Source organism: Cupressus sempervirens, chromosome 6 (assembly GCF_028749045.1).
Source record: "Cupressus sempervirens isolate cs-2001-9-10 chromosome 6, ASM2874904v1, whole genome shotgun sequence".
Classification (NCBI taxonomy): Eukaryota; Viridiplantae; Streptophyta; class Pinopsida; order Cupressales; family Cupressaceae; genus Cupressus; species Cupressus sempervirens.
The window spans coordinates 582,835,061-582,979,239 of record NC_143123.1 but is presented as its reverse complement, the minus strand read 5'-3'; the positions used below and the strand labels follow the sequence as shown (position 1 = coordinate 582,979,239).

General features: G+C 36.3%; 1 protein-coding gene across 6 annotated transcripts; it reads left to right on the top strand.

The window, feature by feature from the left end:
* Positions 1-22,632: 22,632 nt before the first annotated feature.
* LOC149553586 (Putative methyltransferase family protein) lies at positions 22,633-116,724 on the top strand. Of its 6 annotated transcripts, XM_089788990.1 has the most exons (8): positions 22,659-22,984; positions 23,859-23,947; positions 29,803-29,907; positions 62,833-62,919; positions 113,058-113,108; positions 113,260-113,353; positions 113,464-113,548; positions 116,263-116,724. In XM_089788990.1, exons 3-8 carry the CDS (start codon positions 29,806-29,808, stop codon positions 116,405-116,407), a joined length of 564 nt encoding a protein of 187 aa, XP_089645116.1. In that variant the 5' UTR covers positions 22,659-22,984; positions 23,859-23,947; positions 29,803-29,805; the 3' UTR covers positions 116,408-116,724. The 6 variants fall into 6 exon arrangements, with proteins under 6 accessions (XP_089645119.1, XP_089645116.1, XP_089645115.1 ...); XM_089788993.1 differs by lacking the exons at positions 23,859-23,947; positions 116,263-116,724 and adding an exon at positions 114,609-115,247 and having other exon boundaries at positions 22,633-22,984; XM_089788989.1 differs by lacking the exons at positions 23,859-23,947; positions 116,263-116,724 and adding an exon at positions 114,609-115,247 and having other exon boundaries at positions 22,669-22,984; positions 113,464-113,544.
* Positions 116,725-144,179: the final 27,455 nt, after the last annotated feature.

Sequence of the window (144,179 nt, the reverse complement as noted above, 5' to 3'; positions counted from 1 at the left end):
ATGGCTATGAGTAAGCCAACCTCAAAGGATTCTAAAGGATGTGAATGTGGAAATGGGATGCAATGAAATAAACTAGCAATTTTATGCTAACATGAAAATGTGCAAGAACTAAGAATTGAAACAATGCCTACTAACAACTACCAAATATTAGCAGTAAGCATGAAAATCTCTAAGAAAGCACTAACACTATACTCGCACGATAACAATGCAATGGAGGAGATTCAAAAATGCTTGAGACAAGGGCTCAATTTATAGGTTTGAGGGAGGCCTTGAGGAGGTGGCATCTATGCGGTATCCACATAGGTGCCACAAGGGAGACACATTGGCTAAGGGGACAAGTCATGCAAAGGTCAATATAAGTCTTTTATGATTAAGATGACTCAAGGTGTGCTCACACGTGTGAGAAATTTTGGGGAACAGAATGGGAGACAATGGTGTAAGAGGTTTTTTGGAGGAATTAATGAAAGGGGGGCTCCTTGGGCTTTGATTTGTTCACACATGCATGAGCAACCACTTAGGGGCTAAAAAGTGTTTAAGAACTATTTAGGATAATAAAGTGGGATTAACTAGTGGGTAGGCTTATGAGAGTGATGGGGGGTAGGCTAGGTTTTAGGTGGGATAAGGATTAAATTAAATATGATTTAATTTAATCATAGGATTATAGAATTTAATAAAGTGGAGGGAAATTAAATAAATTGGAATTTATTTAAAAGGGGATTTGTGAGGGAAATATGTATTAAATTAATTCAATACATTAGAGATGATGTATTTGAATTAAATTCAACATACATAAGGAAGATGAACATATTTCATTAAATACATATAATTAACTAAGTAGAAGAATATGAAAAAATATAATTAATTAACTAATAATTAATTATAGTGTCGAGGGAGATATTAAATTAATTAATATAGTGTTCAAGACAATTTTAAGTGTCTACATTTTTCCCCTCTTTGATGTGGTATCAAGATGACATTGCATCAAAGAAAAGAAAAAATAGGTTGCCTCAGTGAGGAGAGGAGTGGAAAGAGTCTTGTTGTAGTGATGACAAGGGAGGAGGTTGCCCCCTCAGGGAAATGGGGTGAAAAAGGAATATATTTTGCCTAATTTTCTCAAAAATAGACACAAGAAGGAAAAGGGAAGGAAAAAGGCTTAAAAGAAAGCCTTGTATGACTTGTTGGTAAGATCATAATGAAGCAGAGTGAATTGGATAATTATTAATCTAAATGCATCTTAACTATATGAATACATGGGATTTAGTTGTGTTCATGGGAGAGCACACCCTATTTTGATATTGCAAGAGGAGTTATGCATCAAATGCTATAGTAGCATAGATGGCAAGGTTCCTTTGCATGAACTGGATTCTTAAAGTACAATGTAGATTTTATAGCTATGATGGAACAAATGATAGATACACATTAAAGAGGTCCAGGCACACCCAAAGTCTTTTCAGGGATCTTGTTGGAAAGTGTGCTAACCCATTGCCCCTAGTGAGAAATGCATAACCATAACTCAAAACTAATATAGATGTTCCAAAGAATCATGAAAATAGATCATATCACAAAATGAACCATGTAATCAAGTTAAGTCATTCAAATGATACCAAGATATTGAAGATCGAGGCACACTTGGGGAGGCTATTGCTGACACACAAAGATAAAATCAACAAAAGACCTTATGACCTAGTAGTTATTCAGTCCATAGTTTTTGCCATGAACTTTATTCTAATGGTGAATTTGTTAATCTTATGTAGGAAGGATGCATCATGTAAGGCAAAAATTGATTGTTTGATTGAAGTGTATTGAAATGTTTGTGATTGTTCACTGGCAATTATGTGAAAGGAACAAGGTTCTCAAATAATTTAGTCTCAATGTGAATTTGTGTAAGCTTGTTTGCAATCATTAATTTTATAAGCTCAGTTTGATTGGTTGAAGCTCAGTCACATAAGAAGAGACGATGAACAGAAGAATTTGGACAAGATGTGATTAGATGATGGAAGAACTTGATTGGATTAGAAGAATGTTTTTTATAAGGTTGGGTTAGAAAAAAAAAAGATATTTAGATAGGATGGAAATTGATATGTAAGAAATGATTGGAAGAAGGGAATTTGATTAGATTAGAGAATAATTGAGTTGATTGCATGAATTGGAAGAAGTAAAAATTGATGGAAGGTGGAATAGATTAGAACCAATGACAAGGGAGAACCAAGGAATGGTAAATGGATGAAATCAAAGGTGAAAGAATATGGGGGACCAAAGGATATGGTATTGGACAATGGGGAGCCAAGGACCATGTTTCAAAGGAGTTAGGATGGCTCATACCAAGTATAGGAAAATGAAACAAAATATGGTGGGAAAGGATGCATGGAAATAGATGGATGGTGTGAAGGCTATTGTATGGAGGAAGGGAAGGCATGTGTATTTCTAAAATATGTATGAACATCTTGTTGTTGTGCCTCTAGTATTGATCATGAGTATAGGCCTGAAAGTGGAATGAATAAGGGATATGGGAGGGAGGGTATGAAATAGGGATAATAATATGAAGAGTATGGATGAAATGCAGGACATGAAATGGATAGGATAACCAAGACCAAGGACATATGAAAGAAGGATGGAAATATGTAGGATAATGGATGGATAATGAGAAAGGGATATGGAAAGTGAGCATGAATGGATGCAAGGAATAGGATAGTCAAGATCAAAGATGGAAAAGGATGATTGATGATATATGGAAATATGGAAGATATGTAACGCACTGGAGTATGGATAGAGCTTGCCCCCAGTGTAGAGTGCAAGTGGAAGAGGACAAGTGAATAGATGGATAAGTGGAATTGGAAGACACTAAATACAAAGGGAGCACTCAAGCATCTAGATATATGGATGGTATCCCTTGATATTTATTTCTCTTTCTTTATTATTTTCAAGGAATTTTTACTATTTTCTCATAGATGTTGGTAGGATAATGAACATAAGGATGAAATGGGTTGGGAGATGGAGGACAACTACTTATGAAAAAGTTTGAATTAAGGGGGTGGAATGGTTGTGAGGAAGACATAGTTGATGGATGCTAGGTTGGAAGAGTTGTGAATGAGTGGATGAAAGAGGTGGAAAGATCATCATTGACACACCTCTTGAAGGGTGATGGAAAGGAGGAAATTTTAGAGGATATGTAGGAGAAAGTTTGAATTTTGGGATATAGGGACCCAAAATGGATGAAGGAGATGATGGATTTGGGGTGGTGGATTTGGGTACATAAAGACCCAAAATAGAGTTGGTAAATGGAAGTTTTGAGGGTTTATGGATGAAGGAAACCTTTGGATTAGAGAAATTGGATGCCATTTTAAATTTTTCTTTCAGATTCATTACTTCATTAAGTAGCTTTGGAATCGACATAATTTTTGCATTTTTCATTTTCAGCCTTTGTGGCCTTCTTATTTTTGCTTTCTTTTGGAACTTATTTTTCTTTTATTGAACATGTCTTTTAGAGGGGACATGTTGATCCTTGAATTTTTGCAGATTTTGGCTTGATTCACTTTATCTTTGGCATCCAATTTGCTTCCATTGGCCATGATATGGGTGTATGAAGATAAATGATATGGAGAGCTTATGGATGAAATTATGGATGGTGAACATTGGAAGGAATTCAAGGATGTGTGCCTTTGTTGATCTTTATTAGGAGCATGAGGGGATGAAGTGGAAGAAATAGATATGGTGGATGGATGTATGTAAGGACCCAAAATGGATGGAGATGAGGAAGGAATCAGATTATGGACATAAGGTCCCAAAATGGACTTGGAATGTGGATGATGGGAACATTTAGGTTTGGATGGAGGAATTTTGGATTTAGAAGGAGTGGAAGGCATACCAACATCTTGAGATATTAGTTCTTCAATGGGATACTTATTATTTTCAATGTAAGATACGAGCCCATATATAGGGGGTTCATTAGTGGATATGATAGGTGTGACAGGATCATGTGGAGGATTAGGATCATGAGGGATAATAGAATCTTGAGATGGATTGAGATCATAAAATGCAAATGAAGGGGTACTTTGATATTGACTTATAAGAGGATTATATGGTGAAATGATTGGATCATGAGATGGAATAGAATCATATAATGGATGGAGGGAATAGAACCATGAGATGGAGTGATTTGATCTTGAAATGAAGGAATATTAGTAGATGAAGTGGAAGGAAAATCTTCATGAAGTGGAGGATCAATGGATGCTAACTTATGAGATGGAGGGGAATTAGTAATGGGTGAAACAGAGGTAATTTCTTGATCTTTATTATGAAGGAAATCATGAGATGGATCAAGAGGGGGAAATGGATTTTTAGGGATAAGGGAATCATGGGATGGAAAATTTATTAGATCTAAAGGAGAGGAGGAATCCATAATGGCATGATTTGGATAAAGGTCTTGACATGGCATTAGGTGTATGACTTTGGGTGATTGGATCACTTTATTTTTAGTTTTGTATTTAGACAAGCTTTCTAATAATGATTGTGGGACAAAGACATACTTATTACAAGGTGGGGATGATGTTGATTTTGGAGCACTAGGATTTTGTGGAGGTTGAGAGCTAGGTAGGGGATTGGAATGATGGTTTTGGACATTAAGCTCAAAGTATGGGGAATTACATGGAGGATTTGGGTTGGATGGGACATGAGGATTATGGACTTGGAAATGTGAGGGAGGAGGACATATGTTTTGAGAGGTAGATTTTTGCTTTTGACCCCCATTTTCTATACTAAGGACATAATTATGGAGTTCTTCAATTTCTTTAGCAATGACATTTATGTTTGAGGAATTATGTGGGCTATGACTGGAATCATATGTGGATGAATGATAATGAGGTGGATCTCCTTTGTCAAAGATAGAAGAATAATGGATGTGAGATGGATTAGGATTGGACATGTAATTTGGAGGATTAATTTGGTATGTGGGTTGAATGGGAGGTATAACTCCATATTGCCTTTGAAGATATTCAACCATTTGGTTAAGACAATTCTTATCCATGAACTTAGATGAGGAGTGATGAAAGATTTGATGGTGTATGAAATATGACCTTAGGACTAGGAGCAATTTTGGACTTTGTGTTAATTTGATTTAGATTGGATGTGATTTGAATGAAGGTTTGAGATAACCTTAATGTAGATAAATACCTTATGATATTTCAAACAATTGGATGTTGGATTTGGATGATGATATCTTCTCCCAATTGGAGATGGACAAATGATCCCAAGTTAGAATAGGATTAAAAATAGATGACTCAATACTTGGCAATGAAAAAATGATCCCAAGTGAGAGAATAAAACTATAATAAGTTTTCTTAAGGATGAAGGTCTAATACCACAGTTTGGAATGATCTTTCTACCTAAAGATTGGATTTAATATTGATGAAGGAGAAAAATGATTGTGATTGTGATTTGAGTCAATCTTGAATATGATCAGATATGGGTCATTCAAGACAACTAGGATTATAATGGTGCTCCTATGTCCAAAGTGGAAGATTTTATGACAAATTGAATTAAAAGAAGATTTGAATAGATGAAATTAGAAAGATTGATTTTGGATGAAGATGTAAATGGATTGAATTAGGAATTGATTAGAAAGGAATGAATTTGACAAGGGATTGGATTAAGAATCATGAGGATGAATCATTGAATGAGGGAATTGGATCTTGATGTGGATTATGAATTATGACTAGGCTGAAGATTAGCAATTTGATTGAATGATTAAGAAGATGAAGTAATGATTAGGATGGGTGAGATTTTGAAGAGTGTGATGAAATGGATGAATAGAAGAAGTGATGTGGATTTTTTTATTTTGAGATGTTTTTGGATTTTGAACTTTTATGATGTTTTTGGATTTTTTTTGAAACATAACATGCAAAGCATACAATGCAATATATACAAGAAAAAATTAGATGGTGTGTCCCCTTCAACTAGGGAGGGTTTCAAAGACTCAAGAATGTCAAACACACCAACAATCCTATAAGGTTTTGACTAGGATATACAAGCTCAACTAGGGGTGTCCTCAATATATGCAAGGTACATGAGGCCCAAATTTGTATATGAAAGAAAATAATGTCACACAACCGAGAGGAGATAATTACCCAAATCTCCACCCTCACTTCCCAAAGGTATAGAGTTCTTTGAGGCTTATCCAAGAGTGACAAGATTTTACTTCCAAGAAAGGTGTCTTCCAGTTCACCTCTTGATATTTATACTCCACCAAAATGCTAGACTTGAGGTCATACCAAGGGGTGATGAAATCCCCAAGTAGGCCTCCTAATAAAAGTGTAAAACAAGGCCACTTATTTCGTATACACTCAGGATCATCCAAAGGCGCAAGAGGAGTGAATACACAAGTGGTCTTGGGTTTAAAAGACACTTGTTCTTTTCCAATCGAAGCTTTAGATTTTGTAATCTATTTTTGAAGACACTAATGTTTATAGAATACAATGTTCTTTCCAACTTGAAAATGTTGTCAACATAAAAAATTGAGAGTTTGTGAAAATAAATAAATCAACATCAACATAAGAAATTTGATAGGGCTAGAGAAAAATTCTTTATTGCATTCAAGATTGAGCGAGTGTTCATTTTAAGTACTAAATCCAAATGTTCATTGCAATGTTCTTTGAACCTTTAAGCATTCAAAATTGTGTTTTAACAACATTCATCCAAATGAAAGGTTTTGTTCAATTGATTACGCATTCAAAATTGGATTGTTTGTTTTAAGTTTAGCCATTTAGGAGTGTGTTTGATTTATCCAATTAAGTTCACCATGCATTCAAAGACAAGTGTTTAAGAATTGAAGTTCATTTCCCAAGAGAAAAAGAAAAATAAAAAGAAAAATAAAACTTTAAGGAAAACTTGCAAGACACATGATTAGTTATTTATAGAATGTTCCAATCTGTAATGCTACAAACAATCAACTTGATTAGCATCACCAAAATCCCTAAATGAATGCTTGACTATGGAAAAAATATATTTTAACTTTTTTCATAATTTTTTATATATGTAAATCAACTTAAAATAGCCCATATTCTACGAAACCACAAAAAGTTAATTTTCATTTTTAAAAATTTTTTTAATAAAAAATGTAGACAATAGTAAAATACAAATGATAGAAGAGGAAACAATGAATACCTAATACTTACTCTTACAGATCATAAACAATGTAAAACTCCCAGATGTTAGAGGACTTGGAGACGACAATCAAATTGCAACTATGGACCTGCAGCTGCTCACAAACATAGATGACAAGAGAGTTTTGCAGAGGACAAAACTCGTAGACACTAGCAGAAATGTAGATGATAGTCACTCGAAATAGTCAAACGACAACCACTTAGACCATAGACGCTAGAATTTTTTTGGAGATGATAGTTAAGTATGTAGAGACGTCCAAACAACAAAGATGACAGAAAAAATTGTTTGTCATTTTCAATGGGTTATTGAGTCTATCGCTGGTGGAGGTGATGAAGCATCTTTGTAGACAACACTACGTCCTAACAGAGACGACAATGCACTATTATTATATAAAATTCTAAGTTTTTCTATCAAATTTAAGTGTGAAAAAGGGATGTGGGTCAAACTAGACATGCCAAAATGTATGTGTGAAAACCTAACCTATCTGAAGCATGCGTGAACAAGCAAACATTATGTGCATGTATATCAAATGTTGAAGTATATTGAAATATAACTAATTATACTTGAGTTTTAAAACTAATGCAACATAAAGATAAGAGTTCCCATGCAAGCTCATAGTAGCTCAACAAGGGTACCCACAAGAGGCCTTGTTGGTGTGCTCAACAATAAGAGATGTGGATGTACTCTCCTCAAACAAAACTAAAAATGAATCCCTTCAAAATCATTTGAATCAATGAAAATATGAATCTATACTAAATGTATATAGAATACCTTCAAGAAATGGTTATGAGTAAACCAACCTCAAAGGATTCTAAAGGATGTGAATGTGGAAATGGGATGCAATAAAATAAGCTAACAATGTTATGCTACCATGAAAATGTGCAAGAACTAAGAATTGAAACAATGCATACTAATAACTACCAAAGGTTAGTTCCAAGCATCAAAATCTCTAAGAAAGCTCTAATGCTATACTAGCATGATAGCAATGCAATGGAGGAGATTCAAAAATGCTTAAGACAAGGGCTCTATTTATAGGCTTGAGGGAGGCTTTAAGGAGGTGGCATCTATATGGCATCCACATAGGTGTCACAAGGGAGACACATCGGCTAAGGGGACAAGCCATGCAAAGGTCAACATAAGTCTTTTATGGTTAAGATGGCTCAAAGTGTGCTCACACATGTCTGAGCAACCTTGGGGAACGGAATGGGGGACAGGGGTGTAGGAAGCTTTTTGGAGGAATTAATGAAAGGGGGGCTCCTAGGGCCTTGATTTGTTCACATGTGTGAGAAACCACTTAGGGGCTCGAAGATGTTTAAGAGGGCATTTAGAATAATAAAGTGGGATTAACTAGTGGGGTAGGCTTAGAACGATGAGAGTGATGGGGGGTAGACTAGGTTTTAAGTTGGATTAGGATTAAATTAAATATAATTTAATTTAATCATAGGATTATAGAATTTAATAAAGTGGAGGGAAATTAAATAAATTGAAATTTATTTAAAGGGGGATTTGTGAGGGAAATATTTATTAAATTAATTCAATACATTAGAGATGATAAATTTGAATTAAATTCAACATACATAAGGAGGATGCACATATTTAATTAAATAAGTAGAAGAATATGACAAAATATAATTATTTAATTAATAATTAATTATAGTGTCAAGGGAGATATTAAATTAATTAATATAGTGTTTAGGAAAATTTTAAGTGTCTACACCTCCTATTGCTCATTATCATCTTATCTACCAACTATTATTTAAGACTTCCTATCACAACTGAACCTCCTGCAGCAAACAAAGTCCATCCTAGTCCTCATTGTTAATACATATATTAGAGCATTTAAAGATTAATTTTCAATATTGATACTTAATTGATTAAATGCAATTATTAATGGTGAATATGATATTCAATTGAGTTGGGGTGATTAGTAATTTTGATTGTCACTGTTAGTAATTGATTAATATGATGGTATTATATTCAAGTAATTAATTGGATCTAAGTGTAAAGATAGATTTCATTTTGCAAGTGTGAATTATTTTATGAAAGAAATTTTTTTTATTTAGAATGTGCATTTTTATTCATTAGTTAAAAGAATTTAATTTGATTCCTTAACATGTGAATTAGACTACATTCATAACCACTGAGCTTATTATCTTCATCCCTTGAGAAGATAGCCACTATATCTCTCATCGTCTTATGAGTCCTAGATTGACACTCTTAGGGTATTTCAGTCCAAATTATATCTCAAAAATAGCTTAACAAAATAGACCTCAACTTTACCCTAGAGTAGGTTTCAAGCAAAACCAAGGATATGCAATACACAATCAATCCCCTTCACTCTTCCATTTGGGAATTTGATCTTAACTCTACCATGGCCAACAATATTCAAGTGAGTTATCACACAGATACACCTTCCCACCATCAAACTCTTCATAGTTTTAGAATCAATCTTTGTGAGATGTCATGTGGAAAGAAGTACCTAAATCTATCAACCACACATATTTTGATGGACGTGTCTCCAAATTTGTGACAAAATCATCTACATCATTTTGAGAGAATTTTTTAGAGTAAGAATTAGAGAAATACTTTTTTACCTTTCATTCTCTTCTCCTTCTTGCACTCTTTTTGGAGATGACCAGGTTTTCTATAATTGTAACATTTCACTTGGACTTTTTACCAAAAGATTTAGATCTCCCATGAGACTTGGATTTAACCCTTCTTCTCATTCTTCTTGTATTTCTCCATTGTTATACTATGATTAACTAGGGCCTCCTAGCTATCTCAAAAGATTTTCTTTGCATCTCTTTACAAAGAAATGAACCAATTACATCCTTCGATTTGAAACTAGTTTTTGTGCTTCCAATAGCCATAACAAGGTGATCCCAAGAGTGCAACAAATAACATAACAAAAGCATGTATTTATCTTCATAAACCTTATCACCAATAAAATTCAACTAGGCAACTAACATATTAAATAAATTCAAGTGATAAACAATCGAACCTCCTTGCTCCATCCTTAGATAATACAATTTATTTTTTAGGAATAACTTATTCACTAAGGATTTACCCTGCTAAATATCACCAAGCTTCTTCTAAATATATGTTAGTCTTCTCTTCGTAGACATTTAGGAGCACTAAATCAGCCAAATAGAGTCTTATGAAACCCTTGTCTTTTTTATCCATCTTATCCAATCATCCTTCAATGTAATTTGAAGTTTCATTGAAGAAATTTAAAGCTATAGATCTCTCTCTCTGCAAGCATGTTTTATGTTTTGAGTTTCCACAACTCAAAATTGCTGCCATTAAATTTATCCATCTCTACTCTTCTAGATGTGCTTGACATATCTAACCTGCAATTTAAGATTATGAAAAACTCCTCTGCAAAAATCACACTAAACCTACAGTAGCACAAAATCCTATCTATCCAACAACAATAACAAAATTGTCTAGGATTTGATACCAATCAAAAGAAAACCAAAGTGTGAAAATGCTTCCAAATGCTAAATCTAATAGGAGAGATGATGTTGAAAAACCCTTACAAAATCCTTAAACTATCACAAACTAGATAAACATATACGAAATCAGATTTAAGAAAATAAACTTACAACACAAGATACAGGTGGGTAGTAAAAACCCACACTCAAAAATTCTTGACTCAATTGTATTATCAGTAACAAAAAAAGTTTTAATACAATCATTAAGACAATGCTCGTCAAGAGAAATTACAATAGCATAGAATTATAGAAAACTTCTAGCACATGAGTACTCCTTAGTAAATATCCAAATTACCACACAAAATGCACTAAGGGGCTACATATTTATATAGCTCAAAACAAGTGGAAAGAGCTCATGGTTTCCAAAACCATCTCTATTACCAAAGAGGTATTTGGTGTCAACTTGCTAAACCAATGACATGTTTCTCTAAGAAACTTCCATAATAACTCAACCATAATGGTCATGATTCCATATGCAATACCTACCTCACACTACTTGTCAATATTGAACTCCACCATAAATATAAACTGTCAAATATTGACTCTCCAAGACTCTTCCACAAAACTAGTAATTGTCATAATCATTATATAGGTTCAACATAGAAATTTATAACACTAGCTCCTTAACTAGGACTTCTAAATGAGTTGAAATAAACAAATAAATAAAAAGCATGTTTGGACTCAAATGTTGAGACACCTTTATCCTAACATCTTCAAGGTGGCTTTAGGGTCTAAATTACTTACTTGATTTGCAAATGTTTTCAAGATCTTCATTTTTAATATATTTTAGGGTTTTATTGTGTTCTAGTATTTTTTTCTCATAGCTTTGAAATTTGTGTGCCTTTTATAAAAAAATTATTTCCTTTGTGAACATCGTACCCAATAGCCAAAATAATGTGAAGTCAATTTCCACTTGATCTTTTTTAATGCTTTATCATTAAATTTCATGAACATTAGATTAGGTTTATTTAGCATTAGCATTTTTTCCTTTTTTCTTTCTCCTTTTTTCTTTATTTTGAGATTTTCCTTAGTTTTATGTTTCAACATTTTTATATAAGATTTTATTGAAAATATGAACAAGCAGAGAAATTGAATAAAATAGTAAATCAAGAAGGTGAGCATAATGAACACAAGTATTTATCATGGTTCACCACAATCATGGTTGTGCCCAAATACCAATAGGGAATCACTTATATTAAAAAAAAAAAAAAAACTATAATATATAATACATGACTACACAAGTCATTGATACAAATCTCATTAAATACAAAGAGAAAAGAGAAAATTAAAAATCATGTAACTGTTGGGCTTCATATTCCAACAATATCCCCTCTGAGATCCAATTGGCACATACATGTAGTGTGGTATCCCCTACTTACTATTTCAAATCTTAGAGAAGAATAATGACTTGAGATAATCTCAAGGCTTCTAGATTCTATTCCAATACACTCCAGATGAGTCTTCTCTACATCAGATCAGAGTTATAAATATTTTATCCTTTGCACTACGATTTTCTATCTATGTGACCTCTATCATTACAAAAATCCTCTAGTCCTTGCAATTTCCCACCTTCTATTACAATTGATTGGTGTCTAATCAAAGGTATGTCATATGGTTGAGAGGATAACCATGACTCATCACTTGCTTACATGTAGGGATCTAAGGGAATTTTCCTAAAATTTCACTTGTATGAAAATTTATTATATCTCCAACTTTGTCTCTATCCCGTGGCAATTCATTTTTCACATTTTGTGTCTCAAGTAGATATATGTCTATTTGACCATATTGTTATATAGTTTTTTGGATATATTTATGCATGGATATTGCATTCTCCAAATGTTGAAATTGAGATGGTTTTTGTATATACTTCTTACTACTTACTTGCCCAAAATTGTAACTGCTGCTCAAGCCACCCATTAAATCACCGTGGTACTACATTTTGTTTCTATAATGTGCAATTGAGAATTTAATATTAGGCATAGTATTAATCTCGATCATGTGGAGAAAATTGACCCGATAGGAAACCCCATCAACAATGACCTCTACAACTATCTTACCAACTTTGAATGACTATTTTTGGGGCATATCAATTTCAAATTGGAAACCCAACTAGTCTCCCTTGCCATTTTTCAGCTAGTTTGCCTCCTCATAACATTTGAGGTTGTGAGATGTATGTATTTTTTGGATAATGGTCTTAACATGCTTGATTCCTCTTTGCACATTCTAATATGTGGCAAGCTTAGTGGTATCCAAGAAACCATTATGGTAACTAGAGTCTACAAGTTTGTATGACTCATCAACCTATTGTTGGATTTGAATGGTATTTGGAGATGGTAGATTTGGAGAACAATTATTCTCATCCACCATATCATGATTTGGTGAATTTCTTCCCTAGGACAATAGGTTAATCAACCCTCCTTGAGTAGTTTGAACCAATGTATAGTTAACCACATTAAATTGTCAAATTTCCTCTCTAACATGTGAAGAATCAACCTTTGAATATAAGGTGAAGCTTAGTCCCATGGATGGCTCTCTTCAAATTAGGTTCTTAATCTTCTTGAGCTCATGATGAAGGTTTTTCTCATGTGGCTCTCACCAATAAATATCCCTTGGAATATCCCCCTCCACAACATTTTTTGTACGTTCCATGTTTTTAAAACTCCTACCATTGTATTTTTCTACACTAGACACACCTTTTAGAATTCTAGTCAAAAGTTCTAGTCCAAATTTTCCATTACATGTGGAATAATGGTGCCAAGGATTTTTGCAACAGAGAATGATTCTCTATTTCCATAGGAAAGTTTGTGTTCCCCTTCTCAAATGATCCATATCTTTTTCTTGTGCGCTAATGAGAACTATTTTGTCTCCTAAACATGATAGAGTGTGATAGGATCTTCACATCGATGGATGCCGAGCTTGCTTATACTATATGACTTTTCCCACCAAAGTGTGTGATTGTGTAGTAGGGAGTGCATTGGGTAAACCACTATCACCAACTATGTTTGGTGTGAACCATGGCTCATTGTGAGAAATTAAATCTCCAATGCATTATATATTATTTGTTTTCCTCTTTAGTGAATTATCTTCTCTATTATCTTCCCTTTCACCTTCTTCTATAATTAACTTCTTCTTTTTTTCCATCATTTTCATCTATGTTGAACTTCTCATTTCCCCCCTTTATCTTATTTTACATGAAACTTTGTGTGCTATAAAAAGTAATCTAGCTATAGGATCCTATGGATTTTGGAACCAAAATTATTTTGATCATTGAGGTTAAAACAAAAAGAAAGAGAATCTATTTTTATAATGGCCTACACTAGATCTTTTATAGACTTTTCTATCTTGTATGTCTTTTCTCTCTTCCTATGTTGCCTTTCCTATAGTGTGTATCACCTATGCATTCAAGAATTTCAATAAGCCAAAATTTGAGAGCTTCAAAGTCTTCTTCTAGTTCAATTTTTGGCTTATTTTGCTAGTCATTGCACCAATGTACATGATAGGTACTTTTTCTATTTGCAAGTACAAATATATGAAATTTGAGTTCCCAAGAAATTCATCGATGACATAATTGAATTTTTCCTCTTTCATCTTTGCTCTAACCTCACCTCAACTTTGCTAGCAAAGAGTCATGTCCATTTCGAGAAACTATTTGATACTAGAAACAAATGGAAAGGGATCAAGAAAATTGGAATCTAGGTCAGAGAGGAATGACAGATTAGATGCCATGTTGAATGCTCTAAGGAGGTGGTCAGATCCCAAGTGGCATTTTGAGGACAATAGCACATATTTATGATGTAATGTATGTATTGTCATGGCAAGAGATTTTTGGTTGTTGCTTCCTATAACAATATCACATGTCTAGATTGATCAATTTTCTTTGTCATCTTTCACTTCTAAGTGGTCATAAGATCTAGCGAATTTCTATTTCTTTCTAAATGATTAAAATCATATTTCTTGATGTTTTGAGTTCACACATTCTAGTGAAATCAAAATAATATATCATAATGTGTATTTGGATCTATTAGCATGCAACAACAAATTTTCATTGATATCCATTATTTTATTCTTTAAAACATGATTTTTTAAAGAGCAGTTTAATATATTCAAACTTAAGTATAATTTTTTCTTAACTAACCCATCCATTTACTCCAACTCCGTATATCAGTAACTCCATTTTAAAAATATATATTAAATTATTAGTGCAATCTAAAGAATTAATTAACCTATTTTAGGTTTAATCTTCTTTAATTTTTGTTTTATTTAATATTATTAATAGATATTTATTTTGAGTTTCATTTTTAAATATATTGTGTATTTCAAATGTTTCATTTATTCCTTATATTTAGTATTTCTATTTTATTTTACTTCTTAATTTTTACATTTAGATTTTAATAAATAAAGTAATAGTAAAAAATGGTTATAATATTTTTATGTTTAAAAATTATTTCTATATTTCACTTATTTCTCACAATTTAACAATCTTATTACAATAAGTTATATCATATCTATATCTTTTATTTAAAAGTTTTATAATTTTATTATTTCAAATTTCCCACAGTATAATATTAATCATTTTATATTAGTAGATAATGATTATTGCCATGATTAGAGTTAAAATTAGGTTTAGAGTTTGGATTATAGTCTTGTTTAGGATTAAGGTTTAATATTTGGGTTATGGTAGGGTTAGAACTAGGGTTCTCATTAGGGTTGTTAGTAATATTTTCAGTTACAATTATAATTAAGATAAGGGGTTACATCATGGTTAGTATTATAGTTAGAGTTACAATTTTGATTAGGTTTAGTGTTAAGGTAAGATTGAGGTTACATATTGTTGTTGTTAAAATTAGTCATTTTAATTATGGTAGGGTTGGGATAATAGTGTAGATTTATGTCATGATTATGACTAAGGTTGTGTTCACAATTTGAATTGTGATATTGTAATATAAACAGGCACCTACCTTATTTCCCTAATTGACCTTGAAATTTGTTTTGACTTAGCTATTGCACCTTATTAAGATGTGATTGCTATCGATGAATCATCTAGGGGAAACGAGCCAATTATCACCCATGTATGCAATGTTGCCACATTAACTGTTACCTTTGCCCCTAATTACCACCTAACAAAACCCTGGTATATGCATACAAACATGCCAAAAAAAATCACCATGAACACTAATAGTCATTCATTTTTTCTTTCATTTTTTAGTTTTCTTGATTGCTAATTGGTCCATTTGTCCAAATAGTACTATAGCGACTATTGGGGGGTCTTAGTAGTAGGTATTGGGCGAATGTTCTAAATGACACTTTTAGACCACCTCACACTCTATGAGTTCTACATAGAGCTTTGTAAATGTGGGAAAGCCAAAAGGTTAGTGTTCACCATTCTACACCCCCCCCCCTCGCTCCCGCCCCCCCTGTTTTCCAAATATTGTCAATCTCATGAAAACTAGGGTGATAGCCATGTCTACTTCCATTATATCATTCATTTATTTCCATGCATACTTGAAAAGGATACGTAAAGCCCTATCATATCTTCTATATCCCTAAGTCTTCAGACCTTTTATATTTCATGTTATATCCTTATGAAGACTTCAAGTTGTGACCATGCGACTGCCTTCATTGCTTTGTCATTGCAATCTATGTCTTAACTGTCTATAGGGTGGCGATGGTGTAAAAGTTAGGATTACAATTAGTCACTTGATTACAGACATCTTCGAGTTTAGGCAGTCTCAATCTATGACCATAAGAAATCAAACTCTAACAGTCTATCTAATGCTCTACTCGCACTGTTGTAGAGGGTTAAGGATAAACAAGGGTTAGGATGGCGAAGTCGGGAATCGCTCTTATGCACATGTTTACAGGGTTAAAAGCCAAAATCAAAGTTAAGGTTGCGAGCATGCAACAAACGGACACATGTCATGGTGGGCAAGGTTGCGAGTCCTTTGGTCGCAACATCACAAGGGTTAGTTTTGAAGGAGTTATTCATTGAATGAAAGCATATAAGATTGGATTGATTCAACTCCATCGATGAGTTTCAAAAGTTTAAGTTGTGACCATGTGACAATCAACAACATTGTCAAATCTAATACGTTTGCATGGTTGTGCACAAGTAAGAGCTAACCATGGCCAAAGCTACAAAGTGGCGATCCCTTCTTTTCGCATAGTCACACAGAGTTAAGGGCAAACCCAGGTAAGGCTACAACACGACAATTACTTTAATCACTTGTTCCTAGGGTTAGACATCAAGGTTAATATTTGAGTTGCAAGAACGTGATGGCAGTTAGTCTAATGGTTCACTTTGTCATAGTAGTTAGACAAAAAGAGAAAATGATAGTGGCGACTGGGTGATCATGGTCAAAACCTTGTCTTTGCAAGGTCACGAGTATCTTTGATGCAGTCAAGCTTTAGGCCATGATGGTGTGAATGATAGTGCTAGTAGTTAGGGTTCTCAATAGTCACAAGGTCACGAGCTTTTTATGCCAACCAGGAAATGATATCGCAAAGCAACGATCAACCGAAAATGAGGCAGTCATTGGGTCACTACAATTAAGGGGATAGAGTGAAGGTAAGTTGCGACACCAGAAACAAGGCAGTCCATAGGTCAAACATATGATAGAGAGTTGAGCGAGGTGGTAGAATGTTGAAATGGCATTGGGCCACATGGCAGGGTTAGATAATTGACTTCTTTTGACTGGTGATATAGCTGATTTGGCAACAAAAACATGATCTAATACAACTCTATAATGGAAAATCGATCTTTTGGATCATCTGCCACCACTTCTGAGTGTTCTCTGTGCCTGTTTAATGCAAATTTCTTCCAATTGCCACTATGCTTGTCCTTCTTCCCAATCAAATAATTATGGCTATCATTTTTGTCTCTTCCGAACCAAATTTGCATGTAAAAGATTAGATTTTCTGTATGAGAATGTGCATCTGATCATGATTTTCTTTGATTAGCAGTTATTGCTCCTTTGCAATCTCAACTCTACCTAGTTAGAGTTTGAACTCAATGTAATATAAGAGTTATGCCTAAACTCTATAAAAGACAATTGTAAATATTAGTAAAGGGTTCTTTTCTACCTATATGTTGCAACAACATTATGCTCTACAACTTTGCCTTTCATTAATGAAATCTATGTTCCTTACCTTCTCTTGCCATTTTGTTTTCTAGTGCATGTATATGCCTTATATTAAATGTTTTCTTTCTATTTCCTAAGTTTACATGTTGTGTTCAATCTGTTGGCAATCGTTGCATAAGTGAATATTTTCTTTCCTTTCAACATTTCATCAGTTTTAGACCTACATGTTGCTTCAGGGAATAGACTAAAGTTAAGTCTAGTGTATTTCATGTTTTTATTGATGTTTTTGTGCAATTGTAGATAGGGTTGTGACCATTCAATCTAGGTGCATCACCCCCTTTAGAGTAGACTAGGTATTTTTCTTTCTTGCATCTCCTTCTCCCTTTTCCTTCAAAGTGTAGTTAGGTGCATCCCAATTGTAAAGAAGTTGGCCTTCTTCGAAGATTCAACCTCAAAGAACAAGTCCACTTGGAGGTCATTTCCATGTTACATGAGGTCGCTTGAGGGTCATACCTCAAGAAAGGGTGCAAGCTTTTGCGTCAACAATTTTTGCCACGCTTAGTGGGACAAACATTTTCAACAACACAAGTCCGTTGGAAGCCAATTTAATCTTATGCATTGAGAATTTGGGTGTTATTCTTAGTGCCATTAGCCTTTGGAGGCATTCCATCAAACACCATGGCAACTCTAAGTGCAAATCTATTGGTTTCATGAAGAAACAATGTTGGTATGTGTAAATATCATCTCTGATATTTTATGTTTTCAAGGCTTTCTATGAAATTACTCATTTAAAGGCTTTACAATGGACCCATTTCATAGAAACCGTCATTATTCCCCCCCATATCATGAAAATTCTATTCCTCAACCCTCACATTACCAATTTCAATCTCAGCCCCAGGTTGTCTATAGTCCACTTGCTCAAAATTATTACTCTCCTCCTACCCCTACTCCACTAATCCCAACATCCCCACATGAGAAGCTTAAAGATATGATGTTGGAGTTCCAAAGGTAGATTGATTGCAAGTTCCAGGAGAGTTATAGAAAGATAGACCAAATGTTTCATGAGAAGAGTGAGCAATTGTAGACTTTCAAAAGCCAGGTGAATGAAAATGCTAAGTAGTTGCTGGCCTAGGATAGGTAGCTTGATGAGATTAAAATACAACAAAAACTTGAGAGCCAGCAGGAGGAGATGGCATACTAGGCCTATCTCCAACAACAAGAGGAAGAGGAGAGAGAGAGACAAAGATATTTTGAGGAGAATCTTGCAAGGCAAGTTGCTAGAGCAAGAGAGGAGGAAATAAGGCTCTAGTTAGCTCATTTTTAGACAATGGAGGCAGAGGAAGCTCCTTCTCTAAAATATGTCATCCCAAGCTTCAAGAAGCTCCCTCCATTGCAAGAGCCTGCTGTCATAACTTCTCCACTCCCCGTGCGAGAAAGATGGTCCCATTATGAGCCTTTCGTACCCATCACTATTTCACTCTTTGAGGGTGGACTGGTTGTATTGATTCCTAATGGCCCAAGTATGGAGTTTTGGGAGAATGAAACAAAACCAATAGGGTTTCCATGGGAGGAGTTGCAGCTTGTTGGGGAGAACAAGGAGGTAGTTGTTGACCCGAAGGAAGAAGATCCAATCCTCTTATTTGAAGAGCTCCCCTCCTTTGTTGAGGAAGAAAAAGAAGAAAATGTTGTTCCTTCTCTTGGGGAACAAGTCATGGCTTTTGAGCCTTTAGAAGAAAATGAGGATCTGCTGCAAACCGAGGAAGAAGATCATTCATTGCAGTAGACAGTCCTCCATGATGTGGAGGATGAAAAAGAGAGCCTCAAGGATAGCTATATCCTTGAGGAGGAACATGTTGATATGCATGAGGTTGTCCCTTAGCCTATGCATATTACTGCAGCAGAGCAATATGATTATGATGAGAAGATTTTTTGGGACGAGTTAGAGATGTTTCGTTCATCCTTGGACATGAAACAATCTACTCCTTCATCAGATGATCATGAGTTGCAGTAGCAACAAGTGGAGGGCCACATCATACCAATAGCTCCCGAGGAGATGACTCATGAATACAATGAAGACAAAGTGGGGATTTTTTCTTCATAGGAAGAGGAGCCATTTCCTAACCACTTGGATACCACCATTGTAGAGCATAGCACAGTCAAGGCAGATTGCCCTGACCTTGTGCCATCAAGAGGATGTCATATTAGGCATCTAGCTTTGCAACTAATCAACAAGTTGCCCCCAGTCATGCTTACCCTTGAACACGAGGGTGAAGGTCACAAGAAAGAGCAAGCAAGTCTTGCTCAACAAGGTAATGCCCCAGTGCTAGAAAGCTTCACTGTGTTCAACATTGGGAAAAGGATGCTCTACGTAGCAGTATGCTTGTCATGTTTATTGCTATTTTTAGTTGCCCATGTGCATGGAAGAAGAAATCAACTAGTGAGAAAGGGCAGCTACTTCAAGAAACCAGTCAATGAGTTTGTTTGATATTTTGTCTGTAAATTTCTATACATGGTAGATTAGCTATTTTCTATTTCCAAGAAGTACATGAGCACAAGCTATTTCTCTGTGAGATAGCAAAGTTTTGAATTTTTTTTTTAGTTGTAGAGGTTGCAGTCTTTTTGGTTTTGCGAAGAGGGTTCCATTTTTTTGTAAATCTATAGCCCAATGGATTGCTTAAGGCTATTGATCTTATGCTTGGTAGACAAACATCCCCTTTGAGATGCTAGAAATGTTGACCATTTTGCCCCTGCATCCTCGTTTCCCAAATATTGCCAATCACATGAAAACTAAGGTGATAGCCATGTCTACGTCCATTATATTATTCATTTATTGGCATTCATACTTGAAAAGGATACGTAAAGCCCTAGTCATATCTTCTATATCCCTAAGTCTTTAGGCCTTTTATATTTCATGTTATATCCTTATGAAGATTTCAAGTTGCAACCATGCGACTACCTTCATCGCTTCATTACTATAGTCTATGTCTCAACTGTCTATAGGGTGGCAATGGTGCGAAACGGTTAGGATTAAAGTTAGTCACATGATTGTAGGCAGCTTCGAGTTCATACAGTCTTAAGCTGCAATCGTGCAAAATCAAACTCTAACAGTCTATCTCATGCTCTGCTCACACTGTCGTAGAGGGTTAAGGATAAATGAGGGTTAGGATGGTGAAGCCGTGACTTGCTCTTGTGCGTATGTTCATAGGATTAAAAGCCAAAATCAGAGTTAAGGTCGTGAGCATGTGACAGATGAACACATGTCATGGTGGTCCAGGTTGCGAGTCCTTTGGTCGTAGAATCACGAGGGTTAGTTTCAAAGGAGTTATTCATTGAATGAAAGCTGATAAGATTGGATCAATTCAACTCCATCGATGAGTTTCAAAAAAATAAGTTGCAACCATGTGACAATCAACAACCCAGTCAAATCTAATGCTTTCACATGGTCGCGCACAATTAAGAGCTAACCATGGTTAGAGCTGCGAAGTGTCGATACCTTCTGTTCACATAGTCACACAGAGTTAAGCGAAAACCCTGGTTAAGACTGTGACGCAACGATTGCTTTGATCGCTTGTTCGCATGGTTATACATCAGGGTTAATGTTCGAGTTGTGACAACGCGATGGCAGTTAGTCTTATGGTTCACTTGGTCACAGTAGCTAGATGAAAAGAGCAAACGATAATGGCGACTGGGTGATCACGGTCAAAACCTTGTCTTTGTAAGGTCGTGAGTATCTTTGATGCGGTCAGGCTTTAGGCCGTGATGGCATAAATGGCAGTGTTGGTAGTTAGGGTTCTCAACAATCGCAGGGTCGCGATAATTTTATGCCAGTCAGGAAATGAGACCACAAAACAACAATTAGCAGAAAATGGGCCAGTCATTGGGTGGCTGCAATTAAGGGGATAGAGTGAAGGTAGGCTACAACGCCGCGGACATGGCAGTCCATAGGTCAAACATAAGATAGAGAGCTGGGTGAGGTGACAGAATGCTGAAATGGCATTGGGCCATGTGGCAAGTCAAATAATTAACTTCTTTTGACTGATGATATAGCTGATTTGGCAATGGAATCATGATTTGATACAACTCTTTAATGACAAATTGATCTTTTGGATCGTCTGCAACCACTTTTGAGTATTCTCCATGCCTGTTTAATGCAGATTTCTTCCAATCACGACTATGCTTGTCCTTCTGCCCAACCAAATGATTATGACCATTGTTTCTGTCTCTTTCGAACCAAATTTGCATGTAAAAGATTAGATTTTCTGTATAAGAATGTGCATCCGATCACGATTTTCTCTGATCAATAGTTATTGCTCCTCTACAATCTCAACTCTACCTGGTTAGAGTTTGAACTCAATGCAACATAAGAGTTATGCCTAAACTTTATAAAAGACAATTGTAAATATTTGTAAAGGGTTCTTCTATGCCTGTATGTTGCAACACCATTATGCTCTGCAACTTTACCTTTCATTAATGAAATCTTTGTTCCTTACCCTCTTTTGCCATTTTGCTATCTAGTGCATGTATATGCCTTATAGTAAATGTTTTCTTTCTATTTTCCTAAGTTTACATGTTGTGTTCAATCTGTTGGCAATCGTTGCATAAGTGAATATTATCTTTCCTTTCAATGTTTATTAGTTTCATACTTGCATGTCGCTTTTGGGAATAGACTGAAGTTAAGTCTAGTGTATTTCAGATTTTCATTGATGTTTTATGTAGTTGTAGATAGAGTTGTGACCACTCAATCCAGGTGCATCACCCCTTTTAGATTAGACTAGGTCGTTTGCTTTGTGCATCTCCTTCTCCCTTTTTCTTCAATGTGTAGTTAGGTGCATCCTGATTATAAAGAAGCCAACCTTCTTCAGAGATTCAACCTTAGAGTGCAAGTCCCACACTTGGAAGTCGTTTCCATGTTACACGAGGTCGCTTGAGAGTCATACCTCAAGCAAGGGTGCGAACTTTTGTGTTAACAATTAGCTTTAAGCTCTTCACTGTAGTGCACAAAGTTAGCCTAAATGACTACTACCTCCTTCCCGTATGTATATTTTTAAACTTGGAAAATATTGGATTCAACATCCCATCTGAATCTTAAAGAGCTGGGCAAATGTTCGTTCAGATGAACAGTGCAAAATTCAAATTATTAATATCTGTTGAGAGTGGCGGGGAGCTCAAAACGCAGAAGAGATGATAACAACGTCAGAGCACGCATTTGGAGAAGAGCCCGATGCTTCCCAACTTCGCGTTAAAATAAGCGAGGTCGGTTCATCTATTTTCACTTTCTTCAAATGGCTTGTTTCCGTTTTCGTGCCTAACAAATAAATTTGTCACTCCTCGTATATAGAAAATTGGCATGCCTTCAATAGTTCCGATTACCTGTTGTAGCTGTTAAAGCTCTGTGGATGGTATACTTAATAAGTACACGTGCCTGATTTTTTTTCGTTTTTGTGAATACTAATTTTGTTCTTACGTTGTCTGCATGCAAAGTTTTCCTTGGGTTTTAAGCATTTTGGATCCTTGGCCTGCGCCCCAACCGTTTTAATTACGTCATTAGTTATTTTCTACAATTAGATTTCTTAGTAACACCGGCAATTGATCCAAATGCTCAAGTTTACAGAGTTCTATCTTCCATGGTTTAAGATGCTCACTTTGTACAATCTTTGAGGTGAATTTAGGGTCCAAATTACCTCCTTGCCTTGAAAATGTATCTGGATCCTTGTTTTTAATATATTTTAGGGTTTTATTGTGCTTTAGTTTAGATTTGTTCTCATAGCTTTGAAACTTGTATGCCTTTTTCTAAATTTAACATTTCCTTCATGAACATCATACCCAGCAGCGAAAACATTGCGAAGTCAATGTTCAGTTGATCTTTGTTAATGTCTAATCATCGGGTTCATGAATACTAGATTAGGTTTACTTAACATTAGTTTATTTATTTTTCTTTCTGTTGAGATTTTTATTAATTTTCTGTTCTAGTAGTTTCATATAACAGTTTATAACTGCTTAAACTTATTGCTTACTCTTCCATATATCCACCTCTCTATTATATTTGTATATACGGTTTACAGGGAAAACATCCTATAGCTTCCAGTTTCCCGTTGTTTTAATTTCATTTTCAATCATGGGTTAACAGATCTTAAGCACTGTGGGAGGATTCAGATGCTAGGAAAGGGCTTATGGTGAAAATGATGATTCCCTTTTAGAGCCACCTTATCTTTACAAGTTAGTATCTAAAGTTGGTCTGGTTATACCCACAAAGATTTTTTTTAATTGCTATGATTTATGTTTTCTCAGGTGTAAGTCAAGTTTCAAATCCTGTTTTTTTGTGTTACAGTTCATCTTCTTTATCATTTTGAATTCTCACACGATCATAAACAAAGTTTATGAAGCTATCTATCTTTCAAAGTGATGGGAGAGAGATCGCCAAATCAACTTGCAATGTTCAAAGATCAGCATGCACTTGATAAAGGAAGTGGTGCTCAACATTCTAATCGCACTTTGAAGTATGCACAAGATAATGAATTCAATAAAAAGGTGTGCGATTGATAAGGGCAAATTTGAGGTCCAAGCGGAAACAATTTGGGAAGTTGCTGTTTAGATAAAAAACCAGCTCAGTGTCAGATCCCCCCTGTTGTACAGGCCTAGAAAAAGTTTATGGAATTTGTAATGTCTAATCTGCAGATTAGGCTTGTCATATTTTGCACCAACCTCAAGTTGTGAACTAACTATGAAATCTGATAAGTTAGGCTCTTCACAGCCAATGGTTTTTGCAATGCTACGATAATAAATGCAAATTGGGAGCTACTGATACTCAGGTAAAAGAAGAGATCTACAATATGCATTCAAACAGTATTACATTCAAAGACTTGTAGTAAGCTTTGAAGCACTAGACATGTTTCATATATGTTTGCTTAATGTCAATGTTCGGAAATTCTGCCTACAAAAAACAACCAAAAAGTATGCTCATGCGAATAGAGGTGGCACCTGCCATATATGACTCACTGAGACATGTATGCTATGCTGCTTACCCAAATATGTTTCGCCTTCAGCATTGAGATAGCCTCTTGGTTGTCAATGCATGTAGAATAGCCACATGTTGAATGATCAACTGTATACTTCAGCACAGTTGATCACTTGGCCAAAGAAGCCTGGTCCTCACATTGATATTGACTTTCATCCAATGTAACACTAGTACTGGGGTACGTCAAGACGGTGGGGACGAGTTTCCATGAGGTGGGGAAAATAGGCTTCATTTTTGGGACAGCCAGGGGACGGCTGCAAGGGGAGGACGGGGCAAGGAGGTGTGCTGTATAGTATATATATAGAACTTGAAATGCTTGTTATGAAATGAAGTTTCAATAGAACATACCAAATTAAAATACTTGAACATAGCAAAATTGCAACATGAACTAGAACCATTGAACATTCAACATAGTAACATATTACATACCCAATAGTAACAATAAAAAATCAAAATTCAAATTGAAATCCAAGTACCCATTCCAGCGGCAATATGGTTGCGGAATGGTGGAGGTGGGGGTGCTTGGGTACGCAAGTACTTGGTATGGGGATATCTCGGGGACAAGCACTTCAAGGTTTGGGAGGGAGGTGCGAGTCCTTGTGTTACATTGCTTTCATCAGATAATACTTCAATTGTTGAACGCTGCCTAGACATGCTCATAACTAGTTCTTCACCACCATTCGACATGCTAAAGGGAATTGCTCCTTAGAATACCCAGCAACTTGTACTCCATTCTTCTATGCAACTCAGTCCAATATTGTTCCACGGTGGACTCTGAGTTGACCATATACCAAGCTATAGCAATATCTCTGTCTTAGCTCCTTGCCAAACTTTGATGTAAGTTTGATCCTTGAAACTGCTAGTCGGGTTTCCGTCCAACATCACAGCGCTTGAAGGTGTGTCATCCTTCTTCCCAGCCACAAAGTGATCATGATGGAGTGTCTCTCAGAATTCTGCTAACAAAAAACATTCATCCCCACAATGTTCACCTCTCTCCCATTTTAATCCAAGCTTCCTAGGATGGCCAACGGTGGTTACATTATACTCAACATGCACGCAGCCGTTACCTTATTACTCAGCACACCAGTACATGCTGCCATTGTTGATTTACCATTCTGCATTGTTATTATTGACTCATGGGCTGACATAGTAGATTCCCAAACTTAGAATGAGATGGCATAAAGAGGAAGACCCAAACATGGGTTGAGGGTAGCTCTGATATTAACCAAGTTCTAAGTTTAAATATTGGCCACCCACATCATCCCTTGCTCACCAATCTTAGCCTATTAGGATGTATGGGATAGGCTAAGTGAGTGTCGTGGTGAGTTACTCCATGGAAGGGGACATGACAGTCCTCCTTTCCTGGGATTGCTTGCCCTCAAGCAATCACAATTTTGGATGCTGTAAGATGTGCTTACCTTCCCATTTTGCATCATATATGGGTAGATTCTTCCAACTCACTAAGCACTATCTGATAGATCTGTTCCTCAGTCGTCTCTCCCTCATTTCCAACACCTTGGCAGGAGCCAATTCTAATTTCCCTTCTTCAACTAGTGAGGTAATCTAGGTGATCTTATGATATGTTAACCAAGGGCTTCCTTAAGACATGAGATGTGAAAATGTTATGAATCTTGTTGTCATCCGGTAGCTCCAGCTCATAGGCTACCTCCCCAACCTTCCTCAACACCCTATAGGGATCGTAAATCTAGGCTTGAGCTTTTTTGTTCTGCTCTTCTTCAACAAACTTTGCCAGTAGGGCTAGAGACGTAGGAACACCATGTTCCCAACCACAAAAGATCTCTCACAAATGTGGGGATCAACGTAGATCTTCTGTTGATTCTGGGCTTGTTGCATATTCTTGCTACGGGCTACAATGATATCCTACTGTTCCTTTAACCAATTCTTTGCCAAATAAGTTCTATAGTTTGCCAAGGCTAGGTCTGTGAAGGACAAAGGGTTCTAACCGCATATCAATCTAAAAGGAGACATGTTGATTGACATATGATAGGTTGAGTTGTAGCAATACTCGCCCATATATAGCCACTTGACCTAGACGTGCTACTATTCGGAAATGTAACTGCGGAGATATCCTTCTATGATACTATTCACTTATTTACATCTCCATCAATTAATCTGTTTGAGGATGGTAATTAGTGCTAGGGGTTAGCTATGTCCCTAGTAGTCTGAATAGCTCCTGCCAAAATATGCTAAGAAACTTGCTGTCCTTGTCACTAACAATGGTCTTAGGTAGATCACATGGAATCTGAAAACCTCTCTAAAGAATGTCAGTTGTTAGTTGTCACTAAATGCTCTTCTTCACTAACAGATGCACCAACAGATATCAATTATGCAATCACCATATTGAATGCGTTTAAATGATCCGCCATAGCCGTTCCTTCATCCATCTTCAAGGAGTACAACTTCTTTCTCAGGAAGAGCTTGTTTACCAAGGATTTTCCTTGATAAATATCTCCCAACTTCTTCCACAAAGAATCTGCAGTTTTCTCCTCATGAACATTCAAAGGAACAGAATCTGCAAGACATAGCCTTATCAGTCCTTTGGCCTTTCGATCTGTTAAAACCCAATCTTCTTGCTTCATGCTTGAAGGCTTGTTTCCAGACACAACAGTCCATAGATCTCGGTCTACCAACATATCCTCCACGTTAAGTTTCCATAACTCAAAGTTTGTGCCATCGAAATTTTCAATCTCTATTCTCCCTAATGTAATCGCCATCTCAATTTCCAGATGAACACTTTATAAACTCCCACCGGAACCAAATTGACACCAAATGACCAACCCTACCCAATACAACCAACTCTACCAACAAGATAATGGTAATGGATAATGGCTCTGATAGCACTTGATAGGGAAGATACTAGCGGAAACACCTTCCAAATGTCAATTTACTAGAGAAATTATAGCAAGATCAAATTTATTGAGATGCATAGGAAAAATAAGAACAGAGAAAATAAAGGCACACACAAGATAAAACATATGAGACAGAGATTTACGTGGGAAACCCTTTTGGGAAAAACCCACCAGCCAAGAACCAGAGTGTCACCCTGTGTATTACAGTAACCAATACATTACATACAAATAATAGACTCAGGCTCAAATTGCCTTTACAATCAACCCCACTTCTACCACTATGACACTGTTCTTCAAGCTCATAGCCTCAGCCCTCGCAACCTCTATAGCAATACAATCATCATTGTCAACTGCAGACTTAGCACACTCTAGCAACGAATCTCGCATACATTTATACACTATGCAATTCGTTATAGAATACCACAGACGGTTACAGGCAAAACGGTCTTCCAACCGTTTTTCACACACGGATGCCTTCGGTGAACACAGATGCTTCAGTCACTCCTTTGGTGATGCAGATGCTCTACACGACAGACTCTACTTACCGTACTCATCTCGCACACTGTATTGTCCATCAGACAACATCATTCACCATGTCTAGCACCACCGTATTGTTCGGCACCACCATACTATCTTGCACCACGGCACCACTGTACTGTCACACCACCGTACTGTCCGGCACTCATGGCACAGATATCTCTCACCATACGACTCAACACAGTACAGCTCATCCACTGTACAATATATATATGTCACCATATGGTGACTTACCTCCACCATACAGTGAGGCTGCACCGTACGATGCACTTCATCACCACAACAGGGATCTGATGCCACTCCCATGATAATACTTGATTTGACCTTTTATATGTCCTTGTCACAAACCTTGTGAAAGATCTTTACTTATCTGCAACAGAGTATTAGTTTCAATCCTAAGGGATCCTGCATAAAAGGTGTTGTAATCTGAAATAAAATAGTTAGATATGAAGTTAAAGGCTGTGCTTGAGGAGACCAAAGCAGGGTTTGCAGAGTCCTTGCTAGGCATGTTAAAGAGGAATGAGGAAAGAAACAAATCTCAGATGATGTAGTCATCATTGGTAACATTTATTTTGCTCCAAGAGATCCATTCAGAGGTAACACTTGTATCATGAAACTACTGCATGAATTGTTCCCTCACAATAATAGGAAATAAGAATTACTCTAAGTTGGGTAAAGTTTAAACATAGATCTAAGTCGTAAATGTATTCTTTAGAACCAAGTCGCCACTCATTCATTTTGTTTCAGGATTTAGCTCTTATATAAACAAGTCAGTTCTCTCTTGGTGGAGTCTCTCCATTTTGGCACAATTAATTTTGAAATGTTTTGCAGCTGCATACAGGCTGAAACAAGCATGTAGCAAATGAGGGTTGAGCAGCAAAGTTTTTCATAAATTGATAGCTTCCTCCTTTTTAAATATAGCAGGTTTCCACTATCCATGATCATGCAAATAAGGTTCTGGGACCAATTGTGTATCACTTTTTTCAAAATTGACGTTTCAGATCAAACTCCATGATCCAACATCACGATGAGAAGAGTTCAAATTTATGATTTATGATTATCTTATCAGATACACATCACTGGAAATAGGGGATATTGGCATCTTTTGCAAATTGATTCTGGTGACTCCACATCATGATATGTCTACCTTATCAGGCCTAATGCATTACACGGTGATATCTAAGTTGCTTCTCTCTATCTTCCTAATAAGTTTAATTAACACGATTTGTCCTCTCCTTTCAAACTTGATTGTTTCATGTGTTATTTGGAACATTGCTTATGCTATTTTTATGATTTGTCTTGTAGAGATTTTGGGAGGGGTCTTCTTGTATCACACACTTTTAAGTGTTTGTGTATGCTTCTATTTCAATTATTTGTTCTTGCTTTTATGATTGCAACATAGGAAACGGGTTTCTAAAGACTCTAATCTCTATAAGTTGGTTTCTGGTTAATTTTAGTAAATAAAATTATGTATACTATAATTGGAATGCTTCGTCTCTTTGGAGTTGTTGCAGATTTGTAAATGCTTAAAAATTTGTAAAGTTTATTACTATGTAACTTTCTCACAGAGTTTTAATAATTTGTCTAGATCTTTCTCTATTATTTGTTTGTTGAAAATTATCATTGATTATGTTCTTTCTTGACTTTAGGTGATGCAAGAAGATTATGGGCTATTCGTGTGGCCTTGTAGTATTGTTTTGGCTGAGTATGTATGGCAACAGAGAGCTCGTTTTGCTGGCATAAATGTAGTTGAGGTGAGAAAATCCTGTGCAGGATTGAATCATATTATAAAATCCCAAAGGAAATTTGCTTAAAATTTGCACTTTTACCTGCTGAGCAATCTTGTTAAATAGTTTATACGATGGTTTGAATACAAGTTTCAGATTAAGTACTAATATTGCATCCAGAAATTCAAAATGCTTCAGAAACACTATTAATCTGAAACTAATTTCTGCTCCAACTTAGGATATGACATTACTTGGGCACAATTTCATTAACCAGAAATGTTTATACAGAGATGTTCAATCATTTCTGTCAGCACTATTAATTCAGAGAGCTAAACAGAGATAGACCAGCAATCTGACCTTTAAGAGCAGAAAACAATCAATTCTAAATACTTGAAGTATATTAATATTCATTGAAGGACCCTTGATCATGTAGCATTCAAAAACAACAGATATATACCATGTATATGAAACAGAAAATTTCATCAACAGCAAATGTCCAAACAATCAGCTTGATAAACAACCCTCAATATTTGAACAACAGCAACACAACAGATTTCTGCAATATACATAGATTCTTTCTTTTGTTCAGACCTGAAATGAGTACCTTACTGATGCCTCTCAGCCTCTGTATTTAGTTCAAATTCCTTGGTATGTCCGAGCAGCCAAGAATATCTTCTCCCATACCAAATTATCCTCAGTAAAAGTAGAAAGTTTGCAATTGTTGCATATTTGGACCCTTATGCAATATCAAAGGGGCCACACCAGCCATAAAAAGCTTCATGCTTCACAATATAATTGAAGCAGCCGCAAACAAAAGTATCCATGCCCAATTAACTTCTCTATGCATCAAAGGGAAAGAACAGTATCCTTGATTTTTCTTGCACTGGTAAATAAAAAGCCATACTCAGGAAAGGCTATGGTATCTGCTACAGAAATGTAAATGCCAACAAACACTGGTATGGAGCTATACTCCAGCTATTCATCTATATCAATGCCACCAGGCTTCCTGACATTCAATGCACTTTCCAGCACTCGTGTTCCATTCTGGATTATCAGATATTTGTGGGTCAGTATGGCTCTAAGACGGTCTCATGCTGTCATAGTGATAGAAGTATAGAATAGAAAAACTATAAATCCATGATGCCTATGTATCTGGTCAAGGAGACAATCATACTTGGAAAGGCATGATTAAAATACTTGAACAGTCAACAAGAATATTTTTCTTTTGCCATGGCCAGCCAAATAATATTAAACATCAGCTCTTCCTTATTTCCATGATTGCTAATTATTGCAGCAGTAATAAACTTATTTCAAGAAAGAATCCTGCGCAAATATGAAGGTGCATCATTAGCATAAATAAAGCCATTTTGCCTGACCATCTCAGCTTAAATGATTTGCCCAAACAATAGATTTTAATAAAATTTGGCCATAATAGAAATTGCCCAAATCCCACTTAGTTTTGGTCCACATATAATGTTCCCCTATGTTAATCCTTAGAATTAGGGAATATCAACTCACAAAATCAATTGCAAGAGACTTCTTTCCGAACGAGACTGTAAAAATCATTTATAAAACATAGATAGATGATATATGATACCACCTGGTATAATTAAAAATTATTTTCCTTGGGATATACAATTGATACCACTTATATTACTATATGGTATATCAATATTATCAATGAATAAATTTTATTATCTTAGCATATGCTATTCAAGAATGATGGGATACAATGAATATTTTGGATATTTAGATCCATAAGGTAGAGAAATCTTTGCTATTTCTGATATGGATTGGGTGGATTATGCAATGGGGATCTCTTGCTGAACTCTGATATGCTCTCTTGCTATGTCTGATAGAACAATATCAATTGTGCAAGAAGTCTCCTTCCAACTGTTGGGAACTGTTTCTGATATACTGATATAATATAGACTACAAGTCTTCTCAATGTTTCTTATGACCGTCACTGATATGGCAATAAAAAATATGTCAAAGTTTTCTTTTTATCACTCCTAATGATGCTGTATCTTGCTGTTTCTGATCTTTACTTTAAAGTATGCAAATTGTTGTGACCTTTTCACACATCACTCCATTGCAAATGGGGACACCCTCTTTTTGTTAGTTTGTCATTGTTGATGTTTGGTAGCTTCAGTCGGATAAAACTATGGCTATATATATAATTTTTTTTTTTGGTTGGTAATAAGTTTGATTTTATTAATATTATAAGAGTAATTACATCAAGATTTTAGGGTCCTTAATTCTATCTATAGGACCATCCTTTACAATATGCTAGATCTTCTATACATTTTAAAATCAAAAAGCTTCTGCTAGGCCAATTTGCATCAAGGCACTTCTTACTTCCTAAAACTTGCATCTCCTAGATCATCGTTCACATTATCCTCGATGATCCCAAAAACATAATCATTGGGTCGATCTGCCCCAAGCAACCTTGTTCTGTCGAAACCTGATCGTCTTGAAACAACCTCTTTAGAGCCAAAACAGCTTATATTGCATGGACTTCCTTTCTCCAGGCCTCCTGCTCGCCAAAAACAACATATCTTCAACGCTTCGAATCCTCACCAATCTGCCGTCTTCGTCCAATGTCTTCCAACAAAGCCACGGGCGTCCTTGCCCTTTCAAAAATTGACACCAACCTCCTACACTTCACGCACAACGGACATTCCTTGCTGACCACTTTCCTTTCGGGAAGTTTTGTGGTACAGTGGCCCTCTTCTTCTGCTCATTGTGAGCCAAGATTGCACATTTGAGCGCCTACCATGCATGACGACGCTCATTTGTGTAAGTTTCTTTATTTATCTGCCCGCGCGGCCAATTAATAAAGGGAAATATCCCCTTTTCAACACCTTCTTCCTTATTTGCATATCCCTCACTGAAATCAAACGCCCATCTTGGATGCGTCCATTCTAGTAGTGCTTCCATATTTGGAATTAGAGCTTCTTCAAAGAGCTCCCTCATTACCCATGCAACCACTTGCTCATGCTCTCCTACATGTAAACCTCATGCCATAATCATTGCAGCTATATCCACCTGCAACTTCCATCGGTGTTCAGCTTCATGGAAAAACGGCCCTAGTGTCTCTTGCATGGCTTGAATAACTTCCTCTGAAGGACATTTCACCATTTTTTTCAACCAGTGATCCGCAACACTCCCGAAAAGCGCTTTTTGTTGCTTTGAAGTTTTGAAAGTGAAAGTCGGCTCCATTAGACCTGCAACAGATTTCCAAGTTTATGCAAATTTATGAATAAAAGCACATGCCTCCTTCCTTGTTTAATAGAGTCTTGCACACTCTTGTTGACGGCGACTTTGTCACTTCATCATTGTTATTACGGTCTCTTTAATGTTAGTCCTGTCACCGTACGAAAAATAAACTCACACACTTCTTAAAGATTTGAAGTTTCTTATAAATCTTTCCAAATCTATCACTTTGACTATCCCGTCCTTGCATAGGCTCGCTTGGTGATTATTTACTATCCTTCATCATTCGGGTTAAAATTTATATTTTTCCCTCTATTTGAATGTTTAACTCGAATTTCTTCATCTCTTAAAGATAAAGCCCATTTTGACAAAATATCTGCAACCATGTTTCCTTCTCGTTTGATATGCGTTATTTTGAAATCTTCAAAGTAAATTAATTCTTCCATAATTTGATTGATTATCTCTTCAAGATGCCAAGCATTGGTTTGCAATTTTGCTATTGCCTGCACAATTAAAAGAGAATATCCTTCCAAGTGCAATTTCTTAATCCCCTCCTTTCTTGCTAACTTTATTGCTAGCAATGCTGCTTGACATTTTGCTATGTTGTTATTGCCTGTAGGTAGTGTTTTAGCACCTTTCAAGAGGATATGACTTTTACTATCTCTCAGAATAACCCCAACCCCTGAGATTCTTGGGTTGCCACTTGCAGCTCCATCAAAATTTGCCTTCACCCGACCATCCTGTGGAACTTTCCATTCAATTTTCCCTGGTTTATCTTTTTTCTTTGTGGTTACTAAAGCCCTTGAGGGAGATTTGAATCTTATCTTTGACCATGAAGTTTGTAAAACACTATCATCTTTGGTGCAAGGGATTTGCATAGCTTTTCTTTTTGTGGCTGAGACCCTAACTATCTCTTCAATAGCATTTATAATTCTATTTAAGCATCTTCTTAGATTTTCTTTCTCCCCTTTAAAAATTCTTCTATTACGTTCCTTTCATAGTTCCCACAATATAAGAGATGGAGTTACTTGTCTAATGTTTGAGAGTGTTGTTTTCCTTTGCTTGCTTGGCCATCCATCCATAACCCCTTTGACACTTTGAGCTCTAGGACCTTGCCACCTTAATTTAAATTGCATCATATACCAGCATTTCTTCGCATACTGACATTGAACTAAAAGATGATCTGTAGTCTCCTCATTCTTCTCACATAAAGCACATCTTGATGGGCCAATGATGCCTATTCTCCCAAGTCTTTCCGCTGTTAAGATTCTCCCATTGTAGGCTAGCCATGCAAAGGCCCCTGCCTTAGGTAGAATGTCCTTGTTCCAATAGAGATCCTTTGAAGTGAAGATCTCCTCGTTTGTTTCAGCTAAAATATTATATCCTAATTTAACCGAGTAATTACCTAATAAAGAACCACACCAAATTATTTTATCCTTATTAAGACTCACCATGATAGTTCTCTCTTTAAAAATGTTCTGCATTCGCTGTTTTTGTGACTCAGTTAATTCCTCTTTTGAAACATCTCTCCAACACCATTCTTTCCCTAAAAGCTCATCCTTTTCTGTCATATAGTCAGCTATTGAATTTCCCCACTTATCTTTGAAATATGTTTTTAGATTCATATTAACAACCTCCTCACCCAAAACTTTATGCCCATTCCAAGAGTCTTCCTAGAATTTCGCTCGCTTGCCATCCCCAATACGCCAGGAAATGTGTTTGACTATAAGTTGTCTGCAAGAGAGCATAAAATTCCAAATAGTTGAACCTTTTGGTGGGTCTCGAATTGTTAAGATCCTATGAGCCTCATCAGAATCTAGATATTTGCCTTTCAAAATTCTTACCCAATATAGCTGTGAATTCTCAAACATTGCCCAAATTAATTTTGCTCCCAGTGCTTTATTCGTTAATTGCCAATTCCTTTTTCCAACACCCCCTTTTTCCTTGGGTCTACATATCTTTTCCCATGCAAATAGGGGAATTTTGTCACCTTCATTTGACCCATTCCAAAAAAATTTCCTCATCTTCTATTCCAAAATACATATCACTTTCTTGGGTAGATCCAGACACATCATTGCAAAAACAGGCATGGTTGAGATTGCCGTTTGAAGCATTAGGATTCGGCCTGCTGAGGATAACCATTTCCCTCTCCAACCTTCCATCTTTTTCTGACATTTCTCTATCAATTTATCCCATAAATCTGCTTTGTTTCTACTTGCAAAAAAAGGAATCCGTAGATATTTGTTTGGCAACATCCCTGCTCTTATGTTCATAATCCTGCAAATCCTTAATCTAATATTATGTGTGGTGTTGAAGAAAAAGATCTTTGATTTGTTCCAGTTAATAAACTGTCTTGATATTCTGCCATAAAGTTCTAAAGTGTCCTTCATAGTCCTGGCTTCCTCTAGATTTGCTGTTCCTGCTAAAAAGGTGTCATCTACAAATTGTAAGTGAGTTAGGGCTTCCACTGTCTCTGTAATTTTGATTCCTCTCGAAATACCCTGCTCCCTTGTCTATGTATGAGCCTCCCTAATACTTCCGCCATTATGATGAAAAGAAAGGGGGATAAGGGGTCCCCTTGTCTAATGCCTTTCTCTTGTTCAAAAAAATCTTGAGGGCTTCCATTAATGAGCACAAAAAAGCATGGTGTAAATAAGCAGCTTTCTACCCATTGTAACCATTCCGGACCAAACCAAACCTCCTTAATACATTCAGCAAAAAACCTCTATCAACCTCGTCATAGGCCCGCTTTATATCTAATTTAAGCATCATATTTTGTGTTCTTGAGGTTCGAACTGTGTGAATTGCCTCATGTGCTACCACCACCCCTTCAAAAATGGATCTCCTAGGTAAGAAACCACTCTGTTCCGCTGAAATTATAGAGCTAAGAACTTGTTTAAGCTTGTTTGCCATGACCTTCGAAATAATCTTGTAGATTGTATTACATAAGGAAATTGGTCTAAAGTCTTCAAAGGTTAAAAGTGTTTCTTTCTTTGGCACTGAAGCTATAAAGGTATTGTTGAAATCTTTCAGGATAAAGCCTCCTTGCCTAGATTCCTCAACAACTTCCCATAAATCCTTTTGAAAAATAAAACTCAATTTTTGGAAGAACATAGCAGGAAAACTATCTGGGCCTGGGGCTTTGTCCCCTCCTAAACCTTTAGAGCTTCCACCACTTCACTCTCTTTGATTGGTTCCATTAAAGTTTTGTTTTGGGAGGCTGTAATCTTTTTTGGTATAACATTCAGCACTTCATCCACCTCATTCTGATTCTTCACTGTTTGCTGACATTTATGAGAGAAAAAAATTATTGCTTCTTTATCTTGAATGAGAGCCCCATCAGCATTTTGAAGCTCATATATTTTATTATTAGCCCTTCGAATTTTTACTGAATTGTTGAATTGTGAAAGAATTTAGTGTTCTTGCCCCCCTCCTTTAACCACACTTCTCTAGATTTCTGTCTCCAGAAAACTTCTTCTTTACTTAGACATGCTTCTAATTCCTTCCTAAGCAATTTCTCCTCCTTAAAGTCTTCAAACATTCTGTTTTCTATGACTTTAAGACTCAATTTTAAGTTTCTTCTCTACATCCCTTTTTTTATCAAAAATATTGCCAAAATGTTCTCTATTCCAAATCTTCAGCTGCTCCTTGAGATATTGTAATTTTTTAAAAGAAAATGAAGGCTTTATTACCTTTTCTTATTGGGGCATTTTTCCACCATTCAGCAATGAGATTTGCAAATCCATCCGTTTTCATCCACATAGCCTCGAATTTGAATGGACACCTGTCTGGAGTATTTTCGTCTTGAATCCTCAAACATATTGGAAAGTGATTTGAACCTTGATAAGGAAGGATTTTCGTTGAACAAGACCAATTTGCTTCTGCCCAATTACCCGCTACAAGAAATCTGTCCAACTTTTTTGCTATATGCACAAAACCCTCTCTTCTATTTGTCCATGTGAAATCTCCTTTTCTAAACTGAATTTCTAGACCACTGTCATTAACAAAATTACTAAAATCTTTCTGGCTCTCTGAAATCCATCCTTTCCCACCCTTTTTGTCGCCCGGGTTCAGAATTGCAGTAAAATCCCCTCCAAGGATTGCCACATCATTATCTAGATCTTGCACTTTTTTGGATAGGGTTTGCCATAAGATCCTTTTTTGAGCATTATTATTTGGGCCATAAACATTGAAAACTGAAAAAGAGTAGTGTAATTGTTTTACATTAACTCTAACCCATTGCCAATTACTATCCAATAAGAAATCAGTGATTTCTAAAGTATTTGATCTCCATAAAATAGCCACACCTCCTGAGGCTCCTTGAGCTCCCGACAACAAGCACTCCCATCTTCTGAATTTGTTTTTGAAAAAAGAAAAGTCCTCCTCCTTTATCTTTGTTTCCTGTAGTAGCACCAAGTCCGGTTTCGATTGATCAAGGCATCTTTTGATCAATCGAATCTTGTCAGGGGCATTGCAGCCCCTCCCAATCTCAATAGTTTTGATTGGCTTGCATCATTGCCTGCCACCTCCAACTTTAATTTGATAGATTTGGGGCCCCTTTTCTTTTTGCTCCCTACATTTGGTCTCTTCTTTTTTGAACTTGTTTGTTCTATTGATCTTTCCTCCTGAATGCCTGGGCATTCAAAAAGGCCAAGATCATGTAAATTGTCTTCCTCTTCTGGAGTCTCTTGAGATGAATCTTCACCTTCCTCCATGCTGCCACTTTCCATAGTTTCCTCAAAGGATTCATTCAAATTCCTGTTAGGAGATACTTCTTTATCCTTGAAAATTTGGTTTTCCTCTTCTAATATAGTCTTCCCACTTTGATCTTTGCATCTTCAAGGGTGTTTCAATAATATGTCCTTCACAGCGTTCTGATATTAAAATTTCAGGCTGGGCAGTCTCTTTGTTCTTTTCAGGCAACAATAGCATTGAGGGGGTGGCAGTTACCAGTTCATGTGACTCTTTGCCTTGCCCCCTATTCCTTGTGTTTAAATCCTCTTCCCTGTTTGCATCCCATTGCTCTAGAGGGGTTTCTGTCACCACTTGAGTTGAAACCTCTTTATCCTCATGCTCTTTGACATCTATTTCCACATTAACTTTCTCTGTCTCTGCTGACTTTTTTGTTGTAGGTTGCTGCTGATTTTCGCAGAGATTGTTTAAATGAGACTTTAAATGAGTGTTGTTTTCTTTCTCCCACTGACCTTCCTTCCATTCCAAAATCTTTAGGAGTCTATCCACCTCTAGCCCTTTCCCTTTTGTAAATTCGCTGTTCGGTAAGGCTTTTTCGGGGATTGAATTATCTTCCCCTTCCCATACCTCTATAGGCTGTTTCCACACTCCATTTTCTGTGCTAAGAGTGATAAAGTCTGGGCACGGGTTCCCCTCCTTCATATTGACTAGAACCCTTGGGTGAGATGAAGAGTGCTTAATGTTTAGCACCTCTTCTGCTCTAACATAAGATCCAATCGTGTTCCCAATCTCTGCCAAAACCTCCTCCCCCCAATATTCCGCTGGTAAGTTGTAGAGATTAATCCATAAAGGGAAAGTTTGCAACTTTTCTTTACCTGGATCAAAATTTGGTTCCTAGTCCTTCATAAAAATGCCTTTTCCTTCTAAAAGATATGGGCCATTATTTAAAATTTCCCATTTGTCAGATTTACTTGGTGCCAACCCCATGTAAAAGCTATTTGTTAGGGTTTTTAGTCTGCAGTTTTTACCCCATATGGCTTTACATCCTAACCTTATAGTTCTTACAGAGGGCCATGGGCCTAACCATTTGAAAAAGAAAGCTTTCTCTTTTAAAACCCCTGTTGTTTTTTGCCATTTTCCATTATCAATATGAACAGTGGACATTACCTCGTAAGTGATATGCTTGTTTGGGCTTTGGGATGTGTCTTTAACTGTCTCTTTCTCCATCTCCCCTGTTTGTTGCTGCATTTTAGGCCGATAAAACTTGTGGGTGATCTTTGTAAAATCAAATCTGTCAAACTTTCTGTAGATCGGTTGTATTCCTTGGGTCTGATTTCCCCATTTCCTCTCATTCCACCTGACTGGTCTTTTTTGTGGAGGATGGAATTGATCCTTTCGATGGAAATAGGGCATTGGTCTTTGGTTATTACTATATCGATTAAAAGGCCATTTGGAACTGGCTTGCTGCCCATAAAACATCCCTCATGTTGACGGAAACCAGAACGAAAATCTTCATGCCTTCTATGGTTTCCTCCGCCGTTAACAAGTAGCCGTTGCCTCTAGCTTCCAGAGCCTTCCTCTAACCCGCTCTCTCACCATTATATATATAATGATATATATGAGATATAAGCTTATTTTCTGAGAGAGATAAATAAATAAATAAATAAATAAATAAATAAATAAATATATATATATATATGTATATATATATATATGTATGTATGTATGTATGTATGTATGTATATGTGTGTGTGTATATATATATGATTATATTTATTGTCATATTAACAAATAGACATGTCCCATGAAAATGGGACATGTCTCTTCTTAGCCTTTGCTCATTATAAATAAGAGCTCGCTGCCATTTGGAAATCATCTATCAAAGATCATGGCAGTGCTTAGTACATTTGCAGCGATCGCGGAAAATTAACATGGTATCAGAGCCAACTTGCAAATGGAAGAAATTGAGAAACAATAGTGCGGGTTCCATATTGAGAGGTCAATAATCATTGATCAAAATCATCAAGTTTGCATAAGATTGACAGTAAGTTGTGTTTCATACTTCTCCTCCTCAGCTACTGCACCTGCAAATAATTCCAACGAAGAAGTTGATGGCCACGGTAATACTCATTAGGCTTATGCAATTTCTCTTCTTGAGAAGCAAAGTTCGAGGCATCTCAAATAGTTTCAGCTTTAGAATGCCAAGTCCAAAAGTAAGAATAGAATAAATGTTGCCTCTATAAAGGAAAGCAAAAAAAAAAAAAGGCTCCCACTCCCTCAATTTATCCTTAGGCGAGATGGGACTTTCAATGGAGATAATGAGTATTGTTGAGAAATTGAATACATCAATTCTCATATCAGTGTAGTGCCTGGGAATGCCTGCAATACTAAAAGGACATAGCACAATTTCTTCCTCCTACACTGGATTTGGGAAGACTCACGCCTATAAGCTCCCTCGTATTCAACTATATAATCTTCACGAAATCGAGGAATTGTTTAGTTGAATGATGGTGGAAAGATTCATATTGGAATAAATTCTCTAAGATATCTATTTAAAGGAAAAGTAAAAAAGCATTATATACAAGCGCTTGAGGCAAAGAGTTGGTGTTTTATTATTATTAATGAAACAAACTATATTTTTAATATCATGGGCACAAGTCTAGTCTGAGGCTATTTATATAAGGATAAAAAAATTGTGGCCATATTTTATAATGTCGTGGGGAAAATAATACGACACTCTACATGAAATATTTTATAATCCAACACTAGATGCTGAGGATATAATACAATATATTCGTCAAGTGTTGTGGATTTAGCTACTAATTGAGGAATATTACAGTAATAGAGAGTTTGACATTCTCCTTCTCTAGAGAAGCTTATCCATAAATCACTAATGGTAAATGAGTTTGGAAGTTTAATGTTTGAATGGAAAATTTGAGAATGAATGCCCCATATACCAGCGAAGACTCCTAATAGTCAATAACAACAAATATGGGATGAATGATTCCTTCTAGCCTCAAGCATTGCAAAGTCATTAATTTATTTGTGAACTCAATTTCTATAGAATTGCCTAGAAATATTAAACCGGGTCTTACACTATCGACCAAACAATCCTTTGAATTTGCAATGTTTTGTAACTGCTATAATCAGGGTCTTTATTCTCCGTACGCATTCACGTCACTTCATCTTCCAAAGTCAAAATCTTTTATTTGTTTAGTAGGCATGATTGTATGTGGCTAGAGGAAAGATAGTGTGAAACAAGTTTACCTGAAAGCAACATGCAACAAATGACGAATTGAATGTGGACAAGGACATATACATGTTGCATTATAAGGTTTACTATATGTAGAAATAATCAACAAATCTCTGTTTGAACGGAGGCGACCATGTGGATGGTGGACCCACCACTTCAAAAGTACAGATGGCACAATGACCACCCAAATGGTATTCACGACTTTACATCATGGAGCACATAAGAATAAGGTAATACATATATATTTTCTAATAAGGTAAGTATGCTTAATTGTTGAATGATTATCAATAACATGTTTATTCATGATAATATTATAATGGGAGAAATTTCTAATATTATTATTAGGAATATAAAATGGAGTAAAATTCAATTTTTTTATATTGAATATAAAAGTATATATGAAATTTATACAATTGGGAATTATAATGTGAATCATGATAATACTAAGAATTTATTTATTTATTTTTGTTGTTGTTAGTAACAAACATGAGTTAAACTACTAACATTCTTATTTATACTATAAGAGTTATGTGCCTTGATCATTTCCTCTCAGAATGTTATTACAGGAAGAGGGAGATTGAGATTTAGAGGGAGCTTGACGTTTAATTAGAGGCAACCTATAAAGAGAGGGAGCAAATAGATGATATGATTTAGTCAACTTTCGATAATCTTAGTCATATTGATTCAGAGGGAGTAAACCATGTTGAGATGGATTCTCCAGCGATCAATTGTAGTAGTCAAGAGGACTGTGCTTCATGAATACACCTCGTGACTGTGATTTTAATGGGTCTACCCCTTGTGTACATCATGAGGAAGTGACGACTTCCAAATGATGTCACTTGTATTTGCAGAAGTTATTGAAAGGTGATGATCTTACTATAACTTAATTTTCTATTATGATAGATATCTTACGATGTCTATGTAGATCATGATAGATTATACTTTGCATGGTGAATGTTTATATGGTAAGCACTATGATAATGCATGTGCATATATCTTATAAACATTTTATGAGTATATGGTGAATGTTTTGCAAATTGATGTTCTAGAGGCTATTACACAAAGTACGTGGTGAATATCACACGACTTGATGGAGGCCATTACTCATAGTACTTGGTGAATATCTTGCATCTCATTCTGGAGGCCATTACTCAAAGAGTATTTGGTGAATATCATATGTTGATATTTTGGAGATCAATACTCAAATGTGATATCAAAATGGTGAATATCATATGTTGATATTTTGGAGACCATTACTCCGAGTTTTGGTGAATATCATATGTTAATATTTTGAAGGCCAATACTCATGATATCAAAATAGTGAAAATCTTTTGATTAGAGATTTCCTTAATGTGTCATTCCTAGAGATTGCTAGTGGTGTAATATTTGTCTCGTGTTAATCCTCCCTAGCTAAGAGGGAGTGTTGATGTTTGGTAGCTTCAGTTAGATAAAACTATGGCAATATATAATTATATATGAGTTATAATTACGTATGAGATATAAGTTTATTTTATGAGAGAAATTAATATAATAATGATATATATATATATATATATATATATGTATGTATGTATGTATGTATGTATGTATATAACTATGATTATATTTATTATTATATTAATTGTCAAATTAACGAATAGATGATGAGACATGTCTCTTCTTAGCCTTTTCTCATTATAAATAAGAGGTCACTGCCATTTGGAAATCATATAGCAAAGATCATGGCAGTGCTTAGTACATTTGTAGCGATCTCGAAAAATTAATAGCCATTTTAGTAGTTTGGGAGTAGTTTTGAGTTTGAGTCTTCTTAGGAAAGTGAGCAAGTCATCTTGCTGGGTCTTGATCCTTTATCAGGACATAAGTTGGAATTGAAGGCAAAATAATAATGTATCTTACAAAATTGAAATCCGCTCAACTTGTAAGGTGATTTTTACCTAACACCTTCAAATTAGCTGGTCTAGTCTCCATTCCTTCTAAAATGTGCAAATGCACCCAAGTTTATGATTAATTTCCACCAAAAGGTTGCAAGTACACCAACACTACATGAGGTATTTCCATTTAAAGGTTGAAATTGTGCCCAATGGAAAATATGTCAATTTTTGAGGGAATTTGATAATGAAAGTGGAAATTAATGTTACTCGGAGGCAAGTTGACCTTGATCAAGGATAGAAGGTGAAATTAAGCTTAGCCTTAAGTACCAAATTCACATCGTGGAAGTGTAGACTAGGTTCATATGCATTCTAGTCTGGATTCGCACTCTGGATGCGGTTCGAGTCTAGGTTGGGTGTGCATGTAGGCTTGTCGATGTAGTTGGATGTGCACCAAGTGCATCTAGGTGCTTCCATAGGCTTGGAAACAATGTAGATGCAATTGGGTAGCATTTGGATATGCTTGGGTGCATTTGCGACCAAAATTGCATATGCCACATAAAACACAACAAACAAGTGTTCTTTTGATATTTTTTCATAGAACTTTTAAAGGGCCCTTTATTAGGTCATTAAACCTTGCAACATATCATTTTGTTTACACATTTGCTATCTTCTCATTTTGTCTTCATTTTGGCATTTCGAAGGGAAATGTTTTTTTTGAACGAGGTCGTTCATGGAGCACCAGATAGCTTCCATAAAGGAGATTAAGGGTATAAGGTAAACATTTGACCCTTTTCTTTAGTCCTTTAAAGAGTGTTTTTTAAGATTTTGATGAATTTTTCAATTTTTTGATTATTTTTTTTCTTTTTTTTGAAGAAAAAAGAAACAAGTTTAGCTCTTTTTTATAATGTTTTTACATATTTATTTTGCACTTGTATGCTTGCATTTAGTAGTTTTTTAAAATTTAAAATTATGCAATTTCTTATTATAGGAAAGAATCATATTCCAAAATGGCTAGTAGTCAAAGTTTAGTGGTGGGAAGGGAAACCAAAGATTCAAAATTGATACAGGATCTCCTCTACGAAGACTACCACAAGGATTTCAAAAATTTCAGGTGGGGGATATGTTTGGAAGTGTAATTAATATAATTTGCAAAAAACTAAAAGCTCAAATTCTTGAGTGAAACATCCGTTTATAGGCCTTGTTGGTAAATGAAATTTATTGTGTGAGGGCTTAGATAAGAACGGGTTGTGTCCCATACAAATAGAGACATTTATAAAAGCAAAATAAGACGTCGATAAAATGATTGAAAGGGGAAAATAAAGCGGTTATACTTTTGGAAAGAAAATAAATGAATTTACCCATTGATAGAATATCGGCTTCCAAACATCCCTTCTTTCTTATACACTCTATATGGAAGACGAAGATGAAACATAAAGTCCTACTTGTAAAAGAGGTCCATTGGACAAAGAATTTAAAATGGAACCAAGACATATTGTTGAACAAAAAATTGCATGTTGAATTTGCGCCAATGGTCTTTTGGTAGACTTGGTGAGATCACCATATTGGTGGGAAATGGTGTCAGCAATTCAAATTGCATCTTCTTGTTTTACAAGACCTTAGCATGAAAAGTTGTTTACCACCTTATTGCAAAGTAAAGAATTTTGTAGAGGCCTCATTGAAACCAATTAGAGATTCTTGGATTTAATCTTTGTTTCTATTGTTTCTAATGGATGGAAAGATTGCCAAAATCATCCATTAATAAATGTTATTGCAGTGTACCCAGAAGGGGCAATATTTCTTAGAGCGGTTGATTGTGAAGGGGAATTCAAAGATGCAGAGTTCATTTCTAGGACCCTCATTGACTCCATTGAGATGGTGGGTTTTGAGAATGTGGTCCAAGCAATTATAGACAATGCAAAAAGTTGTAAGGTTGCAAGTGCTTTAATTAAGCCAAGATTTGAGCAGGCTGTTTGGACACCGTGCAACATACTCCCTCAACTTTATGATGTAAGAAATTGGCATCCACATACAATGGGTGAAAGAAATATAGTGAGAAGGCAAGGAGATCCAAATGTCTGTGATGAAGCATCATATGTCATGCAATTTTTAGAGCTTTCTTGAGATTGGAATTATTGGAGGTAAATTTTATTTATGTTACATTCAATATCAATATGTATATTAAATTTATAATTTTTGTTTAAATGTTTTATTTTCATATTTTTAATGTGTTAGCTTGCTATTAACTGTAATGTCCGCACTTTAGCAGTTGACCAAGTGTGTGTGCATTTGTCTAGTTCTACATGATCCCAAGGGCTAATGAAGGGTTTAAAGGGATTTTAGAGTGTTTTGGCTTAGTCATCTCCAGTTTAGGCCAAAATGGAGTTGATTTACTCAGTTTTAGGCATGCTTACTATTTTTAGTAAATCAACAAGACACAGGGGAGGCTAGTTTTGGTGATTGAATTTGATACTCCAAAGCGAAAGCTTTCCAATGAGGTATCACTTGTGCTATTCAGAGTCTGATAGCTAATATATTTTTATGCCTGAAGTATTATTAAAGTAATAATTAATTTAGTTGTAAAATATTAAAGTGTTAGTTTAATATTAAATTTTATGGCAATGTGTGCAAATCAAAAGGGGCGCCTAAGGGAGACAAAAGTGATTATTTTAATATGTTTTATATTGCACATCTTTTATCCCACATTGCTCATATGAGTGGAATGGACACTTGGAAAATGAATAAAAGGGAGCATCGGTGGCTTCATTCGATAGGTGGAATATGAGAAGAAAATTGATGTGTGAGTTGCAAATTTGTTCTTGCCATTAGAGGATGTCTATCCTCTCTTGTGACATTCTAGACGTGATTCCCTTGGGGTTTGGCTTTTGGAATTCATTGCTATCAGCTTCATTAATAGGCAGATTGGGCTCATTTCCAGCTACAGGCAGATTGGGTGTTTGCTCATATCATTGTCACTTCTTGTACGATGCTTATGCCATTGTGAAGGGATGATTCTATGAGGGTCTTGGACTAATTGAAGACAAATTTTCCTGTAGTAGCATTGTAGCGCGACACTATTCATATTACTAGATCAACAAGATGGGAAGTCAAAAATGGAATATTATGTTATAATGCTGGAGTAATTAGTGAGTTGAAAAGTCTGCTATGTATTTGATTTTATTAGTTGAAAATTAATATTATTTCAGTAGTTCAATCTTCAGTTTGCATATTATTATAAATTCCTTCTTGTTCATGTTATGTGGTTTCAAATCTATGCAAATAAATAAAAACAAATAAACATTTTATTTCTGGAGCCATAAAGGGGTTTAAACATTTAACTGAGAAATTAAGAATTGGATGCAAATTATTTGACTAAATTCCTATCAGCAGTTGGTTCAATTTTTGAGCATTTCTAGGGTGCCCATTATAGTGGTATGAGAGCCTTAAGTCCTACCATCCTATGGAAGCCTTACAGGGAATTTGGTATAGCTGGATAAAGGGAAAACCGTTTGACGAAATGCCAAAACACTAAAGTCAGAAATAAAAACAAGTTTAGAATGTATGTTTGAGCATGCGATAGAGGCCATTAACTTCCACCATACCAGAGCAAGACAACAAAGATTTAGACTCATAGAGCAAAGAGTCTAGTTCATCTGTGGAGGTGGACACATAATCTAGTCATATAGACACAGAGGAGATATTCTTTGAGCAAGACAGTAGTATGGGTGACCGAGATGACAAGAATACAGGACTAGGCAGAGGCAAGAATGCCAGTCCAGATTAGGAGGTAATGTTCGAACGATTACTGGGTATGTTAGAGGAGGGGCAGCGTATGCAATAGGAGCAAAATAGGCGAATGGATATGATGTTGCAACTTATGGCTAGACATATGGGCGTCAATATTAATCCAGGTGATGCAAACAATGGAAATGGGGGCAATGATAATAAGGGAGGCTGAGGCAACAACAATGGTCTTGAGAATAACATTAATGGTAATAATAATGGATATGGAAACAATGGCAATGAGGCTGATAACTTTAGACATGTTGCACACCTAGCTTGGGCAATGAGCTCGGAACCTCTTCTACCCACTTTCCCACCCAAAGATCTGGTTCAACTAGTAAATGAACCGTAGATTACCGAGTTATAGGATCAGTTCAATAGGGATTGAGAGGTTAGTGGACCGGAGTTTCAGGTAGATATTTCTCTTAGAGATTATATGGACTTGAGGATGAGACACATGCCTAGAGCAAGAGGGAGAAATCAAAATCTTGAGCTGAGAAAGAAAGTTGGGAAATTTTCTCTACCTTATTATGATGCCTTAGGGAAGATGACTGCACAAGCTTGTGTGCAGAAGGTAGATACATACTTCCAGCTGAATCCAATGCCTGAAGAGGAGGCAATCAAGTATGTGTCTATACATTTGGATGGCCCAGCGCATGAGTGGTGGCACCATGGCATGGTAACCTTGGGGAAGATCTTGAATTACAGTTTAAAGAGTTGGCACAACTCAAGCAATAGGGATCAGTTTAGACATACATTAGTGAATTTTAGAGGTTGTGTTGGTTACATATGTTTCAGAGAGGAGATTAGTAGTGCTATTTATAGATGGACTCTCAGATCCCTTGAGGGGTTGGGTCAAGGGGCATGACCTGGCTACATTACAGGAGGCCATTAAGAAGGCTCATGAGTTAGCACCACCTTCTTTTAAGAGCGGATTTCGGCCTAGGGATTCACATGCGAAGAAGGATAAGGACAAAAAACCTTTTTACTAGGATGCACAACCAAAAGGGGATAATAGGAAGTTGGATAATGACACCCTGAATGAGTTGAGGAGGAAGAAGTTGTGTTTTCATTGTAGAGAGCCTTGGGACTTATCTCATAAGTGCCCTCTCAAGGCTAAGGCAAATCAAATAGAGTATTTTTTAGCGGAGGAGTCATAGTCAGAGGGGGAGGATCAACACTCTGATTCGGATGAGAGTAGCACTCTAGAGGAGAACATCATTCCTAAGGATGATAGGTTGTTGGCACGATTGATAGGGGCTTAAAAGGCGATCACATTTAGGGTCAGGGTTACTATCTAGGGGCAGAAAGTGATCTCTTTCATTGACACTGGGGCCACACATAACTTAATAGATGCACAGTTAGTAGCCACGAGAGGTTTATAGATTGAGGAGCATGCTGGGTTTAGAGTCACAGCTAATGGTGACAAATTATTATGCACTCGGAAGATATCTAATCTTCACATCAGGTTTGGAGATGGCTATGAGTTGGAGGATGAGTTCTATGTAGTAGTCATGGGAGACTATGGTGTCATCCTCGACATGACATGGATGGCCTAGCTAGTTGAGTTCACACTCAACCTAGCAAAACTAGAGATGAGATTCCAACATGAGGGAAGAACTGTTGTACTCAGAGGACTTTCGGATGGGAGTTGCGGAGTAGTCTCCCTAAGGAGAATGCAAAGACTTTTTCAGCATAATGAGATAGAGTGGGTAGTACAGTGTTTCATCATGCTAACCCCATACGAGCCATAGGTAAAGAGATCCATTGGATATCTAGGAGAGACTTGACAGGCATGCCAAAGTATTTGGTGATATTCCACACAGGGTTCCTCTTGGCAGTGGAATAGAGCATGTTATTGAGCTCGAAGAGGGAGCCAAACAGGTCATGATTACCCCCTATCGTCATCCTAAAAAACACAAGGATGCGATAGAGAAGGCAACTAAGGAGCTATTGGAGATGAGGCACATAAAGTCTAGCAAAATCCCTTTTGCTTCAGCAGTAGTTCTAGTGAAGAAGGATGGGATGATGTGCATGTGCATCGATTACACGACACTAAATAAAAATAATAATTAAAAACAGGTATCCCATTCCTAGGATTGATGAGTTGATTGATGAGATGCATGGTGCATGCTTCTTCACCAAAATTGATTTACAATCTGGATACCACTAGATCAGGATGAGAGCAGAGGACATCGAGAAGACAACCTTTTGATGTCACTATGGCCACTTCGAATTTATGGTTATGCCATTTGGGCTAACCAATGCATCTGCCACATTTCAAAGTTGCATGAACTAGGTGTTCAGGGGGCAATTGAGGAGATTCGTGTTGCTCTTCTTTGATGACATCTTGGTCTTCAGTAACACCTGGGAGGAGCACTTGCAGCATTTGGAGGAGGTGTTATCTATTCTGGATAGAGAGTCATTGTATGCCAAGGAATCAAAATATGAGTTTGGCATGACCGAGCTCCTTTACCTTGGGCATATCATTAGTGCCAGTGGTGTCGGGTTGATCCTGAAAAGATTAGAGCTATTGTGGATTGGCCTACTCCCATAAACCTCACATAGCTTAAGGGGTTCTTTGGTTTATGTGGTTTTTATATGAGGTTCGTTAGGGGATTCTCACAGATTGCCACACCTTTGACAAATCTTACCAAGAAAGGAGCCTTCACATGGACAGAGGCAATGCAAAGATGTTTTGACCACTTCAAACAAGTGATGTCATCTTGTCCAATTCTAGCTCTACCTGATTTCACGAAGCCATTTGAGCTTCAATGTGACACTTCAGGAGACGGGATAGGAGCAGTATTGATACAGGAGAGGCACCCCATTGCATTTGAGAGTAGGAAGCTCCGAGGAGTTGAGAGGAGTTATTCTATCTATGGTAGGGAAATGTTTGCCATAATGTATGTTTTGGCCAAACGTTTTGTGATCAAAACTGATCACAATAGTATTAAATACTTCATGAGCTAGCGTGATCTTAATGATTTGCAGCAGAAATGGGTTACTAAATTGTAGGCTTATGACTTTGATCTAGAGTTTGTTAATGGTAAGAAAAATATGGTGGCTGATGTTTTATCTCGGAGACGTCACTTATGTGCTCTGGCAGAGGTTTTAGGAGATTGGAGAGATCGAATTGTAGCGGAGTATGCAGGAGATAATTGGGCTTCTGGGATAGTTATGGGCACCATTTAGGATGACAGGTATGCGGTGTTGGATGGGTTGATCGAATTTCAGGACAGGGTTTATTTGATCCCTACATCACAGTTAAGAGAGGAGATTCTGAGGGCATTTCATGATGCACCTACAACTGGGCATCCAGGGGTCTTCAAGACCTATAGGTAGATCCGAGAGCGGTTCTCATGGAGAGGGCTCAAGGATGATGTTCAGAAGTATGTCAGGGAGTGTGTAGTTTGTCGGCAGAATAAGGGAGAGCACACATTTCCTACAGGTTTACTATAGCCCTTGCCCATTCTAGATAGGAAATGGGAAAGTATTTCTATGGATTTCATCAATAGTTTACCATGAGTGTAGGGAAGAGATTGTATTTATATGGTGGTAGACAGATTAACAAAGTTTGCTCACTTCTTTGCTATACCTTCTACTTGTACAACAACATAGGTTGCAGATTTATTCCTCAGAGAGGTCTTTCTGTTGCATGGGACCAAGATTTATTGTTAGTGATAGGGATAGCAAGTTCATGAGTGCCTTTTGGCAGGAGTTGTTCAGGCTATGCGGTACAAATCTTACACCTAGTACGAGTTACCACCCTTAGGCAGATGGGCAGATAGAAATAGTAAATAAATGGGTGGAAGGCTACTTGCGGTACTATGTGACTGCACAACAAAGAGCGTGGATCAAGTGGTTATACATGGGGGAGTATTGTTACAATACCACATATCACATGACCATCATGATGACTCCATTTATGGCATTGTATGGGTATGAAGCACCTAGCTTCATCGATTTAGTTTTGGGGAACAACTAAGTGTCCAAAGCCAATGACCTGTTGCAGGATAGTCAGGATATCCTGAGAGCACTCAAGGAGAACATACAATAGGCTCAAAATCAGCAGAAGTTGTATGCTGATCAACATAGGGTAGAGTGCAGTTTTGAGGTAGGGGATATCGTGTAATTGAGGCTACAACCATAGAGACAGTCATTGCTCAAGAGGAGCGGAGCAGAGAAGCTGAAGCCTAGATTTTATGGTCCCTATAGGGTGATTCATAGAGTGGGAGAAGTCGACTATGAGCTTGAGCTTCTAGAGGGCAATCAAGTGCACAATGTATTTCATGTGTCGAGGCTTAAGAAAGCCATTGGTCAGAGTGTTGTTCCTTCTATAAATTTACCCCCTTCGGATGAGGAAGAGAAGCTCGTGTTAGTACTTAAGGCTATTCTGGACACTCGAGAGAAGAAACTCAGAACTAGGATAGTGAAGGAGTATTTGGTTAGATGGAAATAACTGTCGGAGGAGGATGCTACATGGGAGAGTGAGCAGGTTATTCAGTAGGCTGGACTGAGATTGCTTGAGGACAAGCGATTTCAAGGGGGGCGGACTGTAATGACCCCACTTTAGCAGTTGACCAAGTGTGTGTGCGTTAGCCTAGTTCTACATGCTCCTAAGGGCTAACGAAGGGTTTAAAGGGATCTTAGAGTGTTTTTGCCTAGTCATCTCCTGTTTGGGCCAAAATGGAGTTGATTTACTCAGTTTCAGGCATATTTACTATTTTTAGTAAGTCAGTAGGACACAGGGGAGGCTACTTTTGGTGATTGAATTTGATACTCCGAGGTGAGAGCTTTCAGATGAGCTATCACTCGTGCAATTCGGAGTTCAATAGCTAATATATTTTATGCCTGAAGTATTATTAAAGTAACAATTAATTTAGTTGTAAAATATTAAAGTGTTACTTTAATATTAAATTTTATGGGAATGGGAATGGAATTAAAGTACACACCCCTTTATCCTCTTAGTGAAGCATTATTGGTTGGCTTCAAAAAGAGATGAAGACTTGGCTTACATTCATCCCAATTTGCATCTTCTGTCATATAAGGATTCCTAATACAAGGAGGGGGCATAAAATCTTTGGGATATAAAAGTTGAGTGTAACCAGCTTGATTCAACCGTTGAGGATCTTGCTAGAGTCACTATGGATGAAAATGATGATGGTGACATACCTACATTTCGTGTATCTAGTACGAGTAGAACTTCTTTAGGTTTAAATGAGGTTAAACTTGGAGCAACTGAAAATTAAATAGAATAGATGAATTTTTTGATAATCCTTTTGATGATTGATGAACCACATTGAACAATGAAGATATATGTTTTGATTGTCACGTTTGTAGATGTAATGATTTTCATTATTTTAATTGTGAACCTAGACATATATGATATGGCTTATTTGAATATTTTTGAACTACCAATTGGCAATTGGCATTTGGCATTAAATGATTAAGTATCACGCTGTCAATTGATCTAGTTTCGCAAATCTCTATTTTTCTTTTATTTATTTGTATATATAATATATATACACACATACCTCGATGTATCCAAACCCCCAATCATTTTTTTTCATGATTCTACATATTGGATTCTTGTACCTGTGGTTGTATCTATAGCCGTACCCAAACTGATAACTTAGAAATTAAGTTGCAAACTAAATGTCTAGGTCGGACAACTGCTAGGAATGTAACTTCTTTGGGCGTTCCTTTGAACGTGTTATTTGCCAACTATAACTCATCTTTGTTGGAACGTGAAGACGATTCCTTCATACCTATATCTTCACCTACTGCTCCATCATCATTTGAATTGCTTTCTAATTATGATTTGCCTTTGCTGTAACCAACCATCCAGGAAGAATTGTTGTATACTAATCACTACTTTCTGTCCCATCAAATGTTTCAATGGGCTTGATTTTGCACTAATCAGCCCCTACCAACTAAAATGTGGGTGACAAGAGGGTTGGTTTTCCCAAGTGTTTCCAAGTTTCTTCAGGAAGAACGTTAACCTCAAATCCTCCGTCCACAATAGTGTTTGTTAGTTTACAACGCATTATTTCCATTTCTACAACAATAGGGTCCTCCCTACCCCCATTTTTAATAATGTACTACTATCTTTTTGTCCGTTTGCTTCCTCTTCTTCTCCTCCTCTACATTTCTCCTTATCATTCCCTCCTTGTGTCATAGGCACCTTCAATTGAGGTGAGGTTTCTAACAAATTTGCTATCCTCATAGGTACGGTAGCTTGTAATATTAGTTTCTGATATTGATTTTAGAGGATGTAAGTTTGGGGTACTCACCTATCCTTCTTTCATCATGGCCTCCTATATATTCATCCTTGCTGCCCTTAATTTCTTTTTCTCTGTATTTGCATCCGAGTAAGTGAGTTTCCTGGCATGGGTCCTTGTAATGGCTAGGATTTCCCTCCTTGGTTCTGAGATATCAAGCATGTTCACACTTTTTAGTCTGGGATAGTTGGCATCCTCATGATTTCTAGAGCCACACTATTTTCACATCTTCCCTCCACCTTGTCCTCTACTTTGGCAATCATGAGCAAAGTGGCTCCATTCATTACATCTTTTGCATTGCATCATGGGATGTCTCGTGCTATTGTAGTGGATGCGACTTCGACATGATTTAGAATTGCTATTGTTATTACTTCCTCATCGATTGTTACGATATCCTCCTGGTGATGCCTCCATGTTTGTGTTTCTTGGAGTGTTGAGGGGGTGTGGCTTGTTCACCTTATGTGAAGAATATGTGGACACTCCTTGCCTTCAGGTTATAAGGGCATTCCTTAATGAATGTCCTAATAACTAGTATATATCACAAGATGTCTTCTTTGGACAATCGGCTTTTTTGTGACCTTCCATTTGGTAGTCTGTGCACCAATGCTCCTTCACTTCTTTCGTGCTTTCCTTCTTAGCTGCTATCTCCATTATTCGCACCATGTCCCTCCTTAATGCTTGGATTGCTTTGGATTCTTCCCTACTCTCTCCTTTTGTACTCTCGTTGTCACTTCCATGCTTTCTCCCTTTTGATGTTCTATTTTCACTTTTGACGTCCATGACACGTGTATGCATCGACATAGGAGGATGGTGGTACCACTTTCATCTTCCATCGTAGGGATGGAGTCAGCTCTTCAATGAACCATCTTTTCTTCAATCCGTTTGCTGGTTTTATTTCTAATCTGTCTATTAATTCTTTCATTCTTTTGTTGTAGGCTTGTGCAGATTTATTCTTGGCCTCTCTGGTGTTATATATTTTTATAACTATATTATCACCATCCCTTAACAGTCTAAATTCTTCTTCAAAGGCCATTCAGAGGTCTTTCCATGTTGTTTTCTTGCTAGCCTCCAACATTGTATACCGGTCAATGGCAATCCCCCTTATGGTGGCTGGAATTACTTTTAACCATTCATCTTGATCGTTCTCACCACTTTCCTGCCATATAGTTATGGACATTTTATAGTGACGGGCTTGATCATCTGACCCATCACCTTTGAATTTAAGTATTTTTTTTTCTGCTATACTAACGATCTTAGTTCTCCAACTATTTCCTTGAGTGTTTGTTCCTGGAAAGGTTACTTCTTCTCCTCCTTGTGCTCCTTCTGTGTGACCAAAGCTTTCCTTGTGGTTTGAGTGGTATTCTCCCTGTGCTAGTGTTTCAGGGTCTCTCCACTCAACCCTTATTTCTAGTTCTTCCGAGTTTGGCAAGTTTGCTATTCCTCTTAAAGTGGATTCAATTAAGTTTTTTTCTATTTGGTTGGGTACCTTTGTTTGGCCAACAAGACCATTCAAGCAATGACGCCTTTCCTCTTGCTCCTTAGTACGTAAAGCCCATTGTAGAGCAACTTCCCCCTCAGTGTCTTCTTCCAGTAATCACCTTGGATCTTTGTTTGGGAGTGGGGGCATTAATTATTTTGCTACCTAGACATCCTATGTCTTGGATTATTCCCTTCCTAGTTTTCTTGTTGATTTCTCTCGGCTAATTGTTGGAGTACTTGTTTCCTTTGTTGTTCACGTTGTATTTTGGCCTGATCGTCCTTCAATTGTACTAGGTTCCTTGCTAGTACTCAAGGTATCTGTCCAAGGAGATCATCCACCATTGTTGAGATTGAGAGTTCGTCTTGTACTGTGCTCTCAGGACCTGCTCTCTCTTGGGCTTTGTTTTGCACGTATTGGTTGACCAAAACTTCCAATGCCTGCATTAGACTTGTGTTACTTGATCCTCTCTCGTTACTTCCTCCTCCTCTGCATCACTGTCTGTGACTAGTGCTTGTTGTAGGAATGGCCAACCCATTACTCCATTGCCTTTGTTGTCATGAGACCTCAAAGTTCAAAACTAGGCAACAATGAGAAAAATGTAGATGGATTTTACCAAAGATTACTAGAACATGTATTTAATCTATTAATGCTCAATACCAACTGTACCATATAACATAACCAATACTATATGAATGTGAAGGAAAATAGTTTCTTTATTTATTTCCAAAAATAGTTCATAAATCTTTCATGTTCAATAGTCCTTATAAATATCCTTCGTTGGTTAAGAAAACCAACCGACACATCCCTTCACTACCTAACTGTTTGAATCCCTTACTAACTATCCGTAATCAGAACTATATTATACTACAGTTTTAGTATGACACTACAGCTAGGCCGGCCTTCTAATGCAAGTAAGGCAATTCTCAACTGGATGGTTATAAATAGAGGACCATAATCACAATTCAAAACGAATAAACTGCAGCTCGGACTTGGACAAGTGCAAACTTAAGCAAATAGGGGCAAAACTCAAGACATTTGAAGGCACAATTCAGAATTGAGGGCGATTTGAAAATACATTAAAAGGTGAATTGAATCTAAATATTCATCAGACCCTAGAGCAACATCCTAATTTCTGCAAAAGTGTGATTTTGAATTGAAGATCAAAGGTAAGAAATGCGAATTTATTGCAGACCTGATTTTGAAAGTAATTGAAAGATTATTTTGTGTTTTGAATAAACAATGAATAACTACAACGATCTTACAAGCTCATATATACAAAAAGGATATATAGAAATTAGAAACTATTAGAAAATAGAAACTATCTACATACGATAGATAGAGCATTATTAGAAATATTCTAATACCCTCCCATGATGCTTAATCTATCAATAACACGAATGGCCTCCCTGAATTTTACAAATTTATCATAACCGAGAGACTTGGTGAAGATATCAGCAGACTGCTCTAAGGTGGGAACATACAACAACTGAATAGATTTGTCTTCAACCAGCTGACGAATGTAATGACAATGTGTTTCGACATGCTTGGTTCGTTCATGGAAGACCGGATTCTTTGCTAGTTTGAGTACTCCCTGATTATCACAGAATATAGGAGTCGGTCCTAATTGAGGAACATGCATATCTTCAAGCATTTGCCGAAGCCAAATTGCCTCACAAGCTGCCTTAACTGCTCCCTGATACTCTGCTTCTGTCGAAGACAAAGCCACCGCTCGTTGCTTCTTACTAGTCCATGTCATAGCAGCAATTCCTCAATTAAACACATATCCGGCGGTAGACTTACGATCATCAATAGAGCTGACCCAATCTGAATCTGTGTAGCCACATAGTGTAGAATCAGACTTCTGAGTGTATAGAAGACCATAATCAAGAGTACCACTCACATAGCGCAGGACACGCTTTGCAGCTGTCCAATGATCAATCTTGGGTGCTGTCATAAAGTGGGAGGCATAGCTTACAGAAAAACTAATGTTAGGTTTGGTGGTAGTAAGAAAAATAAGACTACCCACTAGTTGTCTAAACAAGGATTCATCTACAATAGGTGAATCAAACTGAGCGGATAATTTGAGCCCGGGTTCCATAGGAGTGAGATCAAGTTTGCAATCCTGCATTCTGAACCTGTCCAGAAGACTTCTAGCATACTTGGACTGAGAAAGAAAGATATTGTGTTCAGTTTGCCAAACCTCAATTCTGCGACAATAGTGCAAGAGTCCCAATTTGTCATATCAAAAGTGTTGCACAAATCCTGTTTGATTTCCGCAATCAAATGTGCTGAACTTCCAGTGATGATCAAATCATCCACATAAACAACGATAAACAAGACATCATCACCTACATGTTTGATAAATAGGTTTGAATCCGATGGACTCTTTTGAAAACCATGGTCGGTTAAATATTTATCAATTTTCATGTACCAAGCCCGAGGAGCTTGTTTCAAACCATAGAGAGCTTTGTTAAGTTTATAGACTTTGTGTTCCTGACTAGCGACCTTAAATCTAGAAGGTTGCATCATGTAGACCTCATCCTGTAAATCACCATTCAAAAAAGCACTCTTGACATCCATCTGATGAACTTTCCAACCGAACTAAGCTGCTAGAGCAAGAACAAGCCATATGGTACTCATTTTAGCTGTAGGAGCAAAAGTCTCCTCATAGTCAATACCTTTTCTTTGTGAGAACCCTCGAGCAACAAGACGAGCCTTATACTTGTCTAAGGTGCCATCAACTTTATATTTGACCTTGTATACCCATTTGCAGCTAACGGGCTTCTTCCCTGGAGGAAGATCAGAAAGAACCCAAGTTCAACTTTCATAGCCTGTTCCCATTCAGGAATACCTTTAGCCTCGGAATAAGTTTGGGGCTCATAAACACTATGAATGTTAGCCATAAGAACAAAATTAACTATTTGTTTGCGCTTTTTTCGAGAAACTCTACCTTTAATGAGTTCATCATCCCTTAGGTCACTAATAGTTTTAACCCACCGTTTGGGTCAGAGAGTAGAAGAGTTGACCTTTGGAGGAGTTGGAATAGGTTAAGGAGCAACAATGGGAGGAGTATCATTCTTAGGAGCCTCAACAGGATCAACATGAGGTGTCCCAGGACAGGTATTATCTGTATCATTCTGCCCATCAGATGGTGCTAAAGAAAGGGGAACACTGTGAGGTTGTTCCTCAGAACATTGCTCATAAGAGGACATAAACGGTCCTCGAGTTTCATCAAAAACAACATCATGACTAAAGATAAGATGATCTATGTCGATATTTATCAATTTGTAGGCCTTATGGTCGTCACTATACCCTGTCATCATGAGTCTCTGAGTCTTCGAATCTAATTTGGAACATTTAGCATCAGGAATCTAGACATAGGCAAGAGAACCAAAAATCTTCAGGTAGCTGATCTTGTGCTTACGACCAGACCACAATTGTTCGGGAGTTTTGTTCTTGACAGCCTGAGTAGGGGAATGATTCAGAAGGTAAACAACAATAAACACTACTTTTGTGTTGTAACATAGAACGGGCCATCTCAACAATCGTATGATTGCGACGCTCAACAACACTATTTTACTGAGGAGTGTAAGGTGTGGTGAATTGGCGCTTGATGCCATGTTCAAGACAAAAACCAGAGAATGCATGCGAATAAAATTCTCCCCCCATTATCTGTTCTAAGAGAAACGATATTGCAGCCAGACTTGTTTTCAACCAACAACTTAAAATTCTGAAATGTACTAAGTGCATTTGATTTTTGTTTAAGAAAGTACACCCACATTTTTCTACTAAAATCATCAACAATAAGCAAAAAATATTTGCAACTAGTAACTGAAGATGTATTCATAGGACCACAAATATTAGCATGAAGTAATTGAAGTACCTGAGATGCATGCCAAGAATCTCCATCTTTGAAGGGAGTCCAATGTTGTTTGCCAACTTGACAGGCATCACATACTCCAAGATGTTGCGCCTGAATCGGAGGTAGTCCAGAAACAAGTTCCTCCCAGGATAGTTGACAGAGATACTGGATGTTGAGATGTCCATATCTCTGATGCCACAAAGTGCTAAGAGATAAATCACGAGCTGCCATAGCTATTTCAGGAGAATCACTAGTGCCCGTAAGCTGATATAGGCCATGATCCTCTAGACCAGTAGCAACAGTAAGACGAGTCTCTCGATTAATAATGAAGCATTTGTGGGCACTGAACACCACATCCAATAGAGGAGAATTATTCATGATCTAACTCACAGAGAGAAGATTGAGTGCCATACTAGGAACGTACCAGACATTGAGAAAGATGAGTTGACACCCACCAGACTGTATCTAAACATTTCCTCTGCCAATAATTTTGAACTCCTCTCCTCTGCCAAACACAACTGAATTGCTGTATGGATATAAATCTGTAAACCAGTCATGCCAATGAGGAAAATGACGTGAAGCACTAGAGTCAATATACCAAGCAGAGGATTGTGCTGAATCAGAAGGGCTTTTGGCCATAAAAGCATAGAACACAGACTCCTTTATCTCTGAATGTTCAACAACATTGGCCTCTTGATTGGTTTGTTGATTAGACCCTCCCATCTTCTTCTATTCGAAAGCGAGTTGCTGACGACAATCTTTCTTCATGTGGCCGTACTTACAGCTGTAATGACACTGAACACTCTTCTGCTGAAAATTGCCTGAGGATTGATGGGGACTACCTTGTGGAGATGACTGAGATGGCTGAAACTTAGTTGCAAAGGCTTGTTCTGACGAGGGTGAGGAAGCATGGCTGCCAAACTGCTGCCTCTAGCGATCCTGCTGTAGGAGTTTGGTGCATAACTCTGAGAATTTTAGATCAACATTAGTTGATTTAATGTTGAGAGTCTTTATGAAATGCTCATAAGATGTTGGCAAGCCCTTTAGGGTAATAACTAACATATCTTCTTCCTCCATTGTCCGACCGATGGCTTCAAGCTGATCACGAATGTCCTTAATCTTCGTGAGATGTTCTTGTAAGGACATACGTTCACCATCATAATGGAAAACAATTGATTCTTCAGAAAGAATGCTCGACTCTTGTCGGATGTTTCATGCAGCTCCTTTAAATATTTCCAGATGTCTACAGCCTACTTGCCAGAGGGGATCTGAGGTCGTTGATCATCTGTGACAGAGAGCTTGAGAAGCATAACAGCATTGCGATTCTGATCATCATACTTATCTAGATCTGTTGTAATGGAGGTTCCACCAGGTGTGCTAGTGGGGGCAGGACGAGTTTTTGTACCTAGAACAAGTGCATCCAAACGACGATACTTGAAGATGGTTAACATGTGTTGCTTCCAGTGGTTGTAATTGCTGCCATTAAACTGTTGACTATATCCTAGCATCAGGTTGGTCAAGGATGCCATTTGCATGAAGTTCGAGGCAATGTTTAGGCTGACCCAGAAAAAAATGACAAGTACCCAAAAGAGTAGACGGAAAACCCAGAAGGAATCTATAGTCACAATGCAAATTCACCAGCCCGAAAATTGAGGCATGGAAAATGAGGTACCCATAAAATTCTGACAAAGACTCGGATGAGGTCTCAAAAAACCCACCACATATATTAAATAAAAAAATTTTTGGGCCCTGAAAATTAGGGTTTCGAGCAAAAAAAAAGTTGGCAGCTTGGAAGGTCGAAGTTGTAGAAAAAATGGTGGATTTGATGCTGCAAACTCTTGGACGCTGTAGATGAGGTCGTGTTTGGTGTCTGAAAACGCGACTAGACCAAGAAATGGTGGTTATAGCAGTCGCTAAACTGTTCGAAAATAGCAGTAAAAAAAACGTAGAGCCATCTGTGATTGAGCCGGAATTTGCGATTTGTCAAGGGATTTGCTACGGATCTCCAAAGGAAAATGTGAGTTTCAGATGCAAAGGAATCATGATCTTCAGATGTGATTTTGTAGACACGATTTCTCAACCCGCGATTTGCAAATAGATCACGTAGTGGAAAATAATGGCCGTTTTGTTTTCTCCAAATCGCGATTTGCACAGAGGTTTCAAACTCGAGTTTTGACTGATCTGAATTTCTCTAGGCAGAAAACCCTAGGCGGGTTTTAAAGAAATTAATTGAAAATTTTTGAAAAAATTTAAACAAATAATTTCAAGAAGAAATTATAAATTTTTCCAAAAAATTATTAGTATTAGCTCTGATACCATAAAATAATTGAAAGATTACTTTGTGTATTGAATAAACAATGAATAATTACAACGAACTTACAAGCTCATATATACAAAAAGGATATACAGAAATTAGAAACTATCGGAAAATAGAAATTATCTACATACGATAGATAGAGCATTATTAGAAATATTCTAATAATTTTAATCGGAGTTTATTCAACAAAGGAGTAAATTTTGCACTTGGAAGGCAAAGTGTAATTAGATTTGTAGGTGGCCAAAATCAGACTTGTTCTGAGTCTGATCATTGCAAGAAGAAAGAAAAATGTGAGGATGTGAAGGGCTTCAGTGTTAAAAGTTGAAACCTATAAACTATTATCACATTGTGAAAGAGTTTCAAAATGGTCTTATGTCTCGATTCCTAAACAGATTCTTTCTAACTGTTAATTTAGCAGTAGATGCAATGTGATAAGGGTTAAGTACAGTGAATTCAATCTAGCAAGTGTCTATTCATAGTAGTAACATCAAATTTCTTTGCAGGAATAGATGTCAGGTTCAAGGACTAGAGGGATTTCAAGGAAAGCCCAACAAGCACAAATGAATTAAAATTTCAAAGGGATGCTTCATGAATCCAAGATCATCTCGAAATGGAGAAAGATTGAAGACACCAAGCATTGATACGTTGATAGGAATGCATTCGGGGAGTGGGTGCTTGGAAATCATTAATCTAAGTAAGAAAAGAGGATGATGTTGAAATGAATGAGTTCAGGGAGCTGATGGATAGAAACCTCTGAATTGATGTGCCACTAAATGCATTTCAATATGAACCGAAGGTCAGGCCCCTTTAGTTGGAATGGTTATCTCCAACAACCAGGTGTTATTTTAACTGTCACGTTCCCTTTAATTACACCACATGGATAACAATCAACTTACTCTTGGTAACCACTGTGTATATTTGTCTAGACCAATTAGTGCATTTCCTCTTGGATAGTGATTATGCAAGATATATATATATATATATATATATATAGATTGAATCTATTTGTTTTTTTATGATATAGTGATTACTGCCACCTTAGGCAGTGATAATCTTGTTAAATTCTTTATGATCGATCTTGCATATTCGTCTCAGTCAGCGATTCTGCTAAATCTCTTGGGTGGCAGTGATGTATCTTTTTTGTTGGATGATAATATTCTGTTGCTCATTTAGTATCTGAAACTGGGGATATTACAGAGGAAATTTCTGTTTGCTTTAATGAGGGTTGGGGTCACATAGCTAAAATTGATTGCCATTGTGTGTGAAAAAGTTCGATAAGCAATACATTTAGAACAAATGGAAAATGAATAAATATTTATAGAACTGTAAATTGTATGATAATTATAAACATATTTGATAGATTAATAGAAGAATGAAAACAAAACAACAGAATTTTTTTGTTTAAAAAATGCAAAAAGAAAAATTAGCTTTAAAAAAACCGATTGTTTGCAATTTTTTCTCTTCACAATCTCCTATGCAATGAATGGTCTCTTGCATAAATTTAGAAATAACAAATTAACCATTTTGGAATATTCACTGACCAGTCTTCAAAACTATCATGCAATGGCAGGCAAGAATGAAAGCTCAGCAAGAATTAATGATATTTGTGTTTTGCATTTACAGAAGGGAAATTACTTTGCTTTTGTCTTCCGAATGCCATTGAATGCATGTAGGCATATAAGTTGAAGTCGAAGACACAATAGAATTAAAAACATAGATATACTCTATAAAATGGGTGGATTCATCACCATAGTAGAGAAAAACAATAAAACTCATGATGGGTTTGCTTGAGTTTGTCTAAGGCAAATACAAGAACCTTGCTCTTATCCCTTGTTGAACTTAAAATGTATTTTGACATGCCTAATTTTGAAGCCAATTTTATCCGTTGTTGAACTTAAAATTTATTTTGACATGCCTAGTTTTGACGCCAATCGGGAGGTCACGGAGGTTGAACAAGTAAATATTTGTTATAGCTATTCCATGTTCTAGTTAGTTTAGGAAAATGCTGTTCAACTCTTCAAAGGCATTAGATCAACAACCGTTCTTTTATGAATTAATACAAAAGTAATTTCTCACCCATTCTTATTTGATTGTTAGTTGTGCTATTTTTAAGTAGGGTTGTTTTAATTTGTTTGATTAACAATTTAGAAGAATACACAAAATTGAAATTACATTGATGACACATTGCTGTTTGTAGCTTGGATCAGGAACTGCATTGCCCGGAATAGTTGCAGCAAAATTAGGTGCTAATGTCACATTAACTGATGACTTAAATAAACCTCAGGTATACCAATTTGTGCTTACAATAAGCTTGAGATTCAGTTGTGTAGGTCAACTGATGAATCAATTTTGTTTTGTGCTGAGATGATCAATGTTTGTTTCTCAAAGATCCCCATCCAAATCTGATCCAATTTTTCTGATTTGTTTTGTTGCTGATTGGAGACATTCTTGAATTGTTTGCAATGAGTTTTAGTTTACGTTTCAATGCCGATGATAGTTTGAACTTTTCCAGGCAAAGTATGTGAATAAAAATGCTGTTTGAACTTAAAACACAAGAGTATACATGAATCATATGAAAGATCAAAATCCTGAATTATTATGAACAGCAGTGCACTTGTTCAAAATGAGAGAACTAACACGTCGCAATAAGAATGGGCGTACTCGGAATTCAATGCTCACTCCAAGAAGGGTTTCTTTATTGCTAACATCACACTAATGTTGGCGTCTAGTTGACTGGGTGGAACCAATATTTTTTATTTGTAATGCTAATAATTAGTACAAAACAAAATACGAAGGAATCTCTGAACGTAGCACTACACTTGGCCTCCAGGTAATATTATCCTGTCAACTGAAAAATCCTCAATGTGTATCAAACTGGCCCATCATAACTCCTTTCTATCTGAATGAATCTCATAAATAATCTTTTGTTATCTCCAATCAAGAAGTCACTGCACAAAATCCAATGCCTAAACCAAGGTGTAGGGCTGTAGGAGAATAGAAAAGACTCTAGGAAAGGGTACAACTGGTACGGTTGGTAGAGAATGTATGGCTGGTAGATTTGATTCTAGCCTTCTCAGATCTGCCCAAAAAACGCCCTCTAACTGCTGCAAACTGAATCAGTAATTGAAACTGCTGTCAATCTGTCCAATTGTGAATCCTGGATGAATTCACTGCTCAAGGAAAGTTGTGGTTTCAACCAACCTTCTGATCTTCAACTAGGTTTCATTCCTAGAAGCTTCAATCTGCTGCTCAAACTCAATTCTCAGATGTAAAAATGAATGCTTGGATACTGAAATGAAGCCACTCAATTTCTTTTTATTGGCCTCAAAACCCTAGCTGTCAACTTTAGGGTTTTTAGTCACATTTCAATAAAGTTTATTTAAAAATATTTCTCTCCCAGAGAGTTTGATCTCTTTGAGAGTCTTATTCATCATCAAAACAACTTTATCCAATCTAGGAATGCGTATTAAGGGGGGTCCTATAATATTTTATTATTTTGTTGAAGTTATTGCCTTATCTACAATGCAACACGAGTACTAGAGGATGCTGGGACAGGTTTCCAGGATGGGGAAAAAAGAGCTTCAACTTGGGAACATGGGGTGGAGGTGTTGTAACATACTATACTATAGTACTTGAAATGCTAGTTAGGAAATGATATGTCATAGTATAAGATCTAATTAATTATAATACCAAATACCTGAACATAGCAAAACTGCAACATGAAAATAAAAATTATGATAAAGATGATTGCAACAAGTAGCATGATATCAAACATGTATAAAATCATGTACATACTTTCATAAACATGCATATATAGTGTGCGTAATATTGACCTTTACGGTAGCTAGTAAACCCCCTTTCTATTACAAGTGCTGCAGCTGCAACTTTTGCTTGTAGAAAGCTCAACGATGAGATGGTGGTGCAAAGGTGGTGGTCCCCAACCTGAGTTTGGGGGGCAATTCCTCGTGTTATATTGTTTATTTATTCTTAATAAAATATTAAAGTCATAACTTCAATATTTCCAATTTATTCATAGATGCATCGCCTATACTAAACTGAAAATTGTTGATGCCCATGTTATCCTGGTAATATCTAAATACAACAGACAAATTGACAAACCCCTCCTAAAGTATAGGGCTACTCCTTAAAAAATAGGGACTGCAATCAAAGCCTCTAGAATGGTCCCTGAGGTCTCAACTTCCAGTCAATCCCTAAAAAATAGGAGAATGTTTCAAACTATCCAAAATTTCTATAAAACTCCCTACTAAGCTCCACAACTCTTGGTTAGGTCCTTTAACCATAATGCTGACTATAGGCCAACCTCTAATGTAGTCTGAACTACCTAAGGAAGGGACATTATAGTTTCAATATTGTAAGGATTCTGCAAATTCTGTACCATTTGAATCAGACTTTTATTTCAGTCCCTGATTGCTGAGAATGGTCTTCTAGTAATCTGAATATTGAGGAAGTTGACACTATATTTCTGATCAGAAAATTATATACTTCTGCAATAGATCAGTAGGATGATATTGCTTGAAGAAACAGACCTAATTGTGTTGTGTGTGTTGGAACACTGAACTTCTCTAATGCCGATGCAAGAAGGAATAATCAACCTTTGATTAAATGGGAGTATCTCTGCAATGTAATCGCTGGATATTGATGCTTACAGGAGCAGACTAAATTGTAACCGTGTGTCCTCAAAACTAAACTAGTAACCTCCTTAAATATCAATACTAAAGGGTATGTCCCTCAAAGGGACATGTCCCTTCCTAAGTTAACAATTATAACCCATCTAGAAATTGGTGATTAGTAAGGAAAGTCATAACATTTGCTAACTAACACAATGTGTTAGATTAGTTAATTATTACCAAACAAGTCCTAAGAAGCCGCCGGCTTTCTAGAAGAGTATATAATTCAAAGCAACACTTATGATATTTAAGGTAAGATGGTCTAGTGTGGTTTGCACTTTCAGAACTGTATATTATCGGGTTAAATACTTAACACTCCCTCTTAACCTGATAATCATATAGAGAGATCATATCTAGCAACATCAATATAGATGAATAAACAAGAATTAATACTCTATTATCTATCTGAATCTTCTTAGTATGTGTTATCATAGAACACATGATACAATGTCATATTACTAAACTTGTGATATGACAAATCACTGCTACTAGTGATAATATACAGGATAAATCTGAATAGTAATTTAATTTTTTCATTTATCCAAGTTGTGACTCATAGAAACTGGTATTTGTATATCACAACAAGATTCTGAGTTTAAGATCTACCAGAATACAGGATAAACCCAGAGAATACTAAAATTCTTCCTTTATCCAAATTGTGACTCATAGACATAGCAATGTCAACATCACAATATGATCTAAAACTCATCTAGATCTTACAGTAGAACTCTATTGTTTAGCACATTATCTAAGAGATCGTCATCTCTCATAATGTCTTTTATACAATTGTTCATTATCTCAGAGATCGTCACCTCTTAAATAATGAAGACAAATGGTGGATCCCATAGCAGTCAATAGTTTAACAAAAATAAAATTATTTTATTAATAATTTAAGGAGTACAAATGGATTACAACTCAACCATACCAAGTCTCCTCCTGAAGTGTTCTATCTTCACTCCAGATAGAGGTTTGGTGAGTATGTCTGCTATTTGATCTGCACTGCAAATGTATTATAATTTTATAGAATTCCTGTCTACTATATCTCTTACATAATGGTAAGGAATTTCAATATGCTTGGACCTGTCATGAAAAACTGGATTCACTGAAAGCTTGATGGAACTCTGATCATCACAATGAATAATCATAGGATTCATGGCTTGCCCAAATAATCCTACAATTAACTTCTTTAGCCAGACTGCTTCTCGAGAGGCCATCGCTGTTGCAATGTATTCGGTTTCTGTAGAGCTCTGAGCTACTGAAGATTGCTTTTTGCATATCCAAGATATCATCACTAATCTTAAAATGAAACAGCATCCTGAAGTACTTTTTCTGTCTTTAACATTTCCACCCCAATCTGAATCCGTGAATCCATGTAAGTCTAAGCCAACTTTCTCTTATTTGAGTCCAAAATTAAGAGTGCCTATTAAATATCTCATAATGTGTTTAACTGCAACTAGGTGAATCTCCTTTGGTTTACACATAAACTGACTTAGGGCATTAACTGCATCGCAAATATCCACTCTTGTATTTACTAAGTACATAAGGGACCCAATCATATGTCTGTAGAGAGTAGAATCTATGGAAGGTGATTCTGCTGTTGCTTCCTGAAGTTTATGTAGATTAGTCTCCATTGGAGAAGACATAGGTTTGCAATTCCACATTCCAAATCTCTTCAAAATGTTTGATGTATACTTCCCTTGATTAAGTATGATATTGTTAGAATTTTGTCATACTTCCAATCCTAGGAAGTTACGAAGGAGTCCCAAATCTTTCATCTCGAATTCTCTAGTTAGATCTTTCTTGCGCCGATCTATGAGATGATCATTACTTGTTATTAGTAAATCATCAACATATTGTATTAGAATTACCATATCATCTTTATCTCTTTTATAATATAAATTGGGATCGACTTCATTCTTGGAGATTCCTAAGCCGGTGAGATACTTATCAATTCTTTCATACTAGGCCCTGGGAGCCTGTTTAAGCCCATAGAGAGCTTTCTTGATCTTGCAAACAAAAGCGTTAGGATCATGAGTTTCAAATCCTTCAGGTTGCTCTAGATATACTTCTGTAATCTTTCCATTTAGGATTGTTGTTTTTACATCCATCTAATGTACTTTCCATCCTTTCGATGTTGCAATTGCTAAGACTGCTCTTACGGAGGTATATCTGGCAACATGAGCAAAGGTTTCTTCATAATCAATCGCTTCCTTCTTAGAAAATCCTCTAGCTACAAATCTAGCTTTATACTTTTCAATGCTACCGTCAACAACATGCTTTATTTTAAATATCCACTTGGAAGAAACAACAGATTTTCCTTTAGGTCTTGGAACAATTCCCCAAGCATTATTTTTCATAATAGATTGGTATTCTTCTGTCGTAGCTTCTTTCCAGGCTGTATGTTTAATAGCATCAGAAGGATTGGTTGGTTCTGATTTGGATAAATCACTCATGTTTGCTGTATAATTAGAGAATATTTTAGGTCTTTTACTTTCTTTGACTATTTTGGAAGGTGCAATAAAGTTTTGAGTTGCCTCGACTGTTTTAATGGGCCAAAGTGGTCTTTTCTTTGAATTTTGATTTTCTTCAAGATTCATATTTTGAATTTTATTTTAAATTTCTTCTAAATTCTCCCTCTAGGACCCAAATTCACTATTTCTTTTAGAACTAGATAAAGGAGAAGGTTGTTTAGAACTTAGGGCTCTTTTGAATGCAAGATCTTCTTCAAAGATTACATCCCTACTAAGTTCAATACTTTTCTATCGAGGTATGAAAATCCTATATGCCTTAGATGTTTCACTATACCATACAAAAATACCTTTCTTCCCAGAGGTTTCTAACTTGGTTCTCTTTTCTTTTGGAACATGGATATATATAGGGCATCCAAAAATCCTAAGATGACTTGTATTAGGTTTGACTTTAGTAAATACTCCTTTAAGAGTTTTATCTCTAAGGTAAGAATGCGGGCTTCTGTTTTGAACATATACAACAGTACAAGAGGCTTCTGCCCAAAGATAATATTCCATATTTTGATAAAAAATCATGGCTTTAGCAGCTTCTATAATTGTCTTATTCTTTCTTTTTGCTACCGTGTTTTGTTCTGGATTATAAGGAACAATGTACTCACTCTTAATCTCTGATTCTTTACAAAACCTTTTAAACAAGTTTGAGGTATATTCTCCTCTGTTATCAATTTTTAGTTAATGTTTTGAATTCTTTAAATCTCTGTAGGATTTCTTTTGATTCTTTGCATTTAAAAAAGTAAATCCATGTTTTCCTAGAGAAGTCATCTATGAACAAGATATAATATCGGAATCCTCTAAGAGAAAGAATAGACCTAGGTCCACATAAATCTGAATGAATTAATTGTAGTACATTATTTGTTTTTCTAGTACTATCATGAAAGGGACTTTTGGTGTTCTTACTCAGAGCACACTTTTTGCAAATACTTGAGTGGTCTTTATTTAGTTTAGGTAATTCAGTAACCATCTTCTCCATAGTTGATAAAGTTTTAAAATTTAGATTCCCTAATCTTTTGTGCCATATTTCATTTATGTCTGCAGCTTCATGAACTAAGGCTTGAATAGATCGACTAGATTCTGTATTCAATTCATACAAATATCCTTTTCTTTGACCAATTAACTTCACTTTCTTGATTGAGGAGTTCTTTGCCCAAGTTAATACTTTGGCATCCACGAATGCAACATTATGTCCATCATCTTCAAGTGCTGTAATTGAGATTAGATTTCTTTTAATTCTTGGTACGTAGAGTACACCTTTGAGAAGAAGAGTATTTCCTGATTTTAGTTTCAAGGTGCAATTTCCAATTCCTTCAATGGAGTGTGCTAAATTATCACCAATGGTAACTTCACCGTTGACCTTCTCTGATAAAGAGTCTAGTGTTTCTTTGTATCCCGTTATATGTCTAGAAGACCCACTATCAATTACCCATGCTTTATTTGAAGTTTCATTTGATAGTGAGGATTATAAAACACGGTTCTCAGGATCATAGGTATCTTCTTTCCTAATAACATTTGTACAGTTTCCTTGTTGTTTGGAATTTTCAGGACAAGTAGATTTGTAGTGTCCAAATTTCTCACATTTGAAACACTTTATTTTAGATAGATCTTTCTTGGGTGTCCCTTTTTTTGACTTCCTTTTTTTCTTTGAAATGCTTCTTCTTGCCCTTATAGGAGTTTGGATTAAGAACATGAAGTTCTTTATCTTTTGTTTTCGGTTTCCCTCCTTTCTTTAAGTTTCTGGATTCCTCTTGAAGACAATCATCCCTAGCTAAGAGGGAGTGCTAATGTTGTAGCTTCAGTCAGACTTAATTGACTTAATTGACTTAGAGATAATCCTTCTATGGTTATTGGTTAATCATCAATTAGACAAAATCTCATATATCTACTTATATATATATATATTATATATAGAGAGATATGTTAATATATTAATGTTAATATTGTCTAAATGATTATTAACTTATAAATTACTATAGAGTCATGTCTCTCTACACATTTATATACATTCAAATCTGCATTTGGAACGCAAAGAAATAATGGCAGTGTTATTACATTTGCAGCGATCCTATACCTTAATAGATATGACCATTGAAAGTCCACGCATCTCTGTGGGACTGGTCACGGTTTGAATGTAAATTGAGTTGCAAAAGATTGAATGGATGGACTAGGTCCCAATCCAAGTGTGGATTTGATGCATTTGAGTATTACAACATTGTTCCAAGCATTGGCTTGTTGAGACCAATCTAATTCAAGGGGGTTGCTTGGTAAAAGTAACTTAATTCATCAATTAGGTATGTCTGGTATGTATAACATTTGGACCTTTAATGATGGGGTCATAAACCTGAATTGGGATATGTCATATAAGATTGAAGAGTGTATCCAAAACTGTAACTGGTTTAGTGACTTGTTTGGAAGGATCAAAAGTTGTAAGCCAAAAATGTCTAAAGTAGGGCCATGTCATGACCTGAAAATGACATACAAATAAATCTATATAATGCATGTTAAAAGTTCTAGAGACCTTATCCATGCTAATAAATATATAAGATATATTGTTGTTATAAATAAAATCATCATATATATATATATATATATATGATTGAAATATTAAACAATACATAACAATGAAAATAGAAATAGAGAGATAATAGCATAATATTATAAATAATAGTAAACATAGATTAATATTAGCAAATCTATTTTTAAACTAAGTTACCGATTCTGGTTCTAATGCTAATGTGGGTGCGGGGTGCTGATGTGTGGATTTTTTTTTTTTTTGGGATTTTAGATGCGTTTGGGTGCGTCCGTACATAAGTATATATATATATATATATAAAAAAAAAAAAAAAAAAAAAAATAATATTAATACATATATATTTATGGAAAGTTGTCAACTATAATTTATGACAATGTATGCAAAGAAATACAAAAAATATCAAATATACAATAATACAAAAATAAACCATTCATTGAATCATTATAATTTATCATAATCAAATTGAAATACGTTATAAATTATAATAATAATCAAAACATCAAGATTCCAATGCAGTTTGAATTACAAAATCAAAACATAGTTCATGGTTCAAAACTTCAATGTTGATCAATCAAGAGTCAATGCTCAAGATTCAGAAATCACATTCAGTGATTTAGAATCATAAGGATTCTCAAAAAAATCCACATTCTCATCATCTCTTCCTGCTGCAACACTTGCAAATTCATTTGAACCATGCATGGTTCCAATTGTGCTAGATGCACATGCTATGATGTTATCAACATCATCATCCGTCATCACAGTAAGATCTTGAAGTGTTGCATCCAAGTCTGCACATTCAGGGGCTACATCCCAAAGCTTGGTTGACCCTTTCTTGTATCCATCCTACTTACGTGACAAAAGATGCAAGTTGCTATGTATATAAACCAAGTCCTCAGCTTTCTTTGAGCCCAACTGGTTGCACTTCACTAAATGGATATAGGAGTACGTTCTCCAATTCCGTTCAGCAGCAGAAGAACTTGCAACTTGAATAGTGTTCATAAAATTAAAAAAACAAATTAGAGAATGTTAAACACCAAAGTATAGAATACAATTGCTAGAAATAAATAAATAAATGAAAACTTACTTGCGAGAAGATCTTGATTGCAAGAGGCTGTAGATGCTTGAATGGCTAACCATACATGTACCACCATGTGATACCTCCCATGTTATTTTGGTCTTTTATTGCATATGGAGTAAGTTTTGATCCTGAAGCAAATAAGCCAAATTCTTGCCTCACCTTTCTGTGCATTTCCTCATCTGGGAAGAGTCTTGCAAATGCAGTGTAGCACCCAGTAGCAACTTCTTCATCCGCATATGGTGCAATTCTATCTGGCATAGCAAGTATTTCCTGGCTATAGTACTTTGGAGATAAGGTAATGCAAGGAGGTGCAATGGGGTAGTCATCCTCTCCCAACGATGATGAATGATATCCTCCACCTTTTTGCGCAAGGCTTCACATTCTATGGGGTTAGACTCATGTGCTTGTATGGAGAACTTTACCTTTTCTACCATGGTGTCCATGCCATTGTACACATCCCCCAAACAAGGTGCATCTGTATCGGCAAAGCGTAGCATAGTCATGATAGGCTCGGTGAAATCCAACACAAATTGCACACGAGCCCACCAGTGCTCATCCAAGATCATACCCCTGACCTTCAAGGCTTTCTCTGAATTTGAAGCCTTCCATATAGCCCATTGGTTACAAATAACCATTTGGCTCAATGCTGATTTCACCTTGAGGAGTCGTTTTAGAACAATAGTATGAGATGCAAATCTAGTCTTAGCTGCCTATAAGCAAGTTGACAATATGACATCAAATATAAAACGAAGTTATAAACAAGGATCATTTTTTGATATTGAACATGAATATAAAACTTATTCAAAATAAATAAATAAATGAAACTAAATAATTACAATTTTAAATCTACCTTCAACAACTCCAACTTGGAGAATGATTTGAATATAGATTGTGACATGTGGTGGTTTGTCACAAACATTTGTATCTCCTCTCCCTCTTGGTATATTTGCTTTACCCAATCTATTTGGGTGCCAATTTGTTGCATGACCAAGTTGAGAGAGTGTACGGTGCATGGTGTACAAAAAATATGGTTGTATTGAGACTCAACCAAAGCACCTGCAACCCTACAATTCGTGGCATTATCTGTGACCACCTAGACTACATTCTCACTACCCACCATCTTTATTACCTCAATGAGAATTCTAGAAATGAATTGTGAATCCTTAACTTGTCCTTTACAATCAATAGCCCTCAAAAACATTGCCCCTTTGGGGGACATTGCAATCACATTTATCAATGGTCGGTTTCTTGTGTCTTTCCATCCATCAGATATTATTGTTATGCTGGAAGTTTTCCAAGATGTCCTAATTAGTTGAAGAGCTTTGTCTATAGAAATCTTTTCTTTTTGCAAAAGAGTAGTACGCACCTTTTCATACCCGGGGCTAATGTAATCAGTTGGTGCTTTAAGGATGGCTGCAACCATTTCCCTCCAATATGGCGATCTTACCAAATTGAAAGGAAGACCATTGGCATAAAGGCAATGTGCAATTGCTTCATCAGCAATCTCTCTTGCCTCCATTTTGAATGCTTGATCCAACGGACATCTTTTGCGGGTAATAACTTCTACTTCATCATCATCCTCTGCTACTTCCAAGAATGGATGTTTGGGGGATGCAACATGATTAGGGGGCACATTCACTTTGCTCTTTGTAGATGTAGATTTGTAAAAACTTGTTTTTGATTTGCTCACTAAACGATCAGCAGCCTCTTGTTCTTTTATGAATCCAGCTAATTGTGCATCACTCAACTTTTTTCCATCTTTACTTCCTTTGCACAATGATATTCCTTTACCAGTAGGGCCCATAAAATGAGCTTTGACCCAAGAATATGAGCTGTTGAATGGTTTACTATGACATATATTGCATCTCAAAATGTATGACCCACCTCCGGAAACCTGTGATAATCTTGTGGTGTGTCTCCATAATGGAGATGCCACATCAATATTGAAGTTATCACTTCGTTCTTGCCCTGATGCTGAACTTTGACTATTAGTAGTGGCCATTCTTGCACGATAGCAACTATAAATCTAATAAGAAATTGAAAAAAACAACTTAGAAATGTTTAAAAAAACTTACTCCTTCATTTCTTTAAAAAAAAAGAAAAACAAAATTTCTTGAAAAATTTCTCATAAAACTTGTAAAATTCATGAACTAAAAAAAAAAAATCACTAAAAAAACTCATGAAATGGATTGGATACTTACCTTAGATGCTTATTCGTCCTTTGTGGAAGTTCAATAAACACCCTAGGAATGATCCTCTTCAAAACAATGACCTTGCTTTCAGAATTTCACAATGAAGATCAAATGATAAGAGAGCCTAGCTGAAAACAAAATGGGAAGAATGGGCAATGAATGGCCTCTTTAAGGGCCGTTTTAGGGTTTTAAGGAAAATAGAAGGAAAAAAAACAATAAAAAACTATTTATAACACATTTTTTTGAGTCACTTAAGTGATTGGGTGGTGGAAAAGGTCGGACACTCACGAGATGCGTCTGGATGCTCTCCGGATGCTCTCTGGAGCACCCCGCATACATCCGCAGGTGAGGATGATGCTTCCTGGAAGCATCCACCACACATCCTAATGCACCTGTGCATCCTCGCGCATCAGCATCCGCACCAGGCCAAAACCCAGACGCATCGGTAACATAGTTTTTAAATAATAAAGATAATAATTAACAAATTAAAAGAGTGTGACTAAGAGTTGCAACCAGATCTTCTTGACGCATGTATTTGAAGGGAGTCAGATTTGATGGCAAAGGAAGGTAACATTCACATACTAATATCAAAGAAGAGATAACTACATCAACATGATAGCTCAATCTACTAAGCCAACATCGAACATAATCCAAGCAACGTTAACAAAATTAGATGGCATCAAACAAATTCAATAATTGGTGAAGAAGACAAACCCACCACATATATTGATAATTGTAGACAAAGTGGACATCGTAGTATTCATTGAACATAATAAAAGTAGTTTAGTTTATGATGAGATTTAGAAGATATCTAGAAAGCTACCAAACTCACTAGGTGTTTATTTGACAAGAACATCAGATTCAACTAGATGGGCAAAATACATTAGTATATGGGTATCGTTGTTTATACTTACTATAGAAGATGTTGTGGTTGCAACTTGTACATATCGCAGTGAATGATATGTTTGCAAATGATACATATATCGGACGAATCGAATCAAAGTATACAAAGACTATCGAACAATCCAGGGGAAGTCTCATCTGCCAAATCACAACTTGACACATCAAACATTGGACATTGGAGGGACATAAAATACAAAAACGTGAGTAGATACAGGAGAAAGTAAAACGTCAAATACAAACTCATTACATCCCTTTGAGAAGTGGAATTAAATATTTAGAGAAGTGAATATATCGAGCAGAAGTCAACATTTCGACGTATCCACTCAAGATGGACAACTGGATTCCACATAAGGAATTAGATGCCTATATAGGTAACTAACTCAGATTGATAAGAACGAACATTCCAATCATTCCCAAAACAGATGAACATACCACCATAATCTGAAATGCATATCACTGGTAAAAGACCGAGCCACAAGGAAAATATAAAGTTTCTCATAGAGGTAGCCCAAAGTCACGGGACATCTAGTGATAGAGAAATATGAAAGATTGTGTTATTATAACATAGGCGATTCAATCTGCGACTTGAGCCATTAAAGCAGTGCTAGAGAATTACATTTGATAGAGGTATCTTAAATTTTGAATTTATAAACTAAGTGAGGATGCATAGAGACCAAGCAGGGTCTTGGTAGAGAACATTCACTTTGAATGCTAAGTTTTTGTTAGAATGAAACTCAGAATCTAGAGGGCATTCAAATGAATGTTAAAGTTCCAAATAGGAACCCAAAGAAGGATTTGTTATGTTTCCTTAGAGGCAATATATATATATATATATATATATATATATATATATATATATATATATATATATATATATATATATATATATATATATATATATAGTAGTGGTCAAACATATGCATATGTTAGAGATAAGAGACTTGGTTAGAGGTGGGATCTCTACCAAGTAGTGTTACCAGAGATCCCAAAGAGGCCTAAGGAAGATGTTATTTATATGATAATTACCTAATTGAGATACAATTCTCACTAGAGGGTTATGTGGTTTGAGGAGAGCTTCTTTCGAGGGATTAGAAGGGGTTAGAATGGGTAGTATTAGACTAGTGCTTAATTAGTTCAACCTTTCTAACATACTTTTGATTTTTATATACATTTCCCTATGGTGTACTAACAATTTATTATAGGTTCCAGCATTCATTTGTTAGCCAAAAAAGTGGGGACAATACAGGCCAGTAGAAAACTAGGCCTTTACTAGGAAACTACCCTTCAAGACCTTGGTGTGAACAAGGGATCACAAGGGAATGGTTGTTTGGTGTTATGTTGGGTCTAAAGGATCAAGATATGGTGGGAGATCAAGTCTAGTCCATCCTCTTCTATATGTAGTGACAAGATCCTGAAATACAAGGGTTTGGTGCAAGGAAGACCTTAGATGAAGGAGTTTGGTGTGAGTTGTATCTCACAAAGTAAATAGAGTTACCTATTGTAGTTTGGACACAAGGAGTGGTCTATGGACAAGTCCATGTGTTAGTGTCTCTAGTGGAGAACTACGAGGTTGGGCAACCAAGAATTGATACTGAGTAAGGTTGTGAGAAAACATTTTTAAGTCTTTGTCTTGTATAGAGAAATCCTCTGCATTAGTCAGACAAAATTGCAGCTAGGTAAAAATAATGTTTAAGTGCATAATTTGAATTTATAATTTAAAGTTAGAAATGAGACTGATTTTTTTTCCTTTCTATTACATTAGATAGTTAGTGGCTAATGTTTTGTGCTAAACCACAAAACCTTTAGAGGATTGTCATTTGCATATTGAGTCAGTTATGCATTGCTTTGGGTTTCGAGTGAAACTAGATCATGTTTGAGCACATTCAGCCAAAAGGGTGCAATAGACGATTTGTGTAGAGGTTGAATAATCTTGTATTTTTTTATTACAACCTTTGTCTTAGATCAATACAAATCTTGGATAGTGACTCCAATCTGATCACATTGGAGGAGGTCGATCTATAATCTGATGGAATTACTGCGTCTATAGATCCTATCTTTGATGACAAGGACATTGAGTGGATTGACGAGCCAGAAAGAGAGATTGAGCTTGTGGCCATGATAGAGGAGGATAGAGCATGATTAAACACATGGATAACTGATGTTGATTAAAGTGATATCTCACAAGCACAAATGCCTTTGCGGGAGGGATACAAGCTCTTATCAGGTTGGGGCCAAGCCATATACTTTTTTTTGTTTTTTGTTTTTATATATGTTTAGAACATTTGATGTCATGGATTTCATATTTCACAAGTTTAATATAAATTTAACAATATTTATTATTATTTTATATATGTAAGTTTCCTATTTACTTCAGCTACAATTTGCTTTTATACTTCTGTGATTGATATATACTTGTGTATGGATCAAATTAGCTTTTATTTGATGATGTTATTGTATCTTTAAGCTCTATTCAAGAAATATTGCATGAAATGATTTTAAATTCTTCAAAAACTTTAAATTTCTTGGGATTTTTCACTTTGACAAGTTTTTGCCAAGTCCTACTCCCGAGTTGGTTCAACCTTGCAGCCTTGCTGAGTTCGTACCCAATCCAAGTCTAGGAACTTTGATTGAGATTCCACTCACTCAATTTCTATTGTACTAGAACCAATGGAGAGCTTAGTCCTCATAAAAAAATGTTTTGTGTTTGAGAGTACATCAAACAATCCCTAAAACATTCAAATGAAGTCACACTACAAAAGGACGCCTCAAACAATTCCTATCCAATAGATGCACTTCTTTTCTAGCCAACTCAACAATATTTATATTGATGCCAAGGACACTCAAAATTGCTTAGTCAAGTGCTATGATAGAGTGGAATGACATTCTACTACTGGGAAATTAGTAATAGTGAAGTTGTAATGCTTGACATGCTTGCACCTATAATAGTGAAGTCCCACCGCAATAGTTTTCCTATGCACAAAGACTCGATATCATTTAATTTTTTGCCTGATTGTGACTTTGTAATTCCTAATGTTAGAGATATAAATATAATTTGATTTTGCCAACCTTATACCTCGATGCTATAATCTTCATTTTAATATATTCCAACGCAAACACAATGGATGCTTGGATATCTTCCCAAATGGAATATATCAAGGTCAGCCTGCTTCAGTGCTCATGGCAGTAAGCTACTTCAATAATATAGGGAATGTGGAACTTTAATCTTCCCAATATATTGCACTTGCTAGAATATTTCTTATGCTCTAAATTGCTGATTCAGGTGCGGGAGCGGATGTGGATGCAGGTATGAGAATTGGGTGCATAAATACACACACACACACACACACACACACACACATATATATATATATGTATATGTATATGTATATATATGTGTACACATATATATACATATACATATGCAAAGAAATGCAAGAAATTAAAAAAAAAAAATTTGGATCAAGTAAACACGCTACATGGCAAACGATAATGGACAGTAAATTAATTTTCCTAGTAGTAATAAAGTATTTGTAAAGAATACAGCAGGTGCTTATGATGCAAAGGGTTTTCTGAATAAAATGCCCGAGTACTGCTAAAATTTAGGACCAACCAAGCTCAAGGAACTTAAACCAATTCAAGCTTTAAAAAACTTAGCCGATCCCTCATTCTTATGATTAGATAGTTAATGTCTATAATTTGATTCAAGTGCTGATGGGCAGCAAAAATCTACATTGCTATCAATGATTAAGTATGCACCAATGATTACCCAACTAACTTTGGCAAGGGGCTTTTCGAAATGTATTCTGCCTGCCCATACATCTGCAAACCTTGATGAATTGAATATAGCAAAGTAAATAACTGAAAATGTTTTGCATGGGGTCATCTCAGTTTCTGCAAATGAATGTCATCTACAGTTCTAGGCATGCATACTAATACACCAAAACTATAACTCTCTGTGGCAGATTTCAAAGTCCATATGGTTCCAGTAACACCTGATCATCAGATGGTGAATGATTCATCTAGAGATAGTCTAAGAAGCAACTTGTAAAGGGTAAACATCTGTTTAAACTTTTTAAGTAAAAAATGAAAAAAGAAAAAAAACTTTTGGCACTTTTTTGGCATCCTGGGCCCTACATGCATCCAAATGCTTGCGATGCTCTCTTGGTACCTACATGAAGCATTTGCATCCACAGGTCATCCATAGGGCATTGATGTGCATGAAGAGAGCACCTATTAGAATTTGTGAAAACAAATATAAATCCAAAATCTAATGAAAAGTTAGATTAAACAATAGGAAATGAAATTGACATAATAATAATATGAGACCAATTTCTAATGTAATAACTCAAAGGCATAATAACATCAATATTTCTTAATGTGTTGTGTGATATATTAAATATATACTTAAATATGAAATACAAAGAGCTAGCCTATTTATATAAGCATGAGTTAGTAGAAGACTTGGACAAGGTTGGTACAAGTGTCTCAACTTGGAGGAAGTAGAGTCCTTATAGACTTAACCACTTATCATACACCTACAATGTAGAAGGGTGGTGTCCAAATTAGACTGAACCATATTTAAGGAGTAGTTGTGTTAAAAGGATGCTCAACAATATCCTCTTAATAATAATATTCAAAATAAACAATTTCTCTTAATTTATGAGTTCACCTAAGTAAACTTAATAAATAGTCAAATGGAAAAGAACCATTTACTTTAACAACCTCCCTAAGTGCAACTTAGGAAGTACTATAATGCAATATATAGCTAATGGGTTCCAACAACAAAGCCATGTTAGGTATCCATGTAGAAGAAAAACCATGCAATTTCTTAGAAAGAGGAGAGAGGGAAAACCACATGGGAAAACCCTCCCCCATAAAGAGAACTGGAAGAACAAGATGTGCGAATGGAAGGTATAATTAAGAACCCCTCATTATGACGTACATCATCCATATAGTATCAATAAGTATAAGAAGAAGAGAGACATAATAGGCCTTCTTTAATTTATAATGTAGACTAGTGGCAAATGCTCCAGGATCGATGTAGAAATTGTGCCATGACTGAAGAACAACATTCCTCCCCTTAAGAAGAAAGGAAACCTACCCAATCTGAAGGAAGAAACCTTAAAAAGTATGAAATCACTCGAATGTGTTCAAGTGTCCCCATGTCAAGGCTAAAAGAAGATGTCACTAACCAATCATGACCAAGCCCAATAGAAGAAGGTGACAAACAAGGAACCAATGATAACCGATCCATGTGAGAATTGTTGGGTGAATATTTTGCAATTAACAATTTTGGGCAAAAATCCAGTTGCAAAATAGGATGACCGGCCACAGCGTGTGAGACAGAGTCTCTCCTACCTTAAAGGGAAGGCTCCCCCTTCTCACCGTTCCTTGAATCAACTCAAGGTAAGCAAGAAGTCGAGAGATTTAGTAAAAAGGATGCTACCAATATTCTTTCTTCTTAACTTTCAAGAAAGAATTCACTTATTCGTGGAGCGAGTAATGGGCAGGGTGAATCTCTAACTATACTTTTATCAAGAGCTGGAAATAGTGATATCAATAAACTTTTATTAACTCAAAGGCTAGCTGAAAATGTACTGGTTTGGCTCTAAAACCGGTCATACTTCTATATGAAAAGCTTTACAATTAGAGCACAGAGACTCCTAAAAGTAAGAATACTTAACTATTTTGCGAATTAATAAAGAAGTATAAGCTACAAACAAAGCTTCTAGCTATATATTTCAACCACCGTTGCCAATCAAAGCTTTGGCTCCAATTGCTTCTTAAATCAGTATGCTCTTTTATTGAACATATAATAATAACATGAATTAAGACAATAGGCACAAATTACAGTCAAAGCTTCGAATCCAATTGCTTCTTTTATTCACTTTTCTCCCAAATTCGTATTATACAATCAAGGTTATGCTTGCACAAATGTGGCAGAGCTTTCTTGCATACAACAAAAGATGATTTTTACAATGAGGGGGCACTCCTTTATATAGGCACAGGAGTTGAGAAAAAGGTGGAGGAAAAGTGGGAGCAACTCAACCAACTTTGATCTAGTCTAACTAAAAGAGAAAATATAGGGTTACATGCAATTGCACGTTTAACTTGCATTACATCTTTTCAAGTACATGTAACTCGCATTATATGTAATTACATTTTTTTCATGCAATGCATTTTCTCCAACTACAAATATGAAAGAAGAAGAAAGAAGATAGAAAAGAAGGAAACAATCCTAGGGATTGTTTTGAAGGGCCTTGTACTTGACGATGCAATCCCGAATGATCACAAGATCGAAAGTTCGTGTACTTTGTACCACTGCATTCACCTTGATAACCATGGTCTTGCACCTTTTGATAACTTATAACTCTCTTTCATGAATTGTTTGTTGTTAATTGAAAACTTTGATATGTGATCCAACTTTTCTTGCTCAAGTTGTCGCGAATTCTCCTTTGTAGATTGACACATTGTTGATTCTTTGACACTTTGAAAACCTTCTTGACGATGTCTGAATGTAAAATCGGAACAACTTTATATCAACACCTTTACCTCTTTTTTTTTTTTTTCGAAGTAAAGTGCTTGGCACATGGGAATGCGTGCAAATGGAGATTGCTAATTTTCAAACGTGACTTAGGGTCTTCAAGACGTTATTAAAAATGATTACATGAAAGTGTAACATGCAACGGGAAATGGAACGTGAGATGACATGCAAATGCCGATGGAGGATACGCTTTATATGTAAGTGTGGGTGATGGGATGAGGCACAAAGCATGGAAAGATGCAGAAAATGTATTTACTCATAAAGGTGCGAATGCATATGGAGAGATGAAAATGAAAAATGGAAGAGGGATAATGAGTTTTATAGTCACTTTTGGTGAAAAGGGGAAGTCAAAGTACATTGGAAATGAAAATGACATCTTTTTTGACTTTTCAAAAAGTGACTTTTAATCAAAATTGAACCTTTTAGATCCAATTACATGTAAGACATTTCGTGTAATTGTGTCGTGCGAATGGATGCAAAAAATGAGATGAGTGAAAATGGAAACGAAAAATGAGATTACATGCATGTGCAGATGGTGAAAGAGATGGAAAACATGTAATCACATTTGTTGAGTGAGAGGTGAGGTGTTGTGACATGGAAATGGAATGTGAAATGTGATGATGCTTTTGCATGAGGTGAAGCAACAACGGTTTCTTGGGAAAGATCTTGTGACTTCTTCAAAGTGGAAAAAATCGGCAAGCAAACACAAAACACAAAAACACAAAGAAAAACGTACCTTTGAAAATTGACTCAAACATGCCAAGATGCAAAACACTACCACACTCGAATTCAAAATTGGGACTGGGAAATAACCAAAAACATGAAGATGAACAATTTCTTCATTTTAAAAGGAAAAATGCCTTTTCCATAGCAAAGATTTCAACAGGTGGCAATCATCAAGCAATTATGTGCATTAAATCAGCAAGATAAACATGAATTAAAAAACAAGAAAGAAAGAGTCCACTTACATGAAGATTAAGTGCCAAAAATGAAGGAGAAAGATGCTCCAATGTTGAAAAATTCTCCAAAAATGTTTCAATCTTTTAACTTTCTAAAAATTCAAATGGAAGAGGGAAGCAAACAAGGAAAAGTTGTTGAAAGATGCCAAAACGTGCCCTAAGATTGCTTCAAAATCCAACGTTTTCAAAATGCATGTGCTTGGGATGTTTTTAGCAAAAAATGTTTTTCACCATGGTGCATGAGCAAATCGATTTGGTGTTTAAACTTCAAATCATGCACCAACATGCCATGCAAACACAAAATAAAGCCAAATCAATTTGGAATGGAGCAAAAACATGGACAAAAAATGGAGTTATTTGCTGATTACTTCAAAAACGTGCTCTAGTTTGGAGCTTGCAAAAAAGTTTTTTAGCTTGTTGAATCCATTTTGAATGTAAGAAAACTCATTTCCCATCAAAAAGTCTCAAATGGAAAAGATTTCATGTAAATCCATCAAGAAAATCTCTACCTATGATCAAAATCGGGTTCTTGGAGAGCAAAAAGATGTAGTTCTTCAAACCCAGATTTTTTGGAGGCTAAGACATTAAAACATTCTTTAGTATAAAATCGGACCTTTTATGGTCAAGAGCATGTTTTAAAATGTGCATACAAGCAAAATCACACTTTTTGGAGGAGGATGAAATCATGCATGTTTTAAAATGTGCATACAAGCAAAATCGGACCTTTTGGAGGACGATGCATGTTTTAAAATGCACCTCACATTTTAGATGTAAAGACATAAAAACTTCACTTTTGATGCAATGGCATAAAAAGGTCCACTTATGATAGCCTTTTGATGTAATGGCATCAAAATGGTCCACCAAAATGAACTTTATATGCAGTTACATATAAAATGCCCACTTTTGATGGATTTTACATGTAATTGCATATAAAATGTCCACTTTTGATGACTTTAAGTCATTTAATTCACTTAAATTTATAAAAAATGTTACTAAATGAGCCATAAACAATATTTATCTATCATATTTAAAAATATAACATGTAAACATCATTTAAAAAGTAACATTTAAATGAACATTTGATTTAATAATAAAAAATTAAACTAGAACTATATAGTTATATAGTTACTTCAAGTGAAAAATTAAAAAGTAACTCAACTTAAAATTATAACATCAAGTGCACTATAGTCACTTTAAGTTAAAAATTTAAAGTTAAAGTAACTTAAAAACATAAAAAAAAGTCAATATAAGTTATATTTATCAAAAAGTAAAAGTCAAATTAAAAATATAACATCATATTTTTAATTCGTATTGTTGCACCAAAAAGTCGACTTTAGAAGCACTAAAATGAGTATATCTCTAGATTGACAACTCTGATTGAGCTCTAGGTTAGATTGAACCGAAGGGAAAAGCGAAAGGCATGACATGAGCAAAATCAAAGGACTAAAAACCAACAAGTGCAATCTCAAAAGTAAAGAAAGGACAATGAAGGCTTCCAAAATCAAGCAAAGGCTCGACATAAAGCAAAACGAAAAAAACTTGACGAAGGCCTGTAGTAAAATGATTCGATATATGAATTGGAATGGATAGATCGATCAACATTAAGCAATTGAATATCGAATTCAAGTTTAGAGAAATGGGAAACTAGCTTGAAATTTTTTTGTGCTGTTACCAACATTTTGTGGTGATAAAATGCAGGACAATAATAATGTGTATTTAGGTACTCTGTTGTAAAAGATAAGTCAAGATCAATTGAGGATGAATTTAGAGCATGTTGTAAAGACTCAATAGTCTCCTCTGAAGATAAAGTGATCTCCTCTATTTGTCGCACTGATTCACCTAAATCCATGGCTGTATGAATGCAAGCATCATCAAGAATACTAGTAGAAGGAAAAGGAATGGATGACCCAAGAACTTGATCACATGTAAGAATACCCAAGTTTAAGTATCCAAAGTTATCCTTAAAATGTGAATCAACAGTAGAAGTGTGATCAAAATATGTTGAAGAATCACTATCACCATCAGAATAAAAGTCTTCAAAGTAGTATATCCAAGATCCATGATCAACCATTCTTGTAGCAATGATCTCCCTACTTTTCAAGTCTTTGATAAGTATTGATCCAAGAGCGAATTCCACAGTCCTCCTTGTTGGCCCATTAGTGAGTTGATAGATGGGAAGGAGATTTGAGTTAGGTGGGGTACACACAACACATCTTTCAAGGTTTCCTCCCCCTTATCAATTGTTCCTTACCCGATCACATTCATTTAAGTATGATTTCCCATCAAAATAGGTGGTGCATAACAAGGCTCAAATGAAGAATACAAAGACTTTGAAGATGCCATATGATGAGAAGCTCTTGAATCTAGAAGCCATCTCGGCCCCAAGTCATGAGTTGAAGTAGCAATGAAGGCTTGACCTTTGCCCTTGTTATCTTTTCCTTTAGTAACATTGGAATGAGAAGAAGAGGATGAAATAGTCATTCTTGAAGGTAGATTTATTTGATTTTTCTTAAGAATATTCTTGAGTTCATCAATGTCCTTGTAGCAATAATGTTCTTCATGTCCATTCTTCTTGCAATATGCACGAGTGGACTTTTCCTTTTTATATGATTCCTTACTTGAGGAAGAAGATTCAAATCTTCTCTGCGACTTGTTTTGTTTATGTTTATGTTTTTGTTCAGTATTCCCTGCTTCTTTTTGTACCTTAGGCTCACTGGCAATTAATGCTTGTGACTTGGATGTCTTCATGATACCAATTTGAATTATCTTTACTTCCTCTTGGATTAGAAGATTTGAAAATGCAATGAAAGTAGGATCAACACATGCAAGTCCCATAGAAACCGGATTGGAATGAAAGGTAGAAACAAATACAGAGTACTCATGACCAAGTTTGGATAACACATTGAGAATCAACTGTATATCTTCCTTAATTATCTTTTAGTCCTTTAGTTATGTTCTTAACTATTTAATCTTGGAGATGTAGTCTTGGATATTGTTGAAACTTTTTAGATCAAGATTCTTCAAATCATTATCGATTTGATAACCCTTAATCTTGTCAGTTTTACCAAACAAAGTTTTAAGAACTTCCCAAACCTCTTTAGGTGTCTTGAATGATTCCAAATTAAATTGTAAATCAAAAGAGACTAATAAACAAAAGTATCCAAGAGCTTTTTCACGATTAATCTCCCATACTTGATGAGCATTAGCATCGGTAGGTGTGTTAATAGTTTCATTTACATATCCTATGCAACATTTTTCTCTTAGATAATTCCATACTAATTTTTTCCATGATTCATAATTATATGGAGTTAGGAGTTCAATTTGTGATTTCCCCATTTGTACTACAAGAAAGAACCAATACGACCATAACAATGCAAGTTCACCCTCCCAAATTTACTAGATTAAGATCACTCCCCCAAGATGCAATGATTTGGCAATTTATAATTTAGTGCATGTACAATTGCCACTTGCAAAAATAGTTCAAAGTGAGCTTCTTATTTCGAGGATTACAACTACAAATTTGAAGCTATAGAAGACTAAAAAATATGGAACACAAGATTACTCTAGGATCTTATCATTTACAAGTGCTAAATGAGGTCCTAAAAGACTGTATTCTGATAATGCTACATCCACTTAGAATTTCTTTAGAATGATCCCATACCTGAAAAGTAGACAAAAAATCGCACTTTTAAAAAAACAACATTGCAAAATATGTCCATATGAGCTTGAATGAAGCTCAAGAAGTTGCAAAATTCAGGATTAAACAGGTACAGTCATGATAACCTGCAATTTTAGATTACTTTATGCATCCAAAACCCAAAATTAATTCCACCATTGCAAAGTTTAACAAATTCTACCCCAAATAAAAAATATTACTTCAAATTTCGAGCCTGAACGACCAAGTTATGGCCTTTCAAAGCTGGACTACTAATTTAGAAATGCAAATGATAAGGTAAAACCAGAAAATAGTGTGCTTAAATTTGACGGGCACGCAACTATCACAACAAACGGAAATACAGCTGTAGTGATGGGCATAAGGACATCAAATTTAATATTGAGGGTCGACAGTATTGTGCAAAACTTTAGTCCCACATTGATGAACTAAGTGGGTTTGAAATGCTTTATAATGAGGAGCACCCATGATAGGACAAAGAGAAGTGGTCGGAGGTGGCCTGTTGTTGTTTTAGGTGGCTACCTGTGGGCTTTACCTCAACATGGGCTGTGTCCTCCTTGGCTTCGAGTTGCATGTGCCTCATTCGCACATGGGAATTCGCTTTTGGGGCCATTTAAACTATGCCAACCATTTTTGAAAAAATAGTTCTTATTTTATTATTCAAACCGCTACAGTTGCCTCAATTTGTGTATCAACTTGTCTTAGCAAAAACAATGCCATATTCGCACATGGGAATCCACTTTCGGCGCGGATTCAAATTGCACCAGCCATTTTTGAAAAAATATTTCTTATTTTATTTTTCAAACCACTACGGTTGCCTCGATTTGTGTGTCAACTTGTCTTAGCAAAAACAATGACACAGATTGCTCCGAACTCCAAAATAGCTCTAATTATTTATGAAAATTCATCTCTCGAGCCTTCTGGACGCAATGGCAGGGTCTGTTTGGCTTAAAAATGCTCTGTTTTGCTGGTTATTCTTTAAATCTGAGCTACAAGTACAAGATTTTGACTAATGCAAATTAACTTCGATTTGGATGAAATGAAAGCTAGTCTTGACTTTCTGGAGCCTTCTGGACACAATGGAACTGCCAGAAATGCTCTCTGAATCCTTTAGAATATTGCAATCACCAGATCAAGGGATACACCATATATGCAAAACAAATTAATGGGTCCTCTTAAATCCTTTTTGATTCTCCGGTTCATATTAGAACACAAAAGAAGAGCATACGATATTTTCCAAGACCTCTAAGAAAATCAAATCTTTCAATAACTGCTTTGGTAGCATGTTAGAATTTGTGAAAATAAATATAAATCCAGAATCTAATGAAAGGGTTAGATTAAACAACAGGAAATGAAATTGACATAGGAATAATATGAGACCAATTTTTGATGTAAATGCTCAAAAGCATAATAGCATCAATATTTCTTATCGTGTTGTATGATATATTTGATATATATTTGAGATATGAAATACAAAGAGCTAGCCTATTTATATAGGCATGAGTTTGTAGAAGGCTTGGACAAGGTTGAAACAAGTGTCTCAACTTGGACAAAGTAAAGTCCTCATGGACTTAGCCACCTACCATCAACTTACAATCTAGAAGGGTGTTGTCCAAATTGGATTGAACCATATCTTAGGAGTAGTTGAGTCAAATGGATGATTCAACAATATCCTCCAAAAATATTCAATACAAACAATTTTCCCTAATTTATGAGTTCATTTAAGTAAACTTAATAGAAGAGTCTAACAGAAAAAAAAACCATTTACTCGTTAATATATAGTTTCTTCGGTAAGATACAAAGATGATTACTTATGTGTATGTGTGTGATTGAAATCTGAATGTGCAGATTCATTTTCTCGTGGTAATAAATCGAGTAATGATTTGATATTCATGCATAGAATTGGTCAAGTAAGGATCATATACAACTATGTTGATACATGAATTTGATTGGGTATATTATCCATTTTGCTTCTGGTTGATGTCAGTTTTTGTACCACTGCATAATATATAGCAATTGGATACTTGATATGGAATATCAAACACTCAACCCTCTTTTGAAAAGTAAATACTTATGAAGAACATGAGAAAAACTCTAAGGTTCCTTACACTTGTGGATGCTAACTCAGTTATATTAATGTGATTTGTTGGTTAATCACATAGGTGGGCTTACGTTGTTCTTTCAAGGATGCTGGACTTTTGTTGTGATGGTGATGAATCTAGCTTTGCAATGTATACTAGCGCCAAATGATAATGATGGTGATGATGGAGGGAATGTCCACCAATAACGCTATGATTTTCTAACTTGTTCCAAGAATGAATTCCAACTACTACACTACTCGCTGCTTTACTTCTACTCCTATGAATGGAAATATTAGCAGATGGATGAGGATCAAATCTGATGAAAGCTCACCAATGACGCTACCTTCATAGATGCAATGATTCAATTGAAAAAGACTAGATTACCACACAAGGCTTCCTACCAAGCCGTTAGGATGCTAGTGGCCTAGTTTATGAATCCCTATCAAACATCCACTAATATCACCATACAACTATCAATCTATTCTTGCTCTTGCTTAACAACTTTCTTGAAATAAAATCTACTTTAACAACTTCAATGAAATTTAACTCTAACTATTGGAAGTAGAAACTATGCAATAACACAAGTGTTCTTAATCACCATGCAAGACACAACAATGATAAGAGAAGCAATTTTGGTATTATCTTAAGCAACAATTTTCTTCAACCCTTTACAAATGAGAGCAAATGAACTTATATAGGGGGCCAAAATTACAAACAAGAGTAGAGATTAAGAGGTAGAATCAACGATCCAGATCGAATCCCAGAAAGCCTAATTAGGGTTGCCACCTCATTGGCCAATGAGAAGATGCCACCTCATCAATGGACTAATGAAAAAAAGAAAAAGTGACAACCAATGAGAAGGCACCAAAATGGTAGCCAATCAGAATTAGACACCTATCCTACCCAAGAAGAAAGGAGAATTTTGCCACTTGGGCTTTACATCAAATGATCCTCTAATATAATTCTACCATTTTCTTTCGTCCTCTCTAATGTCCCCTTTTTTAGTAGCTTCCTGCAGTTGGCTAGGTCCGTTCACCATCGCGACCGTCGTGAGCTGGCAGTAGGATTTGAGGGTCTCAGTTATGTGGTTATAGGCTTTCCAATAGCCTATGGTGTGTTTTTGGCTCCATTTGAGGGACTTACTATTTATAGTAAGTCAAACTGTTTGTTCTAATGAGCTAAGTTGAGTTAGAGGAGTTGGGTGATGCTTTCGGTTTTTATTTCGGGCTTCTGGTTTGGGCTCCAAGAATCTTAGAGTGAGCGTCTATTTATAGTAAGTCACCTTGTCAGGTACATTCATCGTCTTTCATCATCAGGATCACTTTCGTGTTGTCAGATTTCGAAACTGATGCTTCTTTAGTTGTTTCTGCAAGACAGGTGAATTATTATTATTATAATATTATTCATTTAAATGCGTTGAGGTTGCTATTTTTGTTGGTGTTGTTTATTGATCACCTCAGTATCATAGCTCGTTGGAGTTAGGACAAAAAGTTTTAAATCGTGGGAACAAGAAATAGTGGCCTTACGTGTCAAAATTTTAAGTTATGGTGGAAAAGGTAATTTTCTGGAGCCAAAAGCAATTTATAAATTATATTAATGGCACTTTAATATATTCTAATGTTGTGTAGAGTAAAATTCTTAAGTGGAGTTCTTTTGGGAAACCGGTGCCATTTGGAGATTATAAATATGAGTACTTTGATGAGAAAAGCATCCATTTATTTGATTATCGTATTTGCTCTTGTTGTCTTTGTGACATTTCTGAGTCTGAAGTTTGTGCCCTTGCTGAAGTATAAGGGTTTGGGATCTACAACTGAAGTATTGTAGATTTAATTCTGAGAATCCATAGCTGAGGTATTGTGGACTTTTGAGTTCTTTTATCATCTCCTCGTTCTATATTAATTGTGGCTGAGGAACATTTATACAATTGAATATTATAATTTCTCTGTTGCTGGACGAGGGTTTAGTTTGTAGATTGGAGTTTGTTTTGGGCAGCAATTGTAAGGGTAAACTGTGAACGCCAAATTGAAATTGGACCAGGTGGCTTTCAGTTTGATTTTAAAATTACATTCTATGGCAAAGACTAGGTTCTTAATTTGTAAAATTCAGTTTATATTACATAGTTTGAAAGTAAATAGGTTGGTTTCAAATTCTGATTGATATAATCAGCCAAAAATTAAAATACCTTTTCATTATATTGCTATATGCTTTGTTGATGAATGAATTTAGAGGCTGGTGTAAATCATTTCAAAATTGTTTATTGGCGTTGGATTTTATTTATGCAAAATTTATAAGGCCAAAATTGAGTAAATTTGTGATCAGTTTGTTGTACATCCTGATATTGTGTTTGAAAGTTTAAGACATCATAGATTCAATGGTAATTGGGCTGCTTGCCAAGTGTTTGACAAAATGTCAAACCATCCAAATGTGAAAGAAATTGATGCTTGATTTAGCTATAACCAGATAGGGTTATTGCATCTTCTTAGCCAAGGCAATGAACTTGGCTAACCTGTCATTGACTTCTTTCATGGAAGGGCAAGGCATGTGCTTCGTCTTGAGCTCAATTGAATTCATCATATTGCTCGCTGCTTGTAGTGTCTTTTCATGATCCTTCTCATATTCTTTCGCATAATTGATAAAGGCATTGAGGGAGGCAAGGGTGCCCGAATACTTCTTCTTGATGGCAACTGATGGGGACACAACCCAAGAATAGAATGGACACAACAGAAAAGGGAAATTGTATTAACTGAAAAAAAAGTTAGTGCATTCAGTACAGAGAAAATAAACTTCAAAACATGCCCTAAGGGCTTACAATAGCATAAATGTGGAGATAATTTCTCCTTTCAGTACCTCCTCTCAAACTCCACTCTGAACTACCTTTTACAATGCCAAAAATGTCCTTAAATAGACCTCAGAGGGTTAAGGACTAGGAGTACATTCTAGAAAGTGCTAGCAGGCATCCACCGACCAAATAGAAGGTTCCAGAAGTTGCATTAGAAGTCGGTGCAAATCTAGAAGAATCCAGAAACGGTCACCGAACTTCTGGGAGGCATAACTTTTGAACCGTAGCTCCGATTGACGAACCATTTACATTTTCGGAAAGCTCTCGAAGCGCTCTATAGCCCTATGGACCAGATTCGCTCGTCCCCCATTTTTCAGACCTTTTCGAGGTCATTTAATGCCCCTAACCTGACTTTGAAGCATTCTTAGGAGGTCTCCACAACCCGAAAAATTGCAATAACTCTCAAACCGTGGGGCCTTTTGACCTGATTCTTTTTTTAAAATGCTCTAAATTACAATTACATTCATCTAGCCAATTTACATCTCCTAGTTCACCAAAATGATGGCTCAATTACATACTCCTATTTTTTCGAGATTTACAGGAACACTGATAGTGGAACTATGAGAGTTGGAACCTTTATTTGACCCAAATGGGTATCCAAAAATTAAAACACATGAAACAGAAACTAAGTCTAAGTATATTTTTTTGGGTGACACAGGATTGCCCTTATACCTCTGGATGCTCCTGCATCAGACACCCAGGGTAGATTGAAAAGTGACCCTGTCACTTTATGAATGGTAGAGGAAATCCCAAATGGGAAACCTCAGCTGCTGAAATCCAAGTTGAGTCCTCGATCGGTCGTCCTTTCCATTTGACCAAATACTCTTCATACTGCCTGTTTCTGGTACTCCTACCCACAAAAGATGATCTAGAATGTCTTCTATCTCCTCCTTCTTAGAAGTAGGAATTGGACATGGCTCTAACACCAGCTCCTCATCTGCACCATCATCATGATACTCTGTTGAATCTGCAATGTTGAAAATGGAAGAAATGTGAATACCATTTGGCAGCTCCACTTCATATGCATTTCCTGAGTCATGTTTCTTCAAAATTTTGTAGGGGCCAAATTTCTTCATTTTCAGTTTGTTGTATCGGCTGGAAATCTTTCTTTTCGTAAGTGCACCATGACTAGATTCCCTAGTTGGAATTCCTTCTGTCTTCTCTTTTGATCAGCCCTAGCTTTATACTCTTGATTCATCTTGGTAATGTGTGCTTGAACCTCCTCATGTAGACGCTTGATATGTTCAGCAAATTCCTCAGCTTCAGCACCTGTCCTCTCCCCTTGTTCTATGTTTCTCAATTCTGGTGCAGTCCTTGGGCTATTTCCATATACAATTTGGAATGGTGATTTTCCAGTACTCCTATTTATAGAGTTATTGTAAACAAAATCTGCTTGTGGTAGAATCAAATCCCATCCCTTGGGCTTATCCCCAACTAAACATCTCAGCAAATTGCCCAGACTTCTATTTACCACTTCTGTTTGGCCGTCAGTCTGCGGGTGATGCGTGGAACTGAATTTTAGGTCTGTTCTCAACTTCTTCCACAATGTCCTCTAGAAATACCCCACAAATTTAGTATCTTTGTCAGAAACTATACTCCTTGGAAGACCATGTAGTCTTGCCACCTCTTTGAAAAACAAGTCTGCAATATGGACAACATCATGAGTTTTGTGGCATGGAATGAAATGTGCCATTTTGGAGAACCTATCAACCACCACGAATACTGAGTCATTACCCCTTTGTGTCCTTGGCAATCCAAGAACAAAATTCATACTTATGTCCTCCAATGGCCTTGATGGAACAGGCAATGGCTGATATAGGCCAGTTGATGCAGGAGCATTTAGAGGTATAAGGGCAATCCTGTGTCACCCAAAAAAATGTACTTAGACTTAGTTTTTGTTTCATGTGTTTTCATTTTTGGATACCCATTTGAGTCAAATAAAGGTTCCAACTGTCACAGTTCCACTATCAATGTGCTAGAAAATCCCGAAAAAATAGGAGCATGTAATTGGGCCATCATTTTGGTGAACTAGGAGGTGTAAATTGGCTAGATGAATGTAATTGTAATTTAGAGCATTCCAGAAAAAGAATTAGGACAAAAGGCCCCACGATTTGAAAGTTATTGCAGTTTTTCGAGTTTTCGAGACCTCCTAAGAATGCTTCAAAGTCAAGTTAGGGGCAGTAAATGACCTCGAAAAGGGCCAAAAAATGGGGTCGAGCGAAGCTGGTCCATAGGGCTATAGAGCGCTTCAAGAGCTTTCCGAAAATGTAAACGGTTCGTCAATCGGAGCTACGGTTCAAAAGTTATGCCTCCCCGAAGTTCGGTTACCGAATCCGGATTCTTTTAGAATTGCGTCGACTTCTAACGCAGCTTCTGGAACCTTCTATTTGGTCGGTGGATGCCTACTATCACTTTCTAGAATGTACTCCTAGTCCTTGACCCTCTGAGGTCTATTTAAGGAGATTTCTGGCATTGTAAAAGGCAGTTCGGAGTGGAGTTTGAGAGGAGGTACTGAAAAGAGAAATTATCTTCAGATTTATGCTATTGTAAGCCCTTAGGGCATGTTTTGAAGTTTATTTTCTCTGTACTGTTTGTACTAGCTTATTTTCTCAGTTAATACAATTTCCCTTTTCTGTTGTGTCCATTCTGTTCTTGGGTTGTGTCCCCATCAAGTGGTATCAGAGTTGGTTTTCCTGAGTGTGTAGACAGAGCGCCAACTGTGAGGCAGTTTGCACCAGGATTGTGTGGTTGTGAGTTTGAGTTAAGAAGATGCCTCCACAAAGAGAGCGTGGTGGAAGGGCCAGAGCTATTAATCCTGAGGAGGTTAGAGCCCTCCAAAAGCAGGTACAAGCATTGCAGGAGGAGCTCCGTAGAGGAGCAACTGTGGCCGTAGGTGATGAAAGTGAAGATGACAACGAAGAAGATGAAGTTGGACCAGAAGGGGAATTTGACGCGGAAGTTCTGAATCATGCAGAGGAAAGGCTTTTTAGGGCCATTACTAAGTTTGGGAAAAGACCCACAATTGAAGTGGGTGTATTTTCAGGAAATCTGAAACCAGATGAGTTGATCGATTGGATCAATGAACTTGAGGAATACTTTGAGTATGAGGATATCAGGGACTCAAATAGGGTTAAGTTTGCAAAGGCCAAACTGAAAGGCCATGCCAAAATTTGGTGGCGAGAGGTTCAATTGAAAAGAAACAGAAGAGGAAAGGAGAAGATCACAAGATGGGATCGCATGGTGGACAAATTGAAGAAGCAGTTCATTCCTGTGGACTACGAGCTTGATTTGTTTAAGAAGATGCATGGGTTAAAGCAAGCAGGAAGATGAGTCCAAGAATATACAGAGGAATTTTATCGACTCTTGATTAGAGCGGGGCATGCAGAAGCAAATAAGGAGAAGGTTGCTCGTTATATCAGTGGGTTGCGACCTAGCATCCAGGAGGAATTAAGTCTGGTAAGATTGACCAGCGTTGAAGAGGCATACCAGTTTGCCCTACGAGTTGAAGAGAAGCTGAATAAAAGGTTTGAAGGAAGACAAAGAGGGCGCGGTCAAGGAGGAAGGGGAAGCGGTAGATACTCTGGAGGCCGCAATGAAACCCAAAAGAAAAATGAAGATGTGGGTACTAGCAGGAACCAAAGAAATGAGGGTTTCAACCGCTCCCATGATCAAGACTTTGGAAATCAGAGAGGAAGAGGTAGAGGACGTGGACAAGGAAGATGAGGCTTCCGTGGTACTTGTTTCCATTGCAATGAAGAAGGTCATCGTGCCTTTGAATGCCCTCAACGACAAGGAAGGACAGATAGGAGAGTTGAGGGCCAAGCTAGGGTTGCTCATGTGGATGAAGATGCACAATCATCACATTCAGAGGATGCAGAAAGAGGAGAGACCTTGGTAAATGAAAGAGTCCTACTAAGTGGTGAGATTGAACCAGGACAACGGAGGAGTTTGTTCCGTACCAGATGCAAGTGTGAGGATAAGTGTTGTGACGTGATCATTGATGGTGGTAGCACTGATAACTTGGTATCAGAAGAGATGGTCTCTAAGTTGAAGCTCAAGAGGGAGAAACATCCCCAGCCCTATCGGATTGCTTTGGTAAAAGATGATCATAAGGTCCTGGTAAGTGAACAATGTTTAGTGAAATTCAAAATTGGGAGTTACCATGATGAAGTTCTCTGTGATGTTATTTTGATGGATGTTTTCCATCTATTGTTGGGTAGACCATGGCAGGTTGATAGACATCTAGTACATGTTGGACATGCAAACACATAGTCTCTGACAAAGCATGGAGTTCGCGACAAATTGAAGCCCATGAAAAAGGAAGGTGAAAAGGTATGTAGCAGTGCTAGGATTTGTCTTGTTGATGAAAGGAAGTTTTTAGATGGCATGAAACATTAGCATATGTGCTATGCTTTGATTCCTAGGAAAGATAAAGAAGGTAGTAGTGAAATACCACTTGAAGTTTCAGATTTACTAGGGGAGTCTGGAGATATTATCTCTGATAATGTTCTAGATGGATTGCCACCAGTAAGGCAAATCAGTCATCAAATAGATCTGATTCCAGGAGCTAGTTTGCCTAACAAGGTTGCTCACAGGATGACTCCTACTGAAATAGAGGAGCTAAATAGACAGGTTCAGGAGTTGTTGAGGAAGGGCTTGATTCGAGAGAGCCTGAGTCCATGTGCAGTACCTGCAGTACTCGTACCAAAGAAGGATGGAGAGTGGAGGATGTGTACAGATTCTCGAGCTATAAATAGGATAACCATCAAGTACCGGTTTCCTTTGCCAAGGATGGATGATCTTATGGACTGCTTGAGTGGAGCTCAGTACTTCACAAAGATAGATCTTAAGAGTGGTTATCACCAGATACGGATTCGAGAAGGAGATGAGTGGAAAACAACCTTCAAGACCAAGGAGGGTCTTTATGAGTGGTTAGTCATGCCCTTTGGATTGACGAATGCCCCAAGCACCTTCATGCGGCTCATGAATGAGGTACTTAAGAAGTTCTTGGGAAAATTTGTTATTGTTTATTTGGATGATATTTTAATTTTCAGCAAGACTTTGGAAGAACATTTATTGCATATTCGTAGTGTCCTTGAAAGGCTAAGGGAAGAGAAACTGTTAATTAATATGAAGAAGTGTATCTTTGCAAAAAGGGAGTTAGTCTATTTGGGGTTTGTTATATCACTTGAAGGTCTCAAAATGGATCCAGAGAAGGTAAAAGCCATTTTGGAATGGCCTACTCCAAGGTCTGCTACTGAGGTAAGATCATTTCATGGTGTGGTTAGTTTTTACAGGAAGTTTATTAAGAATTTCAGTGGAATATGTGCACCCCTAATTGATACAATAAGAGGGGATAGAAAAGAGTTCAAATGGACTGTAGCAGCTGCGAGAAGTTTTGAATTATTGAAGAAGGTAACAGAACAGCCTGTGTTGGCACTTCCAGATTTTAGAAAGGTTTTCCAGGTGGATTGTGATGCCAGTGGCAATGCTATTGGGGCTGTATTAAGCCAAGAAGGTAAGCCTATTGCATATTTTAGTGAAAAATTGAATGATGCAAAGAAGAAGTATTCTGTTTATGATCGAGAGTTTTATGCAATAGTTCAGGCCTTATAGAAATGGAGGCATTATTTATTGCCAAAGGAATTTGTTTTGTATACTGATCATCAGGCATTACAGTACCTAAATAGCCAAGGTAAATTGAATTAGAGGCATATGAAGTGGGTAGAGTTCTTGCAGAGCTATACATTTGTGTTGAAGCATAGAAGTGGAAAATCTAACAGGGTTGCAAATGCACTAAGTAGGAGACAGTTGTTGCTTACAATAATGCAGGTTGAAGTAATTGGGTTTGATGAACTCAAGAATTTGTACCCTGAGGATCCTGATTTTGCTGAAGCATGGAAAGCTTGTAAAGAACCTGTTGCTCTAGATAGAACCAAGTGGTTAGACTATTTTAATTCAGGATGGCATGTTGTTCAAGGGTAGTCAATTGTGCATTCCAAGGAGTTCCATGAGGGAAAATCTGATTAAGGAGAAACACAGTGGAGGGATGGCAGGACATTTTGGTCGAGATAAGACCATTGCCATTCTTAGAGAACATTAGTTTTGGCCTCAAATTTCACAGGATGTGAAGAAGTTTGTACAGAGTTGCTAGGTTTGTCAAGTTGCGAAGGGGTTTAGTCATAATACTGGCCTATATCAGCCATTGCCTGTTCCATCAAGGCCATGGGAGGAGATAAGTATGGATTTTGTTCTGGGATTTCCAAGGACACAAAGGGGTAATGACTCAGTATTCGTGGTGGTTGATAGGTTCTCCAAAATGGCACATTTCATTCCATGCCACAAAACTCATGATGCTGTCCATATTGCAGACTTGTTCTTCAGAGAGGTGGTGAGACTAGATGGTCTCCCAAGGAGTATAGTTTCTGACAGAGATACTAAATTTGTGGGGCATTTCTGGAGGACATTGTGGAAGAAGTTGAGAACAGACCTAAAATTCAGTTCCACGCATCACTCGCAGACTGATGGCCAAACAGAAGTGGTAAACAGAAGTCTAGGCAATTTGTTGAGATGTTTAGTTGGGGATAAGCCCAAGGGATGGGATTTGATTCTACCACAAGCAGAGTTTGCTTACAATAACTCTATAAATAGGAGTACTGGAAAATCACCATTCCAAATTGTATATGGGAATGGCCCAAGGACTGCACCAGAACTGAGGAAGATAGAGCAAGGGGAGAGGACAAGTGCTGAAGCTGAGGAATTTGCTGAACATATCAAGCGTCTAAATGAGGAGGTTCAAGCACACATTACCAAGAGGAATCAAGAGTATAAAGCTAGGGCTAATCAAAGGAGAAGACATAAGGAATTCCAAGTAGGGGATTTAGTCATGGTGCACTTACGAAAAGAAAGATTTCCAGCCGGTACTTACAACAAGCTGAAAATGAAGAAATTTGGCCCCTGCAAAATTTTGAAGAAACATGACTCAGGGAATGCATATGAAGTGGAGCTGCCAGATGGTATTCACATTTCTCCCATTTTCAACATCGCAAATTTAACAGAGTATCATGATGATGGTGCAGATAAGGAGCTGGTGTTAAAGCCATGTCCAATTCCTGCTTCTAAGAAGGAGGAGATAGAAGACATTCTAGATCATCGTGTGGGTAGGAGTAATAGAAACACGCAGTATGAAGAGTATTTGGTGAAATGGAAAGGACGACTGATCGAGGACTCAATTTGGATTTCAGCAGCTGAGGTTTCCCATTTGGGATTTCCTCTACCATTCATAAAGTGACAGGGTCACTTTTCAATCTACCCTGGGTGTCTGATGCAGGAGCATCCAGAGGTATAAGGGCAATCCTGTGTCACCCAAGAAAATGTACTTAGACTTAGTTTCTGTTTCATGTGTTTTCATTTTTGGATACCCATTTGGGTCAAATAAAGGTTCCAACTCTCACAGTTCCACTATGAGTGTGCTAGAAAATCCCGAAAAAATAGGAGCATGTAATTGGGCCATCATTTTGGTGAAGCAGGAGGTGTAAATTGGCTAGATGAATGTAATTGTAATTTAGAGCATTCTAGAAAAAGAATCAGGTCAAAAGGCCCCACGGTTTGAAAGTTATTGCAATTTTTCGGGTTTTCGAGACTTAAGAATGCTTCAAAGTCAACTTAGGGGCAGTAAATGAGCTCAAAAAGGGCCAAAAAATGGGGAACGAGCGAAGCTTGTCCATAGGGCTATAGAGTGCTTCGAGAGCTTTCCAAAAATGTAAACGGTTCGTCAATCGGAGCTACGGTTCAAAAGTTATGCCTCCCGAAAGTTCGGTTACTGTTTCCGGATTCTTCTAGAATTGCGTCGACTTCTAACACAGCTTCTGGAACCTTCTATTTGGTCGGTGGATGCCTACTAGCACTTTCTAGAATGTACTCCTAGTCCTTAACCCTCCGGGGTCTATTTAAGGAGATTTCTGGCATTGTAAAAGGCAGTTCGGAGTGGAGGTTGAGAGGAGGTACTGAAAGGAGAAATTATCTCCAGATTTATGCTATTGTAAGCCCTTAGGGCATGTTTTGAAGTTTATTTTCTCTGTACTGTTTGTACTAGCTTATTTTCTCAGTTAATACAATTTCCCTTTTTTGTTGTGTCCATTCTGTTGTTGGGTTGTGTCCCCATCACCAGTATTGTGACTAAACCCCTTGGCAACTTGACAAACCTGGCAACTTTGTACAAACTTCTTCACATCCTGTGAAATTTAAGGCCAAAACTAATGTTCTTTAAGAATGGCAATGGTCTTATCTCGACCAAAATGTCCTGCCATCCCTCCACTGTGTTTCTCCTTAATGAGATTTTCCCTCATGGAACTCCTTGGAATGCATAATTGACTACCCTTGAACAACATGCCATCCTGAATCAAATAGTCTAACCACTTGGTTCTATCTAGAGCAATAGGTTCTTTACAAGCTTTCCATGCTTCAGCAAAATTAGGATCCTCGGGGTACAATTTCTTGAGTTCATCAAACCCAACTACTGCAACCTGCATTACTGTAAGCAACAACTGTCTCCTACTTAGTGCATCTGCAACCCTGTTAGATTTTGCACTTCTATGCTTCAACACAAATGTATAGCTCTGCAAGAACTCTACCCACTTCTTATGCCTCTGATTCAATTTACCTTGGCTATTTAGGTACTGTAATGCCTGATGATCAGTATACAAAACAAATTCCTTTGGCAATAAATAATGTCTCCATTTCTTTAAGGCCTGAACTATTGCATAGAACTCTTGATCATAAACATAATACTTCTTCTTTGCATCATTCAATTTTTCACTAAAATATGCAATAGGCTTACCTTCTTGGCTTAATATAGCCCCAGTAGCGCTGCCACTGGCATCACAATCCACTTGGAAAACCTTTCTAAAATCTGGAAGTGCCAACACAGGCTGTTCTGTCACCTTCTTCTTCAGCAATTCAAAACTTCTCGCAGCTGCTGCAGTCCATTTGAACTCTTTTCTATCCCCTCTTATTGTATCAGTTAGGGGTGCACATATGCCACTGAAATTCTTAATAAACTTTCTGTAAAAACTAACCAGACCATGAAATGATCTTACCTCAGTAGCAAACCTTGGAGTAGGCCATTCCAAGATGGCTTTTACCTTCTCTGGATCCATTTTGAGACCTTCAGGTGATATAACAAACCCCAAATAGACTAAATCCCTTTTTGCAAAGATACACTTCTTCAGATTAATTAACAGTTTCTCTTCCCTTAGCCTTTCAAGGACACTACGAATATGCAATAAATGTTCTTCCAAAGTCTTGCTGAAAATTAAAATATCATCCAAATAAACAATAACAAATTTTCCCAAGAACTTCTTAAGTACCTCATTCATGAGCCGCATGAAGGTGCTTGGGGCGTTCGTCAATCCAAAGGGCATGACTAACCACTCATAAAGACCCTCCTTGGTCTTGAAGGCTGTTTTCCACTCATCTCCTTCTCGAATCCGTATTTGGTGATAACCACTCTTAAGATCTATCTTTGTGAAGTACTGAGCTCCACTCAAGCAGTCCATAAGATCATCCATCCTTGGCAAAGGAAACCGGTACTTGATGGTTATCCTATTTATAGTTCGAGAATCTGTAGACATCCTCCACTCTCCATCCTTCTTTGGTGCGAGTACTGCAGGTATTGCACATGGATTCAGGCTCTCTCGAATCAAACCCTTCCTCAACAACTCCTGAACCTGTCTATTTAGCTCCTCTGCTTCAGTAGGAGTCATCCTGTGAGCAGCCTTGTTAGGCAAACTAGCTCCTGGAATCAGATCTATCTGATGACTGATTTGCCTTACTGGTGGCAATTCATCTAGAACATTATCAGAGATAATATCTCCAAATTCCCCTAGTAAATTTGAAACTTCAAGTGGTATTTCACTGCTACCTTCTTTATCTTTCCTAGGAATCAAAGTATAGCACATATGCTGATGTTTCATGCCATCTAAAAACATCCTTCTATCAACAAGACAAATCCTAGGACTGCTACATACCTTTTCACCTTCCTTTTTCATGGGCTTCAATTTGTCGCGAACTCCATCCTTTGTTAGAGAGTATGTGTTTGCATGCCCATCATGTACTGCATGTCTATCAAACTGCCATGGTCTACCCAACAATAGATGACAAACATCCATCGGAATAACATCACAGAGAACTTCATCATGGTAACTCCCAATTTTGAATTTCACTAAACATTGTTCACTTACCAGGACCTTATGATCATGTTTTACCCAAGCAATCCGATAGGTCTGGGGATGTTTCTCCCTCTTGAGCTTCAGCTTAGAGACCATCTCTTCTGATACCAAGTTATCAGTGCTACCACCATCAATGATCACGTCACAACATTTATCCTCACACTTGCATCTGGTACAGAACAAACTCCTCCGTTGTCCTTGTTCAATCTCACCACTTAGTAGGACTCTTTCATTTACCAAGGTCTCTCCTCTTTCTGCATCCTCTGAATGTGATGATTGTGCATCCTCATCCACATAAGCAATCCTAGCTTGGCCCTCAGCTCTCCTATCTGTCCTTCCTTGTCGTTGAGGGCATTCAAAGGCACGATGACCTTCTTCATTGCAATGGAAACAAGTACCACGGAAGCCTCTTCTTTGTCCACGTCCTCTACCTCTTCCTCTCTGATTTCCAAAGTCTTGATCATGGGAGTGGTTGAAACCCTCATTCCTCTGGTTCCTGCTAGTACCCACATCTTCATTTTTCTTATGGGTTTCATTGCGGCCTCCAAATGATCTACCGCTTCCCCTTCCTCCTTGACCGCGCCCTCTTTGTCTTCCATCAAACCTTTTATTCGGCTTCTCTTTAACTCGTAGGGCAAACTAGTATGCCTCTTCAACGCTGGTCATTCTTACCAGACTTAATTCCTCCCGGATGCTAGGTCGCAACCCATTGATATAACGAGCAACCTTCTCCTTATTTGCTTCTGCATGCCCCGCTCTAATCAAGAGTCGGTAAAATTCCTCTGTATATTCTTGGATTGGTATTCCTGCTTGCTTTAACCCATGCATCTACTTAAACAAATCAAGCTCGTAGTCCACAGGAATGAACTGCTTCTTCAATTTGTCCACCATGCGATCCCATCTTGTGATCTTCTCCTTTCCTCTTCTGTTTCTTTCCAATCGGACCTCTTTCCACTAGATTTTGGCATGGCCTTTCAGTTTGGCCTTTGCAAACTTAACCCTATTTGGGTCCCTGATATCCTTATACTCAAAGTATTCTTCGAGTTCATTGATCCAATCGATCAACTCATCTGGTTTCAGATTTCCTGAAAATACATCCACTTCAATTGTAGGTCTTTTCCCAAACTTAGTAATGGCCCTAAAAAGCCTTTCCTCTGCATGATTCAGAACTTCCCCGTCAAATTCCCCTTCTGGTCCAATTTCATCTTCTTCGTTGTCATCTTCACTTTCATCACTTGCGGCTACAGTTGCTCCTCTACGAAGCTCCTCCTGCAATGCTTGTACCTGCCTTTGGAGGGCTCTAACCTCCTCAGGACTAATAGCTCTGGCCCTTTTGCCATGCTCTCTTCGTGGAGGCATCTTCTTAACTCAAACCCACAACCCCATAGTCATGGTGCAAACTGCCTCACAGTCGGCGCTCTGTCTACACACTCAAGAAAACTAGGCTCTGATACCACTTGATGAGGACACAACCCAAGAATAGAATGGACACAACAGAAAAGGGAAATTGTATTAACTGAAAAATAAGTTAGTACATTCAGTACAGAGAAAATAAACTTCAAAACATGCTCTAAGAGCTTACAATAGTATAAATGTTGAGATAATTTCTCTTTTCAGTACCTCCTCTCAAACTCTACTTCGAACTGCCTTTTACAATGCCAGAAATCTTCTTAAATAGACCCCGAAGGGTTAAGGATTAGGAGTACATTCTAGAAAGTGATAGTAGGCATCCACCGACCAAATAGAAGGTTCCAGAAGTTGTGTTAGAAGTCGGTGCAAATCTAGAAGAATCCAGAAACGGTCACCAAACTTCCGGGAGGCATAACTTTTGAACCGTAGCTCCGATTGACGAACCGTTTACATTTTCGAAAAGCTTTCGAAGCGCTCTATAGCCCTATGGACCAGCTTCGCTCGTCCCCAATTTTTCGGCCCTTTTCGAGGTCATTTAATGCCCCTAACCTAACTTTGAAGCATTCTTAGGAGGTCTCCACAACCCGAAAAACTGCAATAAATCTCAAACTGTGGGGCCTTTTGACCTGATTCATTTTCTGAAATGCTCTAAATTACAATTACATTCATTTAGCCAATTTATACCTCCTAGTTCACCAAAATGATGGCTCCATTACATACTCCTATTTTTCCGGGATTTACACGAACACTGATAGTGGAACTGTGAGAGTTGGAACCTTTATTTGACCCAAATGGGTATCCAAAAATGAAAACACATGAAATAGAAACTAAGTCTAAGTATATTTTTTTGGGTGACACAGGATTGCCCTTATACCTCTGGATGCTCCTGCATTAGCAACCTTCCTCAACTCATCCAATCTCGATCCAAACTCTGTCTCATTGACGTTTCCCTGTTTGATATCTTCAAAATCAAGTGCAGCCCCAACATCGTTCATCATGGTTGAAATGGAAGGGTCAACGCTTGGGCTATGTTGTTCAATCTCATTCCATATCTGTTCAAGTATCCTTAATTTGATGGTCAAGGCAACATACCAAGACCACCATACTCATTTCTCCATCCACCAACTTGGTTCTCTCCAAATATCCCTCTCGTAGCTTGGGAATGGCTAAGTTCTTGACCAGAAGGAAATCTTTCCAGTTCTCTTCAAATGTTCTGAATTTGTCTCTAATAGCCACCATTGACTTTAATGTCGAGATAAAGGAAGGCAAGAAATTTCGCCCATCTTGAATTATATCATTGATCCAATCTTTGATTTCGTGCAGCTGAGCTAATATCTCTTCTATGTTGCTCCCATTGTCTTGTAGAAGGGTTGCTTGATGCAACTATTAGATAGGTTGACAATCTCTCCAATACTTGTTTTCGACCTCCAACCTTACAATCCGCTCGTTTGCCTTCCTCAACCTTTCTCTATTTGAAACCATGCCTTCTTGGATCTCCTCACACTCCATGTCATTCATGATTCTTCACAAGTTGTGCTCTACTATCTCATACTCCTAGGATACAATCTCATCCACTGCCTTGCTAACCTTTGGTATGGTAATCTAAACTTTTCAGTGACCCCCATCATCACTCCTAATTACCTTTGCCACCATTTTTACAATTTGTTTCTATTTTTCACTATCTTCCTTTTCCACTAACCCTTGAATATCTTCAACTGTTCGGATAGTCACCACCTCGTCTCTTGGCATAAGTGTTTGCCTTAACCATAGCGTTGCAATGCATCTCCCCAAATTTGGATTGGGTTCGACTAGCAAAGCATCACCAATGGCCTCAAGCGCTGGCTTATTTCCTCAATATCAATTGGCCTATCCTCTTCTTCACTAGTGACTATCACATCATCTCCATGTTGGTTCTCCAAGAGAGGAGAGTATTTGGTACTGTCACTATAAATACTTGATTTTGAATTAGAGCTCACCTCTACCGAGACGCTTTGTCCACTTGTATTAACCTTTCGGCTTCTAGCCTCAATTATGCTCTCCCTTGACGGTGCTGCATTTTGTCTCTTTGTTGGAGGCTCCTGATGTTCTTTACTTTTCTCAACCTCCAAATTTCTCTTCTTGCTCTTAACTTCTCTTTGTTGTTGGCTATTGCCCCCACCTTTCTGTCTGATTGACTCCGCTGAACCTTCTTCTTCCAGTTTCATCTTCTCATAAGTAAGGCGTACCTTCCGACTTTGTAATTGCCTCAACTTCTCATTGTACCATGACTCATTGTGTAGATTAACCGTCCTTGTAATTGCCTCTAAGAAAGGATCCTGATGATCATCCCAATCCATTGGACCCAATTTTCGTTTCATCCACTGTATCATAATCTTCTCTTAGCACATTTTCATCGTTGAATCCTTGTCTTGCTCTATACCATCCTAGATGATACCATTCTAACTCCTCCGCAGCTACAAAGGCGACATGATTGGGGCAAGTATCATTGCCTATTCCAAATGAGAAGGCAATCCTTGTCTCACCTTTAAATTTCATCATCTTGTCATAATGCTCAAGTTGCCTAGCCAACTCCATCAAAACTATCTTGTCAGGTAGGTTCCTTGGAAGTCTCTAGGAACAAACTATACTTCCTGCTACTCTAATATATGTGAATTGCGGAAATTGGATGAACCAACTCCCATACTTAGCTTTTGCTTTCGCTTTCAATGAGAGCTTCCTAGCAGGTGTCGCTTGTAATATCCTCGTCGTCTTCATGGCAAAGGCACCATAAAACATCTTATAATCTTTGTTGTTGTGCAAATGAAGCTGTTGATTGCACTCATGCACCAATCATTGCCTCGACCCATTGCCAATCACTCCTAAGGCCTTAAGTCTAGCATTTTCATATAGTCTCGCAATCAGAAAGAAAAGATAGGATCCCATATAGAATTGCTTTTGAATTTGTATTGTCCTTAGTTGCAACTCTAAATTTTCACTTATAATTCTAGTCCAATCAAATTTCTCTTTCTATTTTCAATTTCATTAATAAAATAGTACATCCAATTTTCGAATTGCATACTTTGAGCCACACCCATGATTCAGATGAGAAGCACAATAAGGTCGCCATTATCTGATTTGAAATCTAACTTGGTGAACTTTGAACTCCCTTCTTGCCTTCGTGTAACCAATTTTGCTTTAGATGAATGAAGTAGGCCTTCTAATTATCCTGAAAGAACTTGGTTGTTTGATCCATCATTACCACTATCATTCCTTTATGTTGGGGAATATTGAATACCTCTATGACCACTTGTCCGCTAATGTTAGCCAACACTCTCTTCCCTTCATAAAAAATGATGACTTGGTCACAATATCAAACTGAGATGCACACTCGATTACCAATTTCAGATAAGACAAGGTAGGAGGACAAGTCGCCGCGCGCACAATCTTGGTCTTGTAGATCTTCGCCATGGGGGATTGTCCTTCCTTCAATCTATCTTTCAACTGTATCATGTTCACGATATTGGTATCACTTATTCACCTCACTTTCGAGAAGAAGGTGGTCTTAGGCATCATGTCTTCCTTGTCTTTTTTGGTATTCGTTCCCTTTGGGTTCTTTCTTGTACTAACATCCACCATCCTAAACACTTATTTCTGCCTCTTCATTCTAAATGATATAGACTACACTTATCAATTTTCAAACTTCTTTCTATCGATGGAATCTAGCTTATATCTGCTTCTCCAAATCCTATCTCTACACTTATCAATCTCCGAACTTCAATTCTAGTGGTGGGACTACCACTTATTTATGCTTCTTCGTTATCTTAGGAAGGAATACGCTTATATCTCCCAACTTCAATCCTAGGGGTGGTCTAGCTTGTTTCTGCCTCTCTAAGTGTCCTATCATGAAATCTACACTTATATCTTTCAACTTCAGCCTATCAATGGAAATGATGAAGCGGTGGATGAAAAGTGCAAGAAGAAGATAAGGGAAATGAACCAAGCAAAAACAAGGGATAAAATCTGCCTTTAAAACCGATCTTCACCTCAAAAGATAAACGAAAATCTTACCTTAAATCTACCTTGTACCAAGAATTGGGACCCTTCAAGTTCAGATCTGATCTCAGAAATTTCAGTCCCCCTCCAAAATATGATGCCCTAGCAAATGGATTACTTTCAAAAATCTGCCCCTTTAATCAAATTTCGACCTTCTTGAAGGAAAATCGCCCAACTTGAAGGAAAATCGCTGCCCTAGGGCAGTAAAGTCTGCTCCAAATCAGAATTTTGACCTTCTAAATTCGCCCACAATTGCAAAAAAATTAGACCTCAAATCACCTTGCCTCTCCACCAAACAAAATTGCCATAGCTGGAGAAAAAATTCGCTGCCCTGGGAGGAAAATCAAACCCCAAAAATCGCTCAATTCGTGCAAAAATCAGATCTTCACTTCCAAATTCGCCTTAGGGCAGAAATTACCCATGATTTTAGGAAGAAATCGCTGCCCAAAAATGGAAAAAGTCAGACCTCCAAAAATCGCTGCTAAGGAGAAATTTGCCCAAATGGAGGAAAAATCACTCAACCAAGCAAGAGGAGGGGAAATGAATGAGGAAATAAGAGGGGGGAGAACCCATTCTTATATCCTCCTGTTGACTTCCAGAGTGGGCTGACCTGCCTAGAGGGAAACAAAATTTAAGTTAAACCCCCAAAGATGACCCAATTTTAAATGCAACACAAAAATAGATAATCCCCATAGCGAAATTGCCCCTTCTAATTGCTAATTTGACCCAAAATTGCAAAATATAAATAACGTAAGCCTAGGAGATGTCAAAATTTTCATTTAACAACTTTTTGGCAATTAACATATCATTAAAATCGAATCGAGCAGGCCAAAATCAATTTTCAATTCCAAATTACCAATTTCCTTTAACATTTCTAAAATCCTCTAGGCAAAAATTTCAACCAAATTAATGAGATTTTGCAATTTAATCCAATTTCAACTTTGCAATACAATTTCAATTTTTTAACAAAATAAATCCTTTTCCTGGCAATTGAAATTCAAACTCTAAATTCAATTTCACTATCAAAATTTCTTTTCACCAAAAAAATTCAAGATTTTCCAAAACAACTAAATCTAACCAATTCATTTTGAAAATGCTCAAGATTATACAATTATTCTATGTTCCCTTGAGTTTTAGGGACGGGGATGGCAGGGGACAGCGGGACGGGTTTCTGGGATGGCATTTTTTTGCCAAATTTGGGGACGGCGGGGGACGGCAAATGGGGCGACAAAAGTGATATTTTTGTTTATTTTTTTGTGTGTTAAAAAATTGGGGATGAATGCAAGTCCCCAATGAAGTCCTCGGGATGGGGACATCCTCGTCCCTGAAATGTTGGCTTTTTTTGGGGGGGACGCGTCCCTGGGGAACAATTTTCAAAAGTCCATCTATGTCCATAATTTGCAATTTTATCCTGCCAAATATTGTTTTCCCATCAAAAAAATGTTGTTGAAACCTGTTTGGCCTAAGGACAAAATTACATGTTCCAAAAAAATCAAGTTTCGCACCGAGTGAAAACAAATCAAATCCCTCCCCTTGCCCGAAGGCGTCCAAGGTGTAAAATTGTCAATTCAAAAAACTCTGGACAACTCCAAATTTTGCTAAGGCAACTAAATTTTTTTCAAAATCCATGATAATTGCCAAGGTTTTCTTGAAAAAGGGGGTCCCCAAAATTTTTGGGGTGATGGTGTGAAAACCTCACAACACTGCTATGCATATCAACAACCTGAGCTTATAATAGTATTGGTTAAAGTTAACTAATTTGATCTGAGCCATTATTATGATTTGATTAGTTAATAGTGAAGCCATGCCATGAACGGACATGGCTCCACATTGTGGAGACATGTCCTTGAGAACATACTTATACCAATTTCTCAAAGCTAAGAGAGATATCAAAATCTATTAATATTCTCTCATTTGGTGTTTGGTGATTTGAGACTTGATGAGCAATCAAAACTCTTATCTTAAATGGGATCTTTACCATGGTATCAAAGTGGGCGACTCCAGACCTGCTTGTAACAAAAGATGCATGCCATGTGTTTGATACAATGCCTCAATGAAATATGGTCACTTGGAATGCTATAATTGTAGGATTTGCAAAGAGTGGTCAAGTCAGGGAAGCACTAAAGCTTTTCGACGAAATGCCAGAACGAGATGTAATCTTGTGGAATATGATTATTTTAGGATTTGAACGTAATGGATTCATTGATGAAGCTCTTGATCTCTTTCAAAAGTGCTTGAACGTGATATAGTTTCATGGAATTCAATGATTGTTGGGTGCGTGCAAAATGAGCATTCTGGTAAAGCCCTGGAACTGTTTGAGAAAATGCAAGTAACAGGTTTGAAATCCGACTTGGAAACCTTTTCTTCAGTTCTATTGGCATGTTCTAACTTAGTGGCTCTGCAGCATGGCAAGAAGGTTCATGAGGATGTGATTCGAAGTGGCTATAGTTTGACAGCTTTGTAGAAAGTGATCTTATTGATATGTACTCTAAATGTAGTTGTTTAATGGATGCTCATAAAATATTTGATAAAATTTCTCAAAGAGATGTAATATCATGGATTGTGATGATTATAGGTTATGCCATGAATAGTTGTGCTCAAGAGGACATTAGAGATAGTGTCATGAAATATGGAGAAATCATCATTTTTATTATGACTGAGAAAGGAACTATGTGTTGCATCACTATCTAGAGGACTGGTCTATGTTGTCGGTGGCATTCACATGGAACTATCGATACCCTATGGACAAGCATGAGTTTACAATGTAGAGGAAAATATGTGGGAGATCCTTCTTCATATGTATTCTTATTGATGTTTATTTTATCACGGGGCAGGAATGATAAAGCTTATGTAGCAACTTATGTGTCACTAGAATGCACCTTTTCTTAAAGAAGTATGAGAATATAGTGTTGTTGATTTTGTTCCACATGAATTGTATGTTCACTCCTAAAGAAAATTGGAAGAAATATTTCGACTCTACAAATTGGAATGAGTGGGAATTTTACATTGAGAGGGGAATAATAATAACCAATGTTCCCTTCCTACTTAACCAACCTTGGAGGGGAGATACACCATTACAGTTTCAATATTGAACCATCCTTTGATTCAATTCATATGAACCATCCTTTGATTCAATTCATATGAACCTTGACATTTATGCTCTCGTGAGAGATGGAGAAGATAAGGGCTATATGAGGATCATGTAAGATGAGTTCCCTAGTAACCATGAAACTGTATTAGTCAGAGGACTATGATTCATATAATGAAGTTCTATGTTGAAGAATGAAGAAAATAACTTGCTGCCATGGGGCTTGGTGGAAATTAACTAGATCAGCTCTTCAAAAGGTAGTATTAACATTCAGAGGGAGTTTGAAAATTCAACATAGGAAACCTTAGATGAGGAGTCCGAAAGAATGATCTTATGACAACAAGTCCATTGTAGTATTGAATCCTACACTTTCAGTTATATGGGAATCATAATAAATGACAAGAAGTCTCTTGGAACAGGATATCATGATTGAGATCATGTAAGCTTCCATGATAGAAGAAACATTCAAGAGAAAAGACTGATGAATGTTGTATGAAAGTCATACAAATTAAAGGATAAAGTCATAGCTTGCCTCCATGAGGCTGAGTTGGTTGCACATATTTTAAAGTGGTTATAGTTCTTTTAGAGGAAGAATCGATATTCGGAGGGAGTTTGAATATCCATCACATGCAACATTGGACGAGGAAGTTAGAAGGCTGATATCTAACATTCAGAGGGAGTTTGACAATCTTGAAGAGTAACCTTGATGAGGAGGTCAAAAGGCTCATGTTTACTTCATGAGCTATTCTTCGTAAATGGAAAATTCAATGTACAATCCCCTTAATACATTGTTCAGTAGTATTGAGGTAAAATCTCTTATTCCACCCTCTGGGAGTAGCTGTGGTGGATCCACCCTCTAATATGGTTCATGGTGTGACATCATGACAACACTGTATGATTAAATTCATGGTGACTTCATTTTTCATACGTGTTGACTCTACGACTTTAATGGGCCTACCAACTTGTGCACATTACGGAAAGCTGACGATCTTCTTGATAATATACACTTGTATTAAGTATTGTGAGGTGACAACTTTACAACACTCACTATCATGATGAATATCATGCTGACTTGATATTCACGGAAATGTCTTGATAGTTGTCTAATGTTTACTATCATAACAAATATCATGCTGACTTGATATTCATGGAAATGTTTTGATAGTTAATTGATATCATGCTGACTGGATATCTAATCATGGTGGATATTATGCTGACTTAATATTTAAGGATATGCCATGATGAGTTATGGTGTACATCATGCGACGTGATGTTTGTGCACATACCATAACCAAGACATTTGAATATCATGCCGACTTGATATTCATGGAAATGTTTTGATAGTTAGTAGACATCATGCTTACTTGATATCTAATCATTGTGGATATTATGCTGACTTAATATCCAAGGATATACCATTATGAGTTATGGTAGACATCATGAGACCTGATGTCAATAAACATACCATAACTAGGATATAAGAATGTCATGTGACTTGATGATCTCTATATTCCTTGATATCACGAGTTAGGTGATATCTAAATTAACTTAATACTTGTTTATCTTCCCTAGCTAAGAGGGAGTGTTAATATATAGTAGCTTCAGTAAGATACAAGGATGATTGCTTACATGTATGTGTGTGATTAAAATCTGAATGTGCAGATCCATTTTCTCTTGGTAATAGATCGAGTAATGATCTGATATTCATGCATAGAATTGGTCAAGGAGTGTATACAACTATATTGATACATGAATTGGATCGGGTATATTATCCATTCTGCTTCTATGCATATCAATGACCTGAGCTTATAATGATATTGGTTAAAGTTAACTAATCTGATCTGAGCCATTGTTATGATTTGATTAGTTAATAGTGAAGCCATGCCATGAATGTCCTTTAATGACATGTCTCCTTGAGAACATACTTATACCAATTTCTTAAAGCTAAGAGAGATATCGAAATCTATTAATATTCTCTCATTCGGTGTTTGGTGATTTCAGACTTGACGAGCAATCAAAACTCTGATCTTAAATGGGATCTTTAACAACTCTAACAGCACCCACCTCTGCATTTGCACCAGAACACATCTGCATTCAGGGGGTCTACGAGAGCATGCGGTAACTAATCTTATGATTATAATATAAAGTTATATTATCCTAATTATTAGCCTTGCCTGAGCAACATTGGAATATTTGATTCCGCTGCTAATATTAAGCACTTGTCATATCTATGATTCATCCCTTTAATATTGTGTGAATGATAACATTAACCTATATTTCTCTCGACAAATGAAGACTAAGTAGTAATATTATGTTCTGGTCCTATAGCTTCCACAATTGGTAGAAATCAATTATTCTAACATACTAAAAATACTAATAGCATGTGCACAATATAATTTAATGTTTCTGCCAACAAATGACTTCTAGCGGTAAATTAATTTATTGATATCGTCAACAAAGTTCCACAATTAATGAGGCAACAGTCTAGTATTAACTTTGGCAATGTTTTTTAGAGATTATTCTGGCTGCCACAAAATAAATTACATGAACCAATAGTTATCCTGCTAGATTTTGATATTGATCCCTTATTCTTGGTCACTTTCATCTCTTTTATTTCTGCATATACTGTGTATGAAATAATTTTTAGGTGACTTAGTAAAAGGGTCTTTTCTGCTGGCAACATTCTTGAAGCGCGAATCAATCTTCAATACTCATTTTTATTTTGGATAGGTAATGGGCCAAAGCCTAGATTTTTATTACATATTTATTATTATTTGTTGAGATTTATTATTATTAATTGTTAAGCTTGAGTAGACTCAAACTCAAGACCTCCCAGATAAGAGGCTCACAATTTACCATTGTGTTTTAGGTTCTTGCCTTTAAATACTGGGATATTAATCATCTAGGTTTCAATTTGTCTTATTTATTGTTAAAAAAACACAAATAAAATTGATGTGTTTTATGTTTTATTAGATCTGTGATTCTGTAGAGATGTATTTGTAGTATTTTCCTAACATTAGCCTATTATTAGATGGCTTGCAAAGACAGGAAGTTTTGTCCTCTTAGCATATTTAAGATATTTGTATTTGGCTTGTCTGGTTTAATTCTTGTCAAATGATTGTATCTTAAATTCATCGTACATTTTATAGTAAGTTATTTGATCACAGGAAATGTAGTGATTGTTGTCAAAAACTGTAAGAAAACTATGTTTTGATTGCTGTTTTGTTTCTCCCATTTTCACTGTCAGTATAGCCTTCATTGAGATTAATTTATAAACCGATTTAATCTGATCTCTAGTTAAGCAGCATCTGTTAAGAATTGGTTTCAAGAAAGGAGCTTAGTCAATTTTGTTATTAACATTGTTCAATATATCTTTTTCTTTCATTTGCTTATTTTTTTTATTTGTGAATATCCGAGTATCTAAAGCTTCTTATCTGGGATTTTGATTAGTGAAAGTTCATTATGAAATATGCTATATTGCCAGTATTCTTATTGAATCAGAGGATGGCTGTAAGATTATCATGACTTTTGATTGTCAGCTCAAATGTTTTGAGAAATGATCTTATTGCATTAGTATTTTCCCAAAATTTTATTGACCCTGTCATGAGAGGAACCATTAAAGTAATTTCAACAATTATATTTTATATCTAGGTATTGGAAAACATAAAGAGAACCTGTGATCTTAATGGAGTTGAATGCAAGGTAATCGATATTTTTATATTATACATTTACTCTTTCCGTTAAAAATACTGGTTCGGCAAACATTTAACATTCTGTTATATGTATTTGCCCATTAAGTGTTTCTATATTATCTAGTTTCTTGGACTGATTTTCAATAGGTTTTGGATCTTAGATTATGGGTCTAACTTGGGGTGAGTGGGACTTAACATATTTCAATTTGTGCCCTCAAATAGTTCTGGGTGCTGACGTCCTTTATGAAAATAAAAGTAAGTATTTGGTAACTATTTTTTTGATATACTTGTTGAATGTGGAGGTTTTATTTTCTGTCACATTCTGAAATAACAATTCACTGTTTCTTTTTGTTAATATCCTCAAGGTTTTGATGATCTACTCGCAACAGTGAAATTTCTTCTGGAAAATGATCCAAATGCAGTGTTTGTGACTTCATATCAAAGACGTAGGTATGTTGTGCCAATTTTTTTTTCCATCATTCTCTCCTATAAGATATAAATTATTTTAGTAACAATCCTAAAAACCATTCTTTAGTATTCAATGTTGCCACTTCTATGCTTTTTGCATGGTTCGACGGAGTTTTAGAATTGATGGATGTAGGGAATAGGTTTTAGGGATAAGGGGAAAAGACCTAATTTTGTGGATGACACGTAGTACAGTGGACAGAAAATATAATAAGAAATATTTTGATGAGTAATAATAAACTTACCTGTATGATATATAATATTTATTTTTATATATTAATAATAAATTTTTGATATATTCATATTTATAAATAGTAAATCTTAATAGAAATTACAATGCTTTGGCAATTATGTACAATGAGAGGAAGGTAATTACCTTCTTACAAAACATCCTAAACCGAAAGGCCATGTATGCAGGAGTTCCTAATGTCATGTAGGCTGTTCAGTAAGCATGTAATTTGCATGAAAAAACAATGTATGCATGAAAAAAAAATGCTTATATGGAAAAGAACACACATGAATGAAAATCAATACAATCATGAGAAACCAAAGGTTGTATACAAAAATGCACACACAGATGAAAGGCAATACCTTCATGCAGAAAAACAACAGATGCATGAGAAAGAGTGCTTGCATGCAAATGGAACATGCATGCATGCATAAATCAATTGCATTTGTTTGCTCTCTTTTTTAACACCACAAGGCTATCCTTTCCCAACTAGTAAATGATCTGTTTTTCATATCTTCTTTTGCGTTAAGAAGATTTGAGAGTTTCTTATTTCTCAAGGATGAAAATCCTCTAGAAATACTAGTTTTGAGAAAGAAAACCATCCAAGCTGGATTTGGCAATTTTATTTGAAGTCATAGTCATGCTTGCAAGTGAAGTTATAACAGTTTAGTTTAAAAAGATGGATTCCTTTGATGTATTTTGAAAATATTCAAGTTTAATATGTTTGTTTGATCGTTTTCAGTGGTATTTTGGAGTTTGTGTGAGCTGAACTAACTGTATCATATCTTGTATGGTGGGATGCACTTCTTCGAACAGGTTGTTGTGCTTATGGACCATTAAACCATTTGAAATGGTTTAATCTGTTATTATCACTCTTTATATCACTGCTGGTTTTCTATTATTAGGAATTTGATGGGCTTGGTGAAGGGGCCATGCTTCCCTATGTTGGTCATAAATGCCTAGAAGGGCATACAATCTAATCCTAAAAAAATGCTTCGTCAATTGATTCTATTTCTCCTTGTTTGGAGGTGCCATGAAGGTATATTTGTAGTCTATAAATTTTCGCTTTTGAGGTTGTATTTTGATTGTTTGTGATGATTTAAGGGAGTCGAACTAGTTTGCACTAGCTATGTCATGATCTTATCCAGATCCAAATCTGAGTGAAATTAATCAGTTAGTGTTACCAGCTCATATGCATTGGATGGTCTCTCATGCATGCTTGTTACAAATTTCTCAGTGTTTACCTTGCTGTTCTAATAAGTTTACCACTGATTCAATGTTTTAGCAGTCTCAAAGATTAGTGAGATCAGTTTGGTTGTGTTGGTATGTATCCAGGTAGTGTTTGCAACCATGTTAAGTCAGTTCTTATGTAACGTATCAACCTGTTTTGACAGTGTATGATTACTTTATTTCCCAAAGTGTTGCTTTGTAATGCATGTGTATAATCTTGGGAAATTTCGGATGGTAGTATTGTTGGAGTATTTCATTAAATGCATTTTTTTGTAAGATGAATGATTTTCTGCCGAAATGATGGCAACTTTACATTTGGCCTGTTTTGGCATGATCAAGCTGACATTACTGACTTTTTTTGGATTAATTGAGCTTATAAATTCTGCCAATGGCTTTTCATTCCATGCATATAGTCTACTGAAGAGTTGCTGATTAGATTGACTTTTCTGCCTTTGTATTCTAACCGGCTTGCTTCGATTGCATATGCAATTGCATGAATCTAGATCAGGTGTGTTTGCTTTCACATTGCCCACTCCAGAATCTCTCTGTTCAAAAAATGTTTTAAGACATCACATTTCAGTTTCATATTGTAAAAAAAGGAATAGGGTGGCTTGTTACAAAGAAAGGGCTGCTCCTTTTCAGTCATCTAAAAGGGATGGCTATTCCTTCTTCAGTCTTCCTTCTCTTAGACCTTCTCAACAGCCAACCTTTGGAATACAGTGGGAATAATGGACAATCATCCCTTACATTTTTTTTTAACATGTAGATAGTAGCATGGTTACCCTTTATCGTTCTGTCTTCACTAACTATATGGTTTACAGCAACATTTTGTAGAGTAAATGTGTTTTCTAGGGTTCACTCCAAAGTATTTTTGAAACACACAAAAAGACAAAATGGATAAATGAAGTTGTTTTCATTATAAAATTCTGCAACATATATGCAATTGTAGTTAGATAGTGTATCAAATTTTAAATTTCTTAGAAAATTTTTATTTGTCTTATCTTGGAACAAAGCTCGAAGTAATCAGGTAGCTGTAAACATATAAATACACACACTTGTGCTGAGGAGCCCTTTATTTCTGATAAGGTCAGTGGACCCAAAGGAACAGGAGGAAATTAATGAGAAAGATGATTAATAAAATCCGTATCAGGATATTGTTTTTAAAATATTGTAAATATCTTTCAAGTACATTCTAGTAAGACAAGTCAATGAGATGACATCTCATTTATTTTGTTTGCAGTGGTCATCGATTATTGGAATATTTGATGACAAAATGGAATTTACAATGTGTGAAGCTTCTAGATTCGCACGAGTTTATGCCTTCATGGAAGTCATCTAGGATATCCGCCTCTATTGAATTAGCAGAAATCAAAGTAAAACAGTAAGATATGAGACTATCAAGAATTTTGTCTTAAACTTGTGTTATGAAAAGCAATGACATACATTAAAATGTCTGAATATTTGGGCCAGCTTTTAGTAATAGTTTGTTTCTAGTGAACTGCATTGATAGTTTTAATTTTCTTAATTTTACTTTATTAATCATTAGTCTAGGATGTGTCACAACTGGTGATTGTCTTGAGCACAAACTTGCTTTGAGAGAGCAGTGCCTGGGATGGAATTATAATTGATCTTATTCAAATCTTCTAGGCATAGATTTCCTGCAAGTAGAAAAATATGATGCAATTGCATTTGCTTTTGACTATTTTTTCCTTTCAAGTGCAAAGAAGCCAGGCACATTTCCTTTAACCACACTCTTGGACAATCCTCCATCTAATGCCACATCTCTAATATTTAGCATTTAGTTTTACTTTAATATTAGTAAATTTACTAATATCGCTTTTGTCAGAAATATTTGGTTTCACTCCGTTTATTGGCTTATGTTGAATTGTAGCACATAACAAGAGTTGAAGATCATTAAAAATGCCAAAAATGTTCACAAACAGCTTAAACTTGGAGTAAAGCCTATAGTGTCAAGCATTGAAGAGGCTAAGTCAAAAGCTTAAAGTTTTGTTAACATGATTTTACGACAAAAAATGGTAAATTTTGATTAAAAAGTGTGCATGATACAGTTGGAATGTTACATGTATTGCATTTAATGTTTAAAAGAGTAATTTAAAATGTAATTCAGTGGGCTGTAGGCTTACTGATGAAGTTGAATGGCTTACAAAGAGCCCACTAGGGATCAAGACTTGTTGAGTGCAAGACTCCAACATCATAAGGGATGAGGTTAGGATCGTGCCCTGGGTGATTTTGATGATGTGGATGCCCCTCAATCCTTGGCTCTAAGTTGAAGAGGTGCACATGTGGGCTTGTATCGGGTTCCTAAACCCTCCATAAAAAATTATGTAATTCAAAATTATATTGAAGATTCAACAACAAAATACAAGTTAAACTAAATTGTCACAAGTGGTATACTTCACATTGACAACATAGAGATTTTGAGTACAAAGTTTAGTCAACCAATGTCAAGTATGAAGAAAATGGACATTAAGTGAAATAATATGAGCTCTATGACATGGAAGGAACATGAAAGGTATGGTAGGATGAAATCCACTAGCCCTGGTAAACGTTTTAACACTAAATAAAATTATATTTTGGACAAGAAGCTTTTAAACATTGTGATGAAATAGTGTAATTCATTGTGAACTAATATGATGGATTTTTTTGACAATTAGCTTTTAAAGTTTTGAATCGCCTCATTCTTAGTTTTATGGTGACTATTTTATTTTTTTGGTTGCTTGGATCATGTTCTAATAATTGTAAGCTTTTTTCAAAAGGTCTTATGTTAATCCTTGTACTTCCAGATTATTCTTATGTTTCTTAGAGTAATAACTTAAAAATTTATATTATTCTTGTTGGAATCATTTGTCGTTGCACCAAAAACTTGAACTATCAATGCCTGAAACAAATGCCAGATTTAGTTTGACCCACAAGCAAAGAAAACATTAAGAAACCCACTCCCTAGAAAAATTGGTAAAATCTTTGCCAATCCTACATTATTTTGAGAGGACAAATTTAATTTTTAGTGGCAATTTTATTCAATTTGAAAGGAAAAAAAATTATTTGTACTGGCAATTTTTTTTCAATCGTAGGAAAAATCTATAAATTTGTGGTGAAATTTTCATTATTGAAGAAAATCATGGTTTTTGATTTTGCTCATTTTAATCACAGCAATTTGTTGGCTTGGTGGTTAGGACCTCCTTCGGGTTTGTGACATGGCTTAACCGCCTCTTGTAAATCTGGGTAAGTCTGATGTTTGTGATGTTCATTGATAGCTCGAGCTTTAGGTGCAACGACAAACATTCCAACAATTGGTATCAGAGCCTTGGGTCACGAGTTTGAATCTCAGGAGGTCTCCTTCATTTCCGTCGGTCCGAAACCCTCAGTCGGTGATGAGGGGGAGATTGTTGACTCGGTGGTCAGCACCTCCTTCCGGGTTCGTGACATGGCTTAACTGCCTCTCATAAATATAGGTAAGTCTAATGTTTGTGCCGTTCATTGATAGCTTGATCTTTTGGTGCATTGACAAACATACCAACACAATTTCGCTTCAAATTATTAAATGGGGGTTTGGGGACAACATCCTTAAGATGGTGGCAAGAAACAATGCCCCTGGGGAGCTCCATGTTGTAGTACAGGGCAGGGTCAAGGGGCAATGCCCTCAAAAGCTCAAAGGAGTATTTATATTTTTGTAAGGTGCCTTGAGTTAATTTTATATCATCAAACACATAGTAATTCTTTTTTATAACCCTTGTATTATTTGTAAATCAATAACATAAATCCTCTTTTGGGCCAAAATATTAACAAACACCAAGTTTTAGAGAAAATGTCTTCAGATAAAATAAATTAGTAATACCGAATTACAAAGAAAAGATGAAAAATTTATATTATAATATACATATATTATTAAATATAAACCATGAGATACAATATATACTTAATATTAATTATATATTAAAGATACTAAAAGTATATATCATATTAATACACAAGTAATAGTCACAATGCTCTCTATCCATAAATGGGATAAAAATGATAAGGGGAGGCACAATGATCAACAACAACTATTGATTCCATATAGCTTTGCCCTAATCAGTAAGACCCATCAAATCAATATTTGACAAAAGATAATCAACATTTTAAATCCATTGAAATGGTAACCATACTTGTGTTGGCAGTATGGTCAGACATATGTATTTATGGTTTTCATTTACGCTACATGGATTCAACATTTCATATATGCATTTAGAGATAGAAAATTGTCTGTTAGACAGTTTGCAGCAACACAAAGAACAATTGTGATATGCACGGATGACTCATTGAGAGTTAGCTTATGTGCAGTTAAGGAAAACTCTATGATATTGTGATGATGACGTGTACTAGTGCGTAAGTGTGTACAAATAATACAACGTGAGTTATGATTGAAATACCAGTGCAGATATTTAACATAATAGAACAAAGCATACAAGAGAATGATAAATTATTTTGGTTACAAAATAATTACTAAGTCACGATGAGCTGACGATGTGGATATTATTCCATAAGTTATTATGTCAAGCGTGCGAAGACATGAAGGCCGACTGAGCAAAGAATGATGGAGATAGAAGGTATAAGTAAAGATCTTATCTTTCAAAGATAAGAGTAGTTGTGCAAGTAAAAGAAGTGTGCGACACCATATGATCTATGTGAGATTTGTGATTGATGATATGTGAACTACATCTGATGTTTGATCAGAGCAAGTGCAAAGTACAACAGACAAAGTATTGTATGTATATCTATTCTTGTGAAGAACTGAATTGCATAATTGCATGTTAGGGCAATGGGCTCTTCTTGCATACATTGAATTTGTTCTACTGACTCCTAACGGGGTTGAAGATAACAAGGTTGAGGCTTCTAACAAGGCCTTGTCTCTTAACAGGGACTCGAGACACTATATGTATCTCATAGACTCCTAATGTCATGTCCCCTTTTCAAATAATTAAAAATAATAATCTTTGCTAAGACAGACAGGCCCAAAAAGGTGAAGTTTTACAAAAAGGGGATAATCTTTGGAAGCTAATGGACTAATAAATGAAGATTATTATTAAAATATGTTTTATTAACCCCTCTTGGACGTGAGTTAGGGTTATGCCCTCTTTTAAGGGGTTTGGAGGCATTTTGGGCTGATTCCAGAACTTGATTTTTGCTCATTTTTTTGTTGTTCTTCAGAGGCTGCCAAACTTGTGGAGAAGGAGACCCAAGAACGGGAGTTTGCAGGTTTCCAGGAAAGCTAAGGACGAGAGTTTGAAGCCATTCCATGTGCATGCTCATGCAGAATTTGCCTTTGTGCTGAACAGTGCAGATTTGTGGGTTTCCGGGTGTGTTTTTGTAAGAGTTTGGTGTTTCCAGTTGAGTATTTCATATCAGTTTGGGTTGCTGCTGTATTTCAGACTTTTAGATATTAAAATAGAGCTGAATATATGTATTTGGTCATGATTATACTTCTGTGATAGATTATTAGTGTTTTTGTGGTGTTTTCGGGCTATTCTGTGTTGTTTTCGGGAGCCCGATGAGCATTGTTTTTATCCTTTGTTTGAGAGCTGTTGTGTAAATGTTATACAGATTTGGAAATGTCATTTTGTAGGCTGTTATGTTGCTGAAATTTCTATAAAAAATGTCCACTTTCAGATTTATTAATAATATGTGAAGCTGTGAAGTTTTTGGCACTATTTTCGGCATACCCGATTTGGGGTTTATTGAAAAATTGGTGGATCTTTGAAAAATTGGTTGTTTGATTTTAAAGATCTGATTAGAGGCTTGAGAAATCATATAAAATCAGAAAAGGGACATTCTAGTGCTATCAGAGCTATGATCTTGCCAGCGTGAGGGTTTGTAGAAGTTTGCATGTCAGTTTTGACTACTACCCAAATCTTGCATGACATAATTTATGGTTGCATGTTGCTTCTAATCAGTTGCATGTCAAAATTAATGGTTGCATGCTACTTCTAATCATTTGCATGTTAGTTTTTGGTGAATTTGGTGGTTGCATGTTGCTTCTAATCAGCTGCATGTCAAAATCTATGGTTGCATGCTACTTCTAATCATTTGCATGTTAGTTCTTGGTGAATTTGGTGGTTGCATGTTGCTTCTAATCAGCTGCATGTCAAAATCTATGGTTGCATGCTACTTCTAATCAATTACATGTTAGTTCTTGGTGTTTGAAGAAGTTATAACCTATTGGGGTTACACTCTACTTTATCCAGAATGGACAGGTATAGTACAAAGTCTCAGAGGACACGATCTTGGACAATTGATATCCAAAGTCAAAACAGTAGAAAGGATGGTTATTTGGACATTCGAGATAAACTTAGAACAATAAGCCATGACATGTCTGAACAGTTGGTTGAGCACCATCGTATGATGAATGACATGTTGTCCGACCCAGCTAAGGTGGATAAGTTGATTGGATTTCTATTTGGTAGATTTTCTCACAGGGCAGATGACATAATTACCAAGAACTTGCATGAGGAGTTTGAAAAACTAGCTTATAGCCAGGTAGAGGTCTGAGATTTTACTATGCCACAGGAGGTAGTGGGTTTAGATGATGATTATGAGGATGTTGTTGTACATGATGGTGAGATACCTGGTAGAGATGAGCAAACATTGAGCATTCATGACTTTGCTGAGAAAGAGTACCACGCACGATTAGATGCTTCATCACATGAGGTTGAGGCAGGTAGTACTTCACATGATTTGTCCAGCCAGCTGAAGGTGAACAAAGATAGTATTGGGACTTCATTATGTCATCATGACAGGATGCGGGATATGATAGAGGATCACATTCAGATGATTCAGTTACAGGGTAGACATAAGGGAGTTCAGGAAAAATCTTCTTGTGTTGACTTACAAGCGATTAGGTAAGGAATAAGAACGATAAAGTTGAGTTATTTACATCTTCTATCAGATCATAACCATCTTCTTAGCCTTGTCAGAGACTATTCAGATGCCTTGAGGAGGAAGGAGGAGGAAGTTGATAGGCTTTCTCACGAGCTTGAGGACACTTGAGCTTCTTTGGTGAATACTCCATTGGCATTACAAGATTGGGAGAGACATGGGGATAAGCATGGCATGGAGTTGAGTTTAGTTTCATCTTTCACTCCTGATATTCATCTTTCTATGAACGGTAGATCATATGTGGTCGTTGATAATGTTGCGAGTTCATCTTGCATTCACATCCAAGATATAGGGACAATGTCAGACAGGTATGTGGAGTTAGTTGGTATTGGTCATATTACTCAGGTGAGGAGTTTGCTTGAGTTACCAACTGATTATAGTTTACGGATATGGACTCAAGATTGTTATATTGGCAATTGGGATTCAGTTGACTGGAAATCTTTAACACTTTTTGGTAGCAGTGATTGTTTGGGTGCTATCATGGATTTGATTAGCAGATTGCACGGTGTTGCCTTTTCTTGTGCTAGGAGCTTATCCGATGTTGGTATTAGTTTTTATACATTGGTGTTGGGCTTTGTTCATATATCCAGTCGACCATTTTTGTTGGAATGTGTTGATGATCTTTCATATTTGGCAGTGTGTATAGATGAGTCTCAGGATCATATTGGCATTGATGACATCCAGGAGGATGTAGTGGGCAGTTTTGAAGACTTAGTTTCCTTGGTGGTTTCTTTTGGTACAAAGGAGTTGGATAGCAGTGCTACAGTTTTTGATACTCCGTCTGTTGATATGAGTATTGGAGTTGATTCTCATGATATGGATGGTAATACTCTAGAGACCAGTAACCTTGAGGATGCTCCTTTAGATAGTGCTTCAGAGGAAGTTTGTAGGATACAGTCTAGTCAGTGCCATCATGTGTCTAGTTAGTTGAGAGTTAGTGAGCGAGACATTGCTATCGCTTGTCAACATTTCGATGCTGCTCGTCAATTGTTAGCAGTTTATGGATGGGGTTCTCCTAGTGATGAGCAGGGAGGCAGTTATCTTTCCTTGACAGAGTTCCACTCTTTATGGGAGGCTATCCGGATTCTGAGATAGGATTATATGCAGTTGGTAGCCGACAGAGATTATCTTATGGAGTAGGGTAGTACAACATATGATGCATTGTTGGCCAAGGAAGATGAGGTGAGTGAGCTTACTCAGCAGCTTGAGGTGACTTCTGAGATTCTTGAGAGTACACAGTTGGCTTTCAAAGAGTCACAGTTTCATTTGGCTAAGGTGACCATGGAGTTAGAGCAACGACAATCTTTACTAGATTTTGTACAGTCACAAGCTATGGTGTCTGGTGATTCGAGGATGTCCATGGTCTAGATTGTCAAAGATAGTGGAGATGGGGATGCATCCATCCTTGATACTAACATTGGCATATCGGGTTTGTCCCTACTAGAGTCAGGTTCAGTTGAGTTGGGTGCTGCAGCAGATTGTTATGGTATGCCTGACATGGTGGTGACCTCTAGTACTAATGGCACGGAGACTAGAGATGTTGTATCAAAGACCATGTGTGATGTTGGTGAGCTGACAGTTGGCATGGTTCCTGCTAGTAATACTACTCCCTTGATGATGTCTTCAGAGGTAGTAGTCAGTTCCAACTTGATTAGTGATCGATTGCAGTTAGTTACATCTGGATTGCAGTCTGAGCCACTGACTGAGATTGGCGCATTCTATCAACATTACATTGTGAGGTATGCTCATCAATTTACCTTTGATGACCATGTTGGTGAGATGATGATACAGAGATGTACTTTGGTTCCTAGTGCTTATCATCAGATATGGGATAGTTTGACGCCTCGGGATGAGAGTTGTGATGGGCACGACATGGCGATAGGTTCTACAGTTGATCGCTTGATAATACATGACTTAGAGCAGGAGTTTTGGAGTGATGCTTCAGCGGGTGTTGTTATTGATTCTACTTGTTTGGCTATGACATCTCCTCACTTAGCTCGTGATCAGTCACAATGGGTTGTATCAGTTGTTCATGGCAAATTTGGTTTGGGTTCCATTTCTTGCTGTTTATCTTGTGATGGCTTTTCACCATCAGGGGTGCATGGGAGTTATGGTTATGAGACAGTGGCCAATGATTTGCAGAGTTGTGTTGAGTGCAAGAGTTGTACAGTGTGTGGATTCTCCATACTTGGTACAGTTTCATTCGGGAGCATTCACCATTGTTGCAGAGTTGGATTGTACATTCTGTATAGGCTAGTGGGATGCGTTGATGGTATTTACTGTGTTGGCAGCTTGATTTGTCCACTTTACTTGGGTTTTGATGTTCTAAGAGTTTGTGTCTCGTGGGTTTCTGACTGTGGAAGTTGTGACTTTGGAGTTTGGTTGAGCTGTAACTGTCAGTTTGATTATAGATTCCTCTTGGTTATATTGCAGAGGATATTGCAGGAGCCTGTGTTAATTGACAATAGTATAGTTCATGACTACATTTGGGATCCAGGTGGATTGATTGGTTTATTGTTTAGCTATTGCTTGAGGATAAGCAATATTTGGAAGGGGAGGACTTGTCATGTCCCCTTTTCAAATAATTAAAAATAATAATATTTGCTAAGGCAGGCAGGCCCAAAAAGGTGAAGTTTTGGAAAAAGAGGATAATCTTTGGAAGCTAATGGACTAATAAATGAAGATTATTATTAAAATATGTTTTATTAACCCCTCTTGGACGTGAGTTAGGGTTATGCCCTCTTTTAAGGGGTTTGGAAGCATTTTGGGCTGATTCCAGAACTTGATTTTTGCTCATTTCTTTGTTGTTCTTCAGAGGCTACCAAACTTGTGGAGAAGGAGACCCAAGAACGAGAGTTTGCAGGTTTCCAAGAAGGATAAGGACAGGAGTTTGAAGCCATTCCATGTGCATGCTCATGCAGAGTTTGCCTTTGTGCTGAACAGTACAGATTTGTGGGTTTTCGGGTGTGTTTTTTGTAAGAGTTTGGTGTTTCCAGTTGAGTATTTCATATCAGTTTGGGTTGTTGTTGTATTTCAGACTTTTAGATGTTAAAATAGAGCTGAATATATGTATTTGGTCATGATTATACTTCTGTGATAGATTATTACTGTTTTTGTGGTGTTTCCGGGCTATTCTGTGTTGTTTTCGGGAGCCCGATGAGCATTGTTTTTATCCTCTATTTGGGAGCTGTTGTGTAAACGTTATACAGATCTGGAAATGTCATTTTGTAGGCTGTTATGTTGCTAAAATTTCTATAAAAAATGTCCACTTTCAGATTTATTAATAATATGTGAAGCTATGAAGTTTTTGGCACTATTTTCGGCATACCCGATTTGGGGTTTATTGAAAAATTGGTGGATCTTTGAAATATTGGTTGTTTGATCTTAAAGATCTGATTAGAGGCTTGAGAAATCATATAAAATCAGAAAAGGGACATTCCACCTAACACGGTCAATATCCTTAATAAGATCCTATTGTTTAGTGAATCATTTAGTGGGTATCATTCCCACCGTAGTTTTCCCTAGTTAACAAGTAACAACATTATGAGTTCTCTATGTGCATGGTTATATTTACTATTCAACATTGTTGGTTTACTTTCATATGCAAGTTATAAAGCAATTAACAATATTCAATTGTGGGCAAAAGTTTGTAGAATACTGATTCACCTTCCACCTCGCCGCTTGGCCCCCCTCTTCGTATTATCTATTTCTAACAATTGGTATCATAGCCTTGTCACTTAGAAGAAGTTTAACAACTTGAGTAAGATCCTTGAAGATATGGAACAATTAAAGAAAAACCTTGAAGAAGTTCTTGAGCAAATTGACCCTCTTACTGAAGAAAGAGATAACTTGAAAGATAGGTATGAAGATGCGAAAGTTTTCATTGGCAAGTTAAAAGACAAGATTAATGATCTGGAATCTGGCAAGGAATCATTTGCACAAACTAGTGACAATAATGAAATAGGAAATCTTTAAAAAATAAATGAGATTTTGAAACATGAATTGAAAATCTTTGAGTTTAAGTCTTAAGAAAAATGGTGGCAAGAATGAACTAGAACTGAAAATTGAGAATGTAGACCTTAGATCCCAATTAAGTCAAGTTACATCTGAACTAGATACTATCAAGATTGAACATGTAGAATTAGAAAAGTACAATATCATTGTGAAAGGAGAATTGACACAAGCTAAACAACAATTAGAGAAACTTTATTCTAGTAGTGGAAAGATAGATCAACAGATATTTCACCAGAGCCATTATGACAAGATAGGACTTGGATACCTGATTGGAGAGAAATCAGCAAAGAAAGTTGAAATCAGAAGAGAACTAGATCCAGTTATGAATCCCCCAAGGAATTTGATTTGAGTAAGGTAGAATCAAACACATCTACTAAAGTATCAAAGGAAGTAGAATCAATTGATTTGACAAGAAAACATGATGAACCTAAGAAGACATAGCAAGATTAACCATCCAAGGAAGTAAGACGCCAGTTCAGAGCTAGATGCTTCATATGTAATGAGGTTGGACACATGAAAAGAGATTGCACAGGCATGTCTTTTAAACCCATTATCAATTTCTATTGTTATAATTGCCATGGTTATGGACATAAGGCAGTAGAATGTAAGAAACCTAAGTTTTATGGTAATAATGCAAATAGTAGAATGTTTAGGAATACTAACCTTGCAGGTAATGAAAGAGGAATATCACATAACAAATCCAATGATGGAGAGAAATCTAATAGATAGAAGAACCGGTTCTTGTATTACAAATATAACAATCTTGCAAGGAATTGTAAAACACCTAAGAATCAAAATGGAACCAATCGGAGAAGAAATGCACTTGTATGTTAGTTATGTAATAACTTCAGACATACAACAAGATATTGTAGAATGGACAAAAGGAACTTTAACAGGAATCTGAATAATAGAAGGAACAACAACATAAATGACAGAAAGAATGATAATGGTAGTGACAATAGTTAGAAGGAAGCAATTAAGGAACATGTTGATGAATTCAAAGAAGCATTTGTGACAACTAAAGATCCATAAAACTTTTATATAGTTTTGGAGGAACAATATTTTGATGCACCTGATAAGACATTAAAGTCATAGATTGTTTGTGACTCATCCTACCTGAGTTAAGCAGTTTTAGTAGAGGCAGTGCATCAACTGGCCAAGAACTAATGTTAGAGAGAGAGTTGCAAGTTGAGTAGCTAGCAAGAAGTTAAGGATAGAGAGAAGGCTATGGTCAAGTGTGCAAGTCTTGATATGATTGTAGTGAGCAAGAATTGAGAAATCAAGCTTACTAGTAAACATAGATAGTATTTGAATATGTTGTAGATGCACATTTAATGCACAGTGTGATTTGAAATGATTTAAGGATCGCAAGCAAGATTGTATGTACCATTTGTTCATGTGAAGTGTCTTGAGTGAATTTAAGAGTGATTTGACAACAAATTGAGGTGCGAACTAAAAAGTTGCAAAAGCCCTAAATCATGTTTTTAATGTATTTTATGGAGTTTGAATCGAATTATTCAATATTTACAGTTACAATTCAACAACTAGTCAGAATGTGTATGATGTGAGTGATAGACCATGGTGTGTTTTCATGAAAGATCTGTTTGTGTCTTTTTTGGGTGATCTGTTGGGTGCATCTTTACAAGTTTCAAAAAATGTGTTACATGTTGAGGATATCAAAAGTTATATCCATTGCAAGATAGAAAGTATTGGTGATGTTGATATTCATCGGGATTTAGGTAAAATGTATAACAATGATTTGACTTTGAAGTTAGAGTATGTGCACCTAGATGGATTAAATCTAGTGAAGTATATGTTCTATATGGAATTCGACAATCATGATTGGACCCAAATTATTTTGAGTAGGGTACATGGTTATTTGTTGTGGTTAGGTGATGCATAGATTGTCATTGACAATGACCTAATTCATAAGGTCACATGATTTAGTAATGAAGGCTGCAATCTTGTTAATGAGAAGAATGCCAAGAAGATGGTTGAGAGGAACTTGAACACTAGGTTTGACAGAAGAAACATGAAGGTAGACTCCATTCAAGACAAATGAGTAAAATTACTAAGCACGATACTAGGGTACATTCTCAAACTATGAACTAATCACACACAAACTTCATCAAAGAAGGAACCAAGCATCGGTAAATATCAGGTTCACTCATTACAAGAAGGAATACTCGACCAACATTGGAAAATTCAAGCAACACTAGACAACTCGATCAACACTAGACAACTTGACAACAACTAGAACTTTATAGTAATTGGAACTTGATAGTAACTAACATTCAACAGTAACCAGTACTTGATAACCATGGATCAAGGGTTAACTCAATACCAATTGGATTTTTACATACAACTTATGTAATGGCTATACAAGGAAGAAAAGTTAATCTTTGTGAGATCATCAGATTGCAATTGTTGGATAACATTGCAAAGGTAAAGAACTCAAGGAGTGCAATTTTCAGATTTGAGTCTCTACTAACTCATCTATTCTTTTATGCTACAAAGAAGTTTCTTGGAATAACAAATTGGAATAGCAGTGAGTGCACAATGAAGATGATGACTAAATGCTATAGATCGAAGTTACTAGATTTTATAGATAATGACATAGACAGAATGCTGAAGAACTTATAGATTGAGATGAAACAGAGGTATGGGATACCTCCCTCCATGGTGGAGAAATACAAGGATAAATAATGCTTCATGGTGGAAACTGATAACACATGTATGGAAGTTGTGGTACCAAGGGTAAATTGTATTGAGCCTATGGGATATGAGATGAGCATAGAGCTCATAGAAGGATATGTGCAGATCATATTCTAGTCAGAAAAGGACACAGAGTGCCTTAGATGGGGAACTTATGAGGAGAAACTGAGAGTAGTTCACTCTGAACTACACAACAAAGAGAGCAAGAAGAAAGTGGAGAAAGTCATTGATTCTACCAATGACAAGAGAAGAGTTCGATGAGGTAAAAGGCATTGCAATGGAGATGAGAGAAAGTGGACAAATTGAAGTGATTACAACAACTCCTATATTGTTGTTGCAGGACCTTCAAAAGGTGTGATAATAGTACAACCATGTGTGCAAGCCCCTATTGCACCTTATGCAACATTTGTGCAAATGCAACCTATAAAGACAAGAAGCGAGCAACAAAGAAGGTAGCTAGAGGTGGAAGCACTTACTGCTCAGAGAAAATTTGATAGATTGGTCAAGGTGAAGCAAGAAACCACACTTTCACCAAAGAAAAGGGTCAACCAGACCAACAGTGGACTAGGCAAGAGGAGGAAAATGATGCAAGTAAGTGATTTAGACAGTTCTGAGGATGAAGCTGGAGATAGACCAATAGTGCAAGATGTGCAGGAAGGTAGAACTGTAGCTGGAAATAAAGCAATGAAACCAAAGTTAGAAAACTTGTACATGCAAATTATTGATGATAACAATTTTGTATAATTGAATTAGTATTAGCTTATATAGTAATATGGATAGAAGGCAACTAGAGAATGCATGTGTAATAAATACGATTTTGAGGTATAAGAAGTTTGATAACATTCAAGATTAGATACCCGAAGATTTGTATAATAGGCTTATAAACAAGAAAAAGAGAGTATTGGAAGAAGATCTGAATATGAGGATCTCTATGATTAATAAACTATGTGAGGTTGACTCTAAGGAGGACCTAGAAAGAATTTTGAAGGGTATTGAGCCCTTGCTGAGCAATATAAGAAGAGCAATTCTTCTGATAGGGGGCAATTATGAGGATGTAAGGATAGAAACAAATGAAACGATTGTAAAGTACATGACTACAATACAAGGGGTGAGTGCGCAGTCAAAACCTGACAACCCTGTGTATGTGCAAGCAAGTACACCTTTCAGTGATGAGGAAGAAGCAGAGGAGGAACAACATTCACTTTCACCACCGCATATTGTTATGGATACTGAATCCATGCAAATGGATAGTATGCACATAATTGTAGATGCAAAAGAAAATCCATTTGCAGCTTATGGCCAAGCTATTGTTGGCAGTATTATAGCTTACTCTAGTTCAGATGATGATGGAGAAGAGAAGAATAAGAAGAAAGAAGAAGAGGAGCAGAAGAAGAAGGATGAAAGGAAGAAGAAAGAATCGAAAAGGTTAATAGAGGCAAAGAGGATTAAGGAAGAAAAGAAAAACCAAGAAGAAGAAAAGAGAATTATAGAAGAAATGAAAAAAGATGAAGAAGATGCAAGGAAAGAAGTAGAAAGACTGGAACAAGAGAAGAAGAGAGATAAGGAGGAGAAGAAGAAGGTAGAATTGAAATCAATTACTCTTATAGTCAATCCAGTAGCAACAACAACAGTATCAATGCCATCCGATGATGAAGATCAACAAGGATTGATGAGCTCACCAAGGAAGTTGTTTGAGAAGAACAAACTAATAAAATATTTGGAGAAGACATTAACTGAAGTCTTGGACAAAATGCAGAAGACAATTACCACAATTGTAGCAAATCAAGAGTTTCAGTCAAAGGCCAAGGAGTTGGTGAACTCATAATGAATCATCTGAAGCAACGAAATTGGTCCTTGAACCAGAAACAACCAAGATATTCACTAGAATGCAAAAATGTAAAAAAAAAAATGAATAGAATGTGTTTGGGGCAGAATCTGGAAACACAACCGACATCACTAGAAAGAGCTCTTAAAGACCTTTCCGACAATATAAAGAATTCCCAAATAAGAGATCATATGTACTAGATATGTCTCCTGTAGTGTAAAAATGTACCCCTAACTTTGACAGTAGAAAACACCATAAAAAAAGCAATAAAACTGAAAATTACCTATACCACTATGACGGGCTCAGAACTAGCTTTCTAGTGATATCTCATTTTTGGAAAATAGAGTCCATATGCTCGACATATGAGCAAAATACCAAAGGTATGTCCAAACAAAGCTTGGAGGGGTGTCAAGAGTACTGATGCAATGGTGACGTCAACATGTGATGAGCATAAATTTGACGATTAAATGGCCATCAAGGCAAAAAAATGCCTAAAAAATGAACCTATCACCAGAAAATAAAGAACATCTAGTATGTCGAGAAAAACCAATTCACCAAAAAAGAGGCCAGTAGCTCGAAAACAAATTGTCGAAAAATGGAGGGGTCGATGCTAGAAATACAATCAAGTGGCCAATAAATAATGCATGTGTTTGAAAAAAACCAAAATCCACGTGCAAAAGAACTACCTCAAAGTTGTAAAAACCACCACATTTGAAGCTTGGATATTGCATAGGTATGAAAGGAGTAATTAAACAAGTAGTCAACTTGAAATGCTCCACAACTCATGCATCCAAAAATATAGCCCCCACACACAAAATGCTAAATAAATAAACTGCATGTGTGGAGGTTGGTTTGCCACTAAAAAATGTGCCTTGCATCGTGGGAACAACAGGCGACATGGCCAATAGAAGGGCCCACTCCCCAAGGCCCCAAAAGTCTATTGGTTACTTAAAATAACTACCATGAAAAAAATGGTGGGAGTGCACCTTAAAATAAGACATTACATGCAATGATGAGCCATTGATCATTTAGGCTCCATGTGGATAGAGGAGGGCAGAAAGAGTGGAGAGCATGCACTCCAATAGCCAAAGAACACACCAATAAAAATGACCAATACCACAATTTAGGAGAAAATGAAACCATACATCCCATAAACCATGCTCGTGAAATATACATGGCCACCAAAAGCATTGCATGCCCAATTGAGGTTAGCTTCCAAAAAACGTGTACATGAGTAAATCACATAGACTTTGAGAGCCAAGAAATAAGCGCATGGAGTCCAAATACCCACCCAACATTGAAATTGACCAATCAGGGCAAAAATGTTGATAAACAATGTCAAAACTGGAGAAAAGTGGTGGCTTGATCATGTACTTGCATATAGAGGACCAAACAATCAATTCAAATGCCCAAAAAACTTCGTTCATGCACTTCCTCTTGGGCTTCATTAGAGAATGGTACCTGTAAACAAAGGATGGGGCATGTAAAAGTCTATGAAGAGCAATGAGTTCTCCCAAATGCATGCAATTGGGGTTGTATAAGGACTGCAGGAGGGGGCGCAGAAACTAGTGGCAAAGCCATGTAAAATGTGGCCACCGTGAAGAGTGTGTCCCACCATTCAAATGCCAAGGTGGAGGCCAAAAATGATGTGGCCACATTGATGTAGGTAGGACATGTCAAAAATATTTGCTTGAGCTTTGAGCACTGATGGGACCCAAAAGTTTTCAGGCTTCGACCAATGTAGCAGGTGAGCTACGTTTGTACCATTATGGGGCCCCAAAAGCACATGATGCACAAAGAGTGAACAGATGTTGCTAAACCTCAAAAATGACTATTTGCCGGACAAGCACTGAAGATGGTCTACCTCCCTTCATTGATACTAGACGTACATAAAAAAATATGCACATTGATTTGTGAAAAACTATTTGTTTAAAAATCCTTTTTTTTTTTTGATAAAACAAATAATAATAAAATCGTCACCTTGATTTTCGAGTCCAAGTCAAAACAACCTAGGTGCAATTTTTTTGCCTTAGATTTCAATAGCATCCAAATTGGACGTATTTTATATGAAAATTGAGGTTTTCGAGAGCTCTGAGCTCAACGGTGATGTTTGTTTGGGCTCAAAGTGGTGCAGGGGCACATAGAAACAAAAAGAAAACAATGAAGACTATGAAGGAATGGAAGACACCTAATGACTATCAGAGGTCTAAGCAAGTCAAAGAGATCTTAAATGGTGAAAATCATATCAACTACGATGTATTGGCTCCTATAATGGTTTGATACCATGAAATGACATTTAAATGAATTATATCCTTTAAAGGATTAAATAAATGTAAGTCGGACCAGTAGTGTTTCAATGAGTCTAGGAGGTTTTAGGAGGTTAGTTGGGTTTAAGTAAGTTTAAATAAGTCTCCTAAGTGTTGGAAACACCTTAATGAGCATATTTAATGAGTTTTAATTCATTTTCATAGTTTAAAAGTTCAAATATGCACTTATAATGGCTAGAAGCTATTTGGGAGGGAAATGGAGTTTTGATGATTAAAACACTTAACTACTCCCTCAAACCAATTGGAAGAGGTTAGGGAGGTTAATATTTATTGTTATTTGTATTTTAAACTCAATTGTACGGGCAATGAAACCTGAAGTGTACGAACAACACAAAGACTCAATAAAATACATGTTTTGGATCAACAAATCCATTGTTTTGCATTGATTTTCTTGTTTTGGATTAAAGATCTAACATAGAACAGTCATGGAAGGTTTGAATAGGTTATTTGAAGGCTTTGTTACACGTTTTAGAGGGTTTGAGAGTCATTTGACATGACGGTACTTTCATGATCAACAAATTAGTTTGAATTTTTGAGTTTTCCTTTCCTTGTTTTGAAGCTTTCTTGGTAACTAACACCCATCCCATGGACTCAAAGGCTTAGAATCCATGGAATGATGTATAGTAACCTTGTATCATATGAATCCAACTTGATAATTGCAACAAATTGATTGGAAGAGTGTGATCTTAGGTTGGAACTAAGAGTGTTCCTTTGGAAAATGATCGCACAAATGTAGCTGCAAGAGTTAGGGTTGAATGACGTGGATTTTTTAATGATTGGAATAGTTTTATATGGTGGATTCAAAGGTGAATCAATCACCAATTGATCTTGGAAAGGTTTTGAAGAGTGAGATTGGAGAAACCCTCAAAACAAGGGTTAGAAGATGTTTTGGGTCTAATTCCTTTTAGATTTAGGGGTTTTGGAACATTTCTTGATACTTCCCAAGAGTTGAGACCTTGGGGATATTTTTGGGTGGTAGTTGCTTTGTTAAATCACCTACTTTTGAGTGTATTTGCATGGGTACAAGTAGAGTTCTCCTATTTTGTCCAAAAGACTAATACCTTGGTTTTGGATATGTTATTAAATGGCCAAAATGGTGTTTGAATATGGTTGTAGTCTTTTTGTGTTTTGGGGAAAGTTTTGTGTTTGGAGACAAAAAAGGCTAATTGCTGATTTGTAGGCCTCATTAGGCCAGTTTGGAGTTTTTCTGCCATTGTAAGAAAGAGATAGGTCAAGAAACCTTGAAACCACTTTAATCCATCTTTATATACCCCAAATACATCAAATCTATCATGGGTTTGCGCTTTGAGTAACCTTGGATGAGCTAAGCCTATTAAAGCCATTTGAGCACTTCAGGAAGTTGTGGATTTGTAAGCCAATATGAATACCTTATCTTGTGTAAAAGGTCCATCACCCCTTCCTTTGCATCACAAAGTGCTCAAAAAAATAGATCTTCAAATCCAATACAAAATCCTTTGAAAGCCATAGATTTGAAAAATGAGTCTAACCTCTCACAAACAGAACAGGGGAATAAAGATCTTAAGCTTTGATAACATGTTAATGTTGATGAAAGATCAACCCCATAGCTCCCAAGAATCACCTGAATGTAAACACCTGTCACAGAAAAGAGAAGCAAAAGGCTATGGAGGTTGGAATTCCCAGATCTATAGATGAGACACTCTTGATGAGCAAAAAGAGAGATCATCCTTATAAAGAAGATCAAACCCTAACAGGTAACTAACCTAGGTTGTATGATAATATTTACTAAAAAAATTAAATGAATGTTTAAGTACAAAGAGAGATCATCCTTATAAAGAAGATCAAACCCTAACAGGTAACTAACCTAGGTTGTATGATAATATTTACTAAAAGAATTAATTATTATATGCCTAAAGTTTAACTTATGTAAATTGGAGATAATAAGTGACTTAATAATTAAATCAATATGATTTAATTAATCAGAAAAAAAACTTTATTACTCTAAGATTATTAATATAATATAATTTCTATTAGATTAAAAAATTGTGAAGTTAAATAATATGTCAATAATTGATATTTGTTAACTTAATTATATTTTATTCTAATATGATAAAAGTGCACAAGTCAAAACAATATTAAAAAAAATAAAAAATTAATTAACTTAATTATAAATAGATAAAGTTGTTAAATTAATGAATGACATAAAGTTGACATGAAATGAAATATTTTCATTGTTGTGAAAAATTTGAGTTAACATGGTAATTGTAAAAAGATAAAGGTGTCATTAATGTGTGGCATAAGGTGTCATTAATAACATGGCATGATATATATTTTTTATTTTTGTGCAGGTTTTTTATCTCTACCAAATTAGGATATGCCAATAGAATTAGTGAAAAATATGAATTACAAATTTTTGAAAAATAAAGAAAAATTGTTAACACTAGAAATTCCATTTAGCTTTTTAAATTCTATTATGTGATTAGTCAATTTAATTGGATAAGTGAGTTGAACAGATATAGTAGTATCCTTCATATTGCAGGAACTAATAGGAAACTAGTCTTGAAATATAACATCAACCCATTGCGGACATTACCGTGGTATTAGAGCATGAGCATGCTATCTTGTAGGGTAGAAGAAGATGTTAAATAATTATTCACAATGAAATGTTAATGTACATTTTTTTTGGAGCAAAGATATGAGAAGTACTTGAGCAAAGGTATAAGTGAAATTTGGAGCGTAGATAAAGGCATAAGTTGAGCAAAACATTTATGGCAGATTTGAGAAGAGATTAGCATAATTTGAAGAAAAGATTCATTGAAAATTTGAGAATAAAAATGGGTTATCTACCATCCACTGTAGAAGCAACATCGATGACATATTCATAATAAGGGAAATATGACAACAATTAAGGGAAAATTGTGAAGGGCACCCTATTGCAGTGGCAGTTAAGGGATAACTATAATGGAACCCTGTTGTAGTATGATTGAGGGAGAACCACTAGGGACACCCCTTTGGTAGCATTTACACATGGAAACAATTAAGGAAGAATTGCAAAGGACACCTTCTTCTAGTGTCATTTAAGGGAAAATTGCTCTAAGGTCATGCTATTGTATAATGATTAAGGGGGTCATGCTTTTGCTAACATCTTGCCAAGGTTGCAATTAAGGGAGAATCATAAAAGAATCCTTGTTGCAATATTATTCAAGGGAGATCCGCTACACGGGCATCCTAATGCATTGTGACCAAGGGAAGCTTGTAGAAGAAGTCTTTAGGGAGCAACACTATAAAGACACTTTATTGTGGTATGATTAAGGGAGAACCAACAAAGACACCCTATTATAGTAGTAGCGAGGGAGAATTGTTATAAAGGCACTGTCCTATTTTGTGAGTAAGAGAGAACTGCTAAGGGCACCCTACTTCAAGGCAAAGATTACACATCCCTAAAGTGGACATGCTTGATGAATGTTGAAAATATATAATTGCTTGAGGGCAAGCAATTTGAGGAGCAAACTGTGATGTCCCCAATTTATGAGATTAAATTCAATAAATAATCACATAATAATAATATCCCAATTGTGAATAAATAATAAATTGTATTTCTCTGCTAGGGAGCTCGATAGGATAACATGAAATTACTAAGAAAAATGTTTTTTTTTGCTTTATCCATTACAACTAACATTTACAATCACTTACTATACATCATGTTAGAAACATTTGAATAAGAACACCATGTCCTTTAGATTCCCCAACATCACTACTTAGCAATGCATAAACAATTGAAGCATAAAGAGAAGCATCATATTTCTAATGTTATTCATAATCTTTCATTAAATCCACAGACTTACATTAAACCAACTCATTACATAATGATGGCATTCAAATACAAAATCAATCTATCCAATTCTAATATTACATCTCAATGAAACACCATTGCATAAGTACATCATATTTTCCACCATTTAACAACACTATATATTACAATAAAAAAATCCATTTTACATCATATCATACAAATTAAAATAATAATTATGCATCAAGAAGCTAGTATTAAGGTATAATGAAGATGTCAGAATGCTACAAAGTGTGTAGAAAATCCACAAACCAAAACCATGAATCAACAAAGAATCTTGGTGGATTTATTTTTTCTCACCCAACCACATTAAACCCCGAGGCCCACTCTCCCAAGATGGGAGATAATACAACACCTTACAACAGGCATCAAGCCACATTATAGAAAAAAAAAGACCAAACATGCCATGACATATGTCCAAAGAATATAAATGACTTATTACAAAGATACACATGGGATAACACAAGGCTCCACATCAAACCAGAGGCAAAGCACATGACAATTTGAAGGGAATCCTAATACACATGCCAAAAGGTGTCATCACATAATCCTTCACTATCTTGAGTTATCTTGACATGTCTCTCCCAACTCTAGCCCCTAGGTGAGGACTTTTGTGGAACCAACAACCTTTCGTTAAGACAAACTTCAATGTGCCAATCAACACTGCATAGACCACTAAGACTTATCCAAACCATTTGTGCTCCATACATGACTATGAGTGAGGTATCTCATTTATCTTATTTAATATGTAGCTCAACCCAATTCATTTTAATTATATTTTCACTTGATTACAATTTCATAATGGGCTACCAAGACTGAATGCTTTGGGCTCTTACAACATTGTGAGTTACCCTACAAAGCATGCTAATAGAAAATCCTCTTGTAATAGAAAACCAAAATGACAAGATAATTAAAATACAATCATGTTACAATCCACCAAAATCTTCAAGGGGTACAATAATCCAAGATATCTAGTACATCACAAGGATAAGATCTCCATACAAAAATTGAATTCCTTGGAGCCATAACTTTCACAAAAGTTTATCTTCAACCTCAAATGTGGATCCAACAATATTCATATCAAGATCACCATGATCAAGAACATATAGTGAATTAAATTTAAATTGTTGAAAAGACCTCAAAACATCATAGGAGCCAAACTCTCACACAGGGGAAATCAAAATAACACAATATCTTCACATTAACAAGGAAAACCTATATGTGCCCAATACAAATGCACAGGGTGCCAATGCTCAAAATATATACAATATATGGCACAAATATGATTAGAATGATAACTTGTCCATGGTATTATTTGAAAATACATAATCTATATAAATGCATACTCTCAAACCAATAATCAATTCCAACCACAAATACCCAAATGATACCTCCACCAAATAAATATGAAATGTTTCCACATACAAAAGAACCATTATCCATTCAATTGCTTAAAACATCACTAATAAAATATGAAATGTAGACCATTACCACAAATGACTGAAGAGATAAAATCTAACATCTACACCATAACTCTATTATGATAAGAACCTGAAGGAAAAATAAATTGAGCAAGGAACAATAAATCCAAGAGAGTTAGATGGAGAAGAATTGTTACCATGAGAAAACCATAAACTAGGAGCAAGCACTCAAAGGTAACAAGACAAGACACACGATTTTCAAAGGTGAAAAACAAAGCAAAACCATTGTGACATTATGAATGAGGAAAAACCTAAGAAAAAGAGAGGGGGGCGGGGGTGCGAGGGGAGACTAAAACTCATTTACATAACAGACATTTATGTTGGGTTGAAGAATGGGAGAGAGAGAAATCTCTTAAATAGAGATGCGGAGAGGAGTTGTTAGCATGAATCCGATGGTATTCCTTTGGGGGAGTATCCTAAGCATTGGAGCAGGTGGTAGTATTGACATGTTGCATTCATGACTATGTTTGTCATTGATATCAACATACCGGTAATTCTGTAAAGACTGGTAGAATATAAGACAAAGATCATGATTGTACATACATCATCTTGATGATCAAGTGATGCGAAGTTGAGGGCATGTTCAACATTATGTCTTAATGATAAGGTTAAGTGTGTGTAACCTAAGTCAGAGAGATACAAAAGTTATATGTGATTTACACAGGGCAACACAAAAATAGAGTACATTTAAAACATTTTCTGATGATTATGATGTATCTCTTTACATAGGTATAATCAGGATACATGAAGTTATACAGTGACAGAGGATAGACCAATGATGACATCAGTAAGTGTGCAAGTCTTGAAGTCGCACATGTGAGAAGTTGTGTATACTATGAACTGATACTACTATTATAATTGTGAAATAATTAATTATCTTATTGTAGTTTTATTATAATTAATTGGGAAAAGCCTCAAGGTCCACTCAAATAATTATTTTGAGGACTTGGTATAAAGGAAAGTATTTTCCTTGATTGTAAAGTTTGTGGAGTGTGAAGTGTTTAAGGAAATGTGAACAAGAGCAAAGTATTTGGTAAATTCAAGTAAGCGATCCAAGAGATTATTGGATGCAAAGTTTGTGATCTGGTATCAAGATTAGAAGAAGTAGAAGTCCAGTTGACAAGACAAAGGAAGAGGAAGGAGCAGTATAGTTCAATTCTATTGTTCCGAAAGTAATAATAAAGAGATCATTTGGACAGTGGGTCCATCTGCCTTTTACAACTCCTAACAGGGTTGGAGTCTTCTAAAGGGATTCAAAGTCTCCTAAAAGGGAATGATATGTACTTAATGTTTTCATAGACTCCTAATAGGGTCCATCCTCTAACGAGGAATATTTATATTAGTACATCATCTTGTGGGTACCATCTCCACTAGGGTTTTCCCTAGTTAACATATCTGGTGTTATTGTGCATGAGTATCTTGTTGTGGTTTCTGATTATATTTGTCATATGCTTAAGATTTAATAAGATTGATAATTGTGATAATAGTTGGATAAGTAATTCCCCCCACCCTTAGTTATATTGGTGGACTATATATTCTAATAATTCGTATCAGAGCCTCAGGTCCTTGAAGAGAAAGCTTAACAACTTTGGGATATTAATAGTGAGTGATTTCAGAAAGGATAGTTCTAAATTTGATGGAGTCAACTATGACATTTGGAAAGAGAAGATGAAGACTCATCTGCTAGGTATGGATCTAGGATATTGGATTTGACAAAAGAAAACAAAATAATTTTGGAGGAAGCAAAGCTTGAAGAATGCAGTGAAGCAGAAAGAGATTTGTTCATGTGTAAGATGAGAGATAGAAAATCTCTACTAACAACCCTTCTTGAGAATGAATACAGTCAGGTAAAGTCAATTCAAACATCCCATCTAATTTGGAAAGCATTAGAATCTATTTTTTGAGATAAGGATACAATAAGGATAAGATTGCATAGTTGGATATGTTTATTTCAAGATGTTAAGATGTTGGAAGATTAATCTATAAGAAGCTATGTTGGTAGGATATTCGAGACTGTTGTAGGAATGAAGTCATATGGTGAAACCAAGGAAGAAGATGAGGTTGTGTGGAAGATCTTGAAAACTTTAAAACCACCATTTAAGCAAGTGGCATAGATGATTGAACTTTTAATACCCTGTATTGGTAAGTTCATGAGGGAAACTTTTCTTGGAAGATTGGAAGCAACAGAAGTAGGTATAAAACAATCTGAAGAATTAACAAGAGTGGAGACAACTTTCAGTGCCTTAAGTGTTCGGCCATACCTGTCTAAAAGTGCAAACACTCATAGAGATTTTGCTAGCAACAATAGAACCATATCTGATGAAGATAGAAAGATTGAAGAAGGTATATCCCTTCTTGCAAGAAGAGAACCAGATGGTAAGAACATCTTTAAATGTTAGACTTATCATAAATTTGGTCATTATGCATCTAAATGTCCTAAAAAAGAGAAAAAGCATAAGGGAAAGTTTAAGCCTAGAAGACCTAGAAACTGTTTGTTTGCTAATGAAGATGAGGAATCTGATGAAAGAATTCAGAGTGAAGATGATGATGAACAAGGATTTGTAGCCATTAAAGAAGATCATCTTGACATAGAAATTAGTGAGGTGAAAGCTTTAGTTTCTCAAGTTGAAAATAAATATGATTGAATAATAGACAATGGATGTTCGCATCACATGATTGGTGATATGGACAAGTTTGTTAAATTCAAGAATCATGATGGAGGTACTGTTGCAAGTTGGGAACAATGTAATCTGTACATTACAAGGATCAAATCTATTACTCCTGATGGAAAGACTAACACTGGTGATATTTACTTTGTTGATGGTTTAAGGCATAACTTGTTGAGTGTTGGATAGTTGGTGGATAAAGGTTATCAGTTGCAATTCACATAAAAAGACTTCCATTATCAAAGATAAAGATGGTAAGCTGATTGGAACAGGTACAAGATCCAGAGGTAATGTAATTCAGCTGAATCCCATTGAGATGACATGTTTGGTTGCTAAAGTGGATAATGATTGGTTATTGCATAGAAGATTTTGTCATATAAACTTTGATAACATCATAAAGGTTAGTATCACATTTGCAGTTAGAGATTTGCCTAAAATAATAAAGCCTACTAATATTATTTGCAAAGAATGCATCATGGCTAAACATAAGAAAGTATCATTTCCCAACAAGAAATTCACTACTACGGAGAAGTTGAAGATTGTTCACACAAATTTGAGTGGCCCTACTAGGACAAGAGGATTCTATGGAGAAAGGTATTTCATGATTTTTGTTAATGATTTCACTAGAATGATGTGGGTAGCATTTATTAAAGAGAAATTTGAAGCATTTGAGAAGTTTAAGATATTTAAGAATAGGGTTGAGAATGAATTTGGTGTTAAGATAAAATATTTGAGATCAGATAAAGGATGAAAATTCACCTCTAGAGAATTTAACATGTTTTGTGAAGAGAATAGAATTAAGAGACACTTATCTTCACCCAAGACCCTTGAACATTATGGGGTTGCAGAAAGGAGAAATATATTAGTATCAAAGGCAGCAAGAGCAATGATGTCTGAGAATGATGTATCCAAGAAATTTCGGAGAGAAGCAGTCAATGCAGCAGTGTACACCATGAACAAAGTACATATCAGAAAAGGTATGAACATGACCCCTTATCAATTATGGTTTGGTCATTCACCTTCAGTAAAGTATTTCAGAATATTTGGAAGCAAGAATGATATACAAATTATTGAGCAAAGAGGAGAAAGATTTGAACCAAGAGAAAATGTAAGAGTTCAGTTAACAACTTCTACCTATAACAAGAACTTAACAAAGAATCACCCTCCATAGTATATAATTGGGAGAAAAGACAAAGGAGTGATGAAAAGAAACAAAGTCAACAAGGAATTATGTTTGATTTCGCAAGTTGAACCTAAGAGTAAAGATGAAGCATATAAAGATTATCATTGGACTCAAGCAACGAAGGAAGAATTAAATTAGGTTGTGAAGAATGACACATGGGAATTCGTTCCAATACCTAAAGACAAGAATGTTATAGAACCAAAATGGTATTTAGAAACAAGATGAATGAACAAGGTGAATTTGTGAGAAACAAGGCTAGACTTGTATGCAAAGGATATTCATAGCAAGAAGGAATAGATTATGAGGAGACATATGCCCCTATAGCTAGAATGGAAGCAATGAGAATGTTCCTGGCTTATGCAACAAATAAGAAGTTCAAAGTGTATCGGATAGATGTTAAATCAACCTTCCTGAATGGAGAACTTGAAGAAGAGTTATACATTGAGTGACATGAAGGTATCCCTCTAATAGATGAAAAATATATGGTATGCAGATTGAAGAAAGCTGTATATGGCCTAAAGAAAACACCTAGAAAATGGTATACAAGATTGGACAAGTATTTGGCAAAGATTGGATTTGCTAAAGGTACGACATATAGTAACTTGTACTTGAAAGAAATTGAGAATGGTTTGTTGATAATAGTAATATTTGTTGATGACATAATATTTGAAGGTAATGATGAAGCAAGTGATAAGTTTGCTGAAGAAATAAAGAATGAGTTTGAAATGAGTATGACATGAGATATGAAGTTCTTTCTAGGTTTGCAGATTGTGCAAAAAAGTGATGGTATTTTCATTTCACAAGCGACATTTTCATTTCATAAGCGAAGTATTTTAAAGACTTTTTGAAGAGATTTGTCTTGAAAAGTTGTAACCCTGTTGGTACACCAATGATAACTAGCCACAAGCTATCTAGCAAAGATGAGACACCTATAGTTTAGTAGAAGAAGTACAAATCTATGATTGGAGGTTTGCAATATCTGACTCACACTAGACCAAATATAAAAAATGCAGTTGGGATTGTAGCTAGATTTCAAGCTGATCTTAAGGAATATCACTATGCAACACTAAAAAGGATATTCAGATATTTGAAAGAAACATCTGATTATGGAATATGGTATGCTAGATCAAGTGATTTCACTCTATGTCCTTATACTAATGCAGATTGGGTAGGCAGTATAGATGACAAAAAAAAGCATTAGTAGCGGAGCATTCTTTCTTGGAGGAAGATTGGTTTCTTATCTAAGCAAGAAACAAGATTGTATTTCATAGAGAAAAACTGAGACAGAGTATGTAGCAGCAACAAATAACTGTAATCATATTTCATAGAGTAAAACTGAGATAGAGTATGTAGCAGCAACAAATAACTATAATCAAGTTATGTGGATGAAGAAGATGCTGACGGATATTGCGATAGAATTTTTAGAACCTGTTATCATATATTGTGATAATACAAGCACAATAAGTATGTCAGTACTAGAGATCAGAGGTGGGTCGAACCGTAGGACTATTTCGTACCTCAGTTAGGGCAGGCCAATCCAATGTATTATGTTCTTTGTTGAAGGAAGGTTATGGAATGGTTGCTTATCAGTCCAGGTCAAGTCCTCTCCTTTTGGTATAGTATCGCCATAGGAGTCAAGGTTAAGCCTACTATTCTAAAGGAAATCTTTTATCATCAAGGTAGTTTATTAGTAGTGCATCTGTCTCTTTCATTCCCCCCCACCGATAACATATCTAAGAGGAGGGTCGTGAGATAGCATGAAAAGGAAACCCTATAGAATGGTAGGCAACAATATGTTGCTCTAGGGGAAGGTGTGACCACTCGATCAATAAATCTAGCTCCGGCAACAAGCAGGTTAGGCTAGTCCTAAACATTGGGACAATTCTGGCCACCTAAAATTATAGAGTCTCCCAAGATGGGTAGGGAAGCCTACTATTCTAAAGGGTGGGGATTTTGCAATATCTAGGATGCTGGGGGGGGGGTGGTGGGGGAAGGACCCTTCCTTGTTGGATGCCCAATAATCAGAACAAAGGTAGGTCTTCAGCAGGGGTGGTTCATCGAATCAGTCAATTGCTACTTCTAGTAAGGAGTTATTGATCCGATCAACACCTAGGCCCTGATGTATCTTTAATGTGCTGTAGGTTGAAGGATCGAGATGGCATTCAGTACGGTTCTTTTGGTCGA

What these genes read in the sequence shown, in the direction of transcription:
- LOC149553586 (XM_089788988.1), top strand. Translation starts at nt 22,913, where the DNA reads ATGATAACAACGTCAGAGCACGCATTTGGAGAAGAGCCCGATGCTTCC. An exon ending in CTGGCATAAATGTAGTTGAG is followed by an intron (nt 29,908 to 62,832) that starts GTGAGAAAATCC and finishes TGCTGTTTGTAG; the next exon opens with CTTGGATCAGGAACTGCATT. An exon ending in TTAATGGAGTTGAATGCAAG is followed by an intron (nt 113,109 to 113,259) that starts GTAATCGATATT and finishes TTTGGATCTTAG; the next exon opens with ATTATGGGTCTAACTTGGGG.